The sequence below is a fragment of the Lissotriton vulgaris genome, chromosome 6 (genome assembly GCF_964263255.1).
Source record: "Lissotriton vulgaris chromosome 6, aLisVul1.2, whole genome shotgun sequence".
In the NCBI taxonomy this organism is placed as follows: Eukaryota; Metazoa; Chordata; class Amphibia; order Caudata; family Salamandridae; genus Lissotriton; species Lissotriton vulgaris.
The window spans coordinates 419316506-419460684 of NC_141694.1; positions in this window are offsets into that span (position 1 = coordinate 419316506).

Sequence of the window (144179 nt, forward strand, 5' to 3'; positions counted from 1 at the left end):
ATGGAAGTTCCTGTTAGTTGGGCGTAGTGTCGGCTGTTCCATTCAAAATAACTATTCTGTAAGCAGAATTTTAGCAATTGGAGTATCAAGATCTTTTCTGTTTGTAAATCTCCCATTTGTAACAATGCTCATTCTATCGAGTCCAATCCAGCTGTGTGGGGAATAGAGGTGTAAAGCGCGACCACATCAATGGTGCACAAAATCCAATTTTCCTGATAATCTTGGGACAAATTTGAAAGTTTATTTAGAAAATCTGTGGTATCTTTTGTATATGAATTCCATCCTTGAACAAATTGCTGTAAAAAGTAGTCCAAATATCGTCCGAGGGGATCAAAAACTGACCCACACCCCGATACGATGGGTCTAAATGGTGGATCTTTCGGGTTCTTGTGAATCTTTGGAATCATATATAATTTGGGGCATCTGGGGTGTGTCGTGTTGAGATATGTCCGGGTATTTGTGTCTATCCATCCTTGTTCCACTGCATCTTGTAGTAGACCATTAAGTATTGATTGTATTTGCTGAGTAGGTTCATTATCCAACGGCAAGTACGTGTTACTACCCATAACATGTGTATCAATTTTGTTCCTGTAGTATACAGTCTCCATAACAACTATTGCTCCTCCTTTGTCTGCTGGGTGGATTGTTAGTTGTTGGTTATTCGCCAAATTCTGTAGAGTGTGTTGTTCTGTTTTGGTTAGATTCTGATGTGTAATTTTCTTGAAGTCCAACGCTTCAATATCCTTTTTCACCATAATTTCAAATGTGTCCAACATCTTATGTGAGACTGGTGGTTGGTAGGTGCTTTTAGGTTTGAACTGACCTCCTCGGTCTTGCAAAGATTGTGTGGTTGATTCCATGACATTTGTGAAAAAGTGACGTAGTCTTAAGGTTCTCATGAACCGATAGACAGCTGCCTTTGTTTCAATTTCGTTGGCTCTCGTGGTAGGTACAAATGATAATCCTTTGTTCAAAGCTCTAGTTTGTCGATGAGTTAAGTTTGTCGTTGAAATGTTTATAATTAAACCACTATCCTCCCGCTTCTCAGTGACTTGCCTGTCGCTTCCTCGCCTGGTCGCCCGATTTCGCTTGATCCTCCTGGCTGTTGCGTGGGTTGTAGCTCTTTGTTTTGGACCTGTGACAAAAAAGCCACACTACTGCTTGTCGGTTCTGCTCCAGTGGATTCAGTGATCACTCTTGTTGTTTGTGAAGATAAGTTGACTGGTCCCCTGTTAATTGTGATTTCTTTGTCTGTGACCAGACTTTCCTCAGAAGAAAGGGTTGTTGTACTTTTTTTGGGGTCAAATCTTCTACGTGTATAGATATCAGCCCACGTATACACTTCATTGAGTTTATAATCTATTGTGTCGCGTTTATATTTACGCAACTTTCCTTCCTGTAATTCCTTACTATACTTGTCCAATTTTTGATTTATACCTTCCAAGTTCATCTGCCATGTAGTAGTTTCCAATCTGGCTTCCAAATCCATTTTCAAAATATTAATCTCTTCTTCTAACTCCCTGAAGGATTTAGAAAGTTCTTCTACTATTAGGAGTATCAGGTCCAATGAACATTTATTAAGTATACTGTACCATCTTTCCATGAATTTCGCGTTGAGATTGAAACGAAATAACATTGGTTTGATTGCCAATCTTAGTCCTCTAGGTATTCTTTGAGCTTTGTGATATTTTACTAGAGTTGATGCGTGCATTTTTTGATTGAGTTGCCAGCGAGTTAAGTGTTCCAGTTGTTTGAGCTGTTGAGTTATTGAGCTGCCATGGGCATCTTCGGTTCGAACTTCTTGGATTAATGAATATATTTTATCTGCTTGATCAGATGTGTATGCCAATGTTGTTGCTCTATTGTCAGTGATTCCTGTAATCTGATCGAACTGCATTTTTATGCTGGGTGCTTCCTCACAAAATTGACAAAATTTGAAAAATGAATGAAGGATGCGCGAGGAGCACTCCTAATTTATTAATATTTAGACCTTCTTGTCAATTGGTGCATTGATTGTAAAGGGTTGTCACTCCTGGGTTAAAGCATAGGTAAGACTAGCCTAAAGGTTAGTCCAATCATGCACTGTTCTCTCGGTGTAATCCCACACCTGTTCTGTTTTTCAAATTAAATTAATTAATCATACCATCACTTTTCATGCTTTTTAATTTTTCTTGATCTCAACATAGTTCATTTTGCATCTCATAAATCATAGGTTTATCACAATCACTTTTTTGAAAATCATATATATACATTCATTTTGATGATCTTCTCATATCATTTTATGTTTCAGTCAACATTAACATTTAGCACGCCCGATGCATTTCGGTACCCAAACGGTACCTTCCTCAGGGGGAATTCTAAAAGAAAGAAATGAAAATGTGTTGATTGCCATGTGTGCCCATGGTGGCTGGTGATAAATCTAATACAATGTAAAGATTCATACCTCAATTTGGTTGATAATTGTGGAATCTCGCCTAAAAAGTAGAAAAATGTCTATATGTAACATGTAGCAACTTAGTATTAAACTGTAGCACTTTTGGATATGATCTTACCAGAGTGTACTTGGGACTGATGTAAATTTGTGCTGTAATGAAAAGCCACATATGCGGTCTGTTAATACGCTGCCTGTGTGAGTCATACATTTCATTTTAATGCGCAAAGAAAGTTATTAGCGTCAGCCTTGCTTAGCGAGCTGTGTCTGTACAGTGAGTGCTGAAACCTTCAAGGATATCTCAACACAGTAGTTGTTATGAGCACTGATCGTTGCACGTCCCTAGACATAGCATACATGCATCTGCAGCCAAGTTCTGGCTTTAGGCGCGTTTTATATTGCCTTGCACAAGAGCATACAAACACACTTGATGGTGCTTCTCATGCAGAGAGCTGGTTGCTGATGATGTGATCCCTAACCACTAGGATTTTGAGGTATGGGGCCGCTCTGCTAAAACCCACAAGGGACCTTCCTAGATATAATATAATATACTAGCTAGGGAGGGTGTGAATTAGGTTTTGTTAAACCCTATTCATTTAGCATAATACTATGCTTGCACCGTTTGTGTTCTATGGACTTGTGACTATGCTGATTACTTTGCTTCTTATAATATGTTTGCTTGTATTAGCTAAGATACTGCGCTTGAGAGCACTGCATTAGTGAATAAACATTTCAAATATGCAAGTGTCCTCTTTTACTCCTTGTTCTTGACTGAAATGATTGTATAACGAAAGAGTGTTCATGTGTTCCACGTAACCTGAGGTGTACTAAGTTCATGTTCTGGTTTGTCTCAGAATTGGGAGTTTATGATGACCAATGAGACACTGATTGCTACTCTGGTAGGGGATTTTCGGGTACTAAGGTGAGTTTTGGGACATCCTAATTCACTGAGGTTCCAAGCCTCTAAGCACAGTTCTGTCTGAGCACGGAATCCCTGCGACAATACTTTATTTTGGCCAGACAGAGCAGCCCCTGGGACCAGTGTATGGGCAACTGAGCTATTCATTGCCTCAGTATCCACTAGAAATGTTCCCGATGTTCCCAACAGTTCCCCTTGTACATAAGGTCCCTCCTGGTCAGCTGGTACTGTAATATGCCCCCCGCTCTGTCCTTGGCTGTCTCATGCATAATCCTGTCCGTCGTACCCATTATCCCTATAATTCTCATTATAGTACTGTCTGGCTTGGGGGTTGTCAAAGTAATTTTTCCGAGAATCCTCACGGTGCATCTCTTCTCGTCTCAAACTATTACGGTCTATATTCCCTTGACCCTTTCCTCTTCCTCTATTACCCCCATACTTTGCCAGCCACAGAGGGCAATCTGCCTTCCAGTGCCCTTCCTGTTTGCAATAGGAACATTGGTTTATACCAATGTTCGGGGGACCTCCTCCACCTCTTCCCACCATTGCACCCCTCTGGAATGAGCCACGCCCTTCCCGTCCTGAGTTCTGTCCTCTGCTAACCTGCTGCAACAGAACCCTAGTCTTCAAGTCCTTAGTCTTCTTTTCTGAATTTTCTTTACTTTCATTCTGTCGATGTTCATAACATTGGGCCATACTGAGAATCACTGACGGGGCAGCCATAGTCCACATGCTCTTGGCTGCTTGGAGACGGGACATAACTTCGGGGAGCAAATTTGTAACAAACCTATTTACAAACAAACATATCCCGCCTTCCGTGGATAGGTCTTGCCCACTAAATTCTATAAAGACTTTCTCAAACCTGGTAAAAAAATCCGACACACTTTCATCCTTCTTCTGTCTACAGGCGGTCAATTTGTCCCAATCAACTTTTCTGAGAGGGAGGAGAGTTTGCATATATGTAATAATCTTAGCCAGAACGGCTAGTACCTCGTCTCTAGGTTTTTCTCCAGGTTTTCGTTTATTGTCCCAGGTTTTCAATTGGTCCCATGTCCCTTCCAACTCAGGGGCATGGTCCGTGTCATGTATTTGTCTCCAAATGTCTACCGGGATCAAAACTTGGCCAAATCCCACCACGTCACTCCTCTCCTCAAGTCCTTACATGTGCTCCCTATCCGAGAACGAGCTCAGTTCAAGATGGGCTGCATTACTTTTCAGGCTTGGGTCTGCGCAGCTCCTGCCTTTATCTCTTCGGGAATCAAAGCCTACGCCCCTGCCAGGGAACTGCCCTCATCCTCCCAACAACTGCTGACAGTTCCCCGCTTTAAGCGCAAAAAGTGGGGAGGCACGAAATTTCTACACTTGCCCCTGGTTTTTGGAACTCTCTCCCCGCTCACCTCAGATATTCCACCCAATATACACTCTTCCGTAAGGCCCTAAAAACGTTTCTTTTTTCACAAGCCTTTTCTTCATAACTGCTTTTTCTCTGTCTCCCCTCGATCTTCCTGTCCTTTCAGGTTCAGTACTCCATAGCGCCATGAAACTGCCAGGTGAACGTGCGCTCTATAAATATTTTAAACTCAAACTCAAAATCAAACTCAAACTCAAAAGGTCAAAGAACAGCTCGATATCGGGCATTGTCATGATAGCGGAATTGGCGGCCTCAGTCAATTCCTTATAGTAAGCAGTGGGATTTTTACGGGGGTCGGGGAGCTGAGCTTTTAGAATAAGGACCTTGCTTCGTTTCCAAGAGGTATAAACCCATTGTTCCTGAAGCCTAACGTCCACGCGAGCCCTAGTTACTTGGCCATTTGCATCCCTTACTTCAGGTAGTTCAGGATAGAAGAGGGGATGCACCTCTCTCATGGGGTGCTGCGCTCCCCAATCAGCGCACTTCCGGTGCATTCGTTCGCGATAATGCACCAGCGGTGCTACGTTATGATATACTTCATCAGCCTGTAATTGGAATTTAAAAGCTCGATCTCTTATATCACGCAGTATTTGAGGAGGTATTCCTTCCTCGAAACACTGCTCCCATAGTGAAATCAATTGGATTGTCATATTCTCCAAAGCCAGTTGCTGCACAACTGGTTCAAAGTCTTTCATGGTACTCCAAATGTCTTCCAAGGTGTAAATGGCGTTCTGCATCCACTGGGATGCCTGAATCACTAAGGCCTTCCTTTCTTCCGTACCCAATAATGACCTAGTTTAGACTCGCTGATCACTGAAGTCCGGTCTAAGGCGTTTGGGTGTGGTATCTAGACAAGCCGTGTATCAGGGATCTGTAGCGGCTTGAGTCGGAGGGGAGAGAAATGCAGGGTGCGAAGGGGAAGGGACAGCCACGTCCGGCTGTAGGGATATCAAAGGTGAGGTAGTTGGTCGGAGAGTGGGAGGGGGAAGTAACGCACTTCGTACTGATCCATCAGCAGGGGCCGTGGCAGCCGTTACCAGTGCTCCCACGGCCGATGCTGCTCCAATTTGGCCCATCCGTAACAAAGGCACGGCTGGGTACAATCCCTGGGGGGCATAAGGTGGGGGTGGTCGGGCTTCTAATAAATCCTCTATTTCATCTCCTGTCTCTGGTCGAGTCATATAACTTTTGTCTGTCTCTAAACGGAACTGCCTATCCATCTGAGCGATATTTTCTCCACCTTCCCTTTATCTTAAGCTATAGCTTTCTGGGTGACTCTCTGTCCTGATTTAAGCTTTCCCAATTTCTCTTCTCTTATCCGTCATCGTTTTGCCTCCTTCAACCACAGGTACAAGGAGTCAAACATCGACTGGTGGCTTTTCTTCATAAACAGTTTGTTTTGGATGTAATTAATCTTTTTCTCATCAAACGACCCCGTTAGAGTCCATTGCAAATCGGAATTATCTTTGGTATACTTATTCCAAATTGTATTAAACAAAATCGGTCTAAGACCGTGTTTCACATACATATCAAAACTGGGGCTGCCCTCGGGAGGGGCAGGTTGGCTTTCTTCCAGCCATTTATTTCGCCGACAGCAGCACTCGAAACATATTTTACTAAAACAAGACATTATTGTAATGTTCACATAATTCTACTCATATATTCCAAAAATCATTCACATTCGGACGCGTCCTCTTCACTACTCACACTCTCATATTCTTCTATTTTCTCGCCATAAAGTGCTGTAAAGCATCGCAAGGCAATTAATTTTTTCAGTACTGAATACTTGTTCTATGCAGATGACATGTCTTCAGAACGAACAGAGTCCGTCGACTCCTGTTCGGGGAACTGATTCAACAGAATTCCAGACCAACGAAATTAACCAACAAAAGGAACAGTCGCTAGACTGTTCTGAGATCACCTGGTAGGTGAACCAAGTACCCTCTTACAGGCCATCCCATGGTCCTGTTCTGGTTGGGCTGGGCGTCTGGGCACGCAGCTCCAGAACTCTAGTTTACCCAGTTGCTCCCAGGGCTTTCCTGAAGAGGATTCGGCCAAGAGAGTAACTCAGTACACCTCTAAGGCACCAGGTGTAGTCTCAAGTTTTCACCAAACAAGTCCGTGAGGCATCTACCCGTGCAGCCAATTCGCCGCAACGTCCGACCCTCAGATTCCCTTGTGGTCCGGCTCGCCCGGCCACCTTCAGAATGCAGTTAACCGCTACAGAGGAGACACTTCTTCCAAGTGTTTCTCATCCAATACAATCAGAGATTCACTCACCTGGTGCACTCAGGTTGATTGCGAATTCTACACTGCCGACACCTAGACAGACCAGCACAGTCTGTTCTTCTCTCGTGTTAAGCCCGTAGGACTCCGGCGTAGGGTCTTCAGCAGCTGGGAGGGATACTGGGCTCGAGAGTGGAATTTCTTGTTTTCATACCACAAACTGGTGTTTCAAATCAGGATCCTTTTTCCGTCCACCCTCTCGGCCAGAACTCCTCCCTGTCCCTTCTACTCCTGTTTACAGGAGGGGACGACCCTATCGCGGAATCCCGGCGGAGTCGCCAACTGGAGGAACCACAATATTATACTAATGGACTATACTCACCAATAGCCCATATACCTTATTTGTAAATAACAAGTCAGTCGGCAATGGAGAAGGTTCTATCGTTTATTCTGCAGATACAGGCCCTGACAGGGGAGCCTCAGTCTACACGACCCTCGGAGGTGCGCAGAGGAGACTGATCACACACAAGCAGGGCAAAGCATATACACGTTTCACACATAACACGAAGTCACCTTACTAGGAAAGATACAACTTGTCAGTGAGCCAGCAGGAAGACTCATATAAGGCACAATTGATTGCTAGTAGCTAGGCCTAAGCTATTCCCGGGGCAGGTCAGTAAGGTGCCTCCCTTTCTATCTGTAGCTCGGGGAGTGCAGGAACAGGATTTGCTAGAATGTGCGCATACCCCAAGAAGGGCAGGTGTGACCTTGGGTTTCCCTGAGCTACAAACTAACGAGTGAGGCAGACAGCTCGGTCTGCCATAGTGGTTTCGTGCAGAAAGCCTAATCACGTGATTTCAGAGAAACCGTACTTGAAAAGAAGAAACAAAACAAGATGGCTCCGGTCATACCAATAGGTTTAAGCAGTACTACAGTGAATCGTTCCTAACTATAATAATACAATGTGAATGAGGCTATGCTAACGTGCGATTATAGGGTTATATTGTATATATTAGGCCAATAACATGTATTCATCATATTTATATCCCATCAGCTGTGCTCATGTCCTTATTGAATTTCTCTTAAATTGCATGTTTTTAAAAAAATATTATAAGGCTGTGAGCCAAAACAATAAATAAAAAAATGATCAACTGATGCACTTGCTTTTAATTTCCTGTCTCTACTAGTGTCATCAGAGACCTCTATGCCGTTTTGTGAGACAACTGGTACTTGATTCAGTGTAGCATTTTGCAGTTCTTCACCCCTTTCTTCACCCTGTTGCTGTTGTGATCTTGGTATACTCTTTTTTTTTGATGCTCAGCTTGTGGTGGTGCAACCACCAGTGCTCTTTGTTCAGTCTCAAAGAACACAGGGCCTGATTCACTAAGGTAAAGTTAGACGACAGTCTAACTTTACAAAGTTCGATATTCACAAAGCCCATTTACTACTCATAAATGTCCTTTGTGAATACCGAAAGTCAAACTTTACGACTTTCAGTATTCGCAAAGAGCATTTACGAGTAGTAAATGAGATTTGTGAATACTGAAAGTCAAAATGGTAGACTTGTGTTTAACCTTACCTTTATGCATCAGGCCAACAATGTATTCATATGGATTTCTCACTCTTCTGGTGTGTGATGCATGCACCCAGGTTGGAAGTATGGTGCAATTGATAGCAGTGTTATTTAACAACATTACTTGGAAGGGGCCTTTCCATCTCGGTTTCAAACAATTCTTCCAAGCGTTCTTCTTGATCATGACCCAGTCCCCTGGATTTAGGTTGTGGCATTGTTCTCAGTGTGGAGCTTGTGGAGCAGCTGCAACCTGATGAGAGACAGAAGGTACCACATCAGCTAATATCATCAACCATATCATGTGTGATGCTCACAAGCACATTTGCAGGTACAGCAGGCAGTCTTATGGTGCATCCCCTGAGAATCTTATGTGGCGGTAAACTAGTTCTTCGATCCTGGATACTTCAAATAATCATCAGTACCACAGGCAAAGCATTAAGCCACTTTAGTGAGGATGAGGCACAAACCTTGACCAAGCGGGTTTAATGGTGCCATTTAGCTGTACTACAATGCCAGAACCTTAAGGTCGATAGCTACAGTGCAATCGTTGTTCAATTTGTTGTGCAGTACATTTCATCCTTACGACCTCATTATTAAAGTGCGTTCCTTTATCTGATTCAAGAGTATCTGTCATACCGTATTGTGTTTTAAGAAACAGAGGCAGTCAGTTCTTCTGGTTGGGTAGGCTTCTGCCCATTGCGAGAAGATAACAATGACCAGGATATATCTCAACCTTCTTCCAGCAGGCATCTAAATAAAGTCCATCTGCATTCTGTTGAAGAGATCAACTGCTCTCTCTATGTGACTCAGTGTAAGAGGAGTTCTTTTCCCAACATTCATTAGTTGACATGTCATGCATTTCATTTCATAGAGCTTTATTCGGAGCATAAAAACATGTCCATAAAAGCACAACAGTTACATAACAAACATTTCATTATTAAAAGATACAAAACATGAAAAGAATACACATATTACAATAATTATCCAATGTGAGATGGAATAAATAGTTAAAACCAAACTTAAAAATACATACTTTTCCTAGCACCAATAGCCTCGAGTAGGAAAGTAGCTGTAAAAAAGCAAATGTCTGGATGGTGCATATTAAAAAGCAATTTCATGGATTCGGTGATTGTTCTTACTCCAAATCTTTTCAAAATAGGTTTTAAATAAATTTTCCGCAATTCACTGTACAAGGGACAAGAAAAAAGAAAGTGCGTAGTACTATGTTCGGTCTTACAATCACATGGACATGGTCCCACCGGGCGTGTTTTTACATCAGGGCACGCGACCAGATGATGAGCTGTTCCCATCCTTAATCTAGTGAGAACAAACTGATGTGAGACTCTAGACACCTGAGTCAGATAAGGGTGAAGTCCACTATACTCATTCAGGCCATTGTACAATTTACAAGAAGAGAGTTTTAAATCTTCTAGGGCACGCCTCTCTTTACAGTAATTCAAAAACATGATTTTCATATTTGATTTGGAGTTATCAGATACACAACACCGATCAATGATCACATTATATCCAAAAACATTTTTAACATTTTCGATATTATACTTAAGCCAGGGGATCCTTAAGTGCTGGTCCAAGGTGAGGCAATCCTCAATGATAGCTCTATTTAATGAGGTGCCTTCATTTAACCAAACAGATCGCCACAACAATAAGGGTCTTAGCATGATTAAATCGTTCAAGAAGTGTATCCCCGTTTCCTTGTGGACCAGGGTATTAGATGTAGATTTGGGTAGACAAAGGAGCCTTTTCAAGAAGTTGTTCTCCTCTATCTGAAGGCTCCCAGCATGTGTCACACCCCAGACTCCTGCCCCGTAAAGGGCCGCAGATAGGCATTTCGATTGATATAGTTTTAGCATATCTGCTATACGTCTATTTCCCAATTTCTTTGCGAAAACGAAAACCCCATTGGCACTTCTGATCATCTTGGTTTTAACTGCTCTGTGTTCAATGTCCCAGCTACCATTTTTTGAGAAATTGATCCCCAGATAGCAAAAATTGTCTACTTTTAAGACCTGTTCTCCTTCTATAAAATAACGGGAGTTAACTTTCGTTTTAGTCGTGGCTCGTCCTGAACATTCCATCACATAGGTCTTAGACCTATTGATCACAAGTTTCCTGTCTTTGATGAACAGGACAAACCTGTCCATCAACCGTTGGAGGCCCAGGGGGGTCCTAGACAACAACACTGCGTCGTCCGCATAGAGCAACACAGGGATGTCAAGACCTTTGACTCTTGGGGCGTCGGCCGATACTGTTTGTAAGACAGCATCCACCTCATTAATGAAGAGGGTGAACAGTAGGGGTGCTAGAACACACCCCTGCCTGATTCCTCTCCCTATCCTAAACTTATTAGTGCATTCCCCATTTGGCCCATATCGTACACTTGAACTAAGTTTTTCATACAGGCGAGCTAGAAAATACACTATGCTGTCTGGAGCTCCCATATCAAGCAGTATAGCCCAGAGTAGGGCGTGGTCAACCATATCAAAGGCACTGCTTAAGTCGGCGAAGCATAAATACAGGGACCCTTTTTTTGCCTGGGTATACTTCCCAACCAGAAGCTGTAGATTTAAGCACTGCTCTATAGTTCCACGCCCCTTTCTAAACCCAAACTGACTATTAGTTAAAATCTCATTCGACTCTGCCCATTCCTCTAATCTGGCTAAAAGAACACGGCTCATAATTTTTACTGAAGAATCCAGTAGGGATATTGGTCGGTAATTTTTTGCTTTGTCCCGGTCTCCTTTCTTGTATATAGGGATTATAATGGATTCTGCCCAAGTAGATGGTATTTTGGAGCATACTGCTGCATTAAAAATTTTAGCTAATAGGGGGCCCCAAATCTCCGGGGCGGTCCTATAGACATCTATAGGAACCCCATCGGGTCCTTGGGCCTTACCTCCCTTACTAGTTCTTATACTAACCATAACTTCCTCTACTGTTATATCTAGAGCAACTATGGGCCATCTTTTTCCTACAATGGCGTTACTATTGCCAGAATCAAATATGATCGAGAAATGTTGGATCCATGAGTCTATGCTTACGTTAGATGTTAGCACTGGGGCCTCCTCATCTTTGAGGAAGGGGCTGTTTACAGTGGACCAAAATAAGTTGCAGTTCCTTTGTTCTGCTGCTTGGCTTAGGTTGTCCCAAGCTACCTGCTGCAACTCAGACTTTCGCCGTTTGAGGACCAATTCAAAGTCCTGCCTTAGTTGGATCACTAAACACTTATCTCGTGGTTTGGCTGATAAAGCTTTTTTAAGATCTCTCCGGGCATTTGAACATGCATGGTCAAACCAACCCCTATTTTTTCTATTTACGTGTCCCTCCTCTTTAGTGAACTTTTTCCTGATATTATAATTAATTCTGTCAAAGTGGTCGATACTGGCAATATCTGGTTTCTCCTGTTCAAGAATTGCCGAGATTTCCGTTATACAACTAATAATAATGGAGTCAGATGTTTCATCTGCTTTGTCTCCCTTCCACCTCAGCCTAACTCCATTAATTCTATGTGGTACAATATTAACAATTGTACCCGTGTTGGGGGAGGCGGTAGTATACCAGAGCTTAACTTCAATGGTTAAGCAATTATGATCACTCAGCATTACGTCAACCACCTTGACATCAGGACACATTTGGGTTAGGTTGGTAGACATGCATATAAAATCGATAACCGTATTGGCCCCCCTCCCTGTGAATGTTGGGACACTTTCTCCCAGATCATTTTTTGTATTTTCCAAGATTTCCATGTTATAATCTAACAAAAAGTTATTCAGGGTCTCACCATATTGATGGTGAGGAAAATGAGCTTCAGCTTCCCCTGAATGATTATATACACCACATAGATTCTGGGATGATAAGGGGCAAATGGAAACGTTAAAATCCCCCACAAAAATAAATTCGTAAACACCATTAAAATTCTCTACAAGGTTACACACTACTTTATGTAAGTCATTTATCACTGTGTGCCTAGTGCCATCAAATATATTATTGTAGAAATTAATCAGCAAAACATTTCTACATTCACCTTACGCAAGCCAGAGGATTTGAGAATGAACCCCCACTTTTACATACTTTTTAACTAATACAGGCAACTTCACTGAAATCATAACTAGCAGACCTCCTTTAGGTCTCCCATGTGGTGAGGCCAATGCGGGCAACTCATAGGAAACAAAACCATCGCTCCCCTTATATTCTTTACACCATGTTTCCTGTAAACAAATAATATCAAATAAACCAGTGAAATCTTTCCAGCCCAGCATAACCTCTTTGGCCATCAAACCAGCAATGTTCCAGCTAGCAATATGACATGTTGCCTTGACCCTTGCTGGGGTGACATTAGGCATCTCATCAATAGATACGGACACGATATTATTTACATTAAAATGCTCTATATTAAACTCTGAGTGCTCCTCAACGCCCCCAGTTATCATACAATCACTGTTCACAATATTAATCTCTTCAGTTAAGGACTTTTGTAACTCTCCAGCATTATCCATCACCCGGGCTAAGTTACTCTTATGTCAATCATTTTGGTCCAGGAAACTCAATGACTGGAACCTATTCTGAATTGGGACTTGATAAAACATCCCATTAACGGGTGACATTAAACTATCACTTGCTGATGGGAAATTAGATGCATGTGCCAAAAATCTATTCCCGCCATAGGGCAAATTCATCATATGCTTTGGCGAAACAAAAGAACCATCCTGATGGGGGAAACAGAGGGTTTGTGGTCCTGGTCTGTTTACATTAGTATGGTAATTATTGTTGTTAGAAAGACCTTCCCAACTATTGACTGAGTGTAACCTGTTTAAATGGTTGTAGAAATATCCCAATGGCCTTGCAACAACATCTGTCTCAGACTGCGTGATTGAGGCCGCTCTAAGGAGGACCGTCGCAACATGTTGCGGATGTTTAAAATTTATAATCACGCAGTCACCCCCACATGTTTTGCTGGTATTACCTATCCAGTTGACTCTTCTGGCAGAAATGATCTGATCAGAGTAGCCAACTGGATAACCACAGTGTCGACTAAGCCAAAATATAGCTTTGTTTTTAAGTGAATCTGCCGACTCTTCGGAATTAAGGGCCTGTGTAGTAGGTGGGACATTCGTTAAAACTGCAACAAATGGTACACATTCGGGTGGGAGGTCTACAGGGTGCTTACTTGCTCTAACTGCACCCTTACTAGTTCCCCCTGTAGCGGCTGCTGTCGCTGTAATTGTTAACGCGGCTGGTTTATTGCCAGACCGTTCCCCATTTGACATAGGTAGTACTCTAACATCCTGAATTGGGGTAACCTGTCCTGGGCTTGATTGACTTGAAGACCCAGCTCTCTGCTGCTGAGACGGCCTGCCCTTATCCTGCACAACGGAGGCAAGTCAAAGCAGGTCGTTCTTTGCGTGGTTGTGTCCCAATATTAACTACAGCAGGGGGGCTATTTATATTTCCTGGTGGGGCCCTTTCCTGAGTTGAGACCACAATTGGTGCAGTTGGCACAGTTATGTCTTTGGACCTTAATACAGTTTTATCCAAAGTAGCAGTTTGTTGGTCAACTGCGTCCCTTAATCTTAAAACTTCCCCACACAGGCCCTCAATTTTGACAAGCAGTGGATCGATAATCATTTTAAGTTTCTTATCAATAGAACCCATCAGCAAGTCTAATTGGTCAGGATCGATAGAGACACAGCTATCTTTAATTAATGTCCCTATATCTTCTGGTATATCCTTATGGGTTGAATCTTTTTTGTGTTTTCTACCTGAATGATAGTTTCCCCTTTTAGGTACTGTTTTCCTACAAGCTCTCATTAATCTTGTGCCCCTCAGTGACTGTTGAGGAGTGCCTACACAAGTATCGCTCAGATCGTTGTCCGCTATGGTCCCATTACTGATAACCTCATTGGTTACTACGGTTGAACTGTTCGTGTCCACAGTTGATGTATCAATTACAGTAAGCGAATTGGTATCCATAATATTAATGACTTGTGGCTCGATTAGAGGGGAGACTTCCATATTACTATCACTTTTCCCAAGAGATTTCCTCCTGTCCGAATTTATTCTGTTAACTACCTTCAACAGATAGTTATCAGGTAGGGTTGATTGTATGGACATGATGGCGGTAGATCAGGGGACAGTCAACAGAGACTGTTTAAAATAAGAGTCAGTAAAAATGTCACTATATACCGCTTAGATGTACTCACATGTGGAAAATTAGGGGGGTGGCCCGACCCGTCCCTCGTCGTCCCTAGACGGCCACAGACGGCCCGCCCTCTGCCCGGGCTCCGCCCGGCGCCGCCCGCGCGCGTCCCGCGGGGCGGGAGGCTCTCGGTGCTCTTGTGGCGCCTCCGGGCGCGGGGAGAAGTGTCACGCCCTCTCCGGGGCTGCTGGGAGCGGTAGTCCGCAGGTGGACAGAGAGGTGAGTTTGCCTGGAGCCGTTTCCCTCACGGCGGCGTCAGGCTGTGAAAATGCCCCCCAGGAGCGCTCGGCGCTCGGTGCTCTTGTGGCGCCTCTGGGCGCGGGGAGAAGTGTCACGCCCTCTCAGGGGCTGCTGGGAGCGGTAGTCCGCAGGTGGACAGAGAGGTGAGTTTGCCTGGAGCCGTTTCCCTCACGGCGGCGTCAGGCTGTGAAAATGCCCCCCAGGAGCGCTCGGCGCTCGGTGCTCTTGTGGCGCCTCCGGGCGCGGGGAGAAGTGTCACGCCCTCTCCGGGGCTGCTGGGAGCGGTAGTCCGCAGGTGGACAGAGAGGTGAGTTTGCCTGGAGCCGTTTCCCTCACGGCGGCGTCAGGCTGTGAAAATGCCCCCCAGGAGCGCTCGGCGCTCGGTGCTCTTGTGGCGCCTCCGGGCGCGGGGAGAAGTGTCACGCCCTCTCCGGGGCTGCTGGGAGCGGTAGTCCGCAGGTGGACAGAGAGGTGAGTTTGCCTGGAGCCGTTTCCCTCACGGCGGCGTCAGGCTGTGAAAATGCCCCCCAGGAGCGCTCGGCGCTCGGTGCTCTTGTGGCGCCTCCGGGCGCGGGGAGAAGTGTCACGCCCTCTCCGGGGCTGCTGGGAGCGGTAGTCCGCAGGTGGACAGAGAGGTGAGTTTGCCTGGAGCCGTTTCCCTCACGGCGGCGTCAGGCTGTGAAAAATGCCCCCCAGGAGCGCTCGGCGATCGGTGCTCTTGTGGCGCCTCCGGGCGCGGGGAGAAGTGTCACGCCCTCTCCGGGGCTGCTGGGAGCGGTAGTCCGCAGGTGGACAGAGAGGTGAGTTTGCCTGGAGCCGTTTCCCTCACGGCGGCGTCAGGCTGTGAAAATGCATTTATAGCACAACTCTTCTGCAAGCATCCTAAACCTGGGATTGAATCAATTGTGCCTGAATAACCTTGCTATGGCATCAGTTCCTAAATGTGTGGGCCTGTGCAACTGTGGTGTCATTGGAATCAGCAAACTATCAGGAAACACAGGTTTCCTATCAGCTGACATTAAAATATCATGTTTTCTCAAATCCTTGCTGTTCTGCTTTTGAAATATTTTATTGCACCCTTTTTTAATTCTTCCCATGTGTCAGCTATTGATACCAACATAGAAAAAACAGTGTCCTCCTTAGATTCACATACAAAAGTTCAGTTAAGTTTCCAGGGCACTAGTGCACAATACTGTGCAATCTTGTTTGGCATAACTATTTCTGACTGCAAAGTAAGCATTGCCACTCTGGTGCGTTGCAAATTTCACCTCAGCAATTTCAGCAGGCATTTGGAGAGGTATCAAAAGATTTCTCCCCATTCTGATGGGGTTCCAGAAGAGGTGCAGTTCATCTCAACGTGACTCTTGTATGTTTAGACGTAGAGCGACATCGTTTGTGCGACGTTGAGCCAGTCCAAGATGATGAGCATGTCGGCGCCATACTACTTCTTGACATTGATCTCCTTGACATCTACCGGGACCAATAGTGTTCTGGTCCTAAAAAACACCTCTCAGACCTTCCACGACCACTGAAGGCTTAGGGAAGAGGACTGGTAGAAGAATTGCCTTCCCTCGCTCAGAGGTCCCACTGGCTTCTTGTTGTCTTGGCCTTTTTACTACCACAGTGAGGACATTTATCAAGAAGAGAAGGCATTTTAAAGTGGAAAATGCCTGTGTTCTGTCAGACAAAACTCTAAAGCAGACAAAAAAGACAAAAGCCATTGAGTGAAACAGTTGTCACTGATCTCTGAAGTAATTTTATGAAGAAAAACCTAAAGAAAGGTACAATCAATGCTCCAAGGGTCCTGTCAGCAGGAACAAGAAAAGAAACCTGAGGTAACTGCCCCTGCCTGAGCATGTTGATATACTGGATGTCCCAGGATTCTTAAAGACACATTCTCCTATTTTCCTTTATAATGGCAGCCTATTGGCTAAACTGCTATGCACTTCTTCATAGTTTTCTCACATTACAAAAGTGTTTGTGAAACATGTTACCTGTTATTCTTCGAAATTCACATGCATTTTGCATGTTTCCTTGGACTATCTCCCTTTTGTTATATGAAGATGACACATTTTGACTGCTGTAGTCTTTCTGTTATTCTGCATATTACATTTCTTAAGTGACTTTTCAAGGCCTTCCTGGAGAAAGGAGAACTTCAGCAGTTAAGAAGACATATTAGAAAAAGTGCTCTGCGGTCCCCCAAAAGTGGGTGGGAATATTCTAAGCCTATAACTATCATGGAAATACCCCTACTTGAGAACTGAAGTTACAGGTATACAATTATACTGTGTGCATCATAATCCTGAGTACTTTTATATACCTACTGCCTTGTTTGGTGTTTCTGCTGGTCCTGGATGGCTTGATAGGGTGACTCTGTTGGCGCTGTTGGTAATCCAGAGGGAGAAATTCTGGACAGCCTGTTCGAGGTTGGGTGCGGACTCGGGCCGGATGATGTTGAAGGTGTTCATCCATTGAGTCTTGGTTACTTTGTTCCAGCTGTGGTGAGAAAAGCTGATGGCATGTGGGTAGTACATGAGGTTCATGTGATGGTGAAGTAGACAATGCTGTGATCAGTCAAGCTGAGTTCAGTGACATGACTGTATTTGACTCTTTCACTGGCAGTGAAGATAGGGTCCAGGGTGTTGCCAGCGCTGCATGTGGGGTTGATGACTGGTTATGTGAGTTCAATGATGCTTAAGCTTTCTAGGAGGTAGGAGGAGTTGCAGTCTTTGTGTTCATTGAGGTTGAAGTTGAGGTGAAAGAGGCTGATGTAGTGCTTTGAATCAATAGCAAGTGGGCCAATGAATTTGGGGATTGTCTTGCAAAAAACTAGGGTGCGGTCCTGGAGGTCTGCAGGCAAGGGTACCTCTAAGGGTCATTTTGCTGTTGGTGTGGAGTTGGAAGTAGGGGTGTACCATAATCGGTGTGGTGTCATCTTCGGTGGTGGTGCAGCGGAGGGTTTCATTGTGGATGATGGAGATGCCTCCTCTATTTTTGTTGGAGTGATCTCGGTGTATCATCCTGTAGCTGTTGGACATCACAGTGGCATTGTTGGGGGAAAAGGAGGGGTTCATCAGGTCTCTAAAAAAATGAAGATATCATCCACGTGAGGGTAGTGATGGTGTCCCAGATTTCGGTGAAGTGTTTGCAGAGCGATAGGGCATTGAGCAGGAGGCAGTGGAGAGGTTCAGTGGTGCTCCTGGTTTGGTAAGTGGGTGTGGCTCAGGTTTCTGTGAGGGCAGGAGTTCCTGAGTTGAAGGCAAAATGGCAGTGGCGGCCGAAAAATTGTCTTGCCGTTGATTGTGGAGATGTGATACAGCATTTGTTGTTGCGGCTCCATTATTTTTCCCTAAACCTTTCAAACTTAAAGCATATCGCCTGTTCTGTTAATTGGAATTTTGACATTTTTGTGTCTAATACTTGATTAAAACCCACCCTTTTTTTGCCAAAATTGTTGTGTTTACACTTCATCACTGTTTGTTGCATAAATACTTTATATAGTGCCTCTAAGTTAAGCCTGACTACTTTAGTGCCAAGCTACCACAGGGTTGAGCACAAGTGTTAGACATGTCACCCTTAAGGTGGTCTTTGCCTAAACCTTTTACCTGCTTATCTCCTCTTTTTGATGATCCTTTAGGTTGGCTTTAGGACTCTTAGCACCTTACCGCTACCCAATGCTAAAGTGCATGTTCTCTCTTCTGTAAATATGTTAGAATTGGTTACACCTGTTTGGAAAAGTTAATTTACTTGTAAGTGGTACACTCTATATCTAGGACCTGTAAATCAAATGCTACTAGCAGACCTTCAACACTAGTGGCATTTCAAATGTTTTTCAGGCCTGCCACTGCAGAGCCTGCATGTGCTGTTTATTGCCACTACTACTTGGTATTTAAATCCCTTTCCTACACCTTAAACTCACCTTTATGTGCACATAGGTTACCCTCAGGTAGACCCTATGTACCCCATAGGGCAGGGTGAGGTGTAAGTTAAAGGTAGGATATGTACTGTTAAGTTTTGTATGTTCTGATAGTAACAAACATCCTCATTTGTTTTTCACTACTGTGATGCCTACTCCTCTCATAGGTTAACATTGGGAATTCCTTAAAACACCTGTAAGCTGTGATTCCTGATCATAAAGGAGTAGCTGTTTCATGTTTTATTAATTTGGAGTGGTAATGATAAATCCTCTTTACTGGTGAAGTTGGATTTAACATTACTATTTTTCAAATGCTACTTTTAGAATGTGGCCATTTCTCTGCTCCGAATACTCTGTATGCCTGCAAACTGTCTCCTATACATGTCCGGGGTGGGTAGACAGTCACAAATACAGGAAAGTTAGTTGTGTCTGAGTAGTCATCTGTATTAATCTGCATTCTGATGGCTTTTCGTGAGCAGGAAGGGAGGGGTGAGCTGACACTTACACCTGATTAGCCAGTGTCCTTTTTCCTACACAAAGGGCTGATTACCCCCTACTGATAGTTTGGAGCCTGAGCTGGGAACAAAAGTACCTATGTGCACTTAAAAGACCCTTCTTTGAAGTCACCCCAACTTCAAAGGCACAGCTGGGTATAAGTACTGGGCCTCTCACCCTACCTAGATAGTATACTATTAGACATGTGAAGAACGCTGTCAGGATGAAAGAATGCTGTGCTGCTACAAGGACTGTCACCCTGCTGGACTGCAGCACGCGAAGAACTGCTTTTCTGCTCTGAGTTGCTTTGTGTTACCACCTGCTTGCTACCCTCTGCCCTGCTGAGGAAAATGACTGGATCCATCTCACTTGAACCCAGAGTAACTCCAAGGGATTGCCACTTGTTTTAAAGTCCTAGTGCCATCAAAGACTTCCTACAATCCACCTGGACTCTGCCATCTGTGAGTACTGCCTTACCGAATGGTGCCAATCCAGTGCTAAACCCTTCAAAGTGCTTATTTCTGTGCTGACCCTGCAGAATCCACTCCTTGGTGACTTTACGCAGATAGGAACCAAAGCATTGCGCGTTGATGCCGCTGTTGCTCAACAATATTATTTCACACTGATTGGCTTGACAGACTGCATGGCTCAATGACGACCCATCTTCTGCATCTCAAAGGGGTTGGTCAAGGAGGCTTCACTGACTGCGTGGATCAGAACCAACAAATCGCCTACCGCCACAGGATTGACAATGTTGCATCTCCTCCTCTGCTCCTTGCATTAGGTCTTCAACGTCAACGTATCCTCCATCCAAGGTACTATTTCAGCTGCAGGGGTAGGTGCTGGCAGGTAGGTACCCGAAGGCAACCCCCATTAGACTGCAGGCGAACATGCGCTAGACTATGGAGGAACGTATTACATTATATTACGTTGCAACAAGAGCGGTCATTAGTTGAGCTAAAAGCCACCTTGTAGTTTTACACAAGGGTGGTTTCTTCCTTTTTACTAGGGTTCTAGACCCACTCACTGTTCTTTCACTTACTTTGCTGGTCCTGAAGAAGCGCCAAGGATCATTCTGACCATTTAGAGGGAGCGAAACATGTCGACCGAGAATTACTGAGGCACATAAATGCTCCATCAGTATCACACAACCTGCCGTTTTCTTAACCTGGCAGGAGAACCCACACATTAAATTTAACTCTTTTTTGGCATCCATTAGCTAGTTTTACCATTTACTCATGCACTAACTCACTGACCTTTCCCAACCCTTGATCTCACACCCTCACTCATCATACAACATTACCAATAAAAGATCGCCACTCAAGCGACCCTTCGGGGGACCCGTAGGGCATTGCAGCGCCGGCCAGACGAGGAGCAATGCCCAATGATGAAGCATGACATCCCTTTGGATGTGTGAGGGCATAAAGAGACAAGACTTGCCTCGAGTCTGTCAGGTTTAAACCTAGGCTTTTTCCTGTTCCCTCTTCTCTTCTCTTTTTTTCATGTGGATGACTATTGTGCCCACATTTGGAACAGTTACCCCCTGTTTTGCGTGAGAATTTTTCAGCGAGACCTGCCTGAATCCTGTAACCTGCCTGCCGTCCAACACAGTCAGCCTGAACCTTGGATTTACCCCCGTCTAGCGTGGCCAGATGTTCCCAGTTTGTGCTTTATGACTTTAAGCACTCTGTTTTTATTAAATCTTTAAAAATTCATATCTTTGGTTCTACATTTTGGATGTTTGTCATTTCCGTCTTGTTTTACTCATAGAATTAATATTTATTCTTCTAAACCTATGTGGAGTATTTTACTCTGTGTGTGTGTTTGTGTGTGCTGCACATTGCCTCTTTAGATAAGCCTTACTGCTGTGTGCCAAGCTACCAGTAGGTGAGCACAAGTTATCTTTTAGTGTGTATCTAGCTTACTTTGACTTGAGTAGTGTTTCCTGCTTGGACAAGGTGCATACCTCTGCCATCCAGAAACACCATTTCTAACAGCAGGTTAATTTAGTGACTTGTTGTTGTTCACCCTGAAGAAGATTATTGCTGTTGTAAAATTGACTAATACCTTATTGGTTAGCTTACTCATTAGTTCCTAGTATACAGTACCAGAGGTGTTCAGGAATAGTAAGTTATATGTCATTAGTGGACCTCAGTGCATGATTTATGAAACCACTGCTGTGATGAAGTTAAGATGTGACTCTAGGCTTGCCACTGCGGTCTTGTTGGACAGCTTAAACCTGCAAACTCACCATGGCAAAAAAACTTTCCTTCTTAATATTAATAGCCCACCACCTAGGGAATGCCCTGGTAGCCCACCAGGCAGGGTGTTTAATATTAAATAGAAGGGCATGTTCATTTAGTGCTTAACATGCCCTGACAGTTACAACACAATATTTCCTTCTTCACTGTAGCAAGGCCGGTTGCCTCTATTGTTAACATGGAGTTTCATTGGTGGCCACACTAAGTGCTGACTTTCATTTGGAGCCACCAAAGACACTACTCCAAAGTATCAAATGCCTCATTGAATTAAACCTGAGTCATTGGTGTAATCAGATTTAAGGTAACTTTTAATGGAAAGGTGACTTTAAAAAGTCACCTGTTTCCTAAATCTTCTGTAGCTTTCTCAGTCCATCTACAGCAGCTATCACCCAAGACAACAGGCTGCCCTCCTGCTAGGACGTTTGAGCTGCTCCCTGGAACAGAAAAATAGAGAATTGCTGAAAGAAAGAGGTGTGACCTCCTGAAGCAGAATTACTACTAGGAGATGACAACAATGACCCCGCTTCAAAGAAGCTACCGCCTCAGTGATGGAAATGGTAATCACACTTTCACCTGCCCGCTCCTTTGTGTAGGCAGACAGGATGTAATGGGGAAAGCCTGTTGCAGAACCGTTTTTCCAGGAGAAGAGGCTCATTATGCTGGATACACCTCAGGAGTGTGTCCATGACTTTTTCCAGGGGAAAATGGCTATTGCCATCTTGGTGTAGGATAGAGAGGGGCATCCTGGAATTGTTTGGTGTTCAAACCACAGAAAGTGATGCAAAGTAGGGGAGGTAGCCTCATGGGAAGTATTGTCCCATTAGTTATTGACTGCTCCCCTCCCACAGACGAGAAGATGACAACGATGAGAAGATGGCACCCACAGACCCACAGGCCTTACATCACTACTGGACAGGAAGAAGAAAAAAGAAGGACTGCCTTGCTACTTCTTGGAGCCAGAAAAGAGAGAGTGCACCAAAGACTGGATTGCACCTACTGCACCAAATGACCCACAAACAGAACTGTGCCTGCTATGTCTACTCATGGAAAATAGCTCTAATTGACCCAGGGTGGAAGAAGTGAGTCCAAGACCTCGGTGGGTAGCCTCCTGTTAAGATCCAGGGCAACCTAAGGTCAAAGAAACCTGTACCTGCAAAAAGCTCAACTGTGCAGAGTGCTTCCCCCTCTCTGGACAACAAAGTGCCTGTGGGGTGACCAAGCCTGGATCTTCCTTAGGTGTCCCCTAGTCTGTGGGCCCATAGCCAAAGTTGAAGTGGACCCTAGTTGCCCAAAGAAGAGGATTTGCTCATTTCAATTAACTTTATTTTGATACAAAGTATCATAAAAGTGCATAGGCAATGCAGTAAAATACAGTTAAAAAAGTATTATAAAACCATTGTATACATCAGTGCTAGTCCTAATACGGGTGTTACATTATGATCTCAATAGTTAGATTAATCGTGGTATAAAGACATAGTTTAAGAATGATTTTTTAAAATTATTAAAGCGCTATGTAAACATTTCCTAGTGACATAATCAGTTCCAGCTATATTCAGTAGAATTATAAAAATTCATAGTTTTTCTCCCGCTTTTTTCCTTATGAAATACACTGCAAACAGATACCTGCTAATGCCAAAAACTAAAACCTGGCGCATGTCTGTTAGTAGGATTCTTTCTGCTTCTTTGAACCTCCGCACTCCTAGATTTATACAAAGAGGTTTAATCCACTTTTTCCTTTGGGCCTTATAGGCAGGACAGAAGAACAGAAAGTGCGTAAGGTCTTCCCTCCCACCTCCTCTACATTTGGTGCATTTATCTTCACTATTTTTGCTCCACCTTGTAACACAACTTTTTAACAAGAGTATTCTATACCTAAATTTAAGGTATAGGGTTTTGGCTAACGGTGGATTCACTTAATTCAGGAAGGATTCATATTGAGGGTCTACTTTGAACAGAAGAAATTCTCTAGTTAGGGAGCCATTTGATATATCATTCGTTCTATGTTCATTAATATAGACCCAAAAAAGAACTTTTAATGTCCTTCTCGAATTAGGGGTTAGTACAGTAGGACTTTTCCGAAAATGTAGCAGTCCGACCCTGTCAAACCATACTCGTATGTGTGTAAACCATGCAATGCAGTTGGAGATATCCAGGTCTTTTAACTCCTCTAGAGCTGCTCTATAGTGAAGGAGTGCAGGTGTGGTCCATAACCGTACCCAGAACATTGGTGGTCTGAGTATTGCGTAATGGTCAGTGCGCCTCATATTAAGGTCAGTCATCATCGGGATTATAGGGGTGTGCACGGGTATTTTTAGGAGAGATCTATAGAATATGTTTTCTTTCACCTCAAAAGATTTTTTGCATGCAGGGCCCCACAATTCTGCCCAATATAAGGCCGCTGTATGTGCTTTTGCTTGGTACATCTCGAGTGCAGGTAGCACTGTGTTATTCTGGCTGTCCCCGTGCCTTTTTAGTATTGGGCGACTATTCTGTATTAGGAGCAGCTTACTTTTTTCAATTTGAGATTTCCACTTCATTTTGGAATCGAGTGAGACACCCAGGTAATCAAAATGTTGTACATGTTCCAATTTTTGGTTGCCTAAGACCAGATTTCCCCTAAAAGAACTGTGGGGATTTATAGACATATATTTGGTCTTACTGGCATATATTTCTAATCCTTTATCACTACAGTAAGAGGCAAAGGAGTTGAGGAGACATTGTAAACCATTTGCAGTTTGAGATATTAAAATGGTGTCGTCTACAAACAATAGGGCCGACACCACCTCACCCCTCAATTTAGGTGAATCATTTCTGCATTTTTCTTAAAAAAATGGGAACATCATTAACGATCAAAGAAAAGAGGGTAGGTGCCAGGACGCAGCCTTGGCGCACTCCTATTTTTATAGGGATAGAACTAGTTAATGCGCCTCCTGGGCCCCACCTTACCTTAGCAAAGTTGTCATGATGTAATCTTATTAACTGTTCTAAGATATTGGCGGGTAATCCCTGTTTGTCAAGTGCTTTCCACAGCAGATGCCTGGGCATGAGGTCGAAAGCGGCTCTTAGGTCAATAAATGCCACGTACAAATGGCCCTTCCTTAAGCTGGTGTATTTCCAGCTCAAACAGCAAAACCTAAACACTTGATCTATTGTGCTAATTTTTGGTTCTGAATCCTGCTTGGAATTTAGAAAGTACATTCCCATCTTCAATCCATAAGTTAATTCTATTTAGAAGGTGCCTGGCATACATTTCTTTCAGTATGTCTATTAAGCTAATAGGACGATAGTCAGCGGGATCGCTCCTGTCCCCCTTTTTATAGATGGAAATATTTCTGCTCCCCTCCATGAAACAGGTATATCGGCTCCTGCAGCTATAAAATTAAACAAATAATTAAGGTACGGCCCCCAGATACTCAGGCCGTGTTTGTACAGATCTCCTGGGATGGAGTCTAGGCCAGGGGCTTTACCTTTTTTCACCATATTTATTGCTGAAATTGTTTCCTCTAAGTTAACCCGTTCAGTGCTGCGAACGTCCAACGGTCGTCGCGTGCACTACCTCGCTAGTGCTCCGCACAACCGTTGGACGTCCGGATCCTGTTAGCGCAATAGAACGTCCGCACTGGGGCGGAATTTGCGGCGCGCTTAACGGGTTAAACTCCAGTATACTCTCTTTCTGGTTGGACACTGGGGGGCAGTCCCACTCAACCTCGGATTCCGGGGCTGCATATAAGGAAGTAAAGTGGTCTATCCATGTCTTTTCGTCCAGATATACTTCTCCGGTGCCCTTTTCTTTATGGTTTTTATTAGCCACTAATTTACAAAATAAAAGAGTGTCATTATTCCTTGCTGCAAATAACATATCTGACCAAATTGTGTCATCCCAGACCAGTTTAGCGTTCTCGAGGGCTTTCTTATATCTTTGTCGAGCTTCCCTAACCTTTAGACTATTGTTCTTAGTTTTAAATTAATTTATTAGTTCAGATTTAGCCCTCCAGCAATCTTTATTGTACCATGGTTTCCCCATTGGCCTCCGGGTACCTCTTGCTAAATCTGCTTTAACTGTCTTTGTTAGCAAGGGAACTATCGCACTAAAGAATCCCTTATGTGATTCCATGAACAAACCCCTATCTATTGCAGCTTCATTGTGTGTATAGGCAGAAAAAGTAGAAGCAAATAGATTATAAATATTTGCTAAATTAGTACCATTATCCAATGTCTGTGCCCATTTAACTGCACAACGATTATTAGAAATGATTACATTGTCAATACTTGCTGGGGAAGAGCTATTATTGTCTGCAATGCTGAGTATTATCGTGCCTTTTAGTGATAGTTCAAGCGGCCGGTGATCACTTTCTAGTCTTGGCTCTACCTTACAGTCAATTGCATATTTCCATAGGTCAAGAGACAATGCTATATAATCCAATTTACTATGGGAGGTGTTCCTGGAAAAAGTAGGAGCCATCATTTTATCAGAAGGGAGACGGCCACTGCATGATCTTAACCCATTGGTCATAATTAGGCTCGTTATTTGGAGTGCAAGAGATGTACATGGGACCGATTTTAAACTGGATATTTCGTGTATCTCGTTTATCAAGTCTTCCTCCTCATAAATATGTTCCAGTCCCTTTATTGGCTCATATTCACAATTAAAATCACCTCCTAATATTACGCCTGTTCCTATACTGTTTCTATTGATAACTTGTTCCAGTTGGGCAAATACTTGCAATTCTTTTGATGCTGGGCATGGTCGGCTATAGACATTGTATACATGTAGGGCCCTGCCATCGTTAGTCACTATTTTAATGCCAAGAATGTCGGGAGAGTGAGTCTCAAGCTGTTGCACTGTTCCATTGATGGTAATTTTCGTCCAGATAACTAGAACTCCAGATGGCCTGCCTCTAGGTAAAGGAGTGGCTGCAATAAAAATTGGAGCCCACACGATGTACATTCTTGGTTGCCAAGGTCTCCTGCAGTAAACATATATCAAATTTCTCGATGTATTGGTTCCACCCCGGGTCTATTGTATTCTTCTTCAGGCCTGCTATATTCCATTAAATAATGTTTAGTTGGGTGTCATTTGGATCGGTACATACTCTAGGGTTAACACTAATACATGGGCCCGTTTCAGTTAGGATCGCTACCTCTTCGCCAAAATTATTATTCCATTCGCTTTTTCCTCTAGTTACACAAGTAGTAAATTTATACCCTACATCTGTTTTTAATTCCACCCTTGTCTGATTTCCCTGAGTGTGTAATGGTTGCAGCTGGGATAACTCTTGAAATCTATTGACCATAGCAATGGAACGTGTATGCTTGGAAAAAGCAACTGTTGTAATGTGATGGGATTTGTAGAAATAACCCAATGGAAGAGCATGAATGTTTGTTTGGGTTGTGGCAGTATCTTCATAAGTTCTCAACAGGGATCGGACCAGATGTGGGTGTCTAAAGTTGACAACTATACAATCCCCATGAATGAATTGCGATGAGTTTCCCACCCACCCTATCCTATGTACCATTATGATATCATTGACTTCCCTCCGGTTGAAGTTTTTATGCTTGAATAACCAATCAATAGCTTTATTTTTTAGGTTACCCCACGATTCCAATTGATTTCTTTTTAATACCGGCACACCAGTCAACACTACAACATATGGGAATGAGGCAGGAGGGAGGTCCAATACATCCGTATTGGGGACCAGATCTGTCCCTTTGGGACTATATTGTGTGTCGCTACCTGATTTGTGCGGGGCACCAGTTATTACCTTACCTATATCTGGAGTTGGGGGAATCCTCCTATTTGACGGAGACAGACCATCTAACTCCTTGCTAATATTAGGGTATGGTCTATCAAGGTTCATCCCACCTGTATCCTTGGTGTTACCCGCCGGTACACCAATCTTCTTTACCCCAGTTGCTGATCCATCCCTTAATTAGCGCCGAGACGCCCACGGGTATTCGCCGCGCTCTACAAATGTCAATAAATAAATAAATAAATAAATAAATACTTGTACATCAATGTGCCCCCAATATTTGTTGATGGAGCTTTTAGTTTAGCTATCAGGTCTAGCCCTTCTGCTGCTATTATTTTCCCTTCACCTATACTCTTCCCTAAGTGAATAACAACGGCATTAAGTTGGACAATTTCAGTATTCAACTCCCAGAGTTTGCTGTTCATTGACTCATTTATTTGTTTATGAATTGAGGTTAAGGCTGTTTTTAAGATGTCTGCCATCGACTGTTTGAAACCACCTAGTATTCCATTGTCCCTTACAGATTCATTAAGATGCATGCCTTTGGTTTGAGACCCCGTGGACCTAGATGTAATACCTGAGGTTACTATTTCCTTTACGGGTGAACCACGAACCCCCCTTTGGAACCAATTTTCCCTTTTTTCTGGCAGATCTTCTTCTCCCTAGTGGGGTTATCACTCTTCCCGCTAATAGATTGACAAGTATCACCTGAAGCCTTTGCAGCCCGCAGTCTACTCGAAATGCCAGGGCTCACCGTTGAGTTATCTGTGGCCTGATTACTAATCGAAAGAGGATCAACAGAAGGACTCCCACTATTTACATTTTGCATAGCTTGAGCCGTTAGCGATAAAGAGTGTTCCAATGATGGCGGGTCCCTATTAGTTACATAGGTCGGCAATGTAGAGGGGTCCAAGGACAATCTTCTCTGCACAAGATCCATCTCGCGTTCCACAGTTGCCTCACCTCTTGAAATAAAATCCTCCAGAGTACCATTACTATCTGTCCCAGTTCTTTTGCTCAATGTTAGTCTAGACATGGTCAATGAGTAATGAATGCCCGTTTACACAGTGTTTAAAGGAATAAAAGGCGGGGCGATAATCTGCACAATAGGGGGATGAACAACAGGCGATGACTCTAGATGCGAGGACAGTACCTTCACTCAGATAGATGACTTTCAAGGGGATTGGGCCCAGCCCAGCCTCTTCCGGCCTGTGACGGCCTAGGACGGCCCGCCCACCCTTTGCCAGGGCTTAGCCCGGCGTCACCTGCGCACATCCCGCGACGCGGGAACCCTGCTCTCCTTTGAAGCGCCGCCTGGCGCGACCTCAGCGTGGGGGCGGAGTCAGCCGCGGGTAGTGCTGGGAACTGTGGTCTCTCCCCCTCGGCGGCCGTGCAAGGTGGTAGAATGCAACGGGGGCAGGGGAGACCAGCTGCCGGCAGATGTTCGCGTCCTCCCAAGTTCAGGAAGTCCCGGGTAAGGCAGAGGGTCCCAGAAGCGCTGTAATCCGTTTAGGCAGAGCACCCGCTCAGCCGCAACCCTGCTCTCTTTTGAAGCGCCCCCTGGCGCGACCTCGGCATAGGGGCGGTGTCAGCCGCGGGTAGTGCTGGGAACTGTGGCCTCTCCCCCTCGGCAGCCGAACAAGGTGGTAGAATGCAACGGCGGTGGGGGAGACCAGCTGCTGGCAGAAGTTCGCGTCCTCTCAAGTTCAGGATGTCCCGGGTAAGGCAGAGGGTCCCAGAAGCGCTGTAATCCGTTTAGGCAGAGCTCATTTGTAAGTGACCTCTGAATCTGCTGTAACTGTGAGACCAGATGAACAGTGGCAATTAGACCTGCACTTGACTCCCCAGCTGTAATCAGGACCTCGAGTCCTGAGGATGGCAACAACCTCTGAAGTTCATAGACCCTATGGTGGCCCCAGGAAACCTCCCAACTTTTCGTTAGTATCCCTTTGACATCCTCAGTATCTAAGCATCCTCAGCATCCTTCATACCCAGCTTAAGGACCATTTCTTGGCTGGACCGTTTTAAAGGAGAAAAGCCCAAACAGGATCCTAGGTCTGGTGACTGCGACAGGTGAACTCTTCCCCTGGACCTGAGGGGGGAGTCCATGTGACTTACCCCAGCTCTATATAGCTGCTCAAAGAAGATTCCATTAGGCGTGTTTACCCGTTCACTACTAACCGCTTGCAATCATTTATTGCATCCAAGAACTTCAAGTATTTTACTTACTTTTTAAAAATCATATCTCCTGTTCCCCTTGATAGATTTTTGTCATTTTGGTGCCTAATTTAAGTAAAATTGCACTCTATTTTTATAAATTGTTGTCAGATTTTTATTGTCCTGTTTCTTTATTGAATAAATGTTTTGATACTTCAAAATGCTTGTGCCCCAGCTACCCAGGACTGAGCTAAGGGTTGTGTTAAAGAGCCTAACTGTACCTGAAAGAGATTGTGACATTATTCCTGGTGAGGTCTTACAACCACACCACATAAAATTACAATATTTATATTTCAAATTTAAAACTTGCTATTTCAATTTAAGTTGAATCGCTGAGGCATAGAGCTTACCAAATTTCAACATTGTAAGTATAACAAGTATAGTGCATAATTAAAGTCAATTTTTTTAACAAAAATCTTTGAGTTTGTACAAAATCCTTTAAACTATTGAAATATGTCACTTAAGTAATACGACCAGATAACATTTCCCCACATTGCTTTACGGGAAATTGTCTTTATGACCAACTCTAAATGCAAATCCTGTACACAAATGCACTTCAGTACTTCTGAAATAAATGTAAGCACTTTTCCTTCAACAGCATTTGAAAAACTAACCAATGGCATGATGCACCTTTGACCCCAATAAGTCAGTGCATAGGATGAAGATGCCTGAAAAACAACTTGCCTGTAGTGTAAAACATGCTGTTTATCGGCCATTCTTGGGTTGATATTGCAGCACATTTTTGTACAAAGGGAACAACATACTACACCTACACGACTAAGAGGTCATTGCACAATGCAAGTAAGCATTGAATAAGGGCTTCAAGTATTCAGTGGTTTCCTTGACACTGAGAATGCAATGCCATATCTCCCCAGAATGCCAAACTGCTGGGACTATTTCATCAAGCAAACAATATTATACGAAGTCTGGTGTGGCACCCCCTCTCATTCAAATTCCACAAATGAATCTCTCCCCAGTTGCAGCTCCTCCGCAATGGCAGAGGAGCATCTCCCCACTTCCTGGCTCAGAGCCAGCAAATACAAAATACAACGATGTTCTTTAATTGTTTTATTTTACATTTGCCAGCTCTTAGCCAGAGGTGTTGGGAGGGGCAAAGCTGACGCATGGGAGGGGGAGGAGGAGTGCAACGTGCACTCCACTCTCTAAGTGCTCATATGTGGTTTGGGTGGTGGTTAGTCCAAATAAAAAACACATGCACACTTAGGCTTTCTCCAACCCAGCTACACTGAGCAGCCGGGCTGGAGAAACCCCACAGACTCCATGGTCTGAGCAGGACATCTTTCCTGCCTGTTCAGACAAAACCCAGTGCTGATCTGTAGCATGGGGATTGGATGGGAATCCATCCCAGGGGCTCATGGGACCTCACCCAGGAGGAGGAGGAGAAGCAGTGCACATTAGAGGCGGCTGGTGGCTGAAGGCGTTACATTTTAGTTTGATAGTGTATTCCCAACCTCCCCCCATACGACGCCTCCCGTGTGACCCCACCCGCCCTACCAACCTTTGCTTATGGCGGCCACCACTGGTTACCTTCCAAAACGTATGGAATAAAGTGCAATCAAAAATGCAGTTCATTCTCGTTCAGAGATAGATACCATTCATCTAAAAACTTTTGAATCTGTAGCAATAGCTAAAATATGTCTGAATATTTTATTAAATTGCCTGCTACTTGCAGTTGATGCCAAGCGCTGGTCTCTCTATGAGCTTTATTTTGCTTTTAATCTCTAATTGGTTCTGCCTTTATACACTTTATTAACTTACTCTGGTAAATAACTAACATAAAACATATCACATAACATACACAAATCTAACACATCACAAGAACAATTAGTCAGTTTTCACTGTCACTCACATTTGTATGTAATGTGTTTGGTAACAAGATGGTGGCCACCATGAGAAAAGGTGCGTGGACAGAGTTGAAATTCATTTGGTGGGGAAGCTTCAACGAACCTGCACCAATATTAGCATTAGCACTTGTGTCCTCTATTGTGGAGTCACACCATGCTATGTACATATTATGGGTTATTGTCCTTTCAGCACACTTTGCCTTAGCATGGATTTGAGTAAGATGGTTGTTTGGGTACCTTTCTCTGTTGTAATGTAAAGAGCAATGTAGCGCGATTGGTCAGAAACCAAAGGTGTGTGCTGCTGCACAAAATCAGACAGAAGCCGAGTAGCCAAGATTATTTCTTATGGTTATATTTCAACTCATTAAGACATGCTGGGAATAAGAACATACAAATGCCATTAAAAGTCTAAATCTGAAAATGAGGGCAATTTGAAAAAGTAGAAGATGGAAGAAGAAATTAGTTTTACAGAAGAAAAACAGTTCTCCTGAATATGGGGGATTGGATGGCGGCTGTCCTACACCCTTTGGCAGTTATTACAACTGCCTGTTTGCTTTTTAAACACATTTTGAGAATGAAGGAAACTAAAAGCTACATTCAAGTTGAGACTCCAAATGGGTATTTAAGTAAACCAGATTCTATAACTCAATTCAATATTAAAGGGGACATTAAGGTAATAATCTCAGTGGTTTTCTGGGCTCAATTAAGCAGATCTTATGATATTAGCCGAGTTGGAATGGCCTTCACAAGTTAAAAGTGATGCCCCTCTTCTTTCATGTCCCAGTTACAAAATGACAAATATGGCCCATAATTGGTATTATAATTGGCTCCTGCTCTGTTACATTTAGCCCTCTTTGCAGGCCCCCCAAAACATTTTGCCTTCACCCCTCCAGTTTTCTGAATTAGTTTTTGTTGGCTTTTAGGACTAACCAGTGCTAATGTGCTTGTGCTCTGTCTTTTAAATGTGATAGAAATGACTTACACCCAATTGGCATGAATAATTTTCTTCAAAGTCCCTAGTAAAGTGATACTACTTTCACAGAGGGCCTTCAAATTAAGTGCTACTAGTGGGTCTGCAATGCATATTATTTTTACATGTCCTGGTAGTAAAAAACTCTATAATTAGTTTTTCATTACTGTACAGACTTTCTCTGACATCAGATAACATTGGGTTATCTTATTACATGTAATAAGTGATAACTTTTGCTTGGAAGCAGGTAGCAATATCATGCTTACACTGAATGAATTGTAATTTAAAACTCCCTTATGGTAACGTTGTATTTTAAGTTTCAATTCTGAAAATGCCATTTTTAGAAAGTTTACATTTTCTTGTCCTAACCATTTGGAGCCTGCAGCCTGTTTCAAATGACTAGATGTAGTTGGAAGTTGCCCTTTGAGTTTTCCTCCCAGACAGTGATAAAAAGGAGGGCAAGGTGTTGGCAAAATGGGTCATCCTGCCAGGATGGGACGGGCAGGGCTGTTCTTGCCCCAAATTAACTTCAAAGGGGCTGCGTTCAGCATACTCACAAGAACTTGACACTAGCTCTTGTTCCCCTGGACTCCTCAGAGCCTGGGCAGGGGAAGGAAGGACATTCCAGGAACAGTTGTGGGGTGGGAGGGAGGGGAGTCTAGATGTTTTTTCACTTCAAACCTGGCACCAGCTATAAATATTGGACCCTCAGGCCAACTCCTTAGTACACTCCTGGACCAATGAACACCACAGAAGAAGGACTGTCCTACTGCCATAGTAATGCAGTGCTACAAGAGGGCTGACCTACCACAAGAGTACTGCCCAGCTGTAAGAGGACTGCCCTGTCACTTGAGGCTTCCTGCCCTCTGAGAAGGAAGACTGGTCCTGCTTCCTTCATCTCAGGGTGAGTGACTCCAAGGGTCAGTTGGCAGTTGGCTAACCTTTTGTTCTGAGCTGTAGAGACACAACAAGCTCCAGTTGCATCATTGCAAATGCTCACTTGACCTGCTGTACTGAAACCTGTCATTAGACCTACCTGAGGACTGCTGGCCTCAGCTAGAGTGAATCTCTAATCCCCAAGAGGAACTTCCCCAGGTCCTGGCCCCTTGCCTAGGATGCAAGAGAACTCCTCCTGGTCTAACTAAAGATCCCACCGAATCCAGCGTATTGCAACACAAAGCTCTGCAAAGCCTTGCCACACAGCTGTGAGCTTCATCGGAACCGATGCTATGCAGCATGAAACTCTGTAAAGCCCCTCTGCACAGCGGAAAGCCTAATCAGAACCGACCAAAGCATTTCCCCATAAAGCTTCACCGCACAGTTGAAAACTTCACCATAAAGGATAAAGGAGGCCAAGTGATGCAAAGACTCTCCACACAGTTTCATCAGAACCAACGTTGGACGATGCAAAGCCTTGCAAAGCAATGCCTCACAGACCTCACACCAAGGGCATACAGAACAGCTCCCAGAGGGCAAAACATGGTCCTGTGCCCGGCCTTCTCTTCATATCGATTGGGCTGAACTTGTGACTTTGTCCTGTCCAGTGTGACCAGATTCTCTCAGTTAGCACTTTGCACCTTTTGGGGTTGCTTTTATCTAAAACTTAAAAATCCAGTATCTGCAGTTCTATGGATTGGATTTTTCTTATTTCAGTCTCGATAAGTTTATCAAATCATGATTATTTTTCTACACTGGCATGGGATTTTTCTTGTTTTTCATTTTCACTTTATTACTGTTGGGATGCTGCATAAATATATTACACATTGCTTCTAAGTTAAGCCTGTCAGCTTTTGTGCCAAGCTCTGGTTTGTTGCCATTCAGTCTGTTTAACTGATCCTGTCAAGGGTGTGCGAGATAGAATCAGAAATTTAAAAAATGTTTATACTTGCTATGCTGGCATCACCCTCACAGGTCTAAAATGGAGAGAGGCATTATTTTATTAGAAGGTATTGTAATTATGGTGCGCAATTGACCAATTTCCTCCCTCGACCGATCAATTATGCACAGTGGAACCACTTTATAATTAGATGCCAAATCCTTCAAGAGGTCCCTTTTGAGAAGCTAGCAGGTGCAACTGTGACTTTGTCAAACCATTCTCAGGCCCTGATTATGAGTTGTTAATTAAATTCTGACTCATGCATAAACCCCTGTTTACTTTTGGGTTGTGTAATTGCAAGTTTAGTAATTAAACAATCCAATAATTATTGAGTGTGTTAAATACCTCCACCTTCATTATATTTCATTATATTTCAGCAGGTCAAACCAGCCAAAATGTAATAGGAAAAAGTGTACAGTATTTACTGTACCATGAGGATGTTGGGTAGTTAAACTCCAAAATCTGCATGTTATTCTCCACAAACTCGTTATAGGTGCTATTTGTCGCACTTGATAAATAATGAACCCTATGGAATAATTATTTGCCTATTACTGTAATCAGGCCCTTAGTGTGCTCACCATTTGTAAGAGAGTAACATCTGAAGAGATTATAACAGGACTGATGCCGCTATAAGTTTCAATTGATTGCCTCTCTAGACTCTCCTCTGGTCTTACAGCAGCATCATAGAGTAAAAGTTAAGTATGTGCAGTCCTCTCCAATTAGACATAGATGGGCAAGCACTCGCATACTACTCAGTATGGGAGGGTAATAGCACTGCTTCCTTGATTGTTGTTTGTCCTTATTTAGTGCCCAATGTATTTCCCCTCCTCAGTGTATTAGCAACATTTGGGCGAGATTATGTCTGTTCAGATAACTACTCATTCTTTAAAATTGATTCTACTAACTCTTTAATTAAATCATCTGTTTCATTAGTCATGCAGTTTGCAGCTGTGTGGCAGGCGTGTTTCTTATTATTATTTTACTTTCCTTTTACCCATTGGACATGAATACAATGGCTGATCTTAAAGTCAGTCTCTCCCACAAGTGGTCCACCCCTCCTAGGTTGGAAAAAAAAGTTACTCTAGATCAAAATATTTTTAGTTGAAGAATATTACCACACTTTCTCACACTCTACCTCGCACTAGTCTTAATGATCTTCCATCAACACGTTTACTGAAAGAAAACGACCTCAAAATAAACGCGCTGTCCGAGGGGCAAGATGGCGGCTGTGTGACTGCTGCGGGCGTCGCTCACCCTCCCTTCAGGCTACAATATGGTCTAAGGAAACTATATGAATGAGTCAAGAAAACAGAATCAGTGTATTGTGGGCTTCTACTATGAGATGCTTCTCCATTCGAACTTGACAAATTACATACTTGCTGTAATGCATCGTTTTCAAAATCCTCTGTGGTTGTGTGAGTGGAGGACGCTAAGTGCAATGGCACAGGATGACTCCCAAGCAACCCAAACTCCCCAAGGAACAGATCGAGGCTGGAGGATTGTGTGTTCTACTGCATGCTTGAAGGAGGCCAGCCGGTCGTAAGAATGAAGACGCTCCTCCCTCTATGGGTGACAAGAAGGAGGAGACAAGCTGCAAACTGAAAGTCAGAGAGCAGCGTCCCAGCGAGACAGCTGTGAAGCCAAAGCAACCGATGGTCCCTGGGATATTTTCCAGGCATGGGCCAGCCGGCACCAATAAATCAATCGCCAGAGAAAAGGCAAGTCCCAAGCTACAGAAAGAGCAAGATTGTGCTGGAAACCATTTCCTGCTGCAAAGCGTGAGTACAGAGACACTGTTAGAAGCACATGCAAAGTGGGTTGACAGCGAGAGAATCACTGATTTGGATAATTCTGAGGGGCACGGACAGTTCTATGGCTAAACCAGTTACTCAGAAGCACGCGTCTGTTCTGCAAAAGAGGAAGAACATCGCACAACAATTCACGATCCACAACTTCTTTATTAGCAAAAAAGGCCACTTTATTAAGACAGGTGCATAACATATTTCTCAAAACATCTCACAGATAAATAATAATCAATCCCCAAACTCATCTTGACATATTTTCCAAACATAACCTCCAAAAACGTGTTGACCCAAGCAAACCCAGAAGAACAGACTCCTGTTGAGAGATCCTCCTCATTTCCTTTTCCTTTCCCTTGAACTGTATACCCATCCCCCCTTGGAAGATGGACAATTCCACTCAAGACTGCCCATCCCCCCCGAAAAATTCCGCCTACCACTTCTACCTAAATAACCTGAACCTGTCTTATTGTGGCAGAAAAATTTGGACTACCCTGTTGTTAACTGAAGACTGCTAAAGGGAAAACGTAAAAATAAAAAAAATAGTAAAGGGGGAGGGTGGGTGGGACACAATGAAATGCCCTTTCCTCCCGCCACCCTCAGGCACAATGAAATTCCCGCCCCCGCTGAACCTCTATAAGTAGACTACTTCCCGCGCCCACTGACTACCTAATTAACCCAAAGCACCTGGTGGCGGTTCGAACTGTGCAAACCAACCCAGGGGGAGACAGGCTCGCTCTCAGCTCCCTCTGGGTCCCCCCTTGTAGGGAAAAGTCTGGAAGTAAAGGGCTCGGAATCAGACTACAGCAGGTCTAGCCAGATGAAGTGAGACTACTCAGGTACTCACCTTGGGCCAGAGGCCAAAAAGCTGGGAGAAGATGGAATTCAGTTTGAAGCAGCTAAGTTATTCTTAGAACCCAAGGCTGTCTCTGAATCCTCCCCCTCAATTGGACTAATCTACTCTACCCTTAAGCAGATGCAGGTAAAAGTACGGCAAGAGCACAAGAGGGCTAATTTGGCAACGAAGAAATTACAGGGAGCCATAAGAAAAGTGAAAAAGGCATACACTGAGATCGCAGAACGCACTATGGTTTTAAAAGAACGGATAGTGATACTGGATGCCTGGGCCGAGATTATGGGACAAAAAACATCCATGAATGAGGCCAGAATGACGAGCGTCATGTGGAAGATGGAGGATTCGGGAACCGCCAGCTACGGAACATCCTGAAACTGCTAGGCATAGCTGAAAATGTGGAAGGGGAAGACATTCAGGGGTTCGACCTACGGCTGCTGAAGGGGGCCTTTCTGGGACTGGCACATAGGGACTGGGACTCTAGGTGCAAAGAGTGCACCGAATCCCACTTATGTTAAGGAAGAGAAGGGACAGAGAGATCAAAACGAGAAACTCAGGGCCATTCTTATCTTCTTTGGCAATTTCCTTTTGTGAGAGGCAGTCTTTGATGAAGCCAGACCTGAAGCTAGGCGCTCAGCTGAGAGCCATACCTTCTTCGTTAGGCCGGACTTCTGCCATACAACGGTGGAGAGAAGGTGGCGGCTCGGACAATTGATCACTCCCTGCCAGAAGCTAGGATGTGGAGTGTATTTAATGAACCCTGTTCTTTTTAAGGTCATCCATAAAGGGCTTCCCAGGGTGTTCTCCTCAGAAATCCAGGCTCGTATCTGCAGGAAATATAGGGTGGGGAGAAATAGAGATCGGGACCGGACAGAAGGCAAAGTTCCCCCGAAGTAAGGTCTAATAGAAAAGCGGCACTATCTTTACCGAATCCTTGTGGTTTAAGGGAGGGAGTGCGGCAGAGGGTAAGAGCAGGATGCAGTAGGCAATGCAAGGGTCTTTGGACCTATTTTGCCTGGTTAAGGGGGGATACGCAAGGTGGGTTGGATCCAAAAGATATTCAAGGGTGAAGGCAATGTTGAATGTAAGGAATGGGCACAATGGAACTGAGCACTTGGGTGAATAGGTAAGCTAAGGATCGTATTTATTAATATCTGTGGTTGAATAACCACCGGAAAAAATGCGGGATTAATGACGATATCCAAATTTTGATGGCAGATATTCTGTGCCTCCAGGAGACACACGTTGAGGCAAGCAGACGGGAGGTAGCAGAGCTGGCAGCCTATCAATTGGTTTCCAGCACTCCACAGGGGACACAAACACGGGAAGTAGCCATTATGGTTAGTAAGGAGAGACACAGGTTTACGCGGTCGAGCTTGGATAAAATGGGCAGATGGGTTATTACCCAATGTTGTATGAGCAACTGTTCATTCACTTTGTGTTCTGTGTATGGCTCAGTATTGGATGACCCGGCTCTGTTTGGGTGGTTAAACAGCGAGCTAGTGGGATGGCCACTCCCCCTAATAGTCTGTGGAGATTTTAATATAAATATTATTTCTCAAGGGGGCAAGCTAGGGGAAAGATCATACAAAGGGTGCAAACCTAAAATGTTAAAATCTTTAATACACTTTTATGCACTGGGTTATCAGATGTATGGGCTACGCAAAAACCAGGAGACCCTGGCTATACTTTTTTCTCTGTCCCATATCAAGTTGATGCTAGGCTTGATTATTTTTATGTCTTCCAGGCGATAGCACAGATTTGTCACATATACAAATTTCCTAGAGTCATTTCCAATCACAACCCATTGGTTTTGGAAGTAGCCATACAAGCTAACCCCTTCCCAGTGGCACGTTGGACCTTTATTAGGGCACTGCTTTGTGACGAGGGATATATTCAACATTTGAAGATCTGGATTCCTAGGTTTATAGCGGAGAACATGGAAATCACCAGACTTGATATAGTGTGGGATACCCTTAAATCTGGGATAAGTGGGAGACATCTAGATATGGGTGGGTGGCTCAGAGGAAAGAGAATAAACTTCTACTAGATCTATATGCAGAGTTAGCGGAGGCTGAAAGACAACTGATTGAGACAATTGTAGCAGGGGGTGACTTCGATAAAGATCAATTAAGAATCGCAGTGGGGGAATCGGCGATAACCGATATCTCGGCTAAAAAATCCGCTGGGAAATATATGGATTGGCATAGTAAAATGGGTGAAAATAATGAAAGGGTGGGGCGGTTACTAGCTCGGGACACAAGGGAGAGGATTGTTTAGGGGGATAGCTCTGAAATTTGGGATCATATTGTTGGCCTAATTTCTGAACCAACTGCGGTGCTGTAGTGACCGGATATTTTGTCCTATTTCTGAGTGATGGTGGCTTTAGTCTACTACTATCTTAGTATAGTGGATAGATCCATATTTTCGGCCTATTCTTAGGGTTAGCCTACTGACTTTGGCACAATAATATGCCCTTTCATCACTTTCGGGCCTGAAGGCCTACATTAGAGAGTAGATCCTTTATTTCTAATATCATATTACCTATTGGTAGGGCTTGCTTATGTATTTTGATAGGGCTATGCGTCTCTTTCACCTTTTTCGGGCCTACATGTCCCAAACGAGAGAGACTCCATTTTCTTTCCTGCCTTGGCTGCTCGAGGCGCTCATAGGTCAAAGGTGATGTTTTAGTTATGAGCTGTTGTTCACTGGAGAGGAACCGGTCAGAGCTGGCCCTAATCGGAGGAATGTAAGTAGAGCTCGTGTTTTAGACGAAACAACAGTTGGCCACTGTGGGCGCCTCGGAGGCCCGGAGCCTAGTACAGGAATCTGGTGGGCGGCAGGTTACTGTCTGGAAATTTCCATGAACGAAGAGCTCTTTATATTATCGATGTGTAGAGAGGAGAGGCAGGCAGATGACAGTTGGCAGTTGCAGTCGACAGTTGGAGTTTGGAACGCTTGAAGGCTGATGATCTTTTGGAGAGACTGAAGTTACATCATGAGTCAGTCTGTTAGAGCAGTTGGAGATAGTTAAACGTCGGAGTTAGAACAATCAGAGTGAAGAAGCTAGTTGAACAGATGGTTTCCAGAGCGGTTGAAACTATATCATTAGATTGAAGTCTGGAGGTGAAGACAGTTCGTGGGAGAGAGTAAGCCAGTGCAAAGTGATCGGTGCAGAGCTGAGAAACAGAGAAGGAGATGAGAGAAGGGTTCCAGTGCTTTGAAGGAGCATAGCGGTGCAGACGTGTATCCGTGGGTGCAGATTAGAATCTGAGACGAGCCAAGGCACAGACGAGAGAGGGACTCAAATGACAGCTAGAGCCGGTGAAGTCTGTCCTACTATTATAGTATGCAAATATACTAACTCTTTCCTTTACTTATCAGGCTATGCTTAGACTGTTAGATAGTATTGTAACTTTATAATATAGGGGGTCATTACGATGGAGGATTTTCCGCATCCTCCGGGCCGGCGGAAGCCACCGCCGGCCCGGAGGATGCGGAAAATCCTCTGCGGACCCACCAGGACCCACCGCCACATTAGGATGGCTGGTGGGTCATGGTTTAGGTCCGCAGCTTTTCCGCCGCGGCTGGCTTACAACCGCGGCGGAAAAGCAATAAAATGGTGACGGTGTCTCTCAGACACCGTCAGCCAGATTAGGATGTGCTTTTGAACATGCTTTTCCGCGGCGGCTTTTCCGCCGTGGAAAAGCATGTGTAACTGCACTGCGGGGGCCCGTTGCGGGCCCCCTAGGTGTAGTGGGGGGTGCACATGGGGGGTACCTATGGTACCCCCCTGCATTTGTGTGCACAATGCAGCAGGCACCGCACGGTGCCTGCCGCTTTGTGCACGCAAATGCTGTGCATGCTTTTTTAACATTGCTGCGGGTGCAGCTTGAAGCTCCACCCACCGCAATGTTAAAATAGAGGATGTGACCGCCACCCAGGCGGTCACATCCTAATCTGCACAGAGGGAACGCCGCAGCCCATGCGGACGTTCCCTCATGCTCTGGGGTCGCGGACGGACTTGACCCCCATAATGTTTTCTTTGTCTGTTATTGTATAATAAAGGGACCCCAGTTTGTAACGAACATATATATTTGAGTATTGTTTCTATGATAAAGCTAACCTTTCTTTACCGCCAGGTGCCAGCATATGGTAGGATGGGCGATTCCCTTCCTACAGGTAACTGATGCGGGAAATTGATGTGAGTTTTATGTCAGGGAATAATTCTTAAGTGTAATAATTTGGCAGTTCTTGTGTGAGAGGATCGGATCTCCTATCTATCACATGAGGGATAACAATTTATATAAGATAGAAGATACTCCCAGTAAATATTAGGTACTTAGAAACTTCCCCAATAGAGAGAGAGAGAAGAAGGTATTAATTGGACAGTGAGATCGCTCAAGATAGGGCGTTAATGAGAACACCAATTGGGATTTGTGCGTAATGAGATTGCTCAAGATAGGGCATTAGTGAGAACACCAATTGGGTAGCGTGTGTAGTGAGATCGCTCAAGATAGGGCATTAATGAGAACACCAATTGTGGTTGGTGTGGTAAAGTGAGCTGCTCTCCAATATGAGAAGGAGGGTAGAATAGTCTGGGCCAGATTGTCGCGGGGCTATAAGGTGAGATCATAGGATGAGACATGGAATTCCGTAGTTATTAGTGACTATTCTTAGTAATCCCTTAGATCTAGCAGTGTTTTTGATGGTATAAGCTTGTATATTGCGAATTCCTCATTCCCGGGTACGTACTCAGGAACTGTTGTAAATAGGGTCCGGGAAGGGATGGTGTTACGTTTTGGCAGGGTTGGTTGTATCTAGGTGAGTGTGTAATTCTTGGTCTGAGAATCCGGTCATTACATTTGGCGCCACGAACCGTTTACGAAAGCCTTGTAGCGCGTTTTGTTTTTATCTTGTTGGTTTGCGCTCGGCGTGTGCGGAGGTTCTTTTACTATATTTTTGTTTATTTCTGTATATATATATCTATTTTTGGTACGATGTTTTTGAGAAAGTCAAAATCTACTTTTAAATTGCCTATTGAAATTCCCGGATGGGAATCAACGCCTTATGAGGCGCGAGCTCATGAATGGGCTGATTGTACTGGTTTGAGTGAGAGCTGGAATTCTTGTCTGGATACAGCGATCCGGCTCAGGTGATTGCTTGTTTACAGAAAGCGCTGATTGTGAAGGGCGAGGAGCTTCTTATATTAGGACAGAGAGGTTGGATTTTGTTGTATGCGTACAGGCTTGTACATGAGAAGTTTGTGAAGTTGCAGCGTCAAAGCAAAGACTTTGAAGATCAGTTTGTTGAAGTGCAGAATGCTTGTACTCTTTTGAGATGTCAGAATAAATTGTTTGCCGACAAACTGGATACATACCAGACTATTGCGGAAAGTGCTGCAGTTCGTATTGCTAAATACAAATACAGACATCGACGTGGTCGAGTAAGTAAAAGGAAAGTGCGTTTGGTTGTGGCGAAAGCAGGGCTCGATTGGAACCCTGATGAGTGGGATGGTAATATCTGGGACTCGAATGAGTCTGGCTCCTCGGCTGAGGAGAATGAGAGGCGTGAACCGTCTTGTACTGAACGTGAGTGTAAATCGTGTGCTTCTTGTAAATCTGATGATCAGTGTAAATGTGTTGATCGTGCAAAGGTTTTTGCACATCCTGTCTTTCGGAGAAAATTACAACAGGCTCCTGGCAATCCCAATGGGATTCCTTTGGATAGTTTGGAGGATTTTACACAACAGGAAGTTAGTGACATTTTGGTACGATTTCGACAATGGCCTGGTGAGGCCTTACTTACATGGATGGTGCGTCTTTTTGAATTGGGTGCTGCTGGCATCATGTTGGATATGGGAAATGCGCTGAAGTTCTGTTCTTTGAGTTCCGATTCTACTGTGCAAGACCATTTTCGGAATTATAATAATGCTGGTCATATTAGTTTGCTTTAATTAGCGACGGAGGGTTGTAATCACAAATATCCTACTGAATCTGATTGGCCTTTGAATGATAAGAGATGCCTCGCAGAGACTGAAAGAGGAGGTGATGAAAACTGCGATTTTTCTGAGTACGTCTGACAGATTGATGGATGGCTTGTTGACTTCTTCTGTGCCGAATAGAATTATTCATTCCGCCCCTGTTGCCTATAAGCAAGTTATGGTGACATTGTTGATTAATCAAACTGGCAGTCTTTTGTCTCTTGTTCTTGAGGCTGTGCGTCAGCTTGGTGAATTGGGTGAGTGGCTTAAACCGGACAGACAATCCAGACCCGAATGTCGTACTGGTGGTAATTATCAATTTACTAGAAATTACATGTTTCTCGCCTTGTTGGATAATGGTGTGAAAAGAGAAGATATTGATGGTGAGCCGAATAATCGATTGTGGGCTATGTTCCGCAAACGTGGCTTGGACAAAAAGAAAGGTGCTAGGCGAGTGCGTAAACAGGATTATGATCATAATCATTCTGATGACAGTGAGAATGACAAAAACCGTAGTAAATCTAACAGGAATGGCAGAAGATGGACTGAGAGGGATGTGTCGCCCTATCGTGAACGAGAGAGAGAGGAAAAGGGGGAGAGAGAGAGGGGGAGAGATGAGCGTTTTGAAAGCAGACATAGAGAGGGATGAATCTCCTGAATTGAGAATGAGAGATAGACGACACAGATTTTCTGAGCGAAATTCACAATATTTTGCGGATGACAAGAATCCATTTCGTGAGGGTAATAAGTATGAACGAGAGATGACACTACCTAAAAGATTTGAAAGTCTCTATCTTGATTTGACCTGGGCGTTGGAACACAATAAAAACGACTAGGAAATAGGTCAAGCTCCGGTATGCAATTGGGCTCACAGAGATAATAGACCCTATGTAGATATTGAAATCTTTTGAAGACATCGTAACATACAGAGGACCCGAGCATTGGTAGATACAGGAGCGGAGGCCACTTTAGTTTATGGAAACCCAAAGAAATTCAAAGGACAATTTTTCACAATTACTGGCTTGGGTGGTAAAGAAACTCCCGCAGACAAGCTAATGTTGAAATGAAAATAGGTAGAATTCCCCGAAAAGAATATTCTGTACTAGTAGTACCCCTTCTTGAATATATATTTGGAATTGACATTTTAAAAGGTATGACATTATATTTTGATGAAGGATGTTATTGATTTGGAGACAGGAAATCCATATCATCAAAGTCCGTGAGAGTTGGTCGTTTGAGAATTCCTCCTGTAAAAATCCCTCAAGCTACAAAAGTAATTTCCCAGAAACAGTATCGCATTCCAGGTGGGCATGAAGAGATCAGTGCTACAATTCAGAATTTAGTGGATGCAGGAGTTATAACCCCGGTTACTTCTGCCTGGAATAATCCGTATGGCCGGTGCGTAAAAGTGATAATACTTGGCGCATGACAGTTGATTATCGCGAATTGAACAAGCAAACACCCCTTTGACTGTCGCGGTACCTGACATTATTAATTTAATTGAGAGAATTCAAAAACATTCAGGAACTTGGTATGCTTCTATTGATATTGCTAACACTTTCTTTTCCATCCCGATTGCCCCTGAGTGCCAGGAACAGTTCAGTTTTACATGGAGTGAATGTCAAATGACGTTCAGAAGTCTTCCCCAGGGCTATGTGCACAGTCCTACGATTTGTCACCGGCTGGTGGCAGAACATTTAACTGAAGTACCAATAAGCTCATAAATACAGGTGTGTCATTACATTGACGACATTTTGATTCAAGGTGAAACACAGGAACAAGTTCAGACCCAATTAGATCTAATCGTAGCTCATTTGCAAAGTAGAGATTGGGAAATTAATCCAGACAAATTGCAAGGTCCAGCACAAAGGGTGAAATTTTTAGGTATTAATTGGCATGAAGGGAATCGAGAAGTAATTCCGCAGGTAAAACAGAAAATTGCAGAATTTGCAGTTCCGCGAAACAGCAAGGAAGTTCAGAGATTTATTGGTTTATTTGGCTTTTGGCGTCAACATATCCCACATTTGAGTCAAATATTAGCCCCTTTGTACAAAGTTACTCGTAAAAAGAATGTGTTTGAATGGAATAAACCGCAGCAAGATGCGTTTGATTTGGCGAAAGAAGCGATTCAGCATGCTTTGGATTTGTGGCCTGTACGTGATGGTGATGTGGATTTGAATGTGTCTGTGCAAGGTCCTTATGTGAATTGGAGTCTGTGGCAAAAACAAGGTAGAACAAAAGTAACGTTAGGTTTCTGGACTGAAAAGTTACCCGATGCTGGTGAGCGTTATACAGCATTTGAGAAACATTTACTTGCATGTTATTGGGCTCTGGTGGATACCGAGCAACTGACTTTGGGACATGATGTAATTTTGAGACCTGAAATTCCTATTATGCAATGGGTTTTGAGTTCAACAAAAACTCATAGGATTAGACACGCTCAAGAAGCAAGTGTGATTAAATGGAAATGGTATATACAAGACAGAGCACAGGTGCCAGCATATGGAAGGAAGGGTGATTCCCTTCCTACAGTTAACTGATGCGTGAGATTGATGTGAGTTTTATGTCAGGGATTAATTCTTAAGTGGAACAATTTGGCCGTTCTTATGTGAGAGGATCGGATCTCCTATCTATCACATGAGGGATAACAATTTATATAAGATAGAAGATACTCCCAGTATATAGGTACTTAGAAACTTCCCCAATAGAGAGAGAGAGAAGAAGGTATTAATAGGACAGTGAAATCGCTCAAGATAGGGCGTTAATGAGAACATGATGGTTTTCCGGAGGTGGGGTGCGATGGTGCTGCTGGCTTTGTTGAAAATGTGGTGTGGGCAGGGGTCTTCCGGGGATCCGGATCGGACGGTGTTTATTAACTTGATGGTCTCCTCATCCTTGATGTTAGCCCAGGCAAGCAGGAGGTTGGTGCCGGTGGTGGCTATGGGAGCGGGGGGTGTAGGCTGTTGCTGGGCTGGTGCAGGCATCGAAGCTGTCGTGGATGTCTGCGATCTTGCGATGGAAGAAGGTGGCCAGCGAGTCGCAAAGGTCTTGTGATGGTGGGATGTCATTGGTGTTCGAGCTGGGGTTGGAGAGTTCCTTCACGATGCTGAAGAGCTCCTTGCTGTTGTGTGCATTGTTGTCTAGACGGTCTCTGAAGGTGGTTCTTTTGGTGGATTTGATGAGATGGTGGGGTCGGCGGGTGGCATTCCTGTGGGCTGTGTAGCTTTTCGGTGTTCTTTCGCGGGTCCAGTTTTTTTCTAGTTTTCTGCTGGTTTGCTTGGAGGCCTAGAGGTCTTCGGTGAACTAGCTGGCTCTCTTGCTGGTGTGAGTGTTGTTTTTTTGAGCAGGGCGAGGGTGTTGGCGCTGTCATTGATCCATTGTTTGAGGTTACGGGCTGCGGCTTCGGGTCGGTTGGGTCTGTGGTTGGGCTCTGGGCGAGAGCGGCGGTTAGCTGGTCCTCGATGATCTTGCCCCAGCTGCGGCGAGGCATCTGCTGGGTGCAGTGCTGTGTGGTGGGTTTCCGGAAGGTGAAGTGGATGCAGAGGTGGTCGGTCCAGTGGAGTTCAGTGGTGCGGTCGAAGAAGACGTGGGTGCTAGCTGAGAAGATGGGGTCAAGCGTGTGGCCCGTGGAGTGTATGGGTGCTGCGACGAGTTGTCTGAGTCCGAGGTTGCAGAGTTTGTCGATCAGGGTGGAGGAGTTGGCGTCGTTGTTGTTCTCGAGGTGGAAGTTCAGGTCCCGAGGAAGATGTAGTCCATGGAGGCGAGGGCGTGTGTGCTGACGAGGTCGGTGATGGAGTCACTGAACTGCGGTCGGGTCCGAAGGGTCTGTAGATGAGGGTGCCTCTGAGGGTGGTGTTGGGGTCGGTGTGGATATGGAAGTGCAGGTGTTCGGCGGTGTGGAGGTTGTCGTCATCACTGAGGACAGAAACTGAAAATGTCACACATAAGCATCTGATAACTAGCACCTAGGGCATAGAGGCCACAAACTATGGAAACATCACACCCAGTTCAGAAAGCATGGAAATGTTACACATAGGCACCTAGGCCAGTAAGCTTGAAAATGTCAAACATGAGCCTCCAGGTCACTGAGGAAACTATGGAAATAGCACACATAAGCACCCAGGCCAGAAAGCATGGAAATATCAGACATAAGCACCCAGGCCAGAATGCATGGAAACGTCACACATAAGCACCCAGGCAGCCAGAAAGCATGGACATTTCTCATATGGCACACTGGCCAGAAAGCATGAAAAATTCACACAAAGGCACCCAGGCCAGTGGCACTGGAACACTTTCCAGAGCGTGGGTGCTGCCATCAATGTTGCCTGTACATCACTGAAGTCATGGGATTGTGAAAAAATCAAGAATCACACAAAGAACAAGGGTAGCAATTGAGTCTCACCTATTCTGGGGCATATAAAACTTAAAAGTATCTGCCAAACCATTTAAATACACTGCACTCTGCATACTGCACCCTGCCTTATGGACAAGGCTTGCACTAGTGGTGACATGACATCCTGGTGACAAATGTATTAAAAGGGAATATTTTTAGGCCTTGCAAAAGGTTCCTTTTGCCATGTCAAAATGGCAATTTTACAACTGCACAGACATACTGGAAAGGGAAGACCACTCGGTCCCCCCGAACGTATGGATGGGTGCCCTGATCCCCGGGGAACCATTGTGGGCGGGAGGCGTGTCTCGGCTGGTATGCCCGAAGCGGCGTAGCCGGAGCCCGCCACTCCCGTCCAGAAGAGGTTGTCCTAAACACCCGCCCGGAAGTCCGTGCACGGATGGGCGTGCTTGAGGCGGGCCCCGCCCTCCCGCAGATGGATAAATAGAGCGGGAATCCAACAAAGCTTCCTCTTGTTCCAGTGCTCTGAAGGCTGCACCACTCAACGCTCGTGAGCCCTCTAGGGAACAAGCTGCAATTTTGAGAACTTGTAATCTTTGTTATTTCTCGTTCAGTATCGGGCGTGTGGAAGATCGAGTCACCCTTGCGGATCAAGTCGGACGGAGTAACCAAAGTCATGCCTGGCAAGAAAGCGGGAAAGAGCTCCGAGATGGAGAGGATACTACGCACCTTGGTGAACCAAGTAGCGGTGATGGACCGGAAAATAGGTAAAGTGGATCAGCTCGGTCGCGGCTTAGCGGACATCAGGAAACAGTTGGCGGCCCAGAATGCCCCTTCGGGTGGCCTAAAAGAGTCATTGGACCGGCCTTGCCGAATGTCGCCCCAGGGGGTAAGGGTAAGAGTAAGAAGGGGAGGGCAGGTCCCAGTGAGGTCCCAGTCCCAGAGGTAACTCCATCGAGCCCAGACGCAGACATCCCCAGCGCGCCGGTAGATAGCCCGGTACCAGGACCGGATGGGGGTTTGCCAATTCCTGTAGTGATCACGCCAATTGGGGATGACCAAATGCCCCCGGAACTGGCACTTCAGTTAGCGGCAGTATTGCCATGGCTAAAGAAAGGAGCAGGGGGATCAGTGGCTGTGGGAGACCCGGCTGAAGAAGCCAGATTAATTATTGAGCAGTTGCGGCAGTCAAGGGATGCCGGGACGGCGAATGTACCTTCTATTCCCCCGCAGGTAGCGATGGAGGTCACAACAGACGGTCGGGCTGTGGTAAATAAAGTATTACCCTGTCATAATTTCTATACTTAAACAAAGGGTCATGCATATAATGAGAGGCAGAGTCCGTGGTGTCCGATTCAAAAGGGCTTTATTTCAGTAACTCGAGTTAAGGGAGAATCGGGTTCCATCACCACTAAGGTTCAGGAAGGGTCTTCTGAACTTTATTCACAGAGTACAATATTTATACATTCAATCTTGTACATAGGGAGGAGCGCTCCAGGCAGAGCAAGAGAAAGAGAGAGATAAGAGCATGTGGGCGTGCATGAGGGCGTACATGTGGGCGTTCACTTGAGGAGTCATAGGTGAGTCATAGGTGGGTGGATCCATGGAGGGGGTCTGCATGGCCAGCTGGAACCTTTGCCCTACTTGAGTGCGCAACTTGGTCATGACGTGCAACTAACGTGTAACTGGGGGGAAGCTGGGGGGAGCTGACTTTCGATCTAGTAGAGAGGCCTTCAGTGTCAGGACGACCTGCACATCTGGTATTATCTGATATCTTAGGTCCGGGGATGTATTATCTGAAGTAAAGGTCGCTCAAGCAAAGGTTGCTCATCACCAAGAGCCAGTGTGGGCATATATTTCATATATTTCTTCGTTCATTGCGTGGGGGCTTTGGGCTTTCTATGGATGCGAGCACTGCAAATCACTTAAACGGAGACAGAAAGGCTAGGCCCTATCTCTGCAGACGGGTTCTGTTTACCTTCTTCACCAGGCAAGAATGTGATTCTGTAGAGCAAGTAGATAACTGTGTGCAAAATACTGTCTTGGCACCCCGGGCTGGGCCCCTCTCGGATGAGCCAAAAGTATGCGAGAGGTCAGGGATACGTAGCTGAGCTGCAGCTCTCAGAGTGTCTGGAGGCATGAAAACCTTAATTCGGGTCCTGGCTCAGGCTGAGCCACAAAATGGGTTCATCTCGATTTTAAACGTGCACAGTGCAAAAACATGGACAACATGGGCCTCAATGCAATATTAACGTTTCTTTCATGAAAGACTTGGTAACTGACATCCTAAAGTGGGACGAAATGCAGAGGCATCATTATTACAGACATGGGAGGGAAAATGCATGGATGACATGCAAGTACACTAAACGTGGGGTACACGCAGGGGACACATTGGCCATGTAAAATTTCATTTTCCTCATTCCCTCCTTGTCCCCTACTGTACCCTTCAGGATACATCTATATTCATGAGACCGTATATCTGATCATACAGCATCATTTGTTCGTCTTTGATCTTTTGTATACGTGGATGGGGAATACAGGCAGTGGCACACAGGCCCCAAATCGCCAGGCTACACTGCAGACAGAGACAGCAGCGGAATATCATAAGCAGTATCATTCCTAGGAACGACAACACTTTCCATCCCCATGTGGATATTACACCCCAGAACCAACCGGACCAAGTCCATGTGCCTGGGTCTTGGTGTATATCATGAGCAATTTTGTGGAGCCTTGTTATTGCTGCGTACACGGATGGCGCGTTATTCTGAATGAAAACGCAACAACTGGAGCCGATCACTCTACAAGCCCCGCCCCTATCTGCCAGGATGACGTCAAGAACAAGACGGTTCTGAAGAACAACAAGTCTCATGGCAGACTGTTCCTGGGTCAAGTTAGCCAGGGCAGATGCAGTCTCATTCACAACTGCTTCTAGAGTTCTTGTCAACCTGCGTATGAGTTTACTGTTTTGGACGGGACCTATGAAGAAAAAGAATCCTCTATTGAAATCTGTATATTGCTCCCAGGCCGTCTCGGTCTGATCAATCTCGGAGGAATCGGTCTCTCTCCGGTGTCTAACATGCTCTAGTCGTGAATCTCGATGATAATGGGATGGGGCTAGAAAGACAGGTGGCAGTAGGAACGCTATATAGCACGTGCCACTCCAGTCTAAGGGCAGATGTACATAGGCTGTCTGACCGCAAATGAAATAGGTATGGCGTGATGCTTTGAAAGAAGACTTTCCTTTATCATTAAACTCGACTACAGCATTACACTCGCTGTGTCCCATATGTACTGATCCTTTCTTTCTAACACACAAATCACCTTTTGCTGGTAGGACTGTAATAGATCGTGGACCTGCATTTTGCTTGGGCTGAACATTCAGAATCATAAAGCTAAGGGAAGCATTTCCTTGCGCGTACTCTTCATTATTTCGAGATGCTACAAACGATATGCCACTCGGGCTGTCAAACGTAATTGTAGTATTGCATTCGCTTCTCCCAACCGATATTGTACCTTTATTGCGTATACACAAATCAGCTTTAGTGGCAATAACATTAATAACATGTGAACTGGAAACATTAATGTTACGTTGGTTGCTGTAAACACGTGGGGCAGACACATTGTCGGGGCGATACTCCTCCCATTCAAATCGAGTACCCTCAGCTCGTGGATACCCATCCCGGTCATGGTAACATACTTTATTCAAACGGAAAAGCACCCCCCCCTTTCGTTGGCCATCTTAAAGTGAAGAGAAGAGTGTACCAGGCATTGCAGGATCCATTATGTGAGAACGGGAGTGGAATGAGTGGAGTGCCCCCTTTCTTCTGGTGCCCGGGCAACATCCCACACACCCAGCAATTAGACGTATTTGTCATGTTATGTGTATAATGCAGGATTTGAATAAAGCTATTGTTCAAATAAGTCTGTCGGTGCCGTTCTTCATGGTAAGGCAAAGTGAAATGAAAATGTTCAGATGGAGCCGGGGTAGTCGGCAGTAAATGTTCTCGTGCAGGCACCACAAGTTCAACTACCCTGGCTATTACTGCTATCACCACAATCGTTAGGGCAAAGAGGATGGCACCAAGTATTCTTTTGTCCCGTGATGCAGAAGACGCCATAGTTCAATTATTGTTCAAAGTCTTAAAAGTTCAGAAAGTTCACAAGTTCTCAAATGTACATATGTGTGTATTACACCTAAAAAACGGAAAAATACGGTGCTGAGCTCCGAGGTAGCCGTTGTTTTCTTCTCCGGGGTCAAGACGGGTGTCGCTACTCTTGGCAGAACTGATCCCCCCCCTTGAGATTCCCGGCTTCCGTTTCACAAACCCCAGAGCGGTAACCAACCAGTCTCGAAAACCAAAAATCTTCCTATCGTGGCCGCAGATTGTAGCGCTCTCGTCCAGAAACAGTGTGGTCCGGGAAGGCTCCCTCAGCTTCGGCCGATGTCACAGCTGGGCTCTTTTCCTTCTCCAAAACCTCTTGGAAGTCGGTCAACACAGCAGGATTCACCAGATCAGGAGAGACACGACGACAGTGTGTTGAATGTATCCACCGCTTCCTATTGGTCACTCGTACAGCTGTTCGAGTTGCCAGGAGGACCTGCTCGGGGCCTCTCCACCTCGGTTCCAAGCTGTTCGCCCTCTCAAACGACCGGATCATGACGTGGTCACCAGGGCGAAGATCATGGCCTTCTCCAGTAGAGTTGTCAGGGAGCGCTTCTCGAACCTGTTGATGAATAGAAAGCAAATCATTTGTTAATCGTGCCAAATAGTCGTTCATCATTATACAAGGCACATCATGTATCAACCGCGGCTTAGGCACCCCCCAAATATTCATAGGCCTTCCAAACACCACTTCATATGGTGTGAGGCCTGTCCGAGAGTGGGGCACTGATCTGAGAGAGAGCAATGCTAGCGGTAAGGCATCCGGCCATTTCAATGACATGGACGCCACGATCTTAGCCAGTTTTAGTTTCAACGTGGCATTATACCGCTCGACAAGACCTGCCGACTGAGGGTGGAACACAGCATGAAACTTCTGCTGGATCCCTAATCCCTTCAGCACATACTCCACAATTTTCCCGACAAAATGAGGCCCATTATCGCTCCATAAAAATTTGCAAACTCCAAAGCGAGGAAAATACTCCTTGAGCAACACCTTAGCCGTTGTTAAAGCTGTATTATCTTTCGTGGGGAAGGCCTCAACCCATTTGCTAAAAGCACACACCACCACTAAGACATACTTAAGGTTATTGCAGCGTTCAAGCTGGATGTAATCCATTTGGAGTACCTCGAATGGTGCAGAAGGTGGAACGAACCCTCCTTTCGGAGTATGGGTCCCCTTAGCAGGATTGTGCTGCAAACATATCAGGCAGGTCTGCACTACTCTCTTGGCAGTATTAGCAATCTCGGGATGCTCCCAAACTCGTGTTAACAGTCGAGTAATTGCAAGAGCCCCCACGTGTGCCAAGCCATGTGTCATCTGGACCATCGCTTGCAAGTAAGCTGCAGGCAATTTCCATTTCTCCATGTCCTTGCTTCTCCAACACCCTTCATCATCTAGCACCCCATCAGTTGCCCATGCCGCAAGTTCTGATTCAGTAGCTGAATATCTAATATTTCCGCTCTAGCATCATTCCATCGCTCTGCTTGGGATTTTGTCACGCACATGGGGGAGTCAGTTCGGGACATAGCCGTCTGTCTCGCTATGCTGTCCGCAAAGGCATTTCCCTGACCCACTTCATCGGTGATCTTTTTATGGGCGCTACATTTTATTATCGCTACTTTCTTTGGACAAAGCAACGCATTTAGGAGATCACGCACCAATTCTCCGTGCATAATGTGTACTCCATGAGAAGTCAAAAACCCACGCTCTCTCCAGAGTAGACCGAAGGCATGTGCTACTCCGAAGGCGTACCGGCTGTCTGTGTATATGTTCACACATAGGCCAGCACTCAGTTCGCAGGCTCTTGTCAAAGCTATCAGCTCCGCTGCTTGAGCCGATTTCTGTGGTATTCTAGCTGTTTCCACCACTGTCTTCAGTGTCGTGATTGCATAGGCTGCGGAAGTCGTGCCATCTGGCAGCCTCAAACATGATCCATCAACCCACAGTTCCCCATCCACATCTGGAAGTGGCATATCCTGTAAGTCAACACGACCCTTTGTCTGTTCCTCGGTCAGGAAAACACAGTCATGATGTTTTTCTTCCTGACCCTCCTCGACCGGATAGGGCAATAAAGTGGCAGGGTTCAGGGTAGCACATCTTTTTAGTGTGATATGTGGCGCCAACAGTGTAAGCTCATATCCGGTTAACCGTGCACTCGTGAGATATTGGGTCTTTGTTTGATTTAGCAGAGCATCTACTGCGTGGGGAACTAACACCAACAATTTGTGCGATAACACTATTCCCTCACTCTGCCGTATCGCTACTGCTGTTGCTGCAACTGCTCGGAAACACCCAGGTAACCCTCGCGCTACAGGATCAAGAATATCGGAGAAAAAAAAGGACATGGCCTCTGCTTATCCCCGTGTGTCTGCACTAACACTGATAACGCGCACCCATCTTTCTCGTGTACGTACAATGTGAAAATCTTCGTGTAATCTGGTGTACCTAATACGGGTGCAGAGCAAAGGGCTTGTCTCAGTTGATCAAAAGCATTTTGACATTCATCTGTCCATTCAAGGGGCATTGGTGTAGTTTTGGACAGTAACGCTAACAAAGGCTTTATAATATGCGAAAACCCCATGATCCACTGCCTACAAAAGGACGTTAACCCTATGAAGGCGCGTTCATCTCTCTGTGTGCGGGGGACTGGTGTATCTAAAATTGCCTGAATTCGATCTGATGTTAATGCACGCCCCCCCTTAGACAAAAGATGACCGAGGTAGGTCACCTTGGGTCTACAGTATTGTAGCTTTTTCTTAGAAACCTTGTGATTATTCTGTGCCAGAAAAGAAAGCAGCGCAATCGTACTCTCCTCACATTGCGGGTAAGAATCTGCAGCAAGCAGGAGGTCATCCACATATTGGATTAGAACAACCCCCGATTGCAACTCAAAGGAATCAAGCTGTCTTTTCAAAGCCTGGCTGTAGATACTCGGGCTCTCAGTGTAACCTTGAGGAACACGACAAAATCTATACGATTTATTATTTAACGTGAAGCCAAACAGATATCTGCTATCGGGATGGACAGGGATGGAAAAGAAAGCGTTTTTCAAGTCAATTACGCTAAAGGTCGTTGCCGTTGGTGGTACCAGTGTGAGCAAGGTCGTAATGTCGGACACCACCGGGTATTGGGGAATGACAATTTTGTTGATTTCTCTCAAGTCAATAATAAACCGATAGACTTTGTCGTCAGTATCTCTCTTAAGGATCGGAAGAATAGGGCTGTTACAGACATTATAAGGAACCTCTTCCACCACTCCTGCAGTTATCAAATCTTGAACAATATGAGTCAGAGCAATTTCACCCTCCCTCGAAATCTTATATTGTGGCACCCGTGGCAGAGAGGCCCCCTCATTAACAGTTATATGAATAGGTGGAATACGCATCTCCCCCACATCCGTGTCGGAGGTCGCCCATAACGTGTGCGGGAGAGAGGCCAAAGCTGGAATGTCTAGTATGGTATAAAACCTATTCGGGTCAGGGTAATTGTCATTCAGGATAACCCGCACTCCTTCAGGAGCGCACCGTATCGTTGCTCGAAAATATTTAAGCAAATCAATGCCCAGGATATTATCTGGTGTATAGGGTGATAACAAAAATTGACCAAAACAAAAAAAATTGTCAAGACAGAGTGCAAGGGGTTTGGACAATGGGCTAGGGGAGGGTGTGCCATCGAACCCTACACATGTTATCATTTCGCCAGACAGGGGATCCCTCGGAACCAATTTCTTTGACAAAGCGCTACGAGTAGCTCCGGTGTCGACTAGGAATTGATCAGTAGAACCCAAAATGCCCGCTGTTACATATGGACCTTCCTGATCTACCGGCACTTCAATTGGTTCCGTACCCCATCCTACGCAGTCCTATGCATGCACATAATCCTGGTGCTCCACATTCTCACCCTCTGATATCTGATATTGGTTTCGTCTATCAAAAGTATTTCGTTCATCCTGGCCACGGCCCCTCTGCTCAGCCCTTCCACGATCACCTCCACCACCTCTCTCCCCCGTATAACCGCCCCGCGACCTACCACCTCCTCGACCACGCTGACTACGTTGTTCACGAAGTACCGGACAATCCTCAGCCCAATGCCCGAACTCTTTACAATAAGCACATTGATCCTCTGCTATATCCGTACGACCATACGACGTATTTCCTCCACCTCGTCTACCTCTTTCATTCCCTCTACCCTGTGTTCCAAGAACCTGTGCCAACATCACCTTCGTTTTCAATTCTTTCGCTTTTTTATCAACACTTTCTTTAGCCTCCAACTCCTGACGCTCATAATACTGAGCCATAGTCAACAAAGACGCAGGGGTCGCCGTGGCCAAGGAACTTTCACTCGATTTCAATCGCTTTGCAATCTCCGGCAGGAGATTAGCCACGTACTTATCTACAAACAAATGCCGACCTGTATCGTCTGTTAAAGATTGACCACTGTAATCGTGAAACGCCTCTTCGAAGCGTGTAAAGAAATCTGAAACCGTTTCATCTGGCTTTTGTTTACACGAAGCTAACATGGTCCAATCGATCTTTTTAGAAGGTACGAGCGTTTTTAATTTATTCAAAATAGCCGCCGGGAGGTCTAAAATCAACTGGCAAGGCTTACATGCCGGTTTCCTTTCTAAATCAGCTTCATTTATCTCTTTCCATGTACCCCCAAGTATTGTTTCATCATTATTTTTACGAATTTGTCTCCACAAGTCAGGCGGAAGAATTAACCCAAAAACAGATCTATGTCAACAAGAGTCATCACACAAGACGAAATAGCCCCTTCCACCCCTTCATAGAACGCTGCCGGATTCTTACGAAGGTCAGGTAAAGAATTTTTCAACGCCATAACATCCGCTCTATTCCAAGGCGTATACACCCAATTATATATAAAGTACCCCTTCGCATCCTTTGACATTTTATCATCATCTGTACCTTCCCCTTTTGGTGGAACATACAAAGGTGCGGCTTCACGCATAGGCATAACATGCATTGCAGAACTCTTATCTGAACCCCGGAGAGAACACTCCTTAGATTGCCCATTAGATTCCGGCCCGGACTCCTTATTCTTTTTCCGCTCGTCCTGCAATCTGGTAGTCTCATCTCGCAGCTGGATCAGTTGCTTGTAAAGGGCATCGACATCTGCAAGAGCAAATATACCTTTATCCAAATTCTCACGATGAACTGACACAACCTTAGGTTCTAGCGTATCTGAAAATTGACGATATGCGGTAACAACTTCATCTGCCAAAGTAACCAAAAAATACAGTAATTCTTGGTCTGTCCAAGTACTCCTTTCAGCAACAACTTCAGACTGAGAAACATACTTCGTATTCACTTTACGAGCCCAACTACGTAAATGTGCGGATCTCTCCGCAGAAAACCTGAGACCAGATACACCCTTCTTTCCCGGCTTATCCTGTCCGTCCTCGTCCGATTCTGCAGTTGGAGCCGTAGGCGAAACATACGGAGGCGGTGATCGATCTAGCAATGAAAAATCATCAATTTCATTATTAAGGACAGGATAAAGCGATCGACGAATAGGGAATTGACCAGTCGTTTGCAATTTACGTTCCCGTTCCTCCCTCTCTTTCTTTTCCTGAGCCTCTTTTTCCTCAAGCTGTAAAGCCTTATCTCGAGCAGCCTTACGCTGCTCTTTGTCCGCCAAGGCAACTTCACGCTTCATTCGCTCACGCACCGCTTTCTCCCACATTCGTACACAATCAAACATATTCTGTCTAGACCTTCGTTGAAACAAACATTGCTCCACAAACTGTACTTTACGTAAATCGAACGACCCATGTAGAGGCCATTGCAATTCAGGATCCGATTTGGTATACTTATTCCATAATTTACTGTACATTATAGGTGGAAGGCCAAATTTTATATACATTTCCCTATTTGGTGTTCCTTCTGGGGGAGCCAGCTGTGCTTCCGCTAACCTAATTGTGGTACCATTTCCAAGACAGCACATCCCTCGGAGTGTGCTTAAAACAGGCATGTCCAAAAGGTATCACGAAAGCACGATACTGTAAAAAATGGCACTTACAGTACTCCACACAAACGTGCCACTCAAAGGAAAAAAAACAAAATTAGAGAAACATCTCTACATGCCTGCCTATGTGAAGTGCACTACACATATATATATATTCAAAGTTCACAAATTCACAAATGTTAGCTAACTCAAATCAAAGTCATAGGTCATAGGACTTCGGCAAGCGTCCGAGGACTACCTTACCGATCACAAATCATAGAACTTCAGTAAGCGTCCGCAGACTACCTTACCGATCACAAATCTTACCCAACGCCTCAAAGGTCCAGTTTCCAACTGCCAAGGTCTTTTAATCGAATCAGCCAAACGGCACTTTATCCAGCAACACGGACGATCGAAGACTCAGTCGGAGACCGGCGCCACCTGGAAGGTCAGATCGGAAGGAAAGGAAAAAACACCGTGGGTGCCAAGACTCGGGTCACTCAGTGGCAGCGCGCGTCCATGGCGAGTGTCCAGACCTTCGTCACGACCTCTCCTTCGGGCATCCGAGTCGCCGATGAGTCCCTTCGTGGTTGCCAATTTGTAGTATCGGGTTCCCAAGGCCTACATGCTCCGAAGATGGGTGGTACAAAGTTACAAAGCGTTATATACATATATGGTCATCTTTGGAACACAGCCAGCTCATTGGAGGGGTTACAACTCCGCTGGTCAGTTTAGGCGGCACATTCCAGAGGGGTGACTGGTCAGTGGGGACTGCGCATGTACGGGCTTGACCAGTACTAAAAATAGCCTGTTGCTGGGCAAACTCGAGTGGTCAGTGGCACGGACAAAGGACTAAAGACCATGCTGGCCACGAGGCCGCTTATGATCTAAGATGGCCGCCGTAACACACAAAATGGCGTTTCCGAGTATGGCCAAGTTAAACAGAAAAATGTGTAGCACAGCTAAGCGCTAACTCGGCCATCGCCAAATTACGACACAGCTTGCCTTCCTCTCCGGGTTATCGTGTTCGTTGGCCCACTTCCTCTCGGGAACCCTTCTACTCGGCGGGGATTTTAATTCGGTAGTGGATGTAGAGGCAGACCGCTCGCACCCCCCCTTCCAGACTCCCCAGTTCGCCAGGTGGCAAAAGGGAGGAGGGAATGGCAGACGCACTGGGGGCTCACGGATATCTGGAGGGCGCAGCACCCCGACGCTAAGGATTACTCCTATTTCTCTGGCCTACATGAGTTGCACGTGCGACTGGATTGGTTTCTGGGATCAGCGGAATTAGTATCCGCAACGGTCCGTTCTGAATGTTTGACCAAGACCATCTCAGACCACAACCCCCTCCTGCTGGACCTTCGTTGGTTTCCCGGGGTTCCTAATATGCCCACCTGGAAAATGCACCCGGAGATCTTAGAGGACATAGTCTTTAAAGCGGACCTGGAGGACAAAATCTCGGAGTATTTTGCGGCCAATGGGGGTACTGCGGGATCGAGAGCGTTAGAGTGGGACGCCTTTAAGGTGGTGGTCAGGGGCTACTGCATCTCTAAAAAAGTGGGCATGCGGCGAGTCATCCTCGATGACTTGGCTGCGGCTGATCGGAAGCTCCGCGAGATGGAACTTCGCCGCCCCGGTCATCCTGAACTCCAGGAGCGCACGGCGACAGCGAGGGAGACAGTGGCGGCGGAGGTCGAACGGCTGCGCTGCTTCGACTATAAGGCATACACTACTAGGTCACTCACGGAGGGGGGTAGGTCGGGCTCGTTATTAGCGTGGCTAGCCAATCCCACGCGCCGGACCTCTTTGACGACGTCCATGCGCACGGCGGAGGGGGCTGTAGTGCACACTCAGCCGGAGATTTTGGGCTGTTACTTGCGTTACTATGAACAACTGTACCACAGTAGCTCTGCCAGGGACCCCGACCTGATTGAGGAATACCTGCAGCCCCTAGGGCTGCCAACGCTGGAGCCGGAAGTGGCGAAGGCTCTGGGCTCCGACATTGAACTGGGTGAAATTCGTAGTGCCATTAAAGGGATGGCGAGGAATAAGATCCCGGGCCTGGATGGCCTCCCGGTTGAATTCTATTCCGCCTATGCTGACCTCTTGGCGCCTAGGCTGCTGATAGTTTACAGAGAAGCGAAGCGGTTGGGTCGCCTCCCCGGCTCGATGTGTGAAGCCTTAGTGGTTCCCCTCCTCAAGCCTGGGAGGGAATCGACTGACCCGGCGTCCTACCGACCTTTATCAATGCTGACAGTCGATTATAAGATCCTAAGCAGCATTCTGGCATCGAGGCTACTGGGGCACATGCGATCTTTGGTACACGAGGACCAGGCTGGATTCATTCCCAAGCGAAACACGACCATGAATATTCGGAGGCTGTTTCGCTTGCTGGGGGAACCGCACTTAGAAGCCCCATGCCCGGTGGTTCTCTCGGTGGACTTGGAAAAGGCCTTTGATAGTCTGGAATGGGACTACTTGCACAGTGTATTGTTGCGATTCGGTCTGGGAGAGGGCTTTGTCAGGTGGACCACGGTATTATATGCCTCGGCGTCGGCCAGAGTAAGGGCAGGCCCACTGATCTCCTCGCAATACCCGGTGGAGTGGGGCACGAGACAGGGTTGCTCACTATCCCCGCTACTCTTCGCGCTAGCGGTGGAGCCACTGGCGCTGCTGCTCCGGTCCGGGGTCTACTTTAATGGTTTGCGTTCACCATCTGGCCCGCATCATGTCTCGCTGTACGCTGATGATCTGTTGCTCTTCCTTGAGGACCCGGTTGCTGCCTTGAATGGGGCCGTGTCGGCGCTAACGGCCTTTGGGGAAGTCTCGGGCCTTCGGGTAAATTGGGCCAAAACTTGTCTGTTCCCGGTTCGCAGGGGGACGCCCAGACCTGACATCAATGGGGGGATTCGGTGGGAACCTGACTGCTTCAAATACCTGGTTGTTTACATATACCACGACCCGACTGACCTCCTGGATGGAAACATAGCCCGCTGTACTCGCGTGTTGCATGGTAGCATGGACTTTTGGGCTTCCTTGCCACTATCGGTGGCAGGGCGGATCGCTTTGTTGAAGATGGTGGCACTCCCTCGGCTGCTCTACTACTTTCGTGCGCTGCCGATTTGGATCCCGCCGGCCACCTTCCGGCTATTGCGATCCATGGTGGTGGGATTCCTCTGGGGATCGGGCCGCCGGAGAGTGGCCCTCAAGACCCTGATGAGGGGGAAATCTGAGGGTGGCCTTGCGGTGCCGGATTTTGAGAAGTACTATCTGGCGGCGCAACTACAGACCTTCACCCAGGAGGTCGCAAGGGAGTTTCGCGGCCCGGAGACCGGGAGGGGTACGGGGATGCCTAGGCATGTTATCTCCTTCATCACATTGCGACAACGTCTGGCCTTACAGGACCTGACGCTCGAAGAAAAGACCATTCGATTATGTTGGAATCGTGCCCACGCCCGGGGACAGTTGAGGTTACCGTATGCACCTGAAATACCACTGGGTATGTTGACGGCCCTGCCTCATGGGGGAGATTGGTCGCGTCTGGGGCACTGGGAGGATGCTGGGCTGCAGCTAGTGGGGGACCTTTATGAGGACGGAGCGTTATTGCCCTTTCATGAGATCATAGACCGCTTCGACGTTCCTCGAGGCGATTTCCTTTTGCACACGGCTCTGGTCCGAGCGATTCAGGCGCACTGGAAATGCGGGCTGGAGGAACCGCCTACGTCCCTGGTGTGCCAGTATGTTATGATGTCCGCGGGGACGGTCAAAACAGTCAAGTGCCTATATGGCAGACTGGTTAACAAGGGGATGTCCCCCCTCACCACTTTACGAACCCGTTGGGAGGCAGACATAGGGAAAGAGATCCCGGAGACAACCTGGTCGCAACTCATGAAACGAGCCTGGAAGGGTACGCGCCACGCCCGCTTCCAACTGGTCCACTTCTACATACTCCACAGGGCCTATTTGACCCTGGCGAAGATCCAACAGTACTTTGCCGCGGATTCTGCAGAGTGCCCCAGGTGCCGTGCGCCTGAGGCGGACCTCCTCCATATGTTGTGGTCTTGCCCGACGCTGTCCTCCTATTGGCTTGGAGTAGGTGACACCCTGAATAGGGTAACGGGGAGGACCTTATCGGTCGACGCGGCGGTGGGGCTCCTACACTGGTTCCCGCATACCCCAAGAATAAAATCTCAAGTAAATTTATTGCTCTGGGGCTTCTCCTCGCTAAACGAGAGGTGACCAGGAATTGGAAGGCAAGAGCTGGTCCAACAGAGGTTAGATGGCACAGCGAACTTTTGAAATGGGCGGCAGGGGAGAGCACGCTACGATACCAATTAGCTAGGCGGCAGCACAATGAGAGAGCGCTAGAATCAGCACTAGAATGGGAGACGTTAGTGCAGGCTCTCAGGGAATATTGCGCTTCCAGCGATTCCGAAAGTGAAGATGCGACACATCCCGAGTCCCGATAGCCACTTATACTTCAGACACCTATAGCATTCTCCGGAGTATTTCCCACAGGTCTTCCGACACGCACTACAACACACACTGATGGCGGGGTTGGGGGGGGGAACTAGTTGAATCATGGGGCGGCTGGGGGGGGGTTCTTTTGCTCTTTTTGTAGGATGATTTAGAAAAGCAGATGAAGACCTTTGGATTATCCGGTCCAGCTTCGACCTTCTATCGGATCCCCTCTGGTGTTCGCCGCCCGACCCTTGGGTTGTGGGCTGAATGGCTGTGTACACGTGTCGCTTGCTAAAGGGGGATGGGATATGTTCCGTTTATTCTGATTGTGCCTATATTGCTGGCCCGATATGTAATTTTGACTAATTCCTGCAATAAAAATATATTTAAAAAAAAAAAAAAAATAGAGAGGCCTTCAGTGTCAGGACGACCTGCACGTCTGGTATTATCTGATATCTTAGGTCCGGGGATGTATTATCTGAAGTAAAGGTCGCTCAAGCAAAGGTTGCTCATCACCAAGAGCCAGTGTGGGCATATATTTCATATATTTCTTCGTTCATTGCGTGGGGGCTTTGGGCTTTCTATGGATGCGAGCACTGCAAATCACTTAAACGGAGACAGAAAGGCTAGGCCCTATCTCTGCAGACGGGTTCTGTTTACCTTCTTCACCAGGCAAGAATGTGATTCTGTAGAGCAAGTAGATAACTGTGTGCAAAATACTGTCTTGGCACCCCGGGCTGGGCCCCTCTCGGCTGCGCCAAAAGTATGAGAGAGGTCAGGGATACGTAGCTGAGCTGCAGCTCTTAGAGTGTCTGGAGGCATGAAAACCTTAATTCGGGTCCTGGCTCAGGCTGAGCCACAAAATGGGTTCATCTCGATTTTAAACGTGCACAGTGCAAAAACATGGACAACATGGGCCTCAATGCAATATTAACGTTTCTTTCATGAAAGACTTGGTAACTGACATCCTAAAGTGGGACGGAAATGCAGAGGCATCATTATTACAGACATGGGAGGGAAAATGCATGGATGACATGCAAGTACACTAAACGTGGGGTACACGCAGGGGACACATTGGCCATGTAAAATTTCATTTTCCTCAGGGCGAAGACAACGGACACGGCTGGGAAGACGGCTGAAGCCGGTAAGAGAGTGTTGCCATTGGTGGGGGAGGGTCCAGTACCTTTAAGGCAGGAAAGCTTATCGCAGCACATTCCCATGGCTACGAAAGAGATGGTATGGGGAGATAAGTACATTAACATGTTTTCACTTTTGACTGACCATCGTGAGTTAGAATATGCAAAGACCCAGAAAGATTTGTGGCACCCCAGCGTATGGTGGGCCAAGATGGCGGAATTCAGGGTCGATGAGACCATGGTGAACTGGGTCAGGGCCTTTTCTATTTTTACGGCAATTATTGGTGAGCGTAAACCGGAAGTGTTGACTGACTTAGCATGTTATCAGAACAGGATCATGAATTTCCATGCAATGTACAGGGGAAATGAATGGAAGGGTTACGATGTTACCTTTAGAAAAGCGAAGGAGTTTAACGAGGCATTGACATGGGATTGTTTGGATACAGTGTCATGGCATGCTCAGCTCTTGCCGGGACCGGCGGGTACTTCGGTACCAAGCACGAGTGGCTCTGGGGCATTCCATCAGAAGCCGTCGCAGCCCTTTCGGGCGAGCGCCGGGGGGGATCCCCATCCCAGGTCTGGCGGGAATGGAGGCAAGCGGGGGGTTTGTTGGGGATTCAACAAAGGAACCTGTACCAGGCCTCAAGGAACGTGTAGGTTCCGGCATGCTTGTTCGGGCTGTGGGAATTCCTCACACCCGGAAACCAGTTGCGATCCAAGACCAATGGTGCGGGAGGAAAGGGGGGATCCAAGCAGGATTGATGCGGTGCCTCGAAAGCAAACATCTTCGCCCGTTGATATCTTGGCTTTGACCCCCTGGCTGAACCGTTACCCAGATCATGTGTCCGCCGGGACTTTGAGGAATGGCTTTCTGTATGGCTTCAAGATCCAGGCGGGAAATTTTCGGGGGAGCCCCACTTGTAAAAACCAACTGTCGATTCAGCACAACCCGGCGGTGGCCGCCAGAAAGATAGCGAAAGAAGTCAGCTGGGGCGAGTAGCAGGGCCATTTGTCTGCCCGCCAGTTGCGGAATTTGTGTGTTCTCCTTTAGGAGTGGTTCCGAAGAAAGACCCGGGGGAGTATAGACTCATCCACAATCTATCGGCCCCTAAGGGGGCCTCGGTAAATGAGGCTATTGACCCCGAGGTATGCTCAGTGAGTTATGCATCGTTCGATGACGCAGTCGTTCTGTTGAATCGCCTGGGCCCGGGGCATTGTAAGCAATTTCAGACATTGAATCTGCATTCAGGTTACTCCCGGTCCACCCTCAGGACCAGCGCCTGCTGGGATTCACATTTCAAGGGAAATATTACATGGATAAATGTATGCCCATGGGTTGTTCAATTTCATGTGCCTATTTTGAAATGTTTAGCTCCTTTTTGGAATGGGCGTTCACCGAGGCCACAGGGCATAGACAGGTGATGCACTATTTGGATGATTTCCTTTTCCCTGGTCCGGCGGGCACTCGGGACTGTGCACAAGCGCTGCAGGGCTTCTGCACACTCATGCGGGAGTTTGGAGTCCCATTGGCGCCAGGTAAGACGGTGGGGCCATCTACCTCACTGGAGTTTCTGGGGATTGAGCTCGACTCAGTGGAGGGGTGTTTCCGTCTGCCAGTTGAGAAGGTGGCCAAGTTCAGGGCTTCCTTGGTACAATGTCTCCGTAAAGATAAGGTGACTCTACACCAGTTGCAACAGACAGTGGGTCAGCTTAAATTTGCTTTAAGAGTGATGCCGATGGCTTGCCCTTTCTCACGTTCCATAGCACAGGCTATGGTGGGCCTTAAGGAAGGACACCACCGCACTAGACTGTCGGCAGAGGTTCGCCAGGACATGCGCATTTGGTTGGCATTCCTGGCGGATTTCAACGGTCGAGTGGTGTGGAACAAACCTCCAGCCTCGTCGGACGAACTGGGGTTGTGGACCAACTCGGCGGGGAGTGTGGGATTTGGCGCGATCTTTGGAAACCGATGGTCGGCACAAACATGGCCGGCGTGGTGGTACTCATGTGGCCTAACAGGTAACATTGGATTCTTGGAGCTATTCCCCATTTGGGTGGCTCTGATGGCATGGCCGGAAGACTTTAGGGACCGCTCAGTGGTGTTTTGGTCAGACAACATGACAGTGGTCGAATGCATTAATTACCAGGCTGCACGCTGCAAGTGGATCTTAAGACTGTTGAAAGAAATTGTATTGCGATGCATGAGATTGAATGTACAATTCAGGGCAAGGCATGTGCCGGGTGTACTGAATAATGCAGCTGATGCACTCTCTTGTTCACACATGCAGGCTTTCAGGGGTTATCTACCCACAGCAGAGCTAGTGGCGGCACCTTTCCCCGAAGCACTATGGCAGATCGGTGCCCCGGACTACAAGACCTCATGGCAGCCAGTTTAGCGCCAAGGACGAGGAAAGCTTATGAAGGAGCGTTCCGTTCATACTGCGCCTTTTTAGGGCCGGTAGGGAGGCATAGCTGGGGGCGGGAAGAGTCCTTCCTCCGGTTTCTGGTGGCACTTCACAAGGAAGGCCGATCGGCGGCAACCGCCAACAGGTATAGGGCTGCCATATCATTCACAGCACAGCTCCATGGGGTACGGGACCCAACGGGTTCATTCTTAGTCAGGAAGGCACTCCGGGGCTGGCAGCGCCTGGAGGGTTGCAGGCAGGATAAAAGGCACCCGATTGGGTTAGACAGATTATCCTTGCTACTAGCGAAACTGGATGAGACATGCTCCTCGCCCAGTGAGGTAATTCTGTTCCGAGCGGCTTTCGCATTGGCATTTCATGGGGCTATGCGGGTAAGTGAACTCGTGGCGAGGAATAAGAAGGATATGGGGGGAGGTCTATTAAGGGATCACATCCAAATAAGGGGCGATTCTCTTCTGATCTCGATAGCCAGGTCTAAGACAGACCAGGAGGCTTTGGGGAGTAGTGTGGTGCTCCAGCGCGCCCGGGGGAACCCTGGTTGTCCGGTAAGATATTTGGAGGCCTACATGGCACAGAGGTTGACAACTTGGGGGGGGGCCCTGTTTAGACACAAGGACGGCACCCCGCTGACAAGATTTCAATTTCGGAGGGTGCTGGCAATTTCGATTGCAGCGGCGGGCTTGAACCCAAGTGATTTTGGGACCCACTCATTCAGAATAGGGGCCGCTACGGAGGCTACGGCTCGGGGTCTGTGTCCAGAGGAAGTGAAACAGCTAGTCCGTTGGTCCTCGAACTGTTTCAAGAGGTATGTGCGACTGCACATGGTATAAAAGACTGATGGAATGCACTCATGCTTATTGTCTTTTGTTTGGATTACAGTTTCGCAAGCCTGTGACTCGGGCGAAAATTGGGATCGGCCCAACACCAGAGGACCAGCGGGAAAAGATCACCGACTGGAGGTCAAGTGGTATGGGCCGTGGGCCACTCATACGTGAGGCGCGCTGGGGACATATTCAAGGCAGGTGACGGGACTCACGCATCTGAGGAATATGGGTTCAGAGTGACCTTCCATGGGCAAGGAGGCCTCTGTTTTGACCAATTCCAGAGCTTTGTGGAGGAACTTTTAGGGCGGCACAGGTCACCGCCATCTGTAATCATAGTACATCTGGGAGGCAATGACTTGGTAAGACTGGGAAGACGGGTGTTAATAGAGCACATATTGTCAGCAGTCAGCTGGTTGGCCAAAAGGCTCCCAGGGTGTACGATTGCCTGGTCCCACATGATCCCCAGATGAATCTGGCGGGGGGTATCTCTGTGTCGGCGTTGAACCACTCGGTAAAGAGGGTCAACAACAAGATTGAGAAACTGTTTTGCTCCACTCATTTGCAAAGCATTTCCCATGGGTGTATTCGGGGTGATCACTATTATCTGAATGATGGGGTGCACCTGTCCAGGGCTGGGAATGACTTACTCATAGGAGACTTCATAGCATGGCTAGTGGCATTGAGGAGACATGACCTTTAGGAGGTGTGGGGGGGCCGGATAGTCGGTCAACTATCCGGCCTGTGGCGGTAAGGCCATGATCGGGGAGCAGTGATTTCAAGGTCCCTAGGGGGGGCACCACCCAGTATGGATGGGAGCGCCCGGGGGAGGCGGCCATTGGCCCCTCCCACGGGGGGGCAGTACCCACTATGGATGGGTCACCCAGGGGGAGACGGCCATAGGCCCCTCCCAGGGGGAGATGGCTATATGCCCCTCCTACGAATTTCCCGGGGGCCGGTTATCCGCTCCGGCGGAAGAGAGTGTGGGGAAGGGGGGGAGTCCACGCTGTCCTTCTTACGGATACCTCGCACGAGATCTCGGACGACCTTAAGATGGCGTCGAGTGAAAGGGGGCCCCCACGACAAGGGAAGTTACAGTTGGCTGCGAGGGTAAAGTCCTCTGTGCATGCGCCACTTACACAGTGAGGGCGGGAATTTGGTAGTAGGGATCTGACACCGGTTAAGACCTTGCCGTTGGCCCTTAATGCTAGGTTGTACAATTTTATTTTAGAAAGTTATGCATTTTCAGGATGCTAGACTCGGCTAGGAAACCTTTGTATTAGAGATTTGTTAAGGTTAGCCAAGAACTTGTCTTCATCAAAATGTATTGGAAGATAAAATTGTACATGATTCATGAAACGTTTTAATTTAAAGTTTTAAATTTTGTTTCATATTTTAATAAATACGGCCGGGGGGGTAACTCCCCCCCGCCTTCCAAAAGTTCAAACCTGTGTCTGTCTCCTCCCATGGGGAATTGGTGTTGGGAGGGGTGACGGGCATTCCGGCCCATATGCAATGGCAGGCCCTGGCCTTGACACATGTTTAAATAGGGTACGTAAGTGGGTTCCGGGGCACAATAAGAGTTGCAGGCTCACTAGCAGCATTTTATTCACAGTCCCTGGGTACATGTAGAACCACATTTCTAGAACTTACAAATAAATTAAATGTTCCAATTCCGTATAAGCCAATTTTACCATGTTTAAAGGAAAGAGCGCAAGCACTTTAGCACTGGTTAGCAGTGGTAAAGTGCATTGAGCCCTAAGAGCTATCAAAAATGGCCTTTTGATGTAATAAAGCAGATCAAACCTGCATTTAATTTGGAGGATTCTGAGGCCGACAAGGACTTATCAAGCCATGTCTCAGCAGTCAGTAGGAACAACATGCATCTAAGAAACACTTCTCTCTGGCCACGTAAGCTCATTGTCATCTCCTTCTCTTTTTGTGTCTTTCTGTCTTCCTTATTCGTCTTGCTATTGTTTTTGGCTTTCTGCTATTTCTCACCTCTTTTCTGTTATTTTTCTTTCACCTCAGTTCCGACCCAGCTATATACAAATCAGTCTTGACCCTCTGCCTCATGGGAACAGTCCAGCCCAAACTGCCAAGCCAGGTCTTTCCTGAACCGGAAACCAGCATCCTGGGACCAGTTTCTGGGTAACACCCTTCATCAGCCAGGCTAGCTTATATGTTTATTGATCCTTCAGTGGAGATCTTGATATGTCATGGTCTTTATGATGTGATCATTTGCTCTCATGGACCTGGAAAAGCTGATTACAGGTAGGGCTGCAACCGTTTCATTTTTGCATTTTAGGCCTCAGTACCAGAAATGTCTTACAAAGTATTTTAATTTCAAGAGACAAGTCAGCAGAGAATCATGCTTTTTGGTCTTTGTTTTGATATGAGCATGATTTAGGATGCTAGGATAATGTGCCTGACTTTTGACTTGTGGGGGAGTAAGTGTGCAATAATTTGTCTCTGTGCATCCGTTTTGTTCACTCTACTTGGACTCCATGCATCTTCCAAAAAACTATATGCAACTCCTGAAATTCAATTGGAGGATTGAAATCTGGTTTAATAACTGTCAGTTAAATGAGGTCAGGTAGGATATCCTATGTTCCCCTTATTCTTTTACAAAAAAACTTGAAATTCGAATACCATCTCTTATACTCATGCCTTCTGATTTGATGATTTTTCTTTAAAGGTCCTAGAGGTTAGAACTCCAATTTGGTTTGGACATTAAGTTTTGTTCCAAGTCATCCAAAAGTCTATCAGATACTTAGAGTTTTGTCTCAAGTGAGACCACCTTAGAGTGCATGGATTTTATTTTCCTGCTAGCATCCACAGTTGATGTCTCCATTACAGATTTTGAGACCTTGATAGACTTTAGTTCAGCCATCCGGGTACTCAGTGTGACTGTAGGCATAGTGTCAGAGCGTTCAGAATAAATATTTTGCTTCCTGCCAGAGACAGCATCTGAAAATAATAGAGTGAGGCTTTACTGCCCAACGTACGTCATAAGAGAAGATTAGTTAGTAAGAGTGTCAGAGAAAACACTTGATCCAGGAATGTATATTTGTCTGATATGATGTTGGTCTCTAGTCATCATTCAGAATGCATTTCAACAGACTCTGAAATCAGGGCAGCCTTGAAGTGGTCATCTTTCTACAAGAAATACACCAAAAAGCAGTGCTGTAATAATGGAGGCAGTAGAAAATTGCATAGTGCACAATGTGACGAGTATCACCAATGCAAATCAGTGGGAGGAGATCCTCTATTTAACAGAGTAGATGGCAGCTCTCAGTATTTTGAGTTATGTCATAAGTTTGTGCCACGCCTTAGCCAAAATGGCTTTCTTAAGAGCAAGGATACAATGCCCCCATGGTCTCAATGCAGCCCTCTCACAGTAATTGAAATTCCTCTGGGGGCCACAGTAGGGTGCAGCACAGACAAGTCATGGGAGATTGTGATGGCAGAGCAATGCTGAGGAAGGGCTTACCGCTAAAAAGTCTGGGATTGTTGCAGCACCAACACACACTTGGCTCACCGACCCCGCAGATGGCAGCCTCCACCTCCCAGCAGTCATGGCCCATCCTGTTAATCTCTTGTCGGGCAGATCATTGCTTCCCGAAATTGATATTCATTGCAAGTCAGGGGTCTTAACAAAATATCAATTTAAAAGGACTGCCACCATCAGTGATCAGGCAAAATAATTCGGAGGCATACTAGGGGGGAGCATCATCAAAGAGACTCATCCTGTGAAACCAGCATGAGAGTCTTGTTAGAAGGCGGCTATCACAGGCAAGGGCCAGCTGCAACTTCCTATTATTTGAAAATCGGATGTAATTTGATTTGTTGTGGGTGAGGGCATCAATCCATAGATCGACTTGCATCATTGAAATAGCTGAGTGCCATCAGAGTTGAAGAGAAAATGTAGTGGTTCATTAGTAGGATATGGCAGGCTATATACATTTACTTAACCTAAATGGGTTGATAAAGCAGATTTTGGCAAATTAGGAACTGGTGTTAAAGCCATTATTGGGTAGATTGGAAACTAGTTCAGAGAAGGAGAACTTCAGCCACACTAGTGCAGATATTAATGATGTAGGTGTGGAATTGGTTTAACCATGACAAAGTGCAAACTCATCATGTGTGCCTCATTAAGAATTTTTATAGTTTAACAAAAACAAAATTCAACCAAAAAGTAAAATAAATGTCTGACATGGTTTACAAAGATGTAAGTTTGATTGTTGTCCCTGAAAGCCAAAGTGAGATATTGTAATAGATACCCTTATGAAAAAGAAAACAAAGAGAAAGAGGCAAAGGTAGCATGTCTTCATATTATCGTTGAAATGCAGGGAAATACCACGGAAACCCCTTTTGGTTCTGAAGTATAATGAAGCAAGGCTAACACAGTGAAGCATCCTATTTATACAGGAAACATATTATTTCTGTACTCCCTTAGGTAACTTTGTGTGCTTTGAGAACCTAGGAAAACAGAGAAAGAAAGGCAGACTTACTATGTATAAATGTATGTAGGTTGTGTTTACATTGTGTAAACTTAGCCAAAGGCAGCAAGGCGTTGTAAAAGGCTAAGGGCAAACATACAGTCAACGAGTGACTGGAGCAGAAGCTGGTTTCTAAGGGTGGAGGTAGATTGCAACTTCGTTATGGTGCACTGTTTTTTAAAGAGGCATGTCTGCAGTTCTTTCCTTATTTGGAGCAGGTTTGTGGCAGTTTTGATGGATAAATGGATGATGCTCGTGATCTTATGTGCTTATATTTTTTTTCTTCACTTCTTTGTCTCCTGTCTGACAGTATTGTGGCTCTGGGTGTGCACTGCAGGCAGTGTGCTTGTTAGCTGGACAGGCAGTGGTGCTGACTGTGATGGCTTTCTAAATTATTATGCAGCTGGTTTTGATGATGTGTGTAGTAGTGGAGGGGGCCAGTAGAATTTCTTCAAGTTAGGGGCTATGTTCCCATATTTTCTTAGGTTCTTTATGAGGCAACACCTTGTAAGATGGGAATGCTGTGAGGCCTTATAGCATTTCAGTGACACTATCTTGATGAGGGTAAGTAGGCTAGAACCAAAGACTTGAAGAATCTTTCTGAAGGAATGGTTTCACTTTCCTCAGCAGCGAGAGCTGGTAACAGGATATCTTGGTTTTCTTGGTGATATGCTCATTGCAGGTGCACCTGCCAAGCATGGATCCAAGTGACTTGGCATTGGGTGAAAGGTTCTGTTGCATTTGGGGGTCTCTAGTTGGCATAGGTAGGTGCCTGTGACAAATAGGCACCCTTGCGTCTAGTTATGGTAAGGGGGTATACTCCTAAAATAACCCCTGCTCACCCCCTTGGTAGTGGCAGGAGCAGACAGGCTTATCTCAGAGGCAGTGTGTAAAGCATTTGTGAACATATACAGTAATCAAGTGACAAGACTACAGATGGACACCACACAAGTTGTATATTAAAAATAAGTATTCTTTTATATAGATTTAACACAAGACCACAAACAACAAAAATCCACAATACTGTAGTTAAAAAGGTAGAATTAGCTTAGTTCTCTCTAAATCTTAAAATGTGACACTTTGAGTCAATGTACCTTAAGATGCATAACGCTTCTACAATGAAAGTGTTGCAGGAATGGTGATGCAGTAGTTCCTTACACGCAAAGACGCAATACACAACCTAGCAGAGGCAGGCTTGGATAGTTAGACAAGAGAATACCTACTTTCTAAAAGTGGTATTTTCAAACACAGAATGTTAAAACCAACTTCACTAAAAGATGTATTTTATCATTCTGAGTTCAGGCATACTAAACACGATTTTCTACCTAGTTCCCTGAGTCAGTTAGGATTATAAGATGTAATAATCAAACTCCCATTCTGGCCTATGGGGAATGGGTAACCTTGCAATAGTGAAAAACGAAAATGGCTGTAATTCACTATTAGGACATGCCACACACATCAGGGCTTGTCCTACCTTACACTTACAATGCATCCTGCCTACCATAGGGGTGTCTGATATGAAGAAAAGGGAAAGTTTAGGGACTGGCAAGTGGGTGCACTTGCACAGTCAGCATGGCAGTACCAGACTGCACACAGGCTCTGCAATGGCAAGCCTGAGACACACTTTTACAGGCTGCTTCTCTGGGTGGCACAGCCAGTGCTGCAAGCCCACAAGCAGCATTTTGATTACCAGCCCTGGCCACTCCTTGTGCACTGTACTAGGTTCTGACGAGTACACCAAACCAGCCAATCATGGAACCACTAATCCATACAAAAATTTTACAATAGGGAGAGCATATGCACTTTAGCACTGATCAGCAGTGGCCAAGTGCCCAGAGTCATAACACTAACAAAAACAGGTCAGAGAAACTACAGGAGGAAGGCAAAACGTTCAGGGACAACCCTGCAAAAAGGGCCAAGTCCAACAGGTTCATATTGCTGAGCAAGGTTTGTCCCAGAAGTTGCTTGTTGTTCTTGGTGAATAGCTAGAATTCTGTCTTGGATAGGTTGAGCTTCCTGATCTGGACGAGGCTTGCAGTGTTGGAGAGACTGGCTGTCTGGAATGTAGTAAACATTCAAGAAGAATTGTGTGTCCTCAGCATATTGGTGAATGTTGATGTTATCTGTAAGCAGATTTCTAAACAGCGCCATGTAGTGGCTGAAGATGATGGGGCACAAGATGAAACCTTGAGGTACTCCACAGGTGATACTGATGTTTTGGGACCTTCGGATGCCATGAGAACAAACTGATGTTAATAGGATAGATGTGGAGATATCCAGTGAATAACACAGCCAGTGAAGCTCAATTGAGACTTTAGGGTGTGATTGAGGGTAAGATAATTAACGGGCTTTAAGGCTTTAAGGCAGGTGAGAAGTCCAGCAATATCAGGGGTGAGGCGGTCACCTTTGTAGTGTAGTCGGGAGGGTATGTTTAATATACCGGTCTCCATGCTGCAGTGTGATCTGGAGCCACATTGTCATGCAGGAGATGGTTGGTGCAGATGTGATCTTCGAGTTGTGAGTGCTTATGATATTTGCAACAAGTAGATTAAATATCCATCGGCCACTTGTCTGAGCTACAGCAGATCAATTATTGGTTGCTTAACTTTTTCAATCTAACGTGTCCCTCTGCTGGACAATTATACTTTTACATGTGTACCTGTTGATAGTCTGAAATGATGTAGGTCTTCAGAAGGTACAGAGGGAAACAGAGGGGCATATTACCAAGCAATAGCGATAATTATCGCTATTGCTTGGTTAGAGATAAAAATTTACGCTGAGCTGCGGCGATTTTTATCGCAGATAAACCTTGGTATTACCAAGGTTTATCGCAAATGCGATAAAAATCGGCCGCAATGCATGAATATCGCTGAAAAGTCAGCGATATTCATGCATTACCGAGCTAATGCTCTTAGCCATGTTATCCACCTCCCATTGGATAACATGGCTAAGAACTGCTCAGGGCAAGTGTTAGCTTTTGGAGATATTCACTCTTAGCGCAAATATCTCCATAAGTTAGTAATAGGAGATAGCGATGTTACCGACTGTTTCCAGTCGCTAACATCTTGGCACGCCCACTTTGCATGTCATTAGTGATAAATATCACTGACATGCAACGTGGGGCCCAAGATGGTCGCTATCTCCTACTAGCTGTCGCTAACTGGTGTTAGCGACAGCTAGGTAATAGGGAGATAATTTAATATCCGCTTTCTTGGCTTTTAAAGCCAAAAAAGCGGAGGTAAACCCCCTTGATAATATGCCCCCTAATCTTTAGACGATGAATATTCATCAGATTTCGTACATTTTTGGGTGATATAATCTTCTTTGGAAAATCCTAAAAGGCACATTTGAAAAGTAACGTCCTGTACTACAAGCATTCACATCTTTTAAATAGCAAACGTACACTATTGTGCTGCTCTTTTTTACATGCAGCATATGCAAACAATCTGCGTAGGAAGTTAGACTGCCTTCTCTGGAATGTATCAACTTTACAAAATAACTGCCGGAGAGGGAGATTACAGCTTGAGTTTCTCATAATGTCATGACGTAACTAAAAAGATTGAAACCACACAAATCCTAGGACATTTTAATGACAGTGATGATTTACAGCAGTCTGATTTGGAGATGTGCGTTCGGTGGGTAGGTAAAATACACAGATAGCAATCACAAACAACGTTTTACCGGAAAATCTATTGATTTGTTGCGTTGGAAGGTTGATTGCTCGGATGCTAGTTATAAATTCTCTCTTTTGAGTCTGATAAATATGCTTTCAAGAGTCTAGCACAAGTATTACTTGTCAAGCTGTTATTTGTTTGACGTGTAACATGCAGTTATAATCAGGAGTTAAAAATCAGTTGATATAAACATATGGTTTTCTTTTTACTTGAAAATGTATTTTGCTGAAGAACTAAATGCATGTGTTTTTGGAAAAAATTATAGATAAGTACAAAGACGATGAAGTCTGAAAAAGTGACAAAACCGTTACATATTGGATTGATAACACAAAGACTGCATGCTATACTTGTGTTATTAATGTTCTAAAACAAATTGTAAGGAAAAATGTCAGAACAATCAATGACATTAGCTGTGATTATATAAACCTGTGTTACCACACTCCTTTCTTGTAAACGAGTGGCTTTTCTGTTCATGTACATTGAAATTCGTCATTTTGATCAATGCTAATCCTTTACTGTCAGATACTGATTGTTAATTATTTCTCAATGAGCTATACATCATACAGCTACGTTTTGGCACTTCTTTGGAGTACACGATTTAATAATCATCAGACATCCGAAGGTACCATAATCTAGTCTTCGAAGGTTCAAAAGATATTTGCTGCTGTAGGGTGTGCTTGGAAAGTGTGCTGTAGATGTAATTTAATATTTTCAAAACTGGTTCAGTAATATATTTTGATGCCAAAAAAGTGGATGTTATCAATGCTGCTCACAAAATCAGATAGTCGTGTTTTTGTGTGAAAACAATAGTTAATTTCTATGCTGTTCTGGTTGAAAACATCACCTGCAGCTGTTTATACATGCACATATGGTGGTCAAAGTGATAGCTAACATATTTAGATGTTGGAATAGGTACTGGATGTCTTGCAAGCTGGAGACAAGGGTATTTGGCCTGAAGTTGGTTGACACAAATGTTGGGCCTTTTAGCCTGGATTCTGTCAGTAAATCTGTCAGTAATGCTAAGACTGAACCTGTTGGTTAGCATCCAATTCATATCTGGTAGTGGCAGCTACATATTGCTGAAGAGAAGAATATCCAACAGTATGAGTGAGCCAGCATTGAAACAGTTCCATCCTGTAATAAATTATGTCAAGAACCATACAAATGCATCATGGCCCCAAAGAAACAAAGAGGAATAGTGAAGCCTAAAGTTTCAGCCACCATTGCAGAGCCAAAGTGGCTTTTGAAATTGGTCTTTGGGGGCCCATTGCGGGTCCCCATTTACCCAGAGTCATCCGAATGGGGTCCGTGGGGTACCCAAGGGAACCCTCTTCCGAACCATAGCCAATATGGTGGGCACCATGGGGTTCCACCCACAGGGTGCAAGGGTTTCCCCATTTTTTCAATGGTAGCCTGTGTTCGCGTTCAGAACACAGGCTCCCATTGAGTTTAATGCGAGTTTGACCAAACAATGTTGGGAGGCATCGTAATCGGTCATCCAGACTCACAGGACCCTATTTGTTTGTAAACTAGTCCAGAACTGATTTGTTCGGGAAATTTCCATACAACATCACAATCAGGCCCTAAGTGTGCAGAATAAATGTAACTACTGTACCCAATTTACCAGTGACCAGATGTGCAAAGCCATTTTGCAGCCACAAACCCTGTAATTCTTAAAATTACAGGGATTTCGATTGCAAATAGCTTTTTTGTATGTTTGAAACTCATTTTGTGAGTCAGAGAAGCATCTCCATCTCACAACATTAGTCCACCAAGCCTTCTCGAATCAGAATTAGCAAGGAGTGTGAAAGGGTTGTTCCTAATTGTGATTCAGCATTGTATATGTCAATGGATTGCGACCACACTTACAGTTGCAAACCATTGGTCAGATACTGACACCTCAAAGGAAGAGGTAACTGATTCACAAAGGAAGGGGAAGGTGTCCCTTTGGGAAACCTTCACAATTATGAATGGTGTTAGCATCCTCAAACAGCGTATTACCTCCATCCCTCTAAAAAGAGAAACTTATTTTTTTAAATGACAATGGTTCCTTCCAAGAATCCAGAAAGTTTTAAATAAAAGTTTCCGATTTTGAGAATGAAAGCACCGGAATAGTGGTCTGATGTCCCTTGTGGACCACCATCCCTCTGTTTGCAATCAAGCACAGGGGTTCTGAAATTGTGACCTGCCTATTTATATTGGTCATTTTGCAACCTTGTGACTGCAGATTTTGAGATATGACCTGTTCATACATAGGGTGCATCGAAAATTTGGAAATAGGTCTCAAATAGCATGTGCACATTTTGCAACCAATATTTGTACATCAGACCCTTGATCCTTGTGTGATTCTATATATGATAACAGTTTCTCATTGCTTCAGAGAAGAGAGCTCTTGGGGAGCTGGTGGTTGAAGTCTGTTGTCCCTGAGACTTCAGCAGGAGGCAAGCTCTTCTCTCAAGCCCTTGGAGATCCTTGACAAGTTGAATAAAGCACACACAAAGTTCCTTTCTACTTTTTTTGGCAGTCAGCCAACCACTGCAGGCCAAACCCCAAAGCACCACTCCAGTTTAGGGATAATCTCTCTTCAGTTTCGTCCGGTTCCTCTCCTCAGCAAAGGTTTCTTCTTGTTTCCCAAATTTTACAGAGAGGCCTTTGCCTAGTCCAAACCAGTTCTGTTCCGTCCTGGAGCATTCTGTTTACATGACTCCTTCTTTCCTGTGCAGGGCAGAGACATCAGACGCACCACAGGAGGTGGAGCCACCATTGTGGAGGGAAGGCACAGCCCTATTCAGGTCCCAGGTACGACTCCTCCCTCCCATCAAGATGCAGATCTCTCTATTCAGCACTGGGCTGACTCACCCTGTCCCCTGAAATCCACCAACCCCTGTCACTCAAACTCCAGACAAGGAATACACAACTTGGCAGTGGCAGGCGTGGATAGTTAGACAAAAAAATATCTACTTTCAAAAAGTGGTATTTTCAAACACAGAATGTTAAAACCAACTTCACCAAAAGATGTATTTTATAATTCTGAGTTCAGGCATACTAAACTTGAATTTCCACCATGTTCCCTGAGTCAGTTAGGATTATAAGATGTAATTATCAAACTGCCAATTCTGGCCTATGGGGAACAGTTAGCCTTGCAATAGTGAAAAAACAAAAATGGCTGTAATTCACTATTAGGACATGCCACGCACACCAGGGCAGGTCCTACCTTATACTTACAACCAACGCACCCTGCCCTTGGACCTACCATAGGGGTGTCTGACATGAAGAAAAGGGAAGGTTTAGGGACAGGCAAGTGGGTGCACGTGCCCAGTCAAAATGGCAGTACCAGACTGTACACAGGCTCTGCAATGGCAGACCTGAGACACACTTTTACAGACTGCTTTGTGGGTGGCACAACCAGTGCTGAAAGCCCATCCGCAGCATTTGGAATACCAACCCTTGGCACTCCTGGTGCACTGTACTCGGATCTTACAGGTAAATTAAACCAGCCAATCATGGGATCACTAATCAATACATCAAGTTACAAAAGGTGGAGCATAAGCACGTTAGCACTGATCAGCAGTGGTAAAGTGTCCAGAGTCATACAACCACCAAAAACTGGCCAGAGAAAGTACAGGAGGAAGGCAAAAAGTTCAGGGATAACCCTGAAAAAAGGGCCAAGTCCAACACCATGCCACCCCAGTTTAGACCTGGCCATGTCTGGGTTCAAACTGGAATGGAATGGTGAGCAAACAAAGATGGATTTAGGCCCAAATCTCTGTACTGGGACGAATGTATGACATTGCTCTGCTTTCTGTCCATCAACTGTTGTTTTTGCATTTGTCACCCCGAGTGGGACGGGTATGCTCAGACGTGAGTCCTGTGCTCTCCATACCACTGGAAACAACCTATCCTGGCTGATGAGGGCTGAAAGCCTGAAACCGGTCCTAGGATGCTTGTTTCCAGTCCAGGGAGGACCTGGCTTGGCAGTCCAGGCTGGACTGTTCCCATGGGGCACAGGGTCAAGACTGATTTGAACTGGGTTTAAACTGGAATGGCATGGTGAGCAAAGAAATAATGGGTTTAGGCCCATATCTCTGTACTGGTGTGAATGTATGACATTGTTCTGCATTCTCTCCATCAACTGTTGGTTTTGCATTTGTCACCTCGAGTGGGACGGGTATGCTTAGACCTGATTCCTGTGCTCTCCATGCACTGGAATCAAGCTATCCTGGCTGATGAGGGCTGAAAGCCTGAAACCTGTCCTAGGATGCTTGTTTCCAGTTAAGGGAGGACCTGGCTTGGCAGTTCAGGCTGGACTGTTCCAAAGGGGTACAGGGTCAAGACTGATTTGCATATGTCTGGGTTCAAACTGGAATGGCGAGCAAAAAAAAACAGATGAATTTAAGCCCAGATCTTTGTACTGGGGTGAATGTATGACAATGTTCTGCATTCTGTCCATGAACTGTTTTTGCATTTGTCACCCCGAGTGGAACGGGTATGCTCAGACGTGAGTCCTGTGCTCTCCATGCCACTGCAATCAAGCTATCCTGGCTGATGAGGGTTGAAAGCACAAACCCGGTCCTCGGATGCTTGTTTCCAGTCCAGGGAGGACCTGGCGTGGCAGTTCGGACTGTACTGCTCCCATGGGGCACAGGGTCAAGACTGATTTGCCTATGTATGGGTTCAAACTGGAATGGCATGGTGAGCAAAAAAAACAATGGATTAAGGCCCAGATCTCTGTACTGGGGTGAATGTATTATATTGTTCTGCACTCTGTCTATCAACTGTTGTTTTTGCATATATCACCCCGAGTGGGACGGGTATGCTCAGACGTGAGTCCTGTGCTCTCCATGTCACTGGAATTAAGCTTTCCTGGCTGATTAGGGCTGAAAGCCCGAAACCGGTCCTAAGATGCTTGTTTCCAGTCCACGGAGGACCTCGCTTGGCAGTTTGGGTTGGACTGTTCCCATGGGGCACAGGGTCAAGACTGAATTACATATGTCTGTGTTCAAACTGGAATGGCATGGTGATTAAAAAAAGATGGGTTTAGGACCAGATCTCTGTACTGGGGTGAATGTATGACATTGTTCTGCATTCTGTCCATCAACTGTAGTTTTTGCATTTGTCACCCCAAGTGGGACGGCTATGCTCAGACGTGTGTCTCGTGCTCTCCATGCCACTGGAATCAAGCTATCCTGGCAGATGAGGGCTGAAAGCTCGAAACGGGTCCTAGGATGTTTGTTTCCAGCTCAGGGTAGACCTGGCTTGGCAGTTCGGGCTGGACTGTTCCCATGGGGCACAGGGTCAAGACTGATTTGCATATGTCTAGGTTCAAACTGGATTAGCATGGTGAGCAAAAAAACAATCGATTTAGGCCCAGATCTCTGTTCTGGGGTGAATGTATGACATTGTTCTGCATTCTGTCCATCAACTGTTGTTTTCACACTACATAAAGCTGCATAATAAATAAATTACGTGAATATGAGCCCAGGATTCCCACTATGTTTTTTAAGATTTACAAGAATGCAATCACTTTTAATATGTTTAAGGTTATTGCCCTGTTAGACCTATTAGATGTGTTAGCCTTTTTAGCTAACTTTTTGCCTTCAACTCTCCTATTTTTGGTTAAAGTGCATATGCTCTCTCTTTAAAATATGGTAGACATTTCTTACATCTGATTGACACATTTAATTTTCGCTTAATTCCCTAGTAAAGTGGAATAGCATATACCCAGAGCACGTAAATTAAATTCTAGTAGTGGGTCTGCAGCACCTTTTGTGGCACAACTTAAGTAGCCCACTAAAATATGTTCCAGGCCTGTCATTGCTGCTTGTATGCTGTTTCAATTTTCAAATTCAACTACTTGGTAATATACTCCCTTGCCAAGCCTTAAAATGTCTTTATAGTGCATATAAGTCATTCCTAATGTAGGCCCTAGGTAGCCCATGGAGCACTGTGCATTGTAATGAAAAGGTTGGACATGTAGTTGTACGTTTTATTTACGCTGTAGGTAAAAACTCCTAAACTTGTTTTTCGCTTCTTTAAGTTCACCGTCTGCCATAGGATAATATTTAGGGGTAGATGTAGGTAATTTAAATTTACTGATTCGAAAATACCGAATTTTACCGATTCGGTATTTTCTCCACTGAATTTGAAGTTTGAACATTGTTTAGTCTTTAGTGATGGTGTGTGCAAACAAAACAGTTGAACAAATAAAACTGCACATCTATCAATGTGACTGGAACAGAGAAAGCACATCATTTTCCGATGTTGCCATAGCAGACAAAGCACAGCCTTGTGGTCGATGGAATCCCATAAAGAATAGATGTCTTGTATACTTACTCTTTTCACAGCAGGTTTTGGCACTGCTGGTGGATTCAGATTTGATGATTATGATAACCCATCAACTTCAGCATGCTTTAGGATGGGCAACTGCAGTGCAATGCATGAGGTTGTTTAACCCATTGGTTTGAAACAGTTGCTTCGCTTGTAGATTCATAAACGTCAAGTGCTCACAGATAGTTGGTCTGACATTAGACTGCCATTTTTATGGCACTACTTCTCTGAAGATAACAATAATCCAACCTTGCTTGTTTGAAAAATAGACATTGCTGTGCAACGGGGGACCACAGACAGTAGGAAATTAAGTCTTTGAAAGTGTTGAAGTCTCATATGAGAAACAAGCTCTTTGCAGAAAAAAACACTTTTCTTGCCACTTGAGGTTAAAATACCTTTTTTGGATATTAGGTCATAATAAGCTCTTTTTAATTTGTCAATGAGCATACTCTAATAAACCTATTTTTGTGCCAAGATAAACTTTCAAAACAAACTTTTTCATGAGGAAAAATAAAATAATATCACAATTCGTTCATTTATTTTTGCATATTTAACATGTAGGCATGATAAGACATCAACCATTGCCTAGGTGCATAAGTATGTACCTTGCAGCCATAAAGATTTACATCAAAATCACATATAGTCAAACTCAAAATACCATTCTGAATAAAGTCTAATGGAAAATACAATGTGGTGGAACTGAGTCTGTGAGTGCTAAATGAGTGTAAGCATATTTTTGAAAGTTTCTGTTTTCTGCTGCAGCAAAAAGCAGATGTGCTTGACTTGTCAGCAGTGTTAAATAAGAAAACGTTCTCTAAATGTTTTGTGCTTATTTGTGTTGAAAGTCTTGCAGTGTTTCTTCTGTGTCCAACGTGTATAATTGTACTAATTCTTTTGTGAATTTCATTATAACCACATTTATGAAAACCGTAAATTACTTTGTGATTTAAAGTATGAAAACATGAACCTTTATTTTCAAAGGTGGCATAAACAGAAACATCATTCAGTAATTTGTTATACAATATAAAAGTTCCATTAACAAAAAAAGGAATCAGGAATAATCACACCATTGATTGAAACTTTCAACACACATGCCAACTGCAATGTCTCAGTGGGTCCCATAACTTATTAAAGAACCCTTTCCCAGACTATGCCGTCAGGCACAGGATAAGCTGTAATATTGGCAGCATAGAGGTCTTGTCAAGCTGTGTAAGATGAGATGCAGCTGAAGTTCTCAGATCACGGTTTGTGGAGAAGTTCTGTCAGGGACGTAATGTCCATTCAGTAGAACAGCAGTCAGCATTGTCACCCACACAATGAAAAAGAAAACTGTTTTAGTGATCCAAATATAGGACAACCTTGGTATCAGGTACATGTCATGAAACCAATGATATGCAAGAAGGATTTGATGGCAGTTAGAAATGGGTGTCTCTAGTTGACAGAGGTAGGTAGCTCTGTCCAAATAGGGACCCTTGCTTCTAGTCAGAGTAAGGGGGAAACACACTTTAGATAACCTCTACTCACCCCCTGGGTAGCTGGGCATGAGCAGACAGACTTATCCAAAAGGCAATGTGTACAGTACTTGTACTCAAAAGATACAGTAATACAGTGATAACACCACAAATGGACACTACATCACTTTAGGAAAATAGTATATTTATCTGAACTCAACAAGACCAAAACGACAAACATTCAATTTACATGTAATAAGAATATGACTTTATAAAGGTTTCAGACAAATGAGTCCATAGAAAATGATGAATGTATGATTTCTCATAAAGTACCTGTAGATGTGTCCAAATTCCCATGGCCAAACAGCTGCAGAATGAGAAGTGTCGTGAAACAAAGAGATGCGTCAGTTCCTGGGACTATGGGGAGGCGATGTAAAAGTTCTAGTGCAGACAGGAAAAGTGATGTGTCGAATCCGGTCTGTAGGGGAAAGTGATGTGTCGACTCCAAGACGGTTCAGGTCCACGGGTGATGCATCTGGAAAACTTGCCACACAGGTACGATGCGTGGAAATATGGGATGCATCGGAAATCGATGCAGCAGCGTTGAGCTGCACTGCATCAGTTTCTTCAGCCGCGATTCCTCAATGTATCAATTCTTTCAGTGGGGACAGGCACTGTGTTGGTTTCGGCAAGTGATGCTTGGAGATTCTTCTCGCACAACTGCGCTGCATCAGAAAAGCAGCCGTAAGATGATTGCCGCGTCAATTTTCTTCGTTTTTCAGGTTTCTGCCAGGTTCCAGCAGCAATCACAACCTCCAGAGGCCCAGAATTAGAAAATGCACCTCCTGGCAGGTCAGAACTCTCAGCAGCAGAGCTTAAGGGAACTGGGAATGAAGTCTTTCTGTCCCTGTGACTTCAGAACAGGAGGCCAGCACACACAGGTTCTTGGAGATCTTCTTCAAGCAGGTTCAAAGAAAAGTTCTAGTCTTTGTCCTTTACTTGTCAGAAACAGCAACTGCAGGCCTACCCCACTCAGCACACAGAAAAGGGGAAGACTCCTCTTCATAGCTCTACAGCTCTTCTCCTTGGAAAAGGTTCCTCTTGAGTCTAGAAGTTATCTAATGTTCTGGGGTATTAGGTCTAATACTTATATCCAAAAATGACTTTGCTCTCTTTGTGCAAGGGTCTCTGAGCCCAGTCCAAACCAGTTATGTCCTCACTGGTGAAGTATGACCACAGGGGGTGGAGACATTGTGCAAGGGAGACAGGCACCAATTCAGGTGCTAGGAAATGTCCTCCCACTACTCTAAATTCAGCCAAGGTCTATTCAGCTCAGCTCTGAGTCATTCAGACTCACCTCAACCCCCCAGTGACTGTCTACAGTGAATGCACATCCCCAGCCCCTGTCACTCCAAAACCAGTCAGTCAATACACAAACAGGCAGAGGCCCACAGAATGGTTATAACAAGAAAATGCCTACTTTCTAAAAGTGGCATTTTTAAACACACAGTTTAAAAACCATTCTTACAGAAAGCTGATTTGATTCATTCTGAGGGCAAAGAGCCTAAACTTTAATTCTCTTTCTTGTCCCAATGGGGAGTTATACTTGTAAGATATTGCAAAGCATTCCCCATTCTATCCTATGTGGCAAGATAACCTTTCAATAGTAGGAAACAAAATTGGCAGTATTTCAGTATCAGGACATGTCACACACACCAGTTTATATCCTACCTTTCGCATACACTCCAGCCTGCCCATGGGGGTACCCTAGGGGTGCCTTACTTGTAAGAAAAGGTACGGTTAGGGCCTGGCAAGTAGGTGCACTTGCCAAGTTGACATGGCAGTTCAGAAACTGCACACAGACAATGCAGTGGCAGGTCTGAGATACCTTTTCAGGGCTACTCATGTGGGTGGCACAATCAGTGCTGCAGGCACACTCGTAGAATTTGATTTACAGGCACTGGCAAACTCAGTGCACTTTACTAGGGGCTTACCAGTAAATCAGAAATGCCAATCATGGATAACCAATTGTCATCACAATTTTCACAGAGAGCATATGCACTTTAGCAATGATTAGCAGTGGTAAGTGCCCAGAGTCCTAAAACCAACAACACCAGGTCAGGAAAAAATAGGAGGAAAAATCTAAAAGTTTGGGGATAGCCCTTCAATAAGGGCCAAGTCTAACAATTGCGTAGAGTGACTGTAGTTTGTAATGTAAAGTCCTCTCTGTAGAATTCAGATTAATTTTCATAAAGTATTTTTGCTCAAAAAGGCATCATTGATGTCGATGTTGATTCAAGCTGAGGTTAATGGTAAACTCGAGCAGTAGTTGAGGGCGTAGATTTGTTGAAATTGCAGCTGCAGGTTCCTCTGTGGAATGTGGAACTTGGTGTAAACTGGAGACACAGTAGGCTGTGCAGTCCCTGGATTGGGACTCAGGACACCAGTATCACTGTACTCTTCCTAGGATAGTACCTCCATTGTGGGGATAGACAGTGAGGTTGTACTCTGATGCCACTTTGGTGTGGAAACAGGCTCCTTTTTATGTGAGCAAGGGACACCTTCATATTTTACTTTCGATCAGGCAGTGGAAACAGGATTACAGTCCAAGTGCATTCTACCCCGAGACCTGGAACGGGTGGTCTTTAAGATAACTTAAACACTTGTTACTCAGGAAAGTTTCCTCAAACTTTAAGGAAACACCCATCGGCAGCTTTGGAAACCTTAATTTTACAGGTGGCAGAGTTGCAATGAATCACATTGGATAGTGTTGTTCTGACTTCTTGAATACCTTACAAGAGATTTTGTTCAGTCTCTGGGTCAGACAGTTTTGCTTCTGCCACCTTGATATGGAGATCCAGAACAGGCATATACACAGGAGAGTGCATAATATGAAGTGCAACCACCTAATACTCCTCTATGCAAATTATGTAATGCCCTCTAAGAGCAGATTACGCAACCAACTCAGTCCTGCATTCAATACCCCAGTGGTCAGGACTTCTTGAACATATCAAAGTTTCTTCACCTAACCAATTGCTTACTTGTCGTAAAAGGTTGGGAATTGCAGATAAACACCAAGACCAGACGTACAATCTGTGTGATCCTTTGAGGTGAACACATAACCATTTTCTGAATGAGAAAAAAAACTGTTCAGTGTCTTTGATACTACAAATCTTTTCTGCTCCCAAAGCATGTCAGCATTCCCTTTTTGCCCAAAACCAAAAGAAGCTGGAGCCTGAATCAAATCGAAAATAATATAAAATAATATTAGTTACAGCTGTAATTAGCCGACACATTGTAAAGGGGAAAAAATATTTTTAGAAAGTAGTCCGCGGGCAACCTTTTTCTTCCATCAACAATTCAACATTTTCTCACTCCAATATATATGCGGCCTATGAACCAAAGTGTCTTTTCATTATTTTTCATTTTTCATTTTTTCTTTTCCTTTTTTTTTGCTTATATATTTGTTTAAACGTGTTACAGCAAACAAATGATGGATGGAATGCTGAGTATGCAAACATTCTCCCCCAGTCAAAAGATGTGGTTTAAATCCATCGTTCTTTTGCCCACACGCCACCCCAGTTTGAACCCAGCCATATGCAAAACAGTCTTGACCCTGTGCCCCATGGGAACAGTCCAAACCGAACTGCCTGGCCAGGTTCTCCCTGGAGCGAAAATAAGCATCCTGGGACCAGTTTCAGGGTATTTCACCCTTCTTCAGCCAGGCTAGCTTGACGCACATTGAGCATGGGACCCACGTCTGGGCATACCATCCCACTTAGGGTGAAAAGTGTTACAGCAAACAAATGATGGACGGAATGCTGACAATGCAAACATTCTCCCCCAGTCAAAAAATCTGGGTTAAATCCATCATTGTTTTGCCCACTACGCCACCCCAGTTTGGACCCAGCCATATGCAAATCAGTCTTGACCCTGTGCCCCATGGAAATAGTCCAGACCGAACTGCCAAGCCAGGTCCTCTCTGGAACAGAAATAAGCTTCCTGGGACCGGTTTCAGGGTATGTCATCCTTCTTCAGCCAGGCTAGCTTAAATCCAGTGTCACAGAGAGCAAGGGACACACGTCTGGGCATACCCATCCCACTTAGGGCGAAAAGTGTTACAGCAAACAATTGATTGATGGAATGCTGACAATGCAAACATTCTCCCCCAGTCATAAGATCTGGGTTAAATCCATTGTTCATTTGCCCACTACGCCACCCCAGTTTGGACCCAGCCATATGCAAATCAGTCTTGACCCTGTGCCCCATGGGAACAGTCCAAACCTAACTGCCAGGTCCGGTCCTACCTGGACCGGAAACAAGCATCCAGGGACCGGTTTCAGGGTATGTCACCCTTTATCAGCCAGGCTAGCTTGAATCCAGTGGCCCAAAACCGGTCCTAAGATGCTTGTTTCCACTCCAGGGAGGACCCGGCCTAGCAGTTTGGGCTGGACTGTTCCCATTGGGCGCAGGGTCAAGACTGTTTTGCATATGGCTGGGTCCAAACTGTAATGGCGAGCAAAAAAAAACAATGGGTTTAGGCCCAGATCTCTGTACTGTGGTGAATGTATGGCATTGTTCTGCATTCTGTCCATCAATTGTTCTTTTTGCCTTTGTCGCCGCGAGTGGGACAGGTTTGCCCAGACGTGGGTCCTTTTTTCTCCATGCCACTGGAGTCAAGCTATCCTGGCTGATGAGGGCTGAAACCCCAAAACCGGTCCTAGGATGCTTGTTTCCATCGAGGGAGGACCCGGCCTGGCAGATCGGGCTGGACTGTTCACATTGGGCGCAGGGTCTGGCTGGGTCCAAACTAGAATGACATGGTGAGCAAAAAAAACGATGGATGACATTGTTCTGCATTCTGTCCATCAATTGTTCTTTTTGCATATATTTTTTTAAACAACATATAATACAAATGTGTTTAACACATTGTTAATATAATGTATTGAAAATTCATTTTAACTCTTATGTACCAGAGCTTTCATTTGAACAATGTACATTGTCGTCACATATTATAGGTCTAAAATGTGAGCTTAACCCTTTCCTTTCGCCCGTCGGCCAACGGCTGACGCGAGCACAACCTTTGTAGTGCTGTGCACGTCCATTGGCCGATGCCACCCCGCCCACACAATAGAATACCCGCACCGTGGCGGTTAAGGCGCTAAAAACATCACATAACATATTTATTTATTCTTACTATACAAATGCTATTCATCCCATCATTCACACATAAACTTTAAGTAAACACTTCTTAAAGCACATAAATTAATAACAAATTTCAAAATAGGTCTTGAATAATCATATCAAATTCTAAATTTTCTGTACATTCCTTTTTCTTTCTTTTGGTGTTTCCACTCAAAAGGAATGCCACTATTCCACATTGCTGCTATGGGGCAGTAGTGGTGGGGTGGGTAAAAAAACAAGAAAAGAAAAATTAAATGTACTTGCCTGCCGCTGCTTCTTCTTCGTCTTCTTCTTCTTCCTCCATCAATGCAGGAAGCAGGAACAGGAAGCACCCAGGCTTCTAGACTCTCCTTGACAATCACAGCACTGCTGAGAGCAGCGTTGTGATTGGTCTGAGTGCTGTGGTTCAACGCTCAGATGGGGACTGCAAGCCTGGGCATGTTCTCCATTCAGGCTGTGCAACACAGCCTGGTGGAGAACTTCCCAAGTGTGCATGAGGGTTCAGCCAGCCCAAGATGGCGGGCCAAACCATCATGCGTACTAACGGAGTGCCTACCACTCCCCCCATTGCTGTGTGGACACTTCAGCCCACCCTACCCTTTATAAAGGAGTAATGAAAAATAAAATGATAATAACATGCTGTTATTTTAATTTTATTTTACCTGTAGGGCGACGCTCCTCTGCCATAGCGGAGGATCTATCCCAGCCACATCGTCTTTTTAGATATTCTTTATACATCCATTTGTCCAATCTCTTGATAGATTTTTTTCTCTTTTGTGACTTTTACATCAAATCTACGCTCATTTTGGCAATCTAACACCGCCTTCTTCAGGATTCTTTCGTATGCCCCTTGTGCTTCTGATCAAATCCTACATTAGAAACACCAGAGATAAAATCACAACGGTTGAGGACATGAGCTTCAATGAGCATAGAGAATGAATGGTCACTCTTGATATGAAGGCCCTGTACAGTAATATTCCAGAGGAATCAGCTATTGCAGCCATAAGAAGGTTTATGCAGCAACATTAAAGAGCTGCCCTTGTGATTTTATTCTGGAATGTCTTCATATTATTCTCTGGGAGAACACATTTGAATTTGAGGGTACTAGATTTCAACAAATTAAAGGCGTAAGCATGGGTGCTTCATGTGCACCCACTGTGGATAACATTTTTATGAACCACTTTCAGGATCAGTTTCAGCTGTTATTAACCCTGACATTGTCAAGGCAAAGATCCCCCAGAAAGGGCAATCAAAATAGTGTGGCGAGTCTGCAAGAGTCTTACAAAAATTAAATATGTAATTTGTTAACAAATATTGCATCACTGCACATATTTTCTCTTTTTCGTCCTCTAGTTTGTTTTGTTGAGGATGGATACTTACATACTAGTGTTATCCTTGACACTGCAGATTCTATGCCATGTGCAGACTTAACCCCCTGAACTGCAGTGATTAAATATAACGTAGGTCGCTCACCTAAGAGCATGTTTCTCTTTTACTCCTAGTTCAAAAATCATCACAGTGTTATCTGAATTGAGGGTCTAGCAGTGATCCCAAGACTCATCTGCTTATGAAGTTATTTAAATCACTGTTAACAATATTAGCGCTGACCTCAGCAAGAGATCGGGATACCTATAGATTGGTTAGAAAGGTATGATCTGCAGCAAAGCAAATTTTGCAGCACAGTTTCCTTAAATGTGAATTCCTTACCTTTTTGGTCCATGGTGTGTGGCATAGACTAATGGACGTATGTGTCTCTGTAACACAGCCACCTTCCAATGAATTTACGTATGTAATATTCATTGTAAGCTGTAAAGGGAATTCAAATTGAATCCTTCACTGCTCAAGTGTAGGAACTGAAGGATCAGCTTCACGTTAAGAAAATAACAGGAATTGAGAATTGATGTACAGAGGAAACACCTAGAAAACCTTTAGTGTTTGTGCCATGCTTTGAAGTTACTATTCCCAACGTTTCTTGCACTGCAATACAAGCCATTCACCGACTGGGGAGCCATTCAGAGAGAACAGCTTTGGAGTACTTGTATGGGTTAAACATTTAAGAGTTGCCTTTGATGTGAAATGATATATTAATATTAACATTGTAAAGTCATTGCAAAATAAATCGCTGTTTGCACTACGTGAGATAAGATACAAACTTTGTATTAAACAGTGTTTAAAAGAAGAAACCTGCTGCACCACCAAATTCTCTGCGAGGCAGTGTCTTTCGACTGGGAAAATATGATTAGTACAGGATTGGAATATCTGTACGAACCTCATGTGAATTATGTGCATGTAGCCTAAAAATGTTGTGAGAACTAAAATTGCAGTTTAGTTTGTCTCAAACATATCCGTTTCCAGTACATGTGGGATTAAGTGTGCGCATGTTCATCCAATGTATTTCATAAAACTTGAGAAAAAATATATCATTATAAATGCTTCACTTGCTCAACCTATTGTAGCAAGTTAAGTATCAAAAGTATGAAATCCCCAGCATAAAATATATATTTTTTTACTGTAGACTGTGAAAGAATCACGTAGTTTGGTGCCGGATAAATATCACCGAAGCGAAATTACATTAGAATGCACAATTTCGCAATTTTAAGAGTTCATTTTGTAACTGTCTGTGATCGTATTGTTCTACCCTAGGTAGGACTCTATGAAGTATTCTGGTGTACATGTTTTAACGTATGGATCTTCTTGTCAGATATCCATTGTTTTACTGCAAACACATCCAGACTATTAATAGCCCACAATTGATTTTAAATAGAAATCTAAAAATACTGAAACCTATTTGAACAAGAACAATCAAATATGTACTGTTTTTTGGGTGCTATGTTTTAGCTGAAAACCCAATTGGAAATGTCCAGGGTAATTTTAAATGTACATTTTCTAATAGGTTAATTTCCAATCTGGTGTTATGAGTGTGCATGGGTGTATATATGCATGCCTAAATGTATATAGTGCAATACCATTTTACAGGGTCTGTCAGGTTTATTAAAACTAAGAGGAGGATTCATTATAGACTTGCAAGGCACTATAATACCTTGATATTCTAGCTAGTTAAAAATAGATTTTATATCGAGTTTGGTTTCTATCTTTCAAGGATATTAAGCCTACAATTGGGGCTCATTCCTTAAGGGCATAACATGTGGAACTATATTTTTTTTATCCCATCTTGCTTAATTTCTGTACAGAGTGTGATCCTAATTTAAAAGCTCACTTGCTTGAATATTTTTTACCTGAGCCCTTAAGGTACTAAAGAGGAAAAACGATTATGTCAAAACATGACATCACAAACATTAGATAAATGCAGTCAATACACTGCTTTAATTTTGTCTGGTATGCCCACCTCAATCTAAATATAGTTTAATCAAATTTACCGCCAGATACTCTTTCAAGGTTCTAGTGAACTGTTGTCACTTCTGTTGCGCTAGCCTGAAGTGCTACTTATGGAAATATATGAATTACGTTAGCCATGACCACACTGTTTGGTTGTCTAAAACCATATGGTCCCGATTCACAGAACTAACTTAAGACAAAATACTAAACTTACTACTTTTGGTATTCACAGAAGTTAGGATGTTGTCTTAAGTTTGTCGTAAAACAGACTTAAGAAAGACTTAAGTCAGGATTTTGTATTAAGACTGTCTTAAGTCTGTTTTAAGACAAACTTAAGACAAAATCCTAACTTCTGTGAATACCAAAACTAGTAAGTTTAGGATTTTGTCTTAAGTTAGTTCTGTGAATCGGGCCCTGGATGTATTGAATTTTTTTGTTTTGATTCTATTTTATTATATAAGTTCATGTTTAAAATCACAACATCATGTGTATCATGCTTCAATAAAATATGATGTATCATTAGGCCATGTATGAATGCATAAGTATGCGTGAATATTGTTAACAACAATTATATATTCAGTTTGGACTTAATACATAAGCCAAGAGAGAAATTGCATGTATATTAAAATTGTCATTGTTGTCATTTTTGTATGTCACTTTTCTTATTATCTAAAAAGATAAAATATTTACAACACCCCCCCCCCCAAAAAAAAGTTTCCGTAAATAATAACAATTACATTTTTGATACTTTACCTTTTCTGCTCACATGTTGTCTCTGTTCATTATAGGTCCACCATTTACTCATTTCCTAAATGGTTTATTCACATACAGTATTTCGACCCTGATTTAGGAAATTTATTCAGGAGTTCACCTATTTTTACATGTAATATTTATGGAATGATTACATGTATTGCATGTATTGTATCTGTGCACACATTGTGCAGGTCCAGTAGGAACCAGTCCCCAAAAAGTCTTTCGTATGGCCTATTGTCTAAGCCATGAAGACAAAAGAAAGGACCCAGCCTCTTTCTGCGTTGAGATTTTAGTTTCCTTGTTCCTTCACTTCAGGGGAAAAACTTAAAGTTTTCAGTGAAACTCTCACCCACCAGGAATACCACTTGGTGGCATGCTTCATCATAGGGTCCTTCTCGTTCGGCTACGGAAAGGGTGTGCTAGAACCAGACAAACTACACAGGTGCACTGTATGTAATGACTATGTGAGGCAGGTGGTTCTGGTAGGGAGGAGTGAGTTAAAGGAAGGTGTGCATTTCAAAATACCTGGCTAAACGATGGTGCTACTTTTTTTTTTACCCCCAGAACACAATAGAAATGCAACATCAATTTGTAAAAATAGAGAATCTGGTTGCCTTTAAAATGACACCAAAATTACAAAAATCCAGTGTAGGGAACCGGATATTTGGGTTTTTAAAGTTTAAATTAAAATATGTGCTCCAAAAAGTGGAAAGTTCCAACCAGAGCTATCTGATTGCGCTGGACCATGACAAAGTCAAAGTTTCAGGCTAACAGCAAGGGAGCATATGACTTAGTCACTTTTTGGAGCTTTTTCTTTCAACATAGAAACATTGGGTCTTCGGATTTGGATTTGGAGACAATACCAACGGCCTGCTGCAGTGCGATACCTCTGTGAACCCTGGAGGTGATTGTCTTTGTCGTCAATGGCGAGGCACTCAGAAGCTTTCAGCAGGGCAAACTAGAACGGTCATGGCAAGTTGTGGTTCGGTGTCGCTGGCTTGTCCCTCATCGCTGAAGTCGATCTTCCTTAGGAGCTTTTCACAAAACTTGTTCAAAAGTTCCTAAACTTTCAGATCTTCTTCTCAAAGGTTTCTAGAAGGTCAGGAAGGGTCCAACAGCGCCAGCTAAGTGTTCAGAATCTCTGGTTTGCCTATTGGGGTCTGGGACTCCAACTCCCACAATGCACCTGGTCAATCCAGGTAAAGTCCGGGTGGAGCTGGTCAGCTGGAGTGGTCCTCTCAGTTGATGTTGCAGGGGACTTTGTCCCACTCTTTTCTACCTGTTGCTGCCCAGAAAGTCCACTCCCTATCCCTCAAGAAAGGCACAGTCCTTTTCGAGTGGAGCCTTTAGAGTGAAGCAATTGCAGTCCTTCTGAGTGCAGTCTTCCCAGGTGCAGTCCAGGGGTCCAGCAGGGCAGGTATTCTTCTCCAGATGTTTCAGGCTGGAATTTCAGGGTCTCCAGCAGCTCTCCAATATGTATTCCCCATTCTGGGCGGACAAGGGGGGGGGCACCTCAATTAATGCAGTTCAAGCTGCCACCCTCAGCCCAGACAACTTCGAGGGAAGTGTGGCATATTTTTCTTCCAGAATTCACATTCTCGAAGGATCAAAATGGAAAAATTCTCTCCTTAGACTTAAGGTCTGTGTAGGGAAGTTGGATCTGCTCTCCTGGTTACTCCCACTGTGTGCTGGTATTCTACTCTTTTTCTGACTAGACTAACTGGGATCCTGCTCATCAGGACCCAAATCACTGTGTTTCCTCCCTAAATTGGCTATGGTGAGTGCATTGGTACATTCCTAATTTGCTGCTGGTGAATCCTAGTAATTCCCTAGTATATGGTACTAAGGTACCTAGGGCCTAGGTATACCAGGCATCCCCCATGGGCTGCAGCATATGTTATGCCACCCAAAAGGAACCTTCCAAACTCTGACTACAGGCCTGCCATTGCGGCCTGTGTGTGTTGGTGCATGCACCTCTCTTGAAAGAGATATGTTCCCTTATATCTTACATCACTGCACTTGAAACCTATAAGTGCTCGGTTCTGAGTGTGAGGGTGGCCCTGCATGAGCGGACCACCCCTACAAGCCCCTGAGTCCATTCTCCAGACTTTGTAAGTGAATCAGCCTTTACGATATAGAGAGGCCTTGCTAAACTGGCTGGAATGAACCTGGCCATGTTTGGTCAAACATGTTGGAATCTTCCTCCAACACCGTACCCGGTGTTGGAAATGATACCACCACTGTAGGGCCCCTCCGGGGAGCCCTCTATGCTCCCAGGACCGATCTTACTGAGCCTGACAGCAACCTAAGGCTGCTGCCAACCACATACACTATTCTGCCCTCCTGCTGCTGGGCCAAGCCCGAGCAGGTGAAGGTAGGACAATAGGTTTCCTGTCACAGGGAGGTGTAACCCCCTCCCACACAGGATCGAGTGTATTAGGCCGAAATGGGGGCACTTGCCAGCTCTGCATTGTCTGCTGGAAGGGCACATTTGGTGCTCTCCTTGCATATTTCAGTTCAAACCAGCTCAAAGAGCCGTTGGCTCCCACTCTGGTGCGAAACTGGATGAAGGACATGGAAGTATCCTCCGCACTGTCCAACCCCTCCTCTGGGAGGGACCCCTGAATCATCCCAACCCTTTCTTGAGGGTACTTAAGGGCTTACCTGTGGGTGGGACCCTATTTTCATAGTAGTATTCGATGCAGCTCCAACTCCACTTCATTTTTGACCACCTAGACATCCTGACCGAGTTGTGCTGACCATGCCAAACTGATCGCATCGTCCTTTTCTAAGGCTCCAAGACTGCAACTGAGAAGACTCTGTCTACTCCTGACCTCATTGTCCTGCAAAACTGCTGCACCATCAGTGTTCGTGCTCCATACATGTTCCTTCCTGGGCATATAGACATTTAAAAACATTCAAAGGAATCTCCCTTGGAGTGAAGGAGTCACCCCCCCCTGCATCCGCATGCAAGGCAACACAATTGACCAATCTGCTGAACCTCGGCTCCCACAGCCTCCAAAAGGCTTATCAAAACAGGTGGTAGTTCTGCATTCTCTCAAGGCCTGAGTTGTCCTCTCGTCGAGTTGAGGCCAGCATCACTTGTAGAATGCCCTGCAACTGAACCCCTGTGCATCATATCATTGCATCGCTCCATGACACGGTAACCACATCGGTTACCACCACCGGCACATGTCAATGGAGTTGGCCGCATCAAAATGTTCTGTTGATTAGTCCGTCCCCGATATAACTGACCCAGGCCAACGCGGCTAGTTGGACCGACAGATTCTGTTTTCTTCATCATCACGGTGGCTAGGGCAGAGGTACCGATTCAGTGTACCCGTACTTGAAGCCTCTTCATCAAAAGACCTGTTTCATTGAACTTGAGTGGCCTTTGTCTTCCATGCCTTCTGGACACCGCGGAGTGTCATAGATTCTGTCCCCTCTGCTTTCAGGTACTTTTCGGGTGGCTCCTCAACCTTCTGTCTTCCCTGGGGTCTCTTCGGGGTCCACGGGGAAGGGTCATTTCCTCTTAAAGACTGCAACCGCAATGTAGCATGAGTAGTATTGAGTACACGGTTGTGTATCCTCTTGGGATATGTCTTTCGTGGGGTACCTGGACAAAACCTGGCCTGGAATCTTCGGTCCTCGACTCTCTACACCTTCTGGGTCCAGGCTCATCTTCTGTTGTGGTTCGCATTCCACTATTGTTATATAATGTTTGTTCTCCCTCTGGGGACCACTGTGTATTGGTGCTGCTTATTGTTCTATTTTGAAGTATTGTTGGCATTGTCAATATATATCTGGGCAGGAGATATTGTATAGGTTTAGTGAGAGATTGTAATAAATATCAATTTGTATAGGTACCCTCTGTTCTTTTTCACTTATCTGATGCTTAAGATTGGATACTGGTGAACTGAGCTGCTTTACACTCCTCCTAGACAGCTGCCACTTAGAGAGCCTTTCTAAGGTTGTATAAACCACTAAAAACACCATAAGGACTGTCTGGATTAGAGCAGGGTGCTACACTTACATACAAGAGCATTGTATACAAAGCCAGCCTCCCACAGTCTGGCTAACCCAACCCACAGATGTGTTTTTTTTCTATTCTCCCCCCTTCCAGCCCATCTTCTAATCTAATTAGGGGGATCCCATCTGGCTGGGGATCAAGGCAGTGGGTGCTGGCCTGGGTCCTGTGACATCTGTTCCTATACATTTGAAGTTCAGTTTCTCTCCCACACCCCCTTCCTTTCCCTGGCTTTCCTAGGAAGCAAATCTCCTCCCACCAAATGGCTGTATTGTTTCAGCCCAAGGCATCTCAACACCGACTCAGGAGACAGCTTGACTAAGGCTCTCAGAGGCTGGCCTTTGAGAAGAGGTTGCTTCGGGGCTGTGGTCATTGAAATCAGGATAGTACATTCTAAAACTACTTTCCTGCAATAATTATGGTGCATCCAACTTTGGCAAGTGGTTGGCTTTATTGCAAGTTTTATTTTGATACTTTGAATTAAGTTGCTAGCTACCTCCAATCAAATTTTAGCCGCGTTAAAGTTTAATAAAGCCTTCCCATGTTAACCCCTGGAGCTATCACCACTACATGGGGAAAACGATGTTGGCAGTTCTTCCCCCACCAGGGCAAATAAAACATATTTTATAATGCCCCTGATTTTTATAACACGGCACCTTATCCTTGGGATACCTTGGGCAGATCATAGGGGTGACTTGTTTGTAATAAAAAGGTAGTTTTGACTTTGGAAGTACTTTTAGTTCCCAAGCCAAATTTGGCACAGCTTTATTTCAAAACCAGCCACACTTTAAAATTACACCAGACACCACAGCAGTGCATACTTAAGCACATTAAGACCCCTAGAGTCTCTAAACCAACATGCCCGACCATATACTAGGGACTTTAAGGTAGATTGTGTTAGCCAATTGTATATATCCCAATTACCTTATACCTTTTATAGACAGATCACAGGCCCTGGGCCTGATAAGCAGAGCCCAGGGCACTTTCATAGTCAGTAAACTTGAGTATCACTCAAAATATGGGGGTGATCAGGGTAAAAAGAATGATTTTCCTAACCCCCTCCCCCCAGATGAAAGGTGAAGGGTAACTAATCTACACCTTTGTAGTTCTCATCATCTAAGTGAAAAAACATGAAATGTCCTTCTGCATTGAAATGGGAAGTCCCATGTCTGTGTTCTACTGTAAAGTCCATCCTGTGTAGGGAAATGGACCACCTCAATAATTGTGGATTCTCCCCCTCATCAACATGAGCCATCTCCAAGGTCTGTGGTCAGTTTGAACACAGAAGTAAGTACCACACAGGTATGGTCTCAGCTTCTTCATGGACCAGATCATAGTAAAGTCTTCCCTCTCAATGCCACTCCATCTTTGTTCTATCAGGAGTAGTCGCCTGCTACTAAAGGCAACTGACTGATTCTGGCCCTCTTCATTTACTTGTGCCAACATTACCCCGATCTCTTGTAAGCATCTGTCTGTACCACTTTTTTGAGCTGTTTCTTAGAGGTGAGAAGTTATGTCAGGGGAGCCACAATGATCTCATTGTTTTTAAAATCCTCCTATAGTTCCCAGCCAGGCCAAGAAAGACCCTAGCCTGTGTCTGGGCTTTAGGAGCTTCCCAATCCAGCATGGTCTGAATCTTGGGCTATAGAGGTTGTACATTGCCTCCACCAACAAGGCTCAAGTATACTACTGAACTCTACCATTTCTTGCCTTTGCTTGCCTTGAAATTCAGGCTCACCTGCTTCAGGGCCTTAAGCACTTCCTTCAGTTGAACGAGGTATTCATCCTTAATGTAAATGATTACAGCTATATCATCAAGATAAGCTGCACTGAAAGTTAGCAGCCCAAACAGGACTCTGTTTACCAATTTTTGGAAGGTGTCAAGGGCAATATTATGGCCAAAGAAAAGCACTTTGAACTCAAAGTGGATCCTCTCTGGAGTGGAAAATGCTGACCACCCTATGCTCCTTGACTTAGGGCGATCTGCCAGTGACCTGAGGTGAGATTAAATGTACTCAGGTACCATGCAGCCCTCCAACCAGTCAATGGGCTCATCGGCTCTAGGTATGGGGTGAGCGTCAGTCTTGTTGACTGCATTCAAACCTCTGTAGTCAACACAAAACCTCAATTCTTTCTCCCCCTTGGTGATTAGATTTAGGCACCAGTATCACTGGATTGGTCATGAGCTGTCAGAGGGCTCAATTACACCCAACTCTAGCATCTTGACTACCTCAGCCTTATTGCTGGTTTAGACCAGGTCAGACAACCGATGCAGCTTGTTCTTGACAGGTAGGCTGTCAGCAGTATCAACATCATGGACACACCAAGTGGTGATTCCACGGGTCAGGGAGAATTGCCCAGCAAAGTGCTTCAACACTTGTCTGCAGTCTTTCTATTACTACTCTATCAACTTAGGTGAGAGTACAACTCCCTCCACTGACCTATGTGTCCATTAGTGGAGAGGAGGTCTGGCAGAAGCTCACTCTCTGCCTCCCCTACTTCATCTGTGACTATCAGTATGTTTATGTCTTCCCTGTCTTGGTGGTGTTTCAGTCTGATGACATGGAGTACCCTGTCAAGATACCTGGGAGTGCCAAAGTACACCAAGTTGGTAACCTCACCTTTTTCTCCAGAATTGGACAGGGCATAGTCCATTTGTCCTGTATGGGCCCTGGGGGCCACAGACTCCAATGCCCACAGAAACTGTCCTGGATGGTATTCAGGCGCAGTAGCCTTCTTGTCATACTAGAGCTTCACGAGCTCTTGGCAGGCCTTCAGGTTGCTTCTTGCTCTACTCATGTACTCTGCCATGCAAGACCACAGACCTAGAACATAGTCCAGCAGATTGTGTTTTGGTTCCTTGAGAGGCTTCTCACAGGCTTCTCACCCCAAAAACAATGACCCTGTTGCAGGATGGCCAAACAGTAACTCAAAGGGTCTAAAGCCAACCCCTTTCTGTGGGACCTTTCTGTGAGTAAACAGCAGGCATGAGAGAAGAACATCCTATCTCCTCCTAAGCTTGTCAGATAATTTCATAATCATGCCCTTCAGGGTCTTATTGAATCTTTCCACCGGACCATTGGTCTGGGGATGATATGGTGTGGTGAACTTATATGTAACACCACATTCATCCCACATTGCCTTCAGATAGGTGGATATAAAGTTATTCCCAAGTCTGAGACCACCTACGTTGGAAAGACCAATTGGGTAAAGATATCAATTAGCGCTCTGGGCACTGTGGGATCAGTAACCCTACTGAGGGGTACTGCCTCTGAAATCTGGTGGCATGGTCCTTTATCACTAAGATATTCCTGTTCCTAGAGGCAGTTGGTGGATGAGGGGGACCAACAATGTCAATCCGCACCTGCTTGAAGGGAGTCCCAATCACTGGTAGTAGTATCAACAGAGCCTTTAGCTTTCCCCCTGTCTTTCCACTGGCGTGACAGGTGACACAGGAGCTGCAGAACTCCTTCACTTTGGTGGACATGTTGGCCAAAAATAAAAATGGTTGACCAGCCTTTTCCAGGACTTGGTCTGACCCAAATGTCTTTCCAAAGAGATGTCATGGCCCAAGGCGAGGAGGAACTCTTTATACTTCTGGGGGACCACCACACTACTGGTTGCCCCTGGTGTGGTGTCCCTGGACTCAGTAGAGAGGACTCTATCCTCCCATTGCAGCTTGTGGTCTCCACTGCATTCACACTTCTCTTGCCTGGAATCAGTCTGTCTCCGGCCCTGAAAAGTGAGCCAATCACTTTGCACATGGCAGAGCTCCTCACTGGTGAGTCCACTGGCTATTTGCAGTTCTGCCAAGTCGGACAGATCTTGCGGGGGTGGTGTCCCTACCTCAGAGGCCAGATCTTCCCCCTCAGGGTTGGATTCCTCCTGGACTTCTTCAGCTGTTTCGACTCTTGTTTCTGGAGGCTTGACCCATTGTTTTGGGGTACACGTGTCAAGAAGTCCCCTGATATGCAGTCTGTGACCTAGTCTCAGCACATACCCAGTAAGGATGGTCCATCATTTATGCATGTATCTTCTTTTCCACCCCTGACCATTCCAAAGCTTCAAAATAATTTCCAAGTAGACACTCTACTGGGAGGGCAGGAGAAACAGCCACCTTCTTAGGGCCAGTCCGAACTCCTCATTCCAATCTCACCATTGTCATGGGATGAAGCTTGGCTCTGCTGTCTGCAAAGGTAACCTGCTTGAATATACCAGGTTGTATCTGCTTTGCGAAAACCAGTTTGTCCACCACCATGGTGAATCTGGCTACTGTATACCTCAGAGCTTCAACTTCAGTTCCGATGATTTTAAGCATCTGCCTGTACTTCTCCATGCTTGGAGGTAAAGCTGCCAGGGATGCAAATTCCACCCCACCCACAGAAACTAAGGTCACCTCTGTATACACCTTCTCCATCTATGGGCCAACCACCCCCACACATACAGTAGCAATCCCCTGGACTACACATCAGTGTGGGGTCTTCTTTGAACAGACTGTGTCTCCCCTTTTGTGTCTTGGCGTCATGCAGTCATAACACTTCCCTGCCTTTGTAGGGTCAAAGAACTACCCTGGAAACCCCTTCTCCTTAAAATTAGAATGGCTCAGGGAATTCGTTCTTGTGCAGGTTGTGGGTACCTTTTGAGGACTCTTTCTGTTTTTTAACTGAGCTACTGATGGCTTTCCCCTGGGAGAGTACCTGTCCTCTTTTTTCTGATCACCTCCTGGTTTTTTTGGTCACTCTGGTGCAAACCCTGTCTTGGCCAGTTCCCTAGTACTTGACAATTTAGAGTCAACTAGATACTGGTGTAACTTCCCATGAACACATTTTATAGCCTCTCGTAAGTACTTACCTTGCTAACCTATATAGAGTGCTAGAGTGCCTTCACAGATAGGTCTACAAAGTCAACCCTATATAGGGTACTCATTTCCTGGATATCCCTAAACTTCATCCTATATTACTTAGGGGTGAGATCAAACCTTCTGAGTAAACTTTGCTTCATGTGGGGGTAGTCCTACACTTCCTGCCCCTCTAGGGTCAAAAGCCTGCCTCCCTGCTACTGGAATGAACTGCCACAGGTGTGAACCCCAGTCCTGAGAGCTCATCCTCCTCATCTTAACGGTCCTCTCAAAACTTGTCTGCCACTTATCCATGTCATCACCCTCCTGATATTTAGGACAATTCTCTTAGGCAGTCTTAGCTCAAACCCATCACACCTAGACACATCAGTCTCTTCTTTGTTGCCACCATCTCTCTTTTCTTCACATGTCACTTCTTTTTGGCCAGGGCCAAGTTATCTGCCTCTAGTGATCAGTAAGCTAATTGGGCCTCAAGTTCTCTCTCTCGCTCAGAGGCAGCTCTGCTTTGCCTGTGGTGGACTCTCCCTTCCCACTAGCTCTAGGTAGGGCCCTGCTCACTATATGTGCAGAGAGGCATTGAACTTCTTCATCCTGAGGTCTAAAGGGTCTTCTACCCTCTCTTCTTCTATCTTTGTGGCGTTTTCTGTGTCAGAGGCCGAGTCTGCTAGCTGGGGTCCTGCCCACACTGTAAGGGCCTTTATCAGCTCTGGCTTCCTGATGAGGGTACTGATTGTTCCCTTGCCTTGCACATGCCCCTAAGCTTTACTACTGTGAGAGTGAGTTGGCTAGCCAGCTCAGGCTCCATGGTATTTCTTAGTTTTGGATCATACACAAAAACTGTGTCAAAAATTGAGGTTAGATCAATTTAGAATACAGTTAAATCATTAATAAAATACTATTAGTCCAAACCGAAACACAAGTTATGGATAAACCACTGCACTCCAAATGTAGGAAGTGGGTTATTCGTGAGCCTGGGCGTACAACTCTGCTCCGCTTGCGGAGTTTGCGGATTTTTGGCAACTCCGCGCTGTGTGTAGAACTTGGAGTTACCGAAAACTCTGCACTCCGGAGCAGAGTTTTTTGGTGTTTGTGCGTTCAAAATGCATTTCGCATGTGCGGGAGTGACTTACTGGGATGCCCGAGGTCACCAACAAGATTTTCCATCCAGTCGCGAGCGCCACGAGATTTGGTAGCCGACAGTACGGTCCCACACCATCGACTTCCACCTGACGTTTTGTGAAGATCGCGATTCCGAACATGCAAAATTTGCAATCTGGAGAAGAACATCTCTCGAGCAGAATCACCATCTTCTGAAAATGATGAGTTGGTATAAAAAAACTCCTCAGATTGACATTTGGCTGTACTTTTTTGTGCAAACAGTCATTTTTCTTTTTTCTTTTTTATAAGAACAAGGAAGTGCCCCAGTGTCTCCAACTTCCTGTTCCTGTCCAGCAGGCTCCTCCCAGTGCTTTGTCCATCTCTTGTTCACTTTTCATTTGGATTTGGAGCTGGGAAGGATCCCTTTTTTTTTCGTCTGCTGCATCATATATCATTGGATTTGAGGACTTTTGGATTCGAGATTTCACAAGTAAGTTGGAAAATTGGTGTTGTTTGTTTGATTGGGGCTTTGCACCTATTTTTTTGTACTTATTTTTGTTCTTTTTAAATATACTGTGGTGGGTGGCCTTCTAGTTTCAGTAGGGGCCTAGTTGTTTTTTTTGTATGTATTTTTTCTTCTAGTTTTTCTTTTATAAAGGAAACATGTTACAAAGTTTACTACATTTTCTCCAACTTTTGAAAACAATTTGCAATATTTATTTAATTCACTAGCCCAGTATTCTGCCAATAGGCCGTTCTGCCAGTAGGCCCATAGCTACTCATGGGTGCATGAAACAACTGTTTCTGTGGTGTCTGTTGAATTTAAACATCATTTATGCCATTGGCATTGGATTGAAATGCAAAATGTGTTTTTTTGTTTTTTTCCACTTTTCTTCATCTGTGTTAAATAAATGCCTTTGTTGGATGTGTGTGGTTGTTGTGTAATTTGCATTGCAATTTGCAAACCTTTTTTAGCCCTGTGGATTTTTCGATTTTGGAATTGTTGTCAAGCTGAGTGGTTTAGCATGCCTCCTTTGTCTGGCCAATGTATGAATGTATTTGTTTGCAATAGTGGGCCAGCATTTGTCTTGTCTGAGCCTCTCCGTGTGGCCAGAGGTCATTTAAAGTCTATGTCCATAATAGGCCTGCTTGAGTTAATTGTTTTCCAGGCCTCCTGCTTGTTGTTGTGAGTGCCCATTTGGTTGGTGTCCATTTTGTGATGGAGGTAGCAGTGCTTTTGCAATTGACTTATATGTCTTCTTTCCTTTGTTCCTCTTGGCTTATTGCTTCTTGTTAAGGCCTGCCTGGCCATGTGGCTGGTGACCATTTTGTGAAGGCAGCCAGTGTGCACTGTTTTTCCATAGGCCTGCATTATCAGTCTTCCTTTTCTTGTTCTTGTGGCCTGTCTGACCCTGTGGCTAGTGGCCATTTTGTTAATGGTGCCAGTGTGCTTTTGCTGTAGTAATGCATTGTCTGTCCTCACGTTCTTGTTGTTAGCTGGCAGCCATTTTGTTAAGGCAGCCAGTGTGCTTTTGCCATGGGCCTGCATTGCATTTCTTCCCTTTCTTGTTGTTCTGGCCTGGCCATGTGGCTGGCAGCCATTTTGTAAACGGGCAGCGAGTGTGCTTCTGCATTAGGCCTGCAAGCCTTCTTTGCGGTGGCCTTGCCTTCTTGCTGGTTGTTGTTTTACAAAACTTTCATGCAATTGTTTCTTCTTTTATGTTTTACCCAGCTACAAATGAAGCACAGTTCACTAAATGTTCTAATACATTTGCAATATTAATGATTTGATTGGATTCACTATGTGGCCTGGGTTGCCAATGGGTTTTCCAACCAATTGGCCCAGGCCAGAGCTACTCATGGGTGAATGAAACAACTGTTTCTGTGACATCTGTTGAATTTAAACATCATTTAGGGCATTGATGGCATTGAATTGCAATGCAAAATGTGTTTTGGGAGTTTTCCTTTTTTTCATGTTTGTTAAATAAATGCCTTTGTTGGATGTGTGTGGTGGTTGTTGTGTAACTTGCATTGCAATTGGCAAACCTTTTTTAGCCCTGTGGATTTTTGTCTTTGGAATTGTTGTCAAGCTGAGTTGTTTGGCATGCCTCCTTTGTCTGACCAATGTGTGAGTGTATTTGTTTGTGATAGTGGGCCAGCATTTGCCTTGGCTGAGCCTCTCCGTGGGGCCTGAAGCCATTTTGTAAAGTTTACGTCCATAATAGGCCTGCTTGAGTTAATTGTTTTCAAGACCTGCTGCTTGTTGTTGTGGCTGGTGGCCATTTTGTGATGGTGGTAGCAGTGCTTTTGCCATAGACCTGCATGTCTTCTTTCCTTTGTTCCTCTCGGCTTATTGATTACTTCTTGTTATGGCCTGCGTGGCAATGTGGCTGGTGGCCATTTTGTGAAGGCAGCCAGTGTGCTTTTGCCAAAAGCCTGCATTGTCTGTCTTTCCTTTCTTGTTGTTGCGGCCTGACTTTGTGGCTGGTGGCCATTTTGTGAAGGCAGCCATTATGCTTCTGCATTAGGCCTGCATGTCTTTCTCTTTCCTTTCTTCCTCTTGGCTTATTGCTTCTATCCCTTATCATATGCAGCTCCCTAAATGCTGAAACCCACGTGATGAACAATGCCAAACAGGGTCTGTTACATTTGTATTTTTGTTGTTCTTTTTCCTCTTTCCTATCCTTCCTCAGTGTACTGTACAATAAACTGGTAGTACACCAAACATGAGAGCCCTTGTTTTTGTCAGTCTCACAAATGTCTACACTGTATTGTTATGTTTTTTTTAAATAACTGAGGTAATACATTTAATAATAATATTAATAAGTGTGACCACACACAAAGTTATATATATTTGTTTGTACTAGTAGAAATTGAACAACAACAATGAATACCGCTTTGACGTTTCACTACTGTTCTTCTTGTTTCTTTGCTTTTAGGTGCACAAAAGAGGAGGAGGCATCATCAGCCATTGTACTGCCAGACTGAAGCCCTGCTGCGCACTACGTCACGTGAAATGTGACCACAGACATATCTTTAACTTGTCCTACTGCGTGCTGCTGACATCTGAAGATGCCCCAAAAGAAAGGTACAAGGTTCTCTAGTACCAAGAAAGTTGCCAGTGAGAAGAAGGAACTGCCACTTACCAAAACTGGTGTGCAGCCCAAGATCTTATTTGGGAAAACAAAAATTGTGTCTGCAGCAGCAGTGTCCAGGGAGCAAGCTGGGAGCAGCAACCCCACATCAGTGTGTCGTAGCAAGCCTCAGCAAGGCCTGCCAGTGCAAGGGATTCGCCCTTCTTTGCTCAGAGTCCTCAGACCAATAGTAAGAAGTTGGCACAGAAACTGGAATAGAAAACAAAGTATTTATTAAACCTCATGAGGTGGAACCACAACCATACAACACCCTTCGGTAGTGTATGAAGTAGCACACTGATTAGAAGGAGCATGGTCCTTTATACCCACACAATGACTGAAATGAAGGCGGTACAAGGCACAGAGTGTTGGTTTACAACAAGTGGACCCACCCCACCAACCTAGGCCCAAGCCCATGTCTGTCACAGAGGCAGCTCGGCTAATCACAACAACGCCGACGAACAGTGATGTCAAATTGACCTAATGTTATTGCAAAATAGTATCCAGTCAAAGCAGGGAACTGAGATAAATGGGCAACAGCCGCAACTGCCCCAATAGGAGATCTTCCTCCTGAAGTAGGGGTAGTTCAGGAGATAGAGCTTCCTGCAGAGGAAGAAGAGCAAGCCACTCTTTCAGAAGATCCATTGTCTTCCAGATCCTCAACAAGGAAAAGGAGGGTTAGCCCATCAACTTCTTCTGCAAGCCCTACTTCTGATGATCTAGACGCCACTTGGGTCTCACCACCTCAGTCTGAGAGTGAGACATACCATGGGACAAGACTAGGGCAAAGGAAGGTTCCAGAAAGCCTTAGAGTTATGGAGGTAGCTGTGTGTGTTTGCTCCGTGCTCAGTGCTGTCTGGCTCAAAATATAAGCTCAGTGGAGGATGGGTGGGCGCCGCAGGCCTGCTCTGTCCTGTTGTTGTTGTAGGTTAATCCTGGAAACAAAGTAGACATGATTTTGCCAAGTGTTCTTGTTGCACTCCAGCTTAATTTATGCATTTTTACTTTTCTCCTTGATTTTTACAATATCCCTTTTGGTTTCCATGTACACTTACAGGCCAGCCTTTATCCTGTGCTATACTGGGAAAAACAACTCACACTTACCTTAGCAATCCGCATCCACCGGGCAGGCAGTGGCACCCAAGATTGATGGACGGAGCGTCCATGGAAGGAAGGACCAAGGAGAATGCGAAGATGCAACTCCCAATTTGACCATAACCTATAGTATCATCTTTTATTTTTCATTTGATTCATGTTTTGTCTTCAATCATTATGACTGTGTGTTGTTGTTTATTATGTTTGCTTATATATTTGACCCCTACAGCTATTTTTTAATTTTCTTTTCTAGCTTTAAAACTTGAGGAAGCCTGGTACAACAGAACATAAAATTATGTAGTTTGGGTCTCTCAACTCTCTCTGGGGGCAGACAGGCAAGGCAATTTCAGAATAATGATAATTAATAATATACTGCTGCCCTGGACTACTAGTCTAGTACTACTCATCATCATCATCATATATATATAAATATATATATATATATATATATATATATATTTTATATATATATATATATATATATATATATATATATATATATATATATATATATATATATATATATATATATATATATATTACCTACTGGCGGTCGCCAGTAGGTATATATAGTTAGGATTTTTTCTCTATGGGATTTTTGAAAATTCTACGTCTAATAACTTTTGCGTTTGTGTACGGAATTGGCTGAAATTTTCAGGAAAATGGAACATTTTGTTTCTGAGCAGCCCCTGACAATTTGGGGGGGTTTCATCAAGGGGGGGCCGAGAAAAAAGGGGGGTCCCAAAACGCGTTTTTCCCATGTTAATTTCCATAGGGCGGTTGGCCTCACTTTTAGCTCGAACGGCTGAATGGATTTGCACGAAACTTGGCAAAATTGTAGGGACTGTTAGCCCGATGTGCCTTTGCTAGGTCTCAATATATGTGCTCCAGTGGATTTTGAGTAATTTAGGTTCAAAAAAAGATATATATCTGGGCGGAGCCTAACCACACATCTGATCTGATTGGCTGTCAGCACTTCATCCAAGAAGTGTTGGCAGCCATCTTGGGACCAATATACATGATAGCACCTCATTAAAAAGCATTGTAGTTAATAGAGGGTTTTAGGACTTTAGTTACATTATAAATCATTTGTTGATGGTACCATACTCGTTTTAGGAATTGTGGTGGGTTCTAAGGTGATTTTACCATGTGAAAAAACCTTCTGCTGTGATATCATGAATATTGTTTGAAAGAAAACTAATATCTCATGATTTTCCCACAGTGATTTGGAAGGGGATCTATAAGATAAACTGAAAGCATATTTTCTGTAAATTCACATTATCTTTCTCAGTCATGTGAAAATGAAGTCTGACATTCTCAGTAAAACATGTACATCCAACAAGGACAGAGACTGTCAGTTGATTCCTTTGTGTTCTACTGCAGCCTCCTAGAGTGTTCTAAAGAACAACTAGAGCGCTAACAGTCCTACTTATTACAAAGGTATGGCACACCTGAAGCCATCTTGATTGGAATAAAGTGGTAACTCTTAAAACATTTAATTTAAAAAGAAACAACATGAGGGGGTATATTTTGCCATAGAAAGTATGATTAGTGCTGCAGAATGAAAAATTAGGGCACATTTTGAGTGACTTCTCAAATCCTTTTCTATTTCATTAAAACATTCTGACATGCAGTCTCCCAAAATGGCCACCAGAGACAAAAGAGCCCAAATGTAGCCCAAATATCACCCAGATGTAGCCCAAGTATAGCCCAATGACAGAATGTCCCAGAGTGTTCTAAAGAACAACTAGAGCGCTAACAGTCCTACTTATTACAAAGGTATGGCACACCTGAAGCCATCTTGATTGGAATAAAGTGGTAACTCTTAAAACATTTAATTTAAAAAGAAACAACATGAGGGGGTATATTTTGCCATAGAAAGTATGATTAGTGCTGCAGAAAGAAAAATTAGGGCACATTTTGAGTGACTTCTCAAATCCTTTTCTATTTCATTAAAACATTCTGACATGCAGTCTCCCAAAATGGCCACCAGAGACAAAAGAGCCCAAATGTAGCCCAAATATCACCCAGATGTAGCCCAAGTATAGCCCAATGACAGAATGTCCCAGAGTGTTCTAAAGAACAACTAGAGCGCTAACAGTCCTACTTATTACAAAGGTATAGCACACCTGGAGCCATCGTGATGGGAATAAAGTGGTAACTCTTAAAACATTTAATTTAAAAAGGAACAAAATGAGGGGGTATATTATGCAATAGAAGGTATTATTAGTGCTGCAGAAAGAAAAATTAGGGCACATTTTGAGTGACTTTTCAAATCCTCTTCTATTTCATTAAAACATTCTGACATGCAGTCTCCCAAAATGGCCACCAGAGACAAAAGAGCCCAAATGTAGCCCAAATATCACCCAGATGTAGCCCAAGTATAGCCCAATGACAGAATGTCCCAGAGTGTTCTAAAGAACAACTAGAGCGCTAACAGTCCTACTTATTACAAAGGTATGGCACACCTGAAGCCATCTTGATTGGAATAAAGTGGTAACTCTTAAAACATTTAATTTGAAAAGGAACAAAATGAGGGGGTATATTTTGCCATATGAATTATGATTAGTGCTGCAGAAAGAAAAATTAGGGCACATTATGAGTGACTTCTCAAACCCTCTTCAATTTCAATAAAAAATTCTGACATACAGTCTCCCAAGATGGTCACCAGAGACAAAAGAGCCTAAATGTAGCCCAAATATCACCCAGATGTACCCCAAGTATAGCCCAATGACAGAATGTCCCAGAGTGTTCTAAAGAACAACTAGAGCGCTAACAGTCTTACTTATGACAAAAGTATGGCACACCAGAAGCCATCTTGATTGGAATGAAGTGGTAAGTCTGAAAACACTCAATTTAAAAAGGAACAACATGAGGGGGTTATTTTTACCATAGAAAGTATGATTAGTGCTTCAGAAAGAAAAATTAGGGATCATTTTGAGTGACTTCTCAAATCCTCTTCTATTTCATTAAAGAAATTCTGACATGCAGACTGAAACATGCACTTTGAATACCAGCAGCAGACGTCCCTGGTGAGCAGTAGCTTTACCACAGTGATCTAATGTGCAACTAGAGTGCTAACATTCAGAATTTATGGCAAATGTGTGACACATCTGAATGCCTTCTTGATGGAACCAAAGTAAACAAGCATTGAAAATGCAATAGATCTCGCCCTCGTTTAAGTTAAAGCCATTCTGTTTGTAATGAGGTGGCTTTTTAGCTTTGCTTTTATTAGTGTTTTTTCAACTTTCATGTAAATAACATGCATCTGTATGCATATAAGTATATGTATGCATGCATTTATGTTTGTATTTATATAGATATACAGATGATATATGTTTATATATGTATGTATATATATATATATTCACTGAAAAAACCGTAGGCTATAGACCATATATAGTTAGGAATTAGCATTTACAAAACCTTGAAAATTCACTGAAAAAACCATAGGTTATAGACCATATATAGTTAGGAATTAGCATTTACAAAACCTTGAAAATTCACTGAAAAAACCATAGGTTATAGACCATATATAGTTAGGAATTCGCATTTACAAAACCTTATTTTACTCACACAAAACCATTGAAATTCCATATATAGTTAGTTGCACTAACTATATATCGCGCACCCGCAATCCACTGCTGATGATGTCACATATTACATCATTCATGACATGGTCAGTGACATCACTGATGACATCACTGATGACATCTCAAATGACATCACTGATGACATCACTGATGACAACATCCAGTGACTGTATGTTTCTGTAAAGTTAAAATATGTCTTACATATTGAAGAATGAGTGGATGTATAAGTGTCTGGATGAAGGATTTAGTAGGTGCATGACTGACTGTATGAGTGAGTGATTAAATGTGTCTCACTGAGTGCATGGGTTAGTGACTAAACTGTCTTAATTTGTGCATCATTATGTCTGTTGTTCTGTAAACTGTTGCATGTGTTGATAAGTAGCTATATGAGTAACTATATGGGTTATTGATTGGTTGCTCAAGTATTTGTATGGGAGACTGAGTGTGTGTGTGGGTGGCTGGGAGGTGTATGACTCTGTGCATAGATGTGTGAGCAGTTGATTCACTAGATGTATGGTTTCAAAAGTGCATGTGGAAACAGCTGTATGGGCGGTTGACTGTGTGCATGAGTGTATTGGTGAGTGAATGGATATCTCAGTGCTACATGTCAAAGTAAGTACATATGTAAAACACAGTACATGTGAGAGTTGACACATATAAATAACTGTGCATAAGAGCCAGTGAATGTGTGAGTGGCTGTATATATCATTGTGAACTTGTATCAGGGATTGTATAAGAGAGTAAATATGTGTTAGTATATGTTTGAATAAGTAAAGTTTGTATAACTGTATAGTTGAGGAAATGGAGGTGTGATTGATTCTTTGCATGACTGACTAGGTGTGTGAGTAACTCCATGGATGAGTGACAGTCTGTGAGTGTCTGTTTACACTGATTGTATCTAAGGTTATATTAGAGTCTGAAGAGGTTCATCGTATTATCACATGAATGATATCATCAGTGATGTGATCAGTAATGCCAAATGAGATGTCATCAGTGATGTCATCAGTGATGTCATTTGAGATGTCATCAGTGATGTCATCAGTGATGTCACTGACCATGTCATGAATGATGTAATATGTGACATCATCAGCAGTGGATTGCGGGTGCGCGATATATAGTTAGTGCAACTAACTATATATGGAATTTCAATGGTTTTGTGTGAGTAAAATAAGGTTTTGTAAATGCAAATTCCTAACTATATATGGTCTATAACCTATGGTTTTTTCAGTGAATATATATATATATATATATATATATATATATATATATATATATATATATTACCTACTGGCGGTCGCCAGTAGGTATATATAGTTAGGATTTTTTTCCTATGGGATTTCTGAAAATTCTATGTCGAATAACATTGGTGTTTGTGGACGGAATTGGCTGAAATTTTCAGGAAAATGTCACATTTTGTTTCTGAGCAGCCCCTGAAAACTTGGGGGGGTTTCGTCAAGGGGGGGCCAAGAAAAAAGGGGGGTCCCAAAACACGTTTTTGCCATTCATTTTTCCATAGGGCGGTTGGAATCGCTTTTAGCTCGAACGGCTGAATGGATTTACACGAAACTTGGCAAAATTGTAGATTTGGTTTGCCTGACATGCCTTTGCTATGTCTCAATATATGTGCTCCAGTGGATTTTGAGAAATTACCATTTTAAAAAACAGATATATCTGTGACAGCGTCCCGGTTAGCCCCCCGGTTCGCGTACCTGACGCGTAACGGAACTTCGCGAGGAGAAGCGGATTGGCTCCCTGGTGACTGTCAACATTCTAAAGAGTCCGGAGTGGCCGCCATCTTGTGTCTCGGTAGGATCGAGACACAAGAGGTGGAAAAAACAAAGTGGGAAATGAGCATAAGGGGGCAGAGTACATCCTCCCTGACCCCCTAGGTTTGATGAGGGGGCTTTAAAAGGGCCCCGTGGGTCCAAAAAAAAATTATTATCGTTTTGTTTGCGGGGGGAGCGCTTGGTATGCGCACCGGGAAGCGGTCCGGGGAGCGTACTATGGGGAAAAAGAATGAAAGCGTAATATTGGGAAAATGGGATGAAAGAATGTTCAAATATTGTATGTGATTGTTCTTTTTTTTTCCAAGATGTAGGTACCAATGCAGAGTCTAAAAATAAAAATACACTGTTTTCTTTGTAAATATCTTGCATGTTGTTTCAGAAGTTATTGTGGTATATGGAATTCATAGCGTAGTCTGTCAGGAAAGCAGAAACACCATGGAGGCAGGAGATGATAAAGAGATGTTAAATACACATATGAGATAATATAGTGGGAGAAAGGAAGTAACTATGAGCAAACTTATTATGTAACACAAAAAAGTTGCACAGTATATTTAAAGTCTGATTTTACCTTATAATCAATTTGCTACTAGTTTAAAAAATACATATAAAAATGAATGTCTCAAACAATTTTTGAATTATTAAATAAAAATTTATTTTTCTGATTCGTTTTCAAAATTAAAAAGAACTTCTAATAATTCATTGTCAGATTTTTTTTCATTTTCAATTAGGAAATCTACTGATTCCACACATTGCAGAAGTTCAAAGTCCCGTGATTCATCATAGAATTCAGAGTCAATTTCTGTATCTGTGTTTCCAAGTTAGTTTTGTTCTCTCCTTCCATTTTTGTGCTGTAAAACGAATTTTTTAAAAATATATCAGTACAGATAGGGCACTGTTGGGTTTAAGTACAGACAGGTAGTTTGTTTTTTTAAACAGTGATTTTATCTTTGGGCAATGTATGGTATCAGACTGGAAGTAGAAATATAAAAAAATGTATGTGATAAAGCCTAAGTTAATTCTTAATTATACAAGACAAGCCTAACGCCATCCATAACTAAAACAGAGATGTCTATCTTATTCTATAACTATTACAGAGGGATAGTATATAACTATCAGAAAATGTTTTCCTGATTAACTTAAAGTGCTGTACATACTTCAGTTTTTAAAATATCATCTTACCAATCAAAAAGAAGTTTAAGTTCTCCGTTGAAATGCACTTGATATGTACTTCAGGAAGTAGTAGTCAAAATGGCTGTGTTTCTCTCTCTTTCTTTATATATATTCAGGTACATAACCAATCAAATGTCATAAAATAATAGAAGATATTGAAAGTAGCATTTTGATTGGTTGTCAATTCTAACACTTCATAAGTGTTTTTGTTAGGTAATTTACCTCAGGATATTTAGTCAGGCTTACAGCATAATTTTCTCAATGGAATTCCATCAAATTTGGGTAGATGGTAGGGACTGCTATGTAGTAGGCCCTATTCTATATTTGATGAAAGTGTCTGTAGTAGTTTTTCTGTAAATTACTTTCCCACTTTTTTTTATCGAGCGCTTACCGGTGCGCTCCCCGGTACGCGAACCGGCAGCGTTACGGGAGTCCTCCATTTTCTGTATTGGTAGAATTGAGTCATAAGATGGAGGACAAAGAATGTACGGAATGGGTAGAAGGGGGCACGGTAGACACTTTGTGACCCTCTAGATTTTCTGAGGGGGGATTAGGACGCTGATATATGCAAAAATAAAAAAATAAAATTTTTGAAAATTTCGCGGGGGGAGCGCCCGGTACGCGCACCGGTAAGCTAACCGGGGAGCGTACTTTGGTGAAGAAAAAAAAAATTAAAAAAATAAACGTTTTGAATGATTAGAGGTAGGGTAGCTCTGAAAAGAGCTATTGTGTTCTGTGGCTAATTTAGGTACCTACAAGTAGGTTCCAATTCACACTTTTAAATAAAGGACGAATATTCTATTCCCTTCATCGGAGAAGTGTACACCATTTCTTCTGTAGATGTGTTGAATGTTGGAACGCAAGTTATTGTTGTATGTTAAACCCATTCCATAGTCTCTCATGTAAGCAGAAACAGATTTATTCACATGTTTCTGTGCTTTCTCAAATTGTGGAAAAAAATTAATTTGACCACTTATATTTTTGTCTTTGATATATATTGGAATATACCATGGCAGTTTGGGGAAAAAGTGTCATTTAAAAGAAGAATACATTTTACAGCTTATGATATTTGCTTTTAAAAAACCATTGAAATTCACTGAAAAAACCATAGGTTATAGACCATATATAGTTAGGAATTAGCATTTACAAAACCTTGAAAATTCACTGAAAAAACCATAGGTTATAGACCATATATAGTTAGGGATTAGCATTTACAAAACCTTATTTTACTCACACAAAACCATTGAAATTCGCATATATAATTAGTTGCACTAACTATATATCGCGCACCCGCACTAACTATATATCGCGCACCCGCAATCCACTGCTGATGATGTCACATATTACATCATTCATGACATGGTCAGTGACATCACTGATGACATCACTGATGACATCTCAAATGACATCACTGATGACATTTCAAATGACATCACTGATGACATCTCAAATGACATCACTGATGACATCACTGATGACATCTCATTTGACATTACTGATCACATCACTGATGATATCATTTATGTGATAATACAATGAACCTCTTCAGACTCTAATATAACCTTAGATACAATCAGTGTAAACAGACACTCACAGACTGTCACTCATCCATGAAGTTACTCACACACCTAGTCAGTCATGCACCTCCATTTCCTAAAGTTAAAATATGTCTTACATATTGAAGAATGAGTGGATGTATAAGTGTCTGGATGAAGGATTTAGTAGGTGCATGACTGACTGTATGAGTGAGTGATTAAATGTGTCTCACTGAGTGCATAGGTTAGTGACTAAACTGTCTTAATTTGTGCATCATTATATCTGTTGTTCTGTAAACTGCTGCATGTGTTGATCAGTAGCTATATGAGTAACTATATGGGTTATTGATTGGTTGCCCAATTATTTGTATGGGAGAGTGAGTGTGTGTGTGGGTAGCTGGGAGTTGTGTGACTGTGCATAGATGTGTGAGCAGTTGATTCACTAGATGTATGGGTTCAAAAGTGCATGTGGAATCAGCTGTTGTGGCGGTTGACTGTGTGCATGAGTGTATTGGTGAGTGAATGGATATCTCAGTGCTACATGTCAAAGTAAGTACATATGTAAAACACAGTACATGTGAAAGTTGACATATATAAATAACTGTGCATAAGAGCCAGTGAATGTGTGAGTGGCTGTATGGATCATTGTAAACTTGTATCAGGGATTGTATAAGAGGGTAAATATGTGTTAGTATATGTTTGAATAAGTAAGGTGTGTATAACTGTATAGTTGAGGAAATGGAGGTGTGATTGATTTTTTGCATGACTGACTAGGTGTGTGAGTAACTCCATGGATGAGTGACAGTCTGTGAGTGTCTGTTTACACTGATTGTATCTAATGTTATATTAGAGTCTGAAGAGGTTCATTGTATTATCACATAAATGATATCATCAGTGATGTGATCAGTTATGTCAAATGAGATGTCATCAGTGATGTCATTTGAGATGTCATCAGTGATGTCATCAGTGATGTCATTTGAGATGTCATCAGTGATGTCATCAGTGATGTCACTGACCATGTCATGAATGATGTAATATGTGACATCATCAGCAGTGGATTGCGGGTGCGCGATATATAGTTAGTGCAACTAACTATATATGCGTATTTCAATGGTTTTGTGTGAGTAAAATAAGGTTTTGTAAATGCTAATCCCTAACTATATATGGTCTATAACCTATGGTTTTTTCAGTGAATTTTCAAGGTTTTGTAAATGCTAATTCCTAACTATATATGGTCTATAACCTATGGTTTTTTCAGTGAATTTCAATGTTTTTTTATAGCAAATATCAAAAGCTGTTAAATGTATTATTCTTTTAAATGAAAAATATATTTTATATGTTTTTAATATAATTTTTTTATGCATCTGCCAAACCCTAACCTCTTAATAGTGCACTGTGGTGGAATTGATTTTGGGACTATGACTGGGGTTGGTCTGGAAATGTTTTTAAAGGACACCTTTGATCAATTGATGACACTTTTTCCCCAAACTGCCTTGGTATATTCCAATATATGCCAATGACAGAAATAGAAGTGGTCCAACCAATTTTTTCCACAATTTGAGAAAGCACGGAAACATGTGAATAAATCTGTTTCTGCTTACATGAGAGAATTTACAATGGGTTTAATATACAACAATAACTTGCGTTACAACATGCAAGACATCTACAGAGGAGATGGTGTGCACTTCTCCAATGAGGGGAATAGAATATTCCTCCTGAATTTAAAACTGTGCATTGGAACTACTTTTAGGTACCTAAATTAGCCACAGAACCCAATAGCTCTTTTCATAGCTACCCCTACCTCTGATCATTCAAAGCGTTTATCTTTTTCTAACTTTTTTTTTTTTTTCACCAAAGTACGCTCCCCGGTTCGCTTACCGGTGCGCGTACCGGGCGCTTCCCACATTTTTTTTTTTTTGCCTATATGAGCGTCCTAAGCCCCCTTCAGAAAACCAAGAGGGTCACAAAGTGTCTACCGTGCCCCCTTCTACCCATTCCGAACAGTGTTTGTCCTCCATCTTGTGTCTCAATTCTACCGATACACAAAATGGAGGACTCCCGTAAGGCTGCCGGTTCGCGTACCGGGGCGCGCACCAGTGAGCGCTCGCTAAAAAAAGGTGGGAAAGTAATTTACAGAAAAACCACTGGAGACACTTTCATCAAATATAGAATAGGCCCTACTACATAGCAGTCCCTACCATTTACCCAAATTTGATGGAATTCCATTGAGAAAATTATGCTGTAGGCCTGACTAAATATCCTGAGGTAAATTACATAACAAAAACACTTATGAAGTGTTAGAATTGACAACCAATTAAAATGCTACTTTCATTATCTTCTGTTATTTCATGACATTTGATTAGTTATGTACCTGAATATATATAAAGAAAGAGAGAGAAACACAGCCATTTTGACTACTACTTCCTGAAGTACATTTCAAGTGCATTTCCACTGACAACTTAAACTTCTTTTTGAAAGGTAAGATGTTATTTTAAAAACTGAAGTATGTTGTGCACTTTAAGTTAATTTGGAAAACATTTTCTGATAGTTATATACTATCCCTCTGTAATAGTTATAGAATAAGATAGACTTCTCTGTTATAGTTATGGATGGAGTTAGGCTTGTCTTGTATAATTATGAATTTACTTAGGCTTTATCACATACACTTTTTTATATTTCTACTTCCACTCTGATACCATACACTGCCCAAAGATAAAATCACTGTTAAAAAAACCAAAGTACCTGTCTGAACTTAAACCCAACAGTGCCCTATCTCTACTGATATATTTTTTTAAATGCAAATTACATCACAAAAATGGAAGGAGAGCAAAAAAATTCCATTGAAATTGTTCTGGAAAGCAACAATGATAAAGTTATTGAACCCAATGACTCAGAATTCATGGATGAATCACTGGACTATGAACTACTTCAATGTGTACAATCAGTAGATTTCCTGATTGAAAATGAGGACATTTCTGACAATCAAATATTAGAAGTTCTGTTAAATTTTGAAAAAGAATCTGAAAAATAAATTTATATTTAATAATTCAAAAATAGTTTGAGACATTATTCATTTTTATATGTATTTTTTAAACTAGTACCAAATTGATTATAATGTAAAGTCAGACTTTAAATATACTGTGCAACTTTTTTGTGTTACATAGTAAGTTTGCTCATAGTTACTTCCTTTCTCCCACTATTTTATCTCCAATGTGTATTTAACATCTCTTTATCATCTCCTGCCTCCATGTTCTTTCTGCTTTCCTCACAGACTATGCTATGAATTACCATATACCACAATAACTTCTGAAACAACATGCAATATATCTACAAAGGAAATGGTGTATATTTATTTTTAGACTCTGCATTGGTACCTACATGTTGGTACTTAAATAAAAAAATTTTTTTAAAAATTAAAAAAAAAAGAACAATCAATGTTCATACATTATTTGAACATTCCTTCATTCTATTTTCCCTATATTACGCTCCCCGGACCGCTTCCCGGTGCGCGTACCGAGCGCTCCCCCCGCAGAAAAAAAGATAATAAAAATTATTTATTTTTGCCCCGCGGGGCCCTTTTAAAGCCCCCTCATCAAACCTAGGGGGTCAGGGAGGATGTACTCTGCCCCCTTATGCTCATTTCCCCCTTTGTTTTTGCCACCTCTTGTGTCTCGATCCTACCGAGACATAAGATGGCGGCCGCTCCGAACTGTTTAGAATGTTCACAGTCACCGGGGAGCCAATCCGCTTCTCCTCGCGAAGTTCTGTTACGCGTCAGGTACGCGAACCGGGGCGCTAACCGGGACGCTGTCACAGATATATCTATTTTTTAAAACGTTAATTTCTCAAAATCCACTGGAGCACATATATTGAGACATAGCAAAGGCACGTCGGGCAAACCATATCTACAATTTTGCCAAGTTTCGTGTAAATCCATTCAGCCGTTCGAGCTAAAAGTGATTCCAACCGCCCTATGGAAAAATGAATGGGAAAAACGTGTTTTGGGACCCCCCTTTTTTCTCGGTCCCCCCTTGACGAAACCCCCCCCTCAAATTTTCAGGGGCTACTCAGAAACAAAATGTGCCATTTTCCTGAAAATTTCAGCCAATTCCGTCCACAAACGCCAAAGTTATTCGACATAGAATTTTCAGAAATCCCATAGGAAAAAAATCCTAACTATATAAACCTACTGGCGACCGCCAGGAGGTAATATATTTATTTATTTATTAATTTTATTTATAAAATTTCTAGAGCGCACAAATACCTTCCGGTGTCTCGGCGCTAGAGTTCGTTGAGATTGCAGAGGGCTCCTATAAGACTTACTGGTTGAAAAGCCACGTTTTAATGTGCTTCCGAAATATAAATAAGGAAGAGCTTGATTTAATATTAGGGGGGAGCTTGTTCCACAATTTGGAGGCAGCAACTGTGAAGCGTTTGTCGCCCCATGCTGCTTTCTTAGTGCGTGGGATATCAAGTAGCTGAGATGCCGCAGAGCGTAAGGATCGATTGGGTTTGTAGAGAGTAATGGATTTTTTTAAGAAGTCCGGTCCAGTATTGTTCAATGTTTTATAAATTATGCACAAAGCCTTAAACTTTCTGCAGCTTCTGACGGGCAGCCAATGAAGTTGGCGAATGATGGGAGATATGGGTGAAAATTTGGGTGTACCGGTTAGAATTCTTGCAGCAGCGTTTTGCACTAGGTGTAGTTTATTCATGACTTGTTCCTGTGCATTCAGCAATAGTCCGTTACAATAATCAATCTTTGAGAGGACTAGCGTAGACATTAGGGTTTTACCTGAGTTTGAAGGTAGGAAAGGGAGAAGTTTCTTTACCATTCTCAAGGTATAAAAGGACGCTGAAACCACTGCGTTAGCATGGCTGTGGAAGGTAAGCTTATTATCGAATAAAACTCCGAGATTCCTGACTTTTGACACCGGGAGAGGCGGATCTCCCAGCTCTGCTGGCCACGAGACTGGTGACCAAGACGGGGTCAAGTCACCAAAAAGCATGACCTCCGTCTTGTCGGAGTTTAATTTTAAGCAGTTCTGGTCCATCCAGGTGCAGATCGCTCTCATTCCTTCCTGGAAATTAGCGGCCACTGCAGCTCCGTTTCTGTGAATAGCCGGGACTAATTGAGTGTCATCGGCGTATGATGTTATTCCAATGCCGAATGACTTGATCACCCTCGCTAAGTCCGATACATAGATATTAAAGAGCGTCGGACTTAGCGAGGAGCCCTGAGGAACGCCACAAGGCAAGGTGAAATCAGGCGAGTAATAGCTACCCATTTTCACAGACTGTTCTCTGTCTGATAAAAAAGATGCCAGAAGAGTCTTAGCTTTGCCTTGGATGCCCATGGCATCGACACGGTCGATCAAGATGTTGTGATCGACCGTGTCGAAGGCAGCTGATAGATCTAAGAGTATTAAGATTGCTGTACCGCCTTGGTCCAGAATTATTCTGACTTCTTCGGCTGCTTTTATCAAGGCGGTCTCGGTGCCGTGACCCTTTCTAAACCCAAATTGGGTATCATCTAGTAGGTTGTTGTTATCAATAAAGCTTGAAAGTTGTAGATTAATTGCCTTCTCGAATACCTTAGAAGGATATGGAAGCGAGGCGATGGGTCGATAGCTTTTTAACTCTGCTGGGTTTAGTGTTGATTTTTTTAGAAGGGGCTTCACGATGACTTTCTTCCAGACTTTAGGGTAATCACCTGTCTGGAACATCGTATTGCAAATATGGGTAAGCACCGGGGCTACCTGATCAGATGCTAATTTAAGAATGCTTGGGGGGCAAGGGTCCGTAGGAGATCCTGATTTGACCGTATTCATAATTTCCTCTATAGACGCCTGAGGGAGTGAGGAGAATGTTTCCAGGGTTGGCCTGGTGGGTATATGAGGAGCAACTGGGCCAGCTATGGCATCAGAAGTTTTTTTCGTGAAGTTATTAAAAATGTCTGTGACCTTTCCTTTAAAAAAATCCGCAATTTCATTGCAGAAGGCTTGAGAAGGTTCTATGGAGTCGGGAACCGTAGGGTTGGATAGCTTTTTTACCACCTGGAATAACTGTTTGCTCGAATTTTGAGCTGATTCTATTTGTGTGGTATAGAAATTACATTTTTCCTTAGTAATAAGTTTTTTATAGTTATGCAGGGCTGTCTTATATCTCTCTCCATCGTTATTGTCGTAATTCCTACGCCAACGTCTCTCTAGGTTACGACATCGTTGTCTCTCGAGCCTTAGTAGTTCGGAGAACCAAGGAGCAGAAGGTTTATTACGGTTAGGCTGCAGTTTTTTGACAGGTGCCACATAATCTAATGCATTATTCAACCAGCGCACATAGTTATTGGATGCTTCACCTGGGTCATTTGAGTCTTTGAGTTTAGTGGCTTTAAGTGCATTATTAAAGACATGGTGGTCAATATTTTTCCAGTCATGACATTTGATCTATGAGCGTGCAGAGGGCGCGCAGTATTTGCGTTTCCTGATTAGTATAGAAAATATGACTGCCGAGTGATCAGTCCAGGTGAGTGGAATCACAGTAGGTTGATTCATAAATGAGTTGTTAGTGAATAATCCGTCCAAGGTATGACCAGCTTGGTGTGTGGCTGAGGAGACTCGTTGTTCTAAGCTTGCAGCCTGAAAATCAGAGATAATCTTGATGGAATCTTTATCAGTATGATTTTCTAGATGAAAATTAAAATCACCCAGTATTGTATATTCTGTATAGGAGGCTACTGGTTCTAATAGAGGATTAAGAGCTTCTAAAAAAGATGTGCGTGAGGTGGGAGGTCGGTAAAGTAATGTTCCTTTAAAGGTTTGAGTGGAAGAAAGTGTGAAGGTGAAACATAAGGCTTCCATGGAATCATGGATCATTGGCTCAGTTTTTAGAGCCAGGTTAGCACGATGTATGATAGCTAGACCACCCCCTCTTTTTCCAGAGGATCTATCTAGTCGGGTGACATAATAGCCTTCAGGAGTGGCTACTTTGAAATCCGGGCCATAAGCAGAGTCTGCCCAGGTCTCTGTAATAAACAGGATGTCTAGGTTTTGAGTAGCTATAAGTTCAGCTATCTCATCCCTGTGTTTGACAAGGGAGCGGGCGTTTATAAGAGCACAATGTATATATTCTTCAGGAATTAGTGGCAACCTAGGGGCAGCTAGATTAGAGTGAGGAGGAGTAGATTTAAAAGCGCAGTTTGGACAAGGATTAGTAGGCAGATTGCTCAGAAAGTCCGCACAAAAATGGGAACATCGTTTATCAATTAAAGTCTTGCCAATACACAAAAGTTGAGATCGGGTGTAAGTTATTACCTTTGGTGTATTGTGGATGTTACAAGAGGCAGGGGATCTAGCGCGCAGCGCGGTCCCAGCGCGGACTGGCGCAGACTGGCACCCCTTTGGCACGGCTTCGGCGCGGTGTCGGTGCTCCCGCTGCGCTCGACCGCTGTGCTTCAGAGTGACCATTTTATACTCTAAGCCCCGCCCCCAGCTGGAACGCTAACTCCGTTCTGCTCGGGAAGGCAGCTCTGTAATTCTGAAGCTCAACCTGCCCTCCACACAAACGGCACGAAGCCGCGATGGAACGGGGCTAGGGGTCCACAAAAACGGTAAATTAATACATGTAATTTTAAGCGTCTTAGGCAAACAATTCTTGTTCAATTGAGTGCAAGTTTAAAACAGATTAAAATGCGATTTTAAAAGCAACACAATAATGCTTTACAGCGTGCAGAGGAGGAGCCCCTCGCAATCTGCACGAGCTCTAAAAAACTGCCAAGGAGCTGCCACCACCTTGTAAGTCGTCAGAGCCCTCAATCACACTTTTACTTGTACTCTAAGCCCCGCCCCCAGCTGGAACGCTAACTCCGTTTTGCTCGGGGAGGTGGCTCAGTAATTCTGAAGCTCACCCCGCCCTCCACACAAACGGCACGAAGCCGCGATGGAACGGGGCTAGGGGTCCACAAAATCGGTAAATTAATACATGTAGTTTTAAGCGTCTTAGGCAAACAATTCTTGTTCAATTGAGTGCAAGTTTAAAACAGATAAAAATGCGATTTTAAAAAGCAACACAATAATGCTTTACAGCGTGCAGAGGAGGAGCCCCTCGCAATCTGCACGAGCTCTAAAAAACTGCCAAGGAGCTGCCACCACCTTGTAAGTCGTCAGAGCCCTCAATCACGCTTTTACTTATACTCTAAGCCCCGCCCCCAGCTGGAACGCTAACTCCGTTCTGCTCGGGGAGGCGGCTCTGTAATTCTGAAGCTCACCCTGCCCTCCACACAAACGGCACGAAGCCGCGATGGAACGGGGCTAGGGGTCCACAAAAACGGTAAATTAATACATGTAATTTTAAGCGTCTTAGGCAAACAATTCTTGTTCAATTGAGTGCAAGTTTAAAACAGATTAAAATGCGATTTTAAAAAGCAACACAATAATGCTTTACAGCGTGCAGAGGAGGAGCCCCTCGCAATCTGCACGAGCTCTAAAAAACTGCCAAGGAGCTGCCACCACCTTGTAACTCTATATAATATATATATATATATATATATATATATATATATATATATATATATATATATATATATATATATATATCAAACTCACAAAAGCTTGCCTGGAATGAGGGAGCCACAAACAGGAAAATTCGATTTTGCCTTTTTAATGATGATGCAAACAGCGCAGGAACAGTTTGCTGCCTCACAAAAATAATGTCCAGCCCTGACGCGTTTCGTGCTCTCTGACGCACTTCTTCAAAGGGTTGAGGACTTACGTGAATGAAACCAGTCTTTTGATGCCTGCATTAGTCTCTGATAATCCCCGCCTCAGTGGGCGTGGCCATAACTATGGCCTGATGGTTCTTGTAGTGCAGGAGTTTTTGCGTGTCTCATCCATGGTGCCAAAATAGAAATGAAATCCCCAGTGGGTTGTGGGGTCAGTGTCACAGTTCAAACACCCCATTAATCACATCACCGGCTTTTCCCTGCTCCTCTCACTGACTCATCGCTTGATGCTTCAGCTCGGACTGCAGACTGCAGCTGTGTTCACCTCGTGGCTCAGACAACAAGCCACATTTAATCAAACTCACAAAAGCTTGCCTGGAATGAGGGAGCCACAAACAGGAAAATTCGATTTTGCCTTTTTAATGATGATGCAAACAGCGCAGGAACAGTTTGCTGCCTCACAAAAATAATGTCCAGCCCTGACGCGTTTCGTGCTCTCTGACGCACTTCTTCAAAGGGTTGAGGACTTACGTGAATGAAACCAGTCTTTTGATGCCTGCATTAGTCTCTGATAATCCCCGCCTCAGTGGGCGTGGCCATAACTATGGCCTGATGGTTCTTGTAGTGCAGGAGTTTTTGCGTGTCTCATCCATGGTGCCAAAATAGAAATGAAATCCCCAGTGGGTTGTGGGGTCAGTGTCACAGTTCAAACACCCCATTAATCACATCACCGGCTTTTCCCTGCTCCTCTCACTGACTCATCGCTTGATGCTTCAGCTCGGACTGCAGACTGCAGCTGTGTTCACCTCGTGGCTCAGACAACAAGCCACATTTAATCAAACTCACAAAAGCTTGCCTGGAATGAGGGAGCCACAAACAGGAAAATTCGATTTTGCCTTTTTAATGATGATGCAAACAGCGCAGGAACAGTTTGCTGCCTCACAAAAATAATGTCCAGCCCTGACGCGTTTCGTGCTCTCTGACGCACTTCTTCAAAGGGTTGAGGACTTACGTGAATGAAACCAGTCTTTTGATGCCTGCATTAGTCTCTGATAATCCCCGCCTCAGTGGGCGTGGCCATAACTATGGCCTGATGGTTCTTGTAGTGCAGGAGTTTTTGCGTGTCTCATCCATGGTGCCAAAATAGAAATGAAATCCCCAGTGGGTTGTGGGGTCAGTGTCACAGTTCAAACACCCCATTAATCACATCACCGGCTTTTCCCTGCTCCTCTCACTGACTCATCGCTTGATGCTTCAGCTCGGACTGCAGACTGCAGCTGTGTTCACCTCGTGGCTCAGACAACAAGCCACATTTAATCAAACTCACAAAAGCTTGCCTGGAATGAGGGAGCCACAAACAGGAAAATTCGATTTTGCCTTTTTAATGATGATGCAAACAGCGCAGGAACAGTTTGCTGCCTCACAAAAATAATGTCCAGCCCTGACGCGTTTCGTGCTCTCTGACGCGATGGAACGGGGCTAGGGGTCCACAAAATCGGTAAATTAATACATGTAGTTTTAAGCGTCTTAGGCAAACAATTCTTGTTCAATTGAGTGCAAGTTTAAAACAGATAAAAATGCGATTTTAAAAAGCAACACAATAATGCTTTACAGCGTGCAGAGGAGGAGCCCCTCGCAATCTGCACGAGCTCTAAAAAACTGCCAAGGAGCTGCCACCACCTTGTAAGTCGTCAGAGCCCTCAATCACGCTTTTACTTATACTCTAAGCCCCGCCCCCAGCTGGAACGCTAACTCCGTTCTGCTCAGGGAGGCGGCTCTGTAATTCTGAAGCTCACCCTGCCCTCCACACAAACGGCACGAAGCCGCGATGGAACGGGGCTAGGGGTCCACAAAAACGGTAAATTAATACATGTAATTTTAAGCGTCTTAGGCAAACAATTCTTGTTCAATTGAGTGCAAGTTTAAAACAGATTAAAATGCGATTTTAAAAAGCAACACAATAATGCTTTACAGCGTGCAGAGGAGGAGCCCCTCGCAATCTGCACGAGCTCTAAAAAACTGCCAAGGAGCTGCCACCACCTTGTAACTCTATATAATATATATATATATATATATATATATATATATATATATATATATATATATATATATATATATATATATATATATATATATATATATATATATATATATACAGAGAAAATCCAAGTATTGACTGCCTCCGCCAGATCGAGAGTTGCGTCGTCTCAGTAGGACTCCTTGGATTGAGTCCCTCACACTTCTTTGCATAAACGACCACGCCAAGTGAGATTTCACGATTTCTTTATTACCGCTGCCAAACGCGTTTCGACTACACAGTAGTCTTGATCACTGGTTGTGGTTAGGAAAGCGCGCGGCCATTTTAAAAAAAAAAGAGGAAGTTTTTTCATCATCACATCCGTCAGTGACCACATGTCAACTGACAGAAAGGACAGACTTCATTTTACCAATTCATTACAGAAACAATGTTTTTGCACATTTACTTTAACATGATTATACATATTTGATCAAAAACGTGTATGTATTATATATAGATGCTAAACATAGACAACTCAGAGCTTTATAATAACATGTTGTATTGCGAGTTGTTTTGAGGATTGTTTTTACCACATTCAAAAAACGTTATTCACAGTGGCGCGCGTTGACAAAGAGACAAAACCCCTGCCAGCGCTTATCACCAACTCAATGATGAAAAGTCGAAAAATTTAGCCCATGTGGGCTTACCTAAATATCTGTCGGATTTACACAAATAATTCCGATTTCCCTTTAGGCTAAAAAATTACACACTGTGTTTCATCACAACTCGTTACAAAACATTACAAAAAATATAATAAAGCTCCAGTGAGCAAACACTCTGGTTGTCCCTTACGCAAAGCAAACCAAGATTTTCTTCAATTGCCTCAGTTCATGTTAGATGTAATTTATAAATACATTACACAATGTGCTGTCCATACACTAAGCAACGTGATCAAAATAAATTTTATATATATGAATATAGCAGACACTACTTGTAAAACACTGAAGATATTAAAGGTGTCTATGCAAATCTTCTTCAATGTTAAGACCGTTAGGTTGCTTGGTGTTCAGCTTAATTATATACATGGATTCTAATTTTCTCAACTTGCTCAATCTGTTTCCCCCTCTTTGGCTAGCTGGAATAGAGTCGATCACACAATATGTCAATCCTTTGGCATCTCCATTGTGCATCAACTCGAAGTGCCTGGCTACAGGATAGGCCCTGTCGGCGTTCTTAATTGCACGCAAATGCTGCAAGATCCTTTTATAGGCTTCGTTGATTGTGCTCCCTACATACCGGAGCCTGCAAGGGCACTCGAGAATGTAGATCGCGTAATCAGTTTTGCATGTGTATTTGTTTTTAATCTTTTCCGTTCTATTGGAAAGGCCTAATCTGTATTTACTACAGTTCAGGCCATGATTACATGCCTTGCACTTTGTGCATTTTACGAAGCCTTTTTTATCTAGCCAGGTTGTTTTTGGCTTGGGTTTTGTGAGCATGTTGGATACCAAACAATCTTTGAAAGATTTTGCTTTTCTGAATGTTATTTGCGGTCTCTTGGGGACTTCCCTCCCAAGCACGGGGTCGTTTTTAATGATATGCCAATGCTTGTTGAGTATTCTTCTCACCTCAACATGTTGTCTGCTAAAACCTGTTATAAATCTGCATTGGTTCTCATTTTCAGACTCTTTTGTACTGCCAAAGAGGATTTGTTCCCTCTTTTGCTTAGAGGCTTTCTGTATTCCTTCTGCTATCCAGGTGGTGGGATAGCCCCGTTCCTTAAATCTAGTACTCAAGACTGTCAATTCTTTTTCTGTTTCTGTGGGAGTACTACAGTTGCGCATGACCCTAAGGCTCTCTCCATATGGTATACTGCTCTTGAGGGCCATCGGGTGGAAGCTTTTAGCGTGCAACAGAGTGTTGCCACTGGTGGGTTTTCTGTACAACTTAGTTTGGATTTTACCCTGTTCGACATACACTGTTAGGTCTAGAAAATTAACACTATCTTTACTGATGGTGCTTGTAAAAGATAGGTTTAGCTCGTTCTTCTGAAGCTTAGATATAAAAGACTTGGCTTCTGACTCTGATCCTCTCCACACCAAAAATAAATCGTTGATGAAACGACTCCAGTGGACAATATTTTCCTCCCATTCCTTTTGGTACTGCGTCCGGACCACCTGCTCCTCCCACCAGTCCATATGCAAATTAGCATAGCTGGGGGCGAAGCAGGTGCCCATGGCAGTACCACACGTCTGGTGAAATAGTTGACCATAGAATAAAAAATAATTACTGGTCAAACATTTTTCCACCATCCTCAGGAGCATTTGAGTATGTGACCACAGACTGATGGCTCTTGTGCCCAAGAAGTGTTTGACTGCACGAATGCCATCCTTATGTCTGATGCTTGTGTACAAGCTGGCCACGTCGATAGTGATCAACAGGTAGTCGTCTTCCCAGGGTGTGTCATATATTTTTTTCAGAAAGTCCCCAGTGTCTAACAAAAATGAAGGTAATGTTTTTGTCAAAGGATTCAGGAAGGAGTCAACAAATTTGGAAGTATTTTCTAGTGCGCTGCCTATCGCTGAAATAATAGGGCGTCCAGGGGGGTTAAGTAAATCTTTGTGCACCTTTGGGATCAAATAAAATACAGGTGTAGTTGGCATGTCTATCTTCAAGTACATAAACTCATCGTGTGTTAATAAAGAGGAGTCGTACCACTGTTTCAGCTCTATGTTAAACAATGCATGACTATCTGTCATAGTTTTTTCTTCAACACGTACATAACAGACTTTATCATCAAGTTGTTTGTATGCCTCAGTTAAATATTTCGCTCTGTCCCAAAGGACTACATTGCCCCCCTTATCTGCATTGCGCACTATGCAATTATTACACTCCAATAGTTTCTTAATTAAAGCATAATATTCTCTTTGCTGTTCATTACTTGCTTTGTTTGGATTCATATTCTTACCCAACTTCTTCAGTTCATTGAGGACCAGTTCGTTATAAACATCAACTGTATCCCTTGTTGATGAGGGTGTAAAGCGTGATCTCGGTCTAAAAGGAGTTGGAGCATCTTGGTATATGTTGATGTCTTCTTCCTGGGCAATGTTGTCAGCAAAGTCCTCAGGTTCCAAATCTTGTGCTTCCATGTTCGTTGCTCTCAATTCCATCATTAAATCCATGTCCTCCACTCTAAGGTTGTTCCCAATTGCAGTCCCCACTTGGGGAACCTCAGTAGTCCTTTGCCTCTGGTTTGTAAGGAAATGCTTTTTAAGTTTGAGCAGTCTTATAAACTTAAAAAGATCAATGCGAGTTTGTACAAAGTCCATATCAGCCTCTGGGCAAAATGAAACGCCCAGCTCTAAGATCTTTTGCTCTTTCTCTGTCAATTGGATGTTCGTAAGATTAATGATTGTCATGTTTTTGGTGGTGTCTGTTATCAAAGTTACTTCTTCTTCTGTTTTTGATAACCTCTCCCGGCGCTTCTTACCCTTCCGCCGGTTTGCCCTCTGCCTTTTCCTCCTGGTGGTTCTTGACTTGCATTCTGTGCTGGTGGCCTTTGACGCAGATTGTAGCGTCGCTCCACGTTTAACTATCCCAATTCATCGATCACGGATGGGATTTCTCCTGGTGTGGGTCTATTAGCTTCTCCTTCCGTGTCGTAGTCTGAGCTGGTAACACTGCTTAAATCAGAAGCAGGTTCTGTTCCTTTTTTCGATAGGTTGGTTGATTTAGCTTGTTTTTGCTGCCTAATGGCGTCGAACTTCTTGGCAAAAGTATATATCTGCCCTCGTTCGTAATCTTGTTTGTCACGCTGAAATGTGTGCGTTTTGCGTTCTTTTATAGAAATTTCCAATTTCTTTAGTCTTTCTTTACTCTCAGCTTTAAACTTCAAGATGGTGGACTGATCTTTCTCTTTGCTTAGGTCATTGAGGATTTGTTCTATTTCCTCCAAGATTTTTTTCCTATCGATATCGGCATATTTTATAAGAAGGCCCAGCATTCTTCGTGAAGAGTCATTGTTATTTGCCGCCCACTCTTTTAACATTTCCGGGTTTGCGTCTTCATAACTCGGAGCCACCATTACCCGGAGTCCTCGGGGTATGCATTGCACTTCCAGATATCTTTGAAGTGATTTTGATTCCCACCACTTAGATAACTCCGATCTTTGGAGTTTTTCCAATCGACTTAGTCTTGTCATCAGCTCATTTTGCACATTCCCGCTCATGCCTGGTGCCGCGCCGTCACCCGCGGGACCTCTTTCATCAGTGAATACTTGAAGCGCTGCTTGTTCGCGCTCGTTAACCTCAGCGGCATCCATGTTACAATGTATCAGCGCACTCGCTGTAATCTCATCCGCCAGACGTTCACCGTGTTGAATCACGAGTTCGTAGGGCTTCACTCTCTCCCCCGCAGGACGTCTCTGGGTCAGACTTATCCGTTCACCTTGGTTATGCCGTAGAGCCGCCGGCAGCCGCCCGCAGTGCTCCAGGCAAGTCCGAGATGTTGGAGCTTTCCCGTAAATCCAGCCGTTTTTTCTTTTTCCCGCGTTGTGGGGGGGGTTGGCAGTACAAACGTATACAGAGAAAATCCAAGTATTGACTGCCTCCGCCAGATCGAGAGTTGCGTCGTCTCAGTAGGACTCCTTGGATTGAGTCCCTCACACTTCTTTGCATAAACGACCACGCCAAGTGAGATTTCACGATTTCTTTATTGCCGCTGCCAAACGCGTTTCGACTACACAGTAGTCTTGATCACTGGTTGTGGTTAGGAAAGCGCGCGGCCATTTTAAAGAAAAAAGAGGAGGTTTTTTCATCATCACATCCGTCAGTGACCACATGTCAACTGACAGAAAGGACAGACTTCATTTTACCAATTCATTACAGAAACAATGTTTTTGCACATTTACTTTAACATGATTATACATATTTGATCAAAAACGTGTATGTATTATATATAGATGCTAAACATAGACAACTCAGAACTTTATAATAACATGTTGTATTGCGAGTTGTTTTGAGGATTGTTTTTACCACATTCAAAAAACTTTATTCACAGTGGCGCGCGTTGACAAAGAGACAAAACCCCTGCCAGCGCTTATCACCAACTCAATGATGAAAAGTCGAAAAATATATATATATATTCTTTCCACAAGTTTCCAAATTAGAAGGTCGCTCACGAAGGGGTTGATACACACTTGCCGCCGGCAGCAACACAACAGCCCAAACTTAATCGGGCCTGAGCCGCTGGTAAATATTGGCAGCATGAGGGCGCTGGATGACATTTCCTTCCACCCACTGGGGTAAAACATTGACAAACAACGAGAAATCAGAGGTGCCCACTGGGGTTGTAGCACGATTAAGTTTGGGCAATGGACTGCTGAGACCAGAATGCAACTTTGCCACACCCACATGGGTGGGACTTGTTATTCAATAAATCTTGTGCATATTATCAGCCTCTGTTTCTCGTTGTACAGCCAGTGATCAAGGGCGGGACGACGCCTGAAATGCGTTTGGTATGTAAATGGATGGATGTGCTGCAGGCTGTTGTGTTGCTGCCGGTGGCAAGTGTGTATCAACCCCCTCGTGAGCAACCTTCCAATTTGGCAACTTGTGGAAAGAATTTAAGGCGGCTAGTCCGGTTGCGGAAGGTCTTACCGCTGAAACTAGTGGATCTACACTGCTCAGCATCTTGTGCAGCGAACAGAACGAGGGGGGCCTGAGCCGCTGGTAAATATTGGCAGCATGAGGGCGCTGCATGACATTTCCTTCCACCCACTGGGGTAAAACATTGACAAACAACGATAAATCAGAGGTGCCCACTGGGGTTGTAGCACAATTAAGTTTGGGCAATGGACTGCTGAGACCAGAATGCAACTTTTGTTTTTTTAAGGTTTTTGTAGAGCGCGTAGTAACCCTTGAGCCCTTTGCCACACCCACATGGGTGGGACTTGTTATTCAATAAATCATGTGCATATTATCAGCCTCTGTTTCTCGTTGTACTGCCAGTGATCAAGGGCGGCACGACGCCCGAAACGCGTTTGGCATGTAAATGGACGGATGTGCTGCAGGCTGTTGTGTTGCTGCCGGCGGCAAGTGTGTATCAACCCCCTCGTGAGCGACCTTCCAATTTGGCAACTTGTGGAAAGAATATATATATATATATATATATATATATATATATATATATATATATATATATATATATATATATATATATATATATATATATATTCACAGAAAAAACCATTGGTTTTAGGCCATATATAGTTAGGGATTTGCATTTAGAAAACCATATTTTACTCGCATAAAACCATTGAAATTCCATATATAGCTAGATGCGCTAACTATATATCGCGCACCCACAATCCACTGCTGATGATGTCACATATTACATCATTCATGACATGGTTAGTGACATCACTGATGACATCACTGATGACATCTCAAATGACATCACTGATGACATCACTGATAACATCTCATTTGACATGACTGATCACATCACTGATGATATCATTCATGTGATAATACCATGAACCTCTTCAGACTCTAATATAACCTTAGATACAATCAGTGTAAACAGACAGTCACTCATCCATGGAGTTACTCACACACCTAGTCAGTCATGCAAAGAATCAATCACACCTCCATTTCCTCAACTATACAGTTATACAAACTTTACTTATTCAAACATATACTAACACATATTTACTCTCTTATACAATCTCTGATACATGTTCACAATGATCCATACAGCCACTCACACATTCACTAGCTCTTATGCACAGTTATTTATAGATGTCAACTCTCACATGTACTGTGTTTTACATATGTACTTAATTTGACATGTAGCACTGAGATATCCATTCACTCAGTAATACACTCATGCACAGTCAACCGCCCATACAGCTGTTTCCACATGCAGTTTTGAATCTATACATATAGTGAATCAACTACTCACACATCTATGTACAGAGTCACACACCTCCCAGCCACCCATACACACACACTCAGTTTCCCATACAAATACTTGGACAACCAATCAATAACCCATACAGTTAGTCATATAGCTACTGATCAACATATGCAGCAGTTTGTAGAACAACAGATATAATGATGCACAAATTAAAACAGTTTAGTCACTAACCCATGCACTCAGTGAGACACATTTAATCACTCACTCATACAGTCAGTCTTGCACCTACTAAATCCTTCATCCAGACACTTATACATCCACTCATTCTTCAATATGTAAAACATATTTTAACTTTACAGAAACATACAGTCACTGGATGTTGTAATCAGTGATGTCATCAGTGATGTCATTTGAGATGTCATCAGTGATGTCATCAGTGATGTCACTAACCATGTCATGAATGATGTAATATGTGACATCATCAGCAGTGGATTGCAGGTGCACGATATATAGTTAGCGCATCTAACTATATATGGAATTTCAATGGTTTTATGCGAGTAAAATATGGTTTTCTAAATGCAAATCCCTAACTATATATGGCCTAAAACCAATGGTTTTTTCATTGAATATATATATATATATATATATATTCACAGAAAAAACCATAGGTTATAGTGGATATATAGTTAGGAATTTGCATTTAGAAAACCTTGAAAATTCAATGAAAAAACCATTGGTTTTAGGCCATATATAGTTAGGAATTAGCATTTACAAAACCTTATTTTACTCGCATAAAACCATTGAAATTCCATATATAGTTAGAAGCGCTAACTATATATCGCGCACCCGCAATCCACTGCTGATGATGTCACATATTACATCATTCATGACATGGTCAGTGACATCACTGATGACATCACTGATGACATCTCAAATGACATCACTGATGACATCACTGATCACAACATCCAGTGATTGTATGTGTCTGTAAAGTTTAAATATGTTTCACATATTGAAGAATGAGTGGATGTATAAGTGTCTGGATGAAGAATTTAGTAGGTGCATGACTGACTGTATGAGTGAGTGATTAAATGTGTCTCACTGAGTGCATGGGTTAGTGACTAAACTGTCTTAATTTGTGCATCAGTATGTTTGTTGTTGTGTAAGCTGCTGCATGTGTTGATCAGTAGCTATAAGAGTGGCCATATGGGTTATTGATTGGTTGCCCAAGTATTTGAATGGGAGGCTGAGTGTGTGTGTGGGTGGCTGGGAGGTGCGTGACTCTGTGCATAGATGTGTAAGCAGTTGATTCACTAGGAGTATGAGTTCAAGAGTGCATGTGGAAACAGCTATATGGGCGGTTGACTATGCATGGGTGTGTTGGTGAGTGAATGGATTTCTCATTGCTACATGTGCAAGTAAGTACGTATGTAAAACACAATACATGTGAGAGTTGAGATATATAAATAACTGAACATAAGAGCCAGTGAATGTGTGAGTGGCTGTATCGATCACTGTGAGCTTGTATCAGGGATTATATAAGAGAATAAATATGTGTTATTATATGTTTGAATAAGTAAGATGTGTATAACTTTATAGTTGAGGAAATGGAGGTGTGATTGATTCTTTGCATGACTGACTAGGTGTGTGAGTAACTCCATGGATGAGTGACAGTCTGTGAGTGTCTGTTTATACTGAGTGTATGTAAGGTTATATTAGAGTCTGAAGAGGTTCATTGTATTATCACATAAGTGATGTGATCAGTGATGACAAATGAGATGTCATCAGTGATGTCATTTGAGTTGTCATCAGTGATGTCATCAGTGATGTCATTTGAGATGTCATCAGTGATGTCATTTGAGTTGTCATCAGTGATGTCATTTGAGATGTCATCAGTGATGTCATCAGTGATGTCACTGACCATGTCATGAATGATGTAATATGTGACATCATCAGCAGTGGATTGCGGGTGCGCGATATATAGTTAGCGCTTCTAACTATATATGGAATTTCAATGGTTTTATGCGAGTAAAATAAGGTTTTGTAAATGCTAATTCCTAACTATATATGGCCTAAAACCAATGGTTTTTTCATTGAATTTTCAAGGTTTTCTAAATGCAAATTCCTAACTATATATCCACTATAACCTATGGTTTTTTCTGTGAATTTCATTGGTTTTTTAATAGCAAATATGAAAAGCTTTAAAATGTCAAGTACGTGATAGATAAAAACATTTTCGTATTTATGCACGCTGATGTGCTTTGAACGCTGCACCCCCCCCCTCCCCTCTTTTGTCTTAGTAGTACTCTCTCTTTGCAGATACTGAAGGGTAGTTAACGCAAGCCTTTACCACCGTTGTAATCCGTCGTGCCTCCTTGTCTCTCCATTTGATTGATTGTTGTCCAAGCATTTACTGTTTTAGAATTGGTTCTCTTTGGATCATTCTCTATTTACAAACAAGCACAAAGTCGCAATACTCTGTTTAGTCTTTGCAGATAGTGAAAAATCGTGTAAAAAAATTAAAGTAATCGAGCAAAATCAGTAGGCCACTAATTGGATCTCTTTTTGACCTCGCTAAAATAGAAATATTAGGAACAACCCTTCATGAGAAATACGAAAATAGTGAGATGAACTGAGCTCCACACCATGAGGGCTGCAAGACAGCTCGGCTCCATCACCCATCCCGCACAAAATAACGACAAACCCTATGCAAATATTAAAAATATAGACAACACACCAGCAAAGAAACAGGGTAAAACATTTTATTAAAAAACTATTTACATAACGTTGGTTTATAAGATGATGTCAGTAGTGGACCGATGTGTGAATAGATCGAAAACAGCACAAGGCTCCAAGATCCGGATGGCAAGCTCCTGGATGTTGGGTGCCATAGTTTAGAGTTCTGAATTTCAGCCTTTTTCAATGCCTGTGCTTTGTTGAATCAAAATGGCGGCTTGACACAAAGCTGACTCAAGCGTTGCTAATGATGCTATGCAGACCAAAACTGGTTTTCAGTTTGTAAATTTTTCTAGATTTTTCAATCCAAGTTTGGTTGACTTTGTAGAACGATGGCTTCAGATTTTCAACATACGGTGTGGTGGCGCTGACTGGGAGGGGGCGCTTCGCTCCTGCCCCCTCCCCAAGTAAGATTTTCATACGTGAAAGTACGTTAATGGTTTTGGTCCCTGAGATGCTTCGATGTCACTACCATTCTCAAATAGCATAAGTTCTGGATGTTGGGTGCCATAGTTAAGAGTTCTGAGCAGTGCTTGTAACACTGTCTGAAGCTTATTTCCACCTACTGCAGCTTCACTATTCTCAAAGTAAGTGAGTGTCGTTTGTGGACCTGACTGCATTAGAAAACAATGTGATATGTTACCTTCCTAAACAGCTTGACGGAGGCCCCTGAGGGGCGGTGTGATGGCCATGGACTCGGAGAAGACGCTTGGCTCCGACACCCTCCCCAAGTCTTATAGCACTGGTGTAGCCTGAGATCGCCCCCGACATAGGCGGCCGGCTCCCGGGGTCCGGCGGAACTTTTTGCCTTTTGATGACTCTTCAATTCTGGACCTTGTCCCACAATCCGTTTGACCTGAAGACAAGCTGTAGTGGGGCGCCCCTTTATCGTTTTAGTTGCCATTCCGCCCGCTTTTGCTACACTGTGCCTCTTCCGCCATTCAGCTGTTTACCGCCCGCTCTTGCGACTACAGCGTCTCGCTCACCATGTAGTTGAGATGCGCCCGCTCTTGCGCTGCAGCGATAGGCGGCTGCCACAGGACTCTCAAAATGGCGGCCGGCTCTTCGGTTTTGGGCCTGGTCCACTAAAATGGCCCTGGGACACCTTGGAACTCGGACGCTTGTCTGCTAGGGCTTGGGTCCCATTCTCGAAAAGCGTCCCCTCAGCCGTGAAGATTCTACAAAAGTCTTGGGGGCCTCCGACTCCCGCAGGCTTCTGGTGGGGAGCGGCTGCCATGATTGCTCGTGGAATGGCCACGACGGAGCTACGAGATGGTAGTGGTCTCATGCTGACGCCAGCTTTAGTCTGAAACATCCAGAAACACTATAGACTACCAATTCGATCAGTTCCGGTAGCGCCCCAACATGACCCGGAAGAGAAGAGCTTGCCCTCCCCTCTTTGACTGATGGTTCTTGTTGCCTGTCCCCTCTGTTGTCATTTAACAGAACTTTTTGGACTGCTGAAAGGGGTTGTGTTCTGAACGCTGGTTGGTGGAGACATTTAGACTATATTCTTGACCTACGTTGTCGCGTAATGCGTTTTATGACACGCCGCGTTAGCGCACCCGGAAGTGATCTGAGGCGCGGCGCGCAGCGCGTAACGTAAGCATAACAGGTCATGTGACTTGTTAATAAAACTTTTCATTGGTTCATTTTACTTTTGTTAATTTAATGATGAAAAGCTTGGTCATATGACCTAAAAATTACGCTTTTTATTATTTTCGAACAATATTTTTTTTTCAAACATATGTTATAATATTCCAGGCTAATGTACTTTCCCGGAAAATTTACAACTGTCTTGCAAGTAAAATATATTCCTTTTTCGAGAAAAAGGGCGTTTCTTCCTTCCATGACGGAGCCGTTGAGTAAAAGAGATTCGGCCTGCTGTCTTAGTCGCCGATACGCCTGATTATCAGATTCTTATCGATCACTTTATGTTGCAGACATGAAAAACACAACTGCCCTTGACCATTTATCTTTACTGCGTTCCTACATATTATACCTTTTATCCGTCATGTAATTGGACTGCTTTATTTCACTTGCCTTTTACTGATTCGAAAACAGTCACTAAAAGTAAAAACTTTACAAATGTAAATACTACTACCGTGTTTTGTTTTAAAAACCTTTATTGTGAAAATGTCAGTATACAAATACGGGCCTATAACCACGTGGGCCGGCCACGGAGCAAACTGAAATCGTATATGATGAGGAGACATTTACATTGTAGAAGAACGTAACGAGCGGGCCATTAGGTGACAAGAACAAAGGTGTCTAACAGTTGCGGAATCGGTGGACGTACATTTTGTAATTAAAATACGACAGGGCCACTTACAATAACATTTTCTAGATATACATTTGCGGGCAAGGAGTTACGAGTCCCATTTATACCGGCGCCATTTTGGGCGAGGCCGGGCAGGTCCAAGATATAGTCAAAATGTCTCCACCAACCATCGGCCAGACCAGAACCCCTTTCGGCCCTTTATGCTACAAGATGGTGTCTTCCATTCAGAAAATATTGGTGGCAGCATTTTGAAAGGAAACAGAAACAGCCGTTCTCCTAGTGAGTTTCACATTGTTACATTTAGGAAGAATGTTGAAGAGTAGTATGTGGAAAATCTGAAGCCATTTTTCTACAAACTCTCAATCAGACTTGGATGGAAAAAAAAAACCTGAAGAATGTACAAACTGAAAACCAATTTTTGTCTGTATAGGATGAGTGGGTGCTTTCAGGACTCCTGTCACACAGTGATTCTCTGTTGCGCCTAGCCACGCCCAGCCTTGCCTTCCCGGAGGAGCAAACAGGAGACGCAGGAGACGCAGGAGACGCAGCCTGTAGAATCGAGCAGGATCGTAGGAGCCGCGGATTAACGCGAAAATACGAACATACAGAGCGGCACGGAGTAGAGCCACTGCAAGCCGTTCGGCAAGTTACCGGCCGCCGGGAGCCCAAATACTGTAAGGAAGCGTGCCGGTCAAAGGGGGAAATAATATCAGAGACGCGGACGCTGTACGTCCAAAATACCCCCGGAACCATTTTTCAGCCTTCCCCCACGCTGCAACCATCAGCCACGTGAAAAAAAGCAGCGTGAGCGCTATAAAGTCACTGGCAGGACTATTAAAAGATATACCAGAGGCACGCCGGTTAGCGGTTTAGCAGCGGCGGAGGGGGGGGCCCTGCCCAGACCCCGGATAGTATAAATTGAACCTCTGATAGCAGGACCGCACCCTGTTAGTACCCAGGGCACCTGAGGTGCAAGGAGCCTAGGAGAAAAGGTGCAACAGCAGGAGAAATACCCCGGAGAGGAAAACAAGAGCGGCAAGGCAGGCTGGCAGACATAAGGCACAACAGAGGTAAGTGTAAGAATTGTGTATACCTAAGAGTCATACTTGAACAGAACTGCGAAATCATTTCTAGCAGCATCACAGTAAAAGACATTACAGCCCCATAAGATGGCACCGAAAAAAGGGCAAAAAGTGCGCAAAGATGATAGCTTAGGGAAAAGTAAAGTAATGGAGGACTCAATTTCACTGGAAGAGACCCAGGAAAGCCAGACCTCTGCTATGGACAACAGCAAGGGGCGACGTAAGAAAAGGAAAGTAAAAAGGGCAACCAAAAATGTACCGGGAGCCAAGAGGGACTGCACTAAAATAATCACAAAACAGAAAGATAATCTGGCAGCCTCCAGCTCCATAAAAGACTTTGTTGGGAAACACTACAAATCTATAGAGCCAATAAACTTGGAACAGGCAGAAGACGAGGAACTAAATGGCGTGAAGGACAGAGAAGAGACGGGGGCAGAAGATGTGAACCAAAGAAGGAAAGAAGTGGGAGAACTTCCCGATGAACAATCTATAGATATAGAGGAAGGAGGGGAGGACGCAATATTAATAAACCTTACCCTTCTGAGCCAAAACCTTCAAATAGCAGCGCCTCGGCTCTCTTCATCTCCAAGAATGTTCTCGCTGCAACCTACTGAAATAGAAATTCAAAAGGGAAATGAAACTCAGAGTCCGAGTTTGGTCTGGAGAGACGCAAGAGATCAACAACGGCAGGAAGTGAATCCCCAAAAAAACCAATCAGAGCAGGACATTGGAAGAACGGAAAATCAAGCAAATCCAGAAATAAACAATCCACAGGACTCGTTCCTTTCTGTAACCCCCACATCTTCCCTGTTGGAACTAATACTGATGCTACAGAAGACACTCCAAGGAATTCTAGAAGTATCATTATCAAATAATGGAGTGTTGAAAGCACAGAAACTGTTCCTAAAAAAGATTGGCGAAGAATTGGTGGGGATAAAGAGCCGACTGCCAAATATGACAGTCACTCCACAGCCTATAGAAGAAAATATAGAGAGTGACCCCGCAGACGCAGTTGTGGCAAATTCAGTAGTCATACCCCAACCAATAGAACAAAGTATAGCAAATGAAGTGGCAGAGGCATCAAATAATGTATACATTTCTAGACACCCAATGCTGATAAAAAGGCGAGGAATGTATGCAGTAGCTCCCACTAGAAAGAGGGATGGTAGGAAGCGGGCCCTGCCCCATTCGACAAAAAGACAAGGGAAGAGTCCAGAGGGGGAATCACAGCCAGGCTTAAATGCATTAGCACCAATTTATGTACCGATTGAACCCCCGCAATCAGTATCTAAAATAACAACGACCCCGCTAGTATATAGGAAAAATGGGAGAAGTAAGGGACTGAAGGATAAACCTCCAACAACTTATACTAAAAAACAGAATGTAAGGATAGCTCCAGGACAACCCAAAAGTGGCCAAAGAGTAGTTAGCCCACACTCACGAGAATTATTAGAAGTGGAAAGTCATGGGCCACCACCAGGGAGAATAAAGTGTAGACAGTTAAATTATGAAACGCCCAGGAAAATATTAGAGGAGGACAAGAACAAGTGGGTATACTTGGAAGAACTACAAGCTGTGAAAAAGGGAAATGCGGTTAGAAATACGAATCCCTTAAATAGGGCACAGATTCTGACCGCTTTCGCCAAATGCAACAGCCTGAGGGAGATTAGTACAAGGGATTTGAGCCAAGTTGGCTTCGAAGAAAATAGAAACGGCAAAGAAATAACTAAAGTGTCACTGCACTCAGACCTGGTAAAAACGGCAATCTTAAAAGCCACCAGTGAGATAAACCAAATGGGTATAAGGGTAATACCAGAGAGGGAAGTGAAAGGCCCTCCGGGCAGTACCTTTCTAAAATACCACGCAGGTCTGGGGAGGAGACAAGTAAAGTTATGTAGAGAAAATCCAGAAAATCGGAGCCGTATGAATATAGTGATAAACAATGCAGGAAATGATACCACATGGGACAACTGGTCTTTAAGTAGTAGTAATGTGGGAGATCTAAACGAGTATTATACGGAGGAAGGGGTAGAAGATGGAGGCCTTAGTGAGGTAGAATAGGATGGGGGGGTGCCGCAATGTCTAAGTCTCCTAACATGGAATATAAATGGCTTAGGCAATGAACTAAAGCGCGAATACATCAAAGAAGTAGTAAATAAAGTGGAAATTGCCTGCCTACAAGAGACTTGGACATGCGACGAAACCCCAATCATCGAGGGTTATCTACAATTAAACTGCCCAGCCACGAGAAAAAGATTTGGTCGTCCATCTGGGGGTCTAATGATACTAGTCTCAACAAATGTATTGAGAGAAGTAACTTCACTTAAAACGAAATGTAAATGGACCCTAGCTTGTAGACTAGAACTGTTGACCTTGGAAATGAATTACAAAATGTTGACTGTGATGAATGTATATATGCAGTGGGATAACACAGTAGAGTATGAGAGGGAGATGGGATATTTTAAGGAGGACATGGATCTATTTTTAGAAATATATGCTTCAGATACATTGATAATTATGGGAGACTTTAATCATAAGCTAAATCCAAAGAAGGTTGATCTTTGGAATAGAGAACTGTTAGAAGAGTATGGAATAAACCACGCCAGTTTCCCAGCAGGTGAACCCACGAAAAAGGAATCAGAACTAATACATCTCCTAGGCGGTAGGGGTCTCCAATGTCTGAATGGCAGAATGAAGACAGACTGTCCAGCAGGGAAGACCTTTAAAATAGGCCTACAGAACTGCCCAATTGATTATATGTTTATGCCAGCCTGGAATTTCCATCTAGTACGGGATTTTAAAATAGAACAAAAAGAACTGAGTGACCATTATGCCTTGCTCCTAAGGATATCTGGGGGAAATAAGATGTCTAGAAGCAAAGTGATCCCACAGGAGGTCGAGTACCCTAAACGGGTAACGACACGACTTACTGAGGAATACCAAGAAAAACTGAAGGCAATGCAAGCAAAGGTGAAACTAGGACATTTGGAAGGTAAAAACCTGGAATGGTATATAGAGAAGTTAGATCAAGTAGTCCAGTGTCTAAAAATAGAATTAAAAAAGGACAAAAAGAACAACCCAAAACCCCCGGTCAGCCGAGTGAAATGGTTCTCGGCTGAGTGTCAATCTAAAAAAAGGGAGATACGAGCAGCACAAAGAAGACAAAAAAAGAACTTCACCTTGGAGAGACAGAAACGTATAAACAAGCTGAAAGCAGCTTTTAGAAAAATAGTAAGTGATGCAAAGAGGTCATATAAAGAAAAATGCTGGCTAAACTTGCTAGAAGCAACTGAGGAAAAAAACTTAAGGAAATTCTGGAAAATTGTAAAGGCAGCCTCTGGTCCGATAGACGGTGAAATGAAATGTGTGGTCAGTGAGGCAGCCTGGGAGGAGTACATAAAGGAATTGTATGGGGTACGAACTCCCCAAAACCATGTAGAGCCCCAAAAATGGCATGAAATATCTGAAGACCTCAAATCCGAGTTTAACGAGAAGCAAGTAGAACAGGTAATAAGAGAGCTTAAGTTAACTCGAGCGGCAGGCCCAGACAACCTGCCCGCAATAATAATAAAGTCAGAAGTAAAGTGGTGGGCAAAATTTTTTGCCCAGATGTTCCATATAATATTAACAGAGGGTAAAATGCCACCCAACTGGAAAGGCGCAGTAATTCGACCAATCCACAAGAAAGGGAGCATGGAGGCACCACAAAACTACAGACTGATTAACCTCCTAGATATAGGAGAGAAGGTTTTCTCAAAAATTGTGCTAAATAAACTTAACGCATGGGCCAAGGAGTTCCAAATCATACCAATAGAACAAGGTGGATTCAGGGAGGGGCACTCGACAATAGACCATGGAGTCGCACTGTGGGCAATGGCAAAGAAGTCAACAGAACAAAACGGCAAATTATGCTGTTGTTTCGTTGACTTCCGAGCCGCCTTCGACTCAGTAGATCGGGACTGCCTATGGGAAACACTAACAAAGGTAAAAATTCCCAAAGATCTCCTAACTATAATAAAGGAATTACATCAAGGAAACTGGGCTCAAGTAATTAGGGATACCGTGGGAACATTGACACAAAAAATACCCATTGATAATGGCCTAAGACAGGGTTGCGTTCTGGCACCACAGTTGTTCTCCATATTTCTGTCAGATCTACCGGCCCACCTAGAGGTAGAAGGTAGTGCAAGCCCAAGAATGGACGGAAAAAAGGTGCCATGCCTACTTTATGCAGATGACCTGGTAATAGTAGACCAGACCGAGATAGGCCTCCAAAGAAAGCTGAACGCATTTAAGGCATACTGTGTGAGAAAATTCTTGACAGTAAACTTAGATAAAACAAAAACCTTATGCTTTGGGAAAAAGACAAGTAAGTTCACCTGGTACCTAGGGGATCTTAAACTGGAGACGGTAAAAGAATATCGTTACCTAGGTATATGGTTCGATAAATTATTAAATTGGCGAACTCATTTGGAAGCACAAAGAGCAAAAGCTCATACATCAATTTGTGGTCTAAAAATGTTTAACCGGGACTACGGTGATATGTCGCACCGCCCACTTTTGAAAGTCTATAACGCAATGTTACCCGCACAGGTCTTATACGGAGCAGAAATCCTTTATTTGAGCGGTAAGGGAGCCTGGGACCTGACAGAAGGGAAATGCCTCAAAAATCTCTTATCTTTACCACAATCATCCATGGTCCAAGCCATAAGAATAGAGATAGGCACAATCTCTTGGGAGGTACAAATACAATCTGCGTTAATTAGACTCTGGAAACGTCTGGAAGAGACAGAAGGTCAAAAAATAGCACAATGGTGCAGGAAGGAAATCCAAAACAGCGACCTAAAATGGGCAAAAATTTGTAGAGAAAAAATGACACAGATCTGCAAAAGGTTAAAGGTGGAGGTAAACCAGGACACGTACCAACTAGTCTGTTCAAAGAGTGAGCTGAAATTGAATGGTAAGGAAGTCTCGAGGAAGACTGACATGGCCTACCTGGTAAAGAAAAAATCAGTAGAATTCATGCTGAACGCTTGGTCAAATGAGAATGGGTTTCCCTACCTTGACATCTTACCAAACCGCTGCTATAGGCAGGAGATATTAAGGTTGCGGATTGGGACCAATCCCTGGTTAATAAACAAAAACTTAAAATCAACAATGTTAGACCATAAAGGATGTTGCAGGTGTAACCTGGGCTCCAAAGGCAACCTCGTACATATTCTTCTTGACTGCCTAATTTTATTAGAACAGCGGAAACTATGGCTGCGCCCATTATTTTTAAAACACAATATAAGAACAAGGGCGCAGGCGGCTATCCTCTTAACTGAAATGCCCACAATCGATGTTGCAATTGCCATAGGTAAATACATAAAGGAGGTACAGAGCCTAGTAAGAGGACAGGAGTAATCTGTAGGATGTTATGTTGCACATCAGTGTCCATCCTCATTCTCTGTTCTATAGCAGCTACTCCATCTTCATTCTCTGTTCTATAGCAGCTACTCCATCTTGCGAGCAAAGCGCGGAGATACCTCGTAAGGGGTCGATTCTTGCGCTATACAAGAACATAAATAAATAAATATATACTTGATGTAAGGAAATGAGACTAGTTTAAAGGAGATAATTTATTTTATCTTTTTAAATTTATATGGATGTCAAGAAATGTATGAGGGTGGGTAAGAGTCTTTAATCAATACTGGAGCATTTGTTTAATAATTTTATCAATATTTATGTGGATATTTTAAACTCATAGTACTGTTTTTTACATTTGTTTAAAGATTATGATCTTAATAAACATAACCTTTGACTGACTGACTGACTGTATAGCACCAACAGTAACGCTTGAGTCAGCTTTGTGTCAAGCCGCCATTTTCATTCAATCAATAGCGTCCCCCTGCACACATTCAGGGACCTGGTCGTGTCTTCAGATGAAACGCATTGTAGGAAAAGAAGCAGAAAGGAAAAGGAAAAAAGTTCCGCCGGACCTAGTGAAGCTGCAGCAGGTGCAAATAAGCTTCAGACAGTCTTACAAGCACTGCTCAGAACTCTCAACTGAGGCACTCAACATCCAGGACTTGCCATTCGGATCTTGGTGCCTTGTGCTGGTTCCGACCTATTCACACATCGGTCCACTACTGACATCACCTCATAAGCCAACGGGGCACCCCACGCCGACTTTCGGCGCAGCATTGTAGGATGGCCACACCAGTGCGGCAACTTGCTGGACACAACATCGGGGCCATCCAGATCTCGGCGCGTTCGACTCACTGTACCGCAACAGTGACCGCAACTCAGCTGGACACGCCGTCTTTCGGCGCAGCATTGTAGGATGGCCACACCAGTGCGGCAATTTGCTGGACACCACCTCGGTGCCATCCGGATCTCGGCGCGTTCGAGTCACTGTACCGCAACAGTGACCGCAATTCAGCTGGACACGCCGTCTTTCGGCGCAGCATTGTAGGATGGCCACACCAGTGCGGCAATTTGCTGGACACCACCTCGGTGCCATCCGGATCTCGGCGCGTTCGAGTCACTGTACCGCAACAGTGACCGCAATTCAGCTGGACACGCCGTCTTTCGGCGC